The sequence below is a fragment of the Ailuropoda melanoleuca genome, chromosome 1, assembly GCF_002007445.2.
Source record: "Ailuropoda melanoleuca isolate Jingjing chromosome 1, ASM200744v2, whole genome shotgun sequence".
Lineage (NCBI taxonomy): Eukaryota > Metazoa > Chordata > Mammalia > Carnivora > Ursidae > Ailuropoda > Ailuropoda melanoleuca.
Genome location: NC_048218.1, coordinates 183,864,833 through 184,004,031, shown reverse-complemented (window position 1 = coordinate 184,004,031; position 139,199 = coordinate 183,864,833). Strand labels below are relative to the sequence as shown.

General features: G+C 38.8%; 1 long non-coding RNA gene across 1 annotated transcript; it reads right to left on the bottom strand.

The window, feature by feature from the left end:
• Positions 1-32,599: 32,599 nt before the first annotated feature.
• LOC117804350 lies at positions 32,600-98,978 on the bottom strand. The gene is made up of 3 exons (XR_004628693.1): positions 98,782-98,978; positions 61,221-61,343; positions 32,600-32,716 (listed from the first exon to the last, which is right to left on the bottom strand). It is a non-coding gene; the product is annotated as an uncharacterized LOC117804350 (long non-coding RNA).
• Between the last annotated feature and the right edge of the window lie 40,221 nt (positions 98,979-139,199).

Sequence of the window (139,199 nt, the reverse complement as noted above, 5' to 3'; positions counted from 1 at the left end):
AAAAAAACAAAACAAAACAAACCTTCACCATATCCAGGACCAGAAGCATCCTACTTCCTACAACGTCCCTCCAGGGCTTTCAATTTGCAATGCCAATTGTGTGCTTGCTGGCAAAGAAGTATTTGCAAGCTTAAGTTTCAGTATCACAAAGCAGGGCAAAGAAGGGTGGGTTGGGAGCTCAGAGGCAATACACTGGTAACTGGTACAATAGCCAAGCCTGGAATATTGAAATTTAGTTTTATTAAAGGATCTTATAGAAATGACTTTCTTAATTTCTTGACCATTTGTTCATTAATTTATTAACTCAATCAAGAAATATTTATTGATCACTCACCATATGACAGGTATTATCTTATGAACCAAGGATAGAGCCATAAATGAGAAATAGGGCCCCTGGACTTGATCTCTGATGGCTGGTCACCTCCAATTTGTTCAATATTCCTGTTGCCATCTTGATCAACCCCTTCCCCCTGGCTTGGGCCTTCTTTGTTCCCAACATGCTTCTCAGCACTTGATGGCCACCCCCAAACAAAACAAATAGCACAGTATTAAAAAGCATAATTCTTTTGTTATTTAGTCCTATATTTTTATGTAAGAAACTAGAAAGATGGTGATATCTTAAACCAGAACATTGTCATTTGGAGACTGGAAATGAAGGAAAGTAGGGAGGATACTTAAAACGTAGAATAGACAAGTCCTGATAAACACTTGAATGGAAGGGCTAAACAAAAAGGACAATTAGGGATTTTTGTTGTTAGAAAACTCACCAAGAGTCTACCCAATTATCCTCTGGCTTAGCCCCTGCAGGAACCCACTGTATGTTCTTGGGTAAAAGGTTATTTAAAAACAACGAATAAAATCTGAATGTGCTTCCCCTCCATAACTTTAGTCAATATGAAAGTAGAAGGCAGTAGTCTCCAGGGACATTCTTTGTAATAAAAGTACATCAGCAAAATGGTGGTGCTTTTAGGATCCTCTGCACTAGAGAAAGTGCTCTGGACCAGAGTTTCCAGGAAAATTAGTAGTGTGCTTAATGGGCATTGGTGGCCATGGTGATGGTTATCACGCAAAAGGGGCTTTAGAAACACATCCCATTGATGCCAGTTTGTGTAAATAGAAGAGGATCTTACTGGAGGGAAACTTACAGTTCCCATATAGAGCTGTGCTTAAGTAAGGCATAATTGGATGAATACCATGAAGACTCCTTGAGGGACCTACCCCAATCAAACACTACATATAGGAGCAGAACATATCTGGACCAGTATATTACAACAGAAGCTTTCTGACCGAAGGAAAGGGCTTGTTAGGAAAAGAAAGTCTCTGGAGTTCAATAACTGATTTCAGCCTGTTTATCAGTTGAGCTAACTCATACCTGCTGAGCCAGCTTTTTTCTAGTCTATTAGAATGGGAGAGAAAATGAGCATCCAGGGTCCTCCAGATTCATCTTCCCTTAATGATAGTCTATGAAAGATACACTTGCCACTGCAAACCTTAGCTTACAGGGAGGAAAATAATTAGTGCTACCTGCAGACTAGGTGTAACAGGGCAGGAACAATCCCTTAGGAGAAGGCACACTTCAAAAATTTCCATTAAAAAAAGGCTTAGATGCATTGTCAATGCTTTAGAAACTCCTAGAACTACCTGGGAAAAAATGTAAGGTAGACTGGTGATTAAAAAAAGAAAAGGCACATAGGAGAGGAGCCAGAGAAATACTTTATATACTTTATTGTATCTCAGAAACACATAGACTGGGGGAAATAGATTATTCATAAACATACGTAGATGGTGTGCAAAGATACTTAGTTGATCCAACAAAATGGATTATAGGACACACACACACACATGCTCACACACATGGTGGGGGAGAATTAATTATCATATGACCCCTCTACCAATACGTCAGTAAATTTAAATCTGACACCATTTTTGCTTAAAGTAGGGGATATCTTGACCATCAAAAGTGGTCAGTATTTGAGTTTTATTTTAAGGGAGAAAATTCAGATACCATGGAAACATTTTTCCTGACCTAGTTTTGTTTCTATATTGAGCTGGAGATGTGGAGTGAATGTGGAAAACAGGAAGAAGAGGGGAGAGGCTAAGTCATTTTTGTTTCTTTCCATTTCTGTGTTTTGTTTTATTCCACCTCAAGCTCTGTGTCAACATGTTCTCTATGTTCCTTTTTTTTTAGAGAGAGAGAGAGCACAAGTGGAGAGGGGCAGAGGGAGAAGAAGAGAGAGAATCTTACGCAGGCTCCATGCTCAGGACAGAACCCGGCTTGGGATTGGATCTCACAACCCTGAGATAATGACCTCACCCAAAATCAAGAGTCGGACACTTAAGCAATTGAGCCACCCAGGTGCCCCATCTATGTTCCTTTAAAACTTATATTATTTCCAAGGGTTAACAACATGCTTCCTTTTACTTATAATCCGTAGAAATAAGCCCCCTTTGTGTGTGTGTGTGTGTGTGTGCGCGCGCGCACACACGCACATGCCCAGGTGCATGTATTCTTAAATCCTAAGTTCTTTACTACTGTTATAACAAACACCGTCAATTGGACCCCTGAACCATTCTCTGCTCTTCCTTTTGTTATCAAACACATATGGTCCTTGAAGAAGTTTGAACCGGCAACAGGCCACCCAGCTAGACTGCATTCCCTAGCCTCACTTGCATTTAGCTGGCATTATTACCAGATTCCTACTGCGTAAACGTAAGCAGCAGGAATCTGTGGGCTGCGTGGTACCTCCAGCACCTCCACGTCCTCTCCTTTCCTCCTTTTCCTATGTACTGGAGTGTGGGGACCATGGGAGGAGGCACTTTCTGAGATAGAAGCCACAGGCTGAGGAGGGCAAAGATGAATATCCCATTTGTCCCTGGGGGGCCTCATGGAGCAGAGATGGTACATAAAAAAGAATGCAACATCTATTTTATTTCAGCTCCTTCATTTTTAGGCCTCTGTTAAATCAACTTAACCTGTATGTTAACTACAAATACCAGACTATAGAGAATTGCCAACCAATCATATAGCCCTGAATTAGAGGTATGCAGTTTTGAAGTCTTTAGGATAGATTTTCATCTAATTCAGCCTTGCTTTTATGTCTCTTCATGTCTAGTTCATTATGTAAAATTTCAATTGCTTCTAAGATGTCTAGTTTTTTTGTTAACTCTTAAATCTGGCTGACATGCATTTTTAGCTCAGCAGGTATTAATACGTGCCTCTGATTTATTTCTAAAATGATACTTTTCAAGCTTATAGTAATAAACTCTGAAGACACCAAATGTTTAAATCTGTATCTCCTAGTGGACAGAATGACTGCATTAAATTCCGTCTCTGTCTTTCTAGCTGACCCTGTGATTTCCTGAGCCTGAGGCATAGGCTCAGAAAGACTGAGACTACAGAGTGCTTCTCCCCACGCACATGCCTTTCCACCACATTACCAAAGTCCTCCTTACAACACTTCCTTCTGGCAGTAGATCATGTACAACTATCAAGAAAAAATTGCAAGACATACTCAAAAGCAAAAACACAGTTTGAACTAAGCAAAGCACTCTATTAAGTAAGCTAACAAAACAAAAAAGTAATAAAGTAGAAGGAACTAATAAAAGTACACAAATCAATGCTGTAGAAACAGGAAAAACCGGCCAACAGAGTAAAAAGCTAGCACTTTGTCTTTTACCACAAAAGACACAAGGCCAAGATGTTTTTATAGATAAATTTTACCAACTTTCATGGAACGAATCATCCTTTTATTAAATTTAAAATCTCAAAGACTATAAAAAGAGGGCCAGCAACCAGATTTATGTAAGTTTAATCCTTAACATCCAAACCAGTCAAGCAAAGAAAAGAAAAATCTAGACCAATATCACTTGTGAATATAGGTGTAAAAAAAATCCTATAAAAAAGAAAAATGACGACTCAAATCAATACATGACCCTGAACTGGGTCCTTTTGCTCTGAAGGACATTACTGGGACAATTGGCAGAATTTGAATGGGGTCTGGGAAATGTAGCAGTAGTGCATTTCTGCATCCAACTGTTGTACTTGTTTTGATGGCTGTATTGTACATATGGTCGAGAATGAAGGAAGTAGACATTAATTTATTCAGGGATGGTAGGGCATCAGATCCCAACTCGAATGGTTCAGGGGAAAAAAATAAAAGCTCTTTGTATTAGACTTGCAACTATTCTGTAACTTTGTGATGGGTTCAAAGTAAAAACTTGATGGTTGCTGGAGGGAAAGTGGTGGGGCGGGGAGTGGCGTTGAGCAAAATGGGGGAAGGAGAGTGGGAGATACAGTCTTCCAGTTATGGAATAAATAAATCACAGGAATAAAAGGCACAGCATAAGCAATATAGTCAGTGGTATTTTAATAGTGATGTAATGAGACAGATGGTAGCTACACTTGTAGGAAACACAGCATAATGTATAAACTTGTCATATCACTAAATCATACACCTGAAATGAGTGTAACATTGTGTATCAACTATACTCAAATTTTAAAAAAGGAAAAATATTCAAATATCAACATCGAAAGAAACTATTAATATGTCAATATCATCAGTGTTATTTAAACTCATTTGTGCTTCTCATGTAATAACTTACTACTCTCTTTCTGTTGTACAATCTGTGTATGCTGAACTTTGACTCAGTGTTGCCACAGAGATTAAGAGTACAGAATCCATAGCCATATTATTTTTGTTCAAATTCGCTCTGCTACATACTATCTGTGTAATGTAGGCAGATCACCTCACCAATCTGATCCTTCACTGTCCTCATTTATAAAAAGTAAGAATAAAATGAGTTAACATGGGGTGCCTTGGTGGCTCAGTTGTTAAGCGTCTGCCTTCGGCGCAGGACGTGATCCTGGTGTTCTGGGATTGAGCCCCGCATCAGGCTTCCACTGGGAGCTTGCTTCTTCCTCTCCCACTCCCCCTGCTTGTGTTCCCTCTCTCGCTGGCTGTCTCTCTCTCTCTCTTTCAAATAAATAAATAAAATCTTTTTAAAAAATGAGTTAACATATATAAAGTATTGATGGGTAAGTATTTATTGATAAATGAATAGTTATATTTATATAAATCTTGGTAAATAAATAGCTTTAGTTAGTCAACCTTGTTACAAAAAGGATTTTGAGCTGTTCTAAATATACCCACAATATAACGCTACTACAGCAACAGTAATGACAATAATACTTAATCTATTCTAAACCCATGGCTAATAATATATTTTTCACAACATGTCACAATTTTCATTTTACCTGCATTAAATATTTGACTTTTTCTCACAGGACTAGTAACTGTTTTCCCGATTTCAGGGCTTTAGAGGTGATATACAATAGATATAGAAACAGTAACATTTTTTTAGGGAAGAATTTGAAAACTGCTTGAAACTCCAGGTGAAGGGCTGTATGTTTAGATAATAACACATGTGGGACAGGACTTCATAAAGGTTATACGAGCCAGCTTAGACTATAAAAGCAATACTAGTGGTTGCCTGGCATCAGGCTATTTTCTGGGAAGCTGTGTTAATGAAATGCAGTCTCAATTTTGTGGGCTGGTGATTTTGGGTTCATTATCAAAGAAATATAGAAGGTTTCCTGCCCAGAACCCTTATGCCGAGAATTAGATGACCTCCACAAAACAAGCGCAGCACATTCCCATGATGTCAGTCCACTGGGCAGTTTTCCGAGGCGGCAGGTCATGGCTCTGCTTTCTGAGCGATATTCCCACAAAGTGGGGAAAAGGTGGGGGGTGGGAGAGCAACTTTGTCCCTTCTGTCCACAGAATACATAAGTGAATCACACTGAGCCTGTCTAGCACTGCCGTAGACTTTTCTCTAATTAAAGAATCCCTACATAATACCTTTTTTTTCAGTAGAAATAGATTTCTCTGTTTTCTTTTAGAGCAACTTTATTCTGACTCAGTTATTTAGATCCCAAAGCAGGAGTTATTATAATCAGGTGAAGGCCCAGAGGATCATTTACCATGAAGGCGTGCCTTGTTAGAACTGGATTAAGCTCAAAAGGAAGAAGTTGGGGGGGGGGCGCCTGGCTGGCTCAGTCAGAAGAACATGTGACTCTTGATCTTGGGGTTGTGAGTTTGAGCCCCACACTGGGTGTAGAGATTACTTAAGAATTAAAAAAAAATCTTAAAGAAGTGTATGAGAAGCAGAATGCTAGCACCACAAGACTTCATCCTCCTCTAAGACTGGTTTATTATAGACATAGCTAATGGGTTTACCTAGTACTGTCCTCTTTCCTCAATTGTTAAACTTGAAAATCAGCAGAGGATAATTTCAGAAAATTGTGAAGATAAACTCAGAAAACCCAAACTTGGTTTCTTATGGAGAGGATTTTGGATTTAGTGCATATAAAAAGTAAGAATTTTCTTCTTACAATAGACTATTGCTATTTCCTTTTCTTTTTTAAAAAGATTTTATTCATTTGTTTGAGAGAGAGAGAGCACAAACCTGGGTTAGGGGCAGAGGGAGAGGGACAAGCAGACTCTACAAGCAGGGAGCCTGATGCAGGGCTCGACCTCAGCACCCTAAGATCATGAGCTAAGCTGAAGGCAAATGCTTAACCGACTGAGCCACCCAGGGGCCCCTAGACTGTTGCTATTTCAATTTCTCTTTGTACTTACCTCTGTTAAGCTCTTTGTTGAAGTGATCTGTCTCCTTCTTAGACTGTGGGCATTAAGGTTAATGTTTATTTCTAATACTATATAACTAGAGCACCTTGCACACAGTGAATGACATTTTGCAGATTTCGGTTACACACTTATTACAATTTTTTATTTTAGCTCATTAGTTTTGGCAGGTCACAGAATTGGTCATCAGCCAAAAATTTTTTTTCTTTCTTGTCTACTGGGATTATTGGCCATCTTCTGATCTCCCTAGAAATATTACATTCAATTCATCAGAGACCTGCTCTAAACCAAACCTGCCCTTGAGGCTTTATCTTAAAGCAGAATAACCAGTCAGAGGGGCACTGAGTCAAACATTGGCTATCTGTCTAACCATTGTCCAATGGAGGTGTGATAGCCAAAGAACCCCAAGGATTTTGGTGTCATTCCCAAGATCATCTCTACTCTGGGGCTAAGTGCATGAGACCACTTGCCCCTGATTCTGTTGAATATCCATTTTACCTAGCCAGCTTCCTTTACTTTGATCTGTATTTACTAAGTGAACTTTTAATTATTATTTAGCTTTCCATAAAATTCTTCCTGCAAGAAAAGGATGTGTTTGCCATATATATTTAAAATCTTTTTGATCCCTATATTAGTTATTTCTCTCCCAAAATTAAAAAAATTAATATTCAGGTTTTATGTGTTGGTTTTGAAGTTTAATACAGGTCTGCCCCAAGATATGGGAAGGAATGCTAAATCAGAGTTGAGTTTCTAAGGCTTCAAATCTGAGAAACAAATCTAGACTTCAGAGGTAAACAGTAGCCATCAATTGAGGTCTTCTAAGGATGGAACAAGATTTCGATAAGCCTGGAGAAGTGCTTTTGGAGAATGCTACATTCCTGAGGATAACATTTCTGGACAGGACATTGCAATAAAGAATTTGTTTTCCTAGGGCAGCATGAAAAACTTGGGAAGATTTGACATTTTGCTTCATTGTTCTAGAATGCCCTGAAAATTGTTTTCTCTCTCTTCATTTCTTATCACTCTAAAGGCAAGAGTAAAAGTTAAAAATGATCTTCCTTTCTTCCTGTCTTGTATTACCCCACACTCCACCCTCCACCCCAAAATATATCTTTTTGTTTCCTGTGTAAAATACTTTCCAGACATCAAGTATCAGATATTCAGCAGCATAGAAAGTAATTTTTTTCAATCAATCAAATGCATTTTTCTAATATTTAAAGATATTGTTTGTTGAAGCAATTTTCATGTCACTTCCTGTGTGCTTAAATGGGAATGAATGGGCTAATGTGTAACTTGTATTCTATCTTTGCATACTGGCTACAGATATTTATAGCTAGCCTTTTAAACAATAATGCTGTTCCCAAACCTAACAATCCCATTCTGTTTTCCACAGTCTTTTCCACACCAGATGCATATGACCTGAAAATAGAATGTCCTTAATTCTAATCCTTTCCCCTGTTTTCTCCGTTTCCCATTTTGCTATGAAGTCTTTCTTTTCTCTATTCTCCCACAAAGTAATTTTGTTCATGTTCTTTTTCAGCAATTCCAAGTAATTGAAGTATATCTTTTAAAAATAAATTTTATCTTCTCAGATTGAAAATGTAATTGTGTTAATGGCAGCATTACTTTGGTTATTGAAGAAAAAGGAAATAAATACCCCGTATATTTTCGGTCAAGTGTACATTGAACTTATTCTTTAATTCCATATTTTCATTGTGCATCACAATAATCATAGATTCCTATTTAATGTGCATGTAACACATTTTTGTATGGAGGGCTCTGAGTATAATAATTTAAGATAAGAAGCTTTCCTAAAAACCAGGCTCTATTGCTACCAAAAGGACATACATTTAAATAGTTGTAAGTGCAAAATAACCTGATTGTTTTTACCAGAATAGTTCATACTTTTTAAATACAGACAACTAAGCTAGAAAATAATACTAAAACAGAGCTTATCAAATTAACTGCTTCTTAAATTTAATTGAAGAAATTTTAGAGAGAGAGCGCACGCGTGCGACCAGAGGGAGGGGCAGAGGGAGAGGGGAGAGAGATTCTTAAGCAGGCTTCGTGCCCAGTGCAGAGCCCAAAGTGAGGGCTCAATCTCATGACCCTGAGATCATGACCTGAGCCAAAATCAGGAGTCAGATGCTTAACCAACTGAGCCACCCAAGGCACCCCTAAATTAGCTGCTTTTTAAAATTTCATTCCACTTACATAAAATGTGATTGTAAACTCACCTTGGTTAAAAACTTAGAGCAGTTTAACTGGTACTGAGGCAACAACAAACTGTTTCTTTCACCATTCAAGATCATGGGACAATTTTTATTTATTTATTTTTTTAAACATTTTTTTGAAGATTTTATTAATTTATTTGACGAGAGAGGGAGAGTACGGATGGGGAAGTGGGCAGGAGAGGTCAAAGCAGACTCACCGCTGAACAAGGAGCCCGAAACAGACCTCGATCCCAGGACCCAGGGATCATGACCTGAGCCAAAGGCAGACGCTTAACCCACTGAGCCACCCAGGTGCCCTGATCATTGGAGAATTTGAGGAAATTTTGGTAACTAACAGAAGGTAATTTCTTCACTAAAAACAGGTCAAGTTGTACAAATTCAGATGATTAAGTTTTAGAAGTATCCCCAACACAGAAATAATTTGCTAATATTTTCTCAAACTTATCAGAATTCTGTTCTACATTTATGCCCAATATTTAATATATTTAAACATAAAGACTTCCTGCTCACCACGTCCTTTTTTCTTATAACTGTAATATGTGGTTAAAAAAAAAGTAAATTAATTATTATGAATCATTTTTCTTGAGTTTTTTTTTTCAGCCGATTTGAATGTCTTTCACCTTCCTATGTCCTAATTTCCATGTCACTTTCCAAATGAGAAATGTCAGCTCTGTCTTAGCTTTAACAGTGTGTGGCTCTTAGATAGCATTTAGGGTTAATTGGAATTTTCTGTTTGGTTACATTCTGAAAATTAAAGAGTCAGTTTATCAATAAACCAATGCTATCATTTCCACTTTTGCTGTTCCTCAAATTCAGTCTGGGAGCCTGACTTTCATCTTTTATGACAGTAACTGCCAACTATAAAGTTTTTAACTATGGTAATTTTCTGGGACATAATTTCCTTCTTTTAATAAGAAAAGTATAGCATCTTTAAATGTTTTATATCATTTCATGGCACTTTTAAATAAATACTATGTGACTGCACAAATTAAATGGAACAGTTTTCATAATTAAATAATTAAATTATCTACCATACTATGTTTTTCATCTTTAGTTTAATGTGTGTGTCTATGGCTGAGGTAAAGAATGCACTAAGCTCAGTAAACTGGAATTTAACAGGAATGGATGTCATATTTTCTGCTTATATATTTACAAATATTTAACAAGAACCACACAGTACAACCTGTGAAAGAAAAGACCTAGAAGTTGTATTAGGTAACAGGCTTAGCGCAGGTCAACCACAGCCTTGAAAAAGTGAATATGTTATTTTATTACATCATAGAACCGTGTCTCAAATAATACACTCTTCTCTTTATTGGTTAGGTTACACCTGTTGTATTCTGTTTACTCTAGTCATTACAATTTATGTTCTTAAAAGAAGATGCAGGCCAGGATTCCTATGCAGTATTCCATTGGAACACGTGTCACTAATAGCTATGGGGGTGAGAGAGTCTGTGGTCAACCAGTGGATTAGACAGATTTCTTTGCTGCAGAACTTTCCAATGCTTTTAATATGCCAAAGACATCTTGCCTGGATGTGAGGATACAGTATACATATTTGTTTCAAAATAAACAATAGAATTCTTTTCTCATTAAGTATCTGTTAACATCTAGAAAAAGGACTTGTGGAGTAACTGAGTTCTACAGAACACAGTGGAGAAAATGCTGATATAGCCAACTGGAAAATGATTAAATGAGAATAACCAGGAAAACATTCTTCTGCTCCTCGTCTGACCTCCTCATCACACTGGTAACTTTTCTGGTCTTTCTCTGTGCCCTAGATGCTATCTTGGAGCTTAGTTTATATTCAGATTAAAAGAAAGATGGGGTGCCTGGATGGCTCAGTAGGTTAAGCGTCTGCCTTTGGCTCAGGTCATGATCCTTGGGTCCTGGGATCAAGCCCCATGGCAGGTGCCCTGCACAGGAGGGAGCCTACTTCTCCCTCTCCCTCTGCCTGCCCCCCCACCCCACCCCCCGCCGCTTGTGCTCTGTCTCTTTCTCTCATTCTCAAATAAATAAATAAATAAAATCTTTAAAAAAATAAATAAACAAAAGAAAGGCATATTTATTGCCTTATGAAATATCTGAAGGAGACACAAGAACAGATTTGTTTACTATGAACTTGAGAGTTTGTGATTAAAGGTCAAAACGTGGATATTGGAATGTGTGCAAATTGTTGAAGGTGATGTATTTACATTGCAATGTTTTCCATTAATGCAGAAAATTTCTATTGGGATTATTTTATAAGATGTAGTTTGTTATTGGATATCCCATAGCTTCAGACCTCAATGAACATGAATGTTTTAGTGACATTTCTTTGGGAGTATGTAGCATATCAGAATACCATCATTAGTAATGTACGTAGCAAGTCCAGCAGATGTCAGATAATCTTTCAATTAGTAAAGTTCCTATAGGAAATGCAAAAGACGTGAAAGGAGATTACAGGACAGTAGGACACCCCAAAAGCCAGCCAGTCCTGTCATTCATCAGATGACTGAATTCCTTCTATCCATTACATGAATTGGTGGCTAGGAAGATGGCGACTTCCCTCGCAGTGATAGTGTCCAAGCGGAGGCTGAAGGGCCAAGGCAGAAGTGCAGTAAGACACTGTGTAGGACACTGAATTAAGTGACCTTCACAGTCCCCTCTTTTCTAAAATGTTGTAACTCTAATGTGAAGGATTAGAATTAATCCAAAATATGAAGAAAATATGAAATTTAAAATTTTACATATTACATTTAAATAATCTTACAGTGATCTATGGAAGGCAATTACTGCCATTAGTGCACCTTTTTTTTTTTTAAGAAGCTATTTCTGTTCACACTGCCTACATACACCAAGAGGGGAAGTGCTTCAGAGAGGAAATGGAGAAGAGCTCGTGCCTGAGGAAGGCCCTAAAAATCAATAGGGAATATGTTTTACCTTTTATTTTTTCTTAGTGTCTGATCAAGATTTGGTCTGATAAGGGCATTTGTAACATTGAGGGATTCCTGCCTGCAGCTGATGACGCCTTCAGTTTAGCTAGTTGGCAGATCCTAGGTTATTCCTTTCCTCCCAGCTTGTATTTCTCAGATATTGTTAACAACTTCAGAGAGTGCTTAGGATGCCCACTTACACTGGAAAAGTGTGAATATAGGACCTCCACAAGTTTGAGGAATCTAGAGCAGAGAGAATGTGTGCCTTACACAACAGGATATTAAAATGGTTTCAGTGTCAGTTGAGACATGAATTCAATGAAAACGCTATTTCAAAGTGAAGTGCAAGGTTATGATATAAGAATTGCAAAGAAGGGGGTTCTAAAAGTCGTGAGTCTTGGGGCGCCTGGGTGGCACAGCCGTTGGGCGTCTGCCTTCGGCTCAGGGCGTGATCCCGGCATTATGGGATCGAGCCCCACATCAGGCTCCTCTGCTATGAGCCTGCTTCTTCCTCTCCCACTCCCCCTTCTTGTGTTCCCCCTCTCGCTGGCTATCTCTATCTCTGTCAAATAAATAAATAAAATCTTTAAAAAAAAATTTTAAAAGTCGTGAGTCTTAACCCCTCAATCTTATCAAGGTTGTATAGAAAACTAGAAGACTCTGGATATTGAGAAAGATAGTGTGTTAGCAGAATCTCTTTCTGCTCCCCAACTCAGGAAAGGTGCGGGCGCTTTCCCTTCAAACACGTTACACATAATTACAAGAGAAAAAATGGGTTCCCTGAAGAATATCCACATTCCCTTACTTTTTCAGCCACTAACCTAGGTATCTTAGTTTGGATTCCCCCAGAAGCAGGCCCTGGAAATGAGGATTTAAGTGCCTGTTGATTAATTTGGAGGTAACCCAGGAACATTGGAGGGGTGTGAGCAGTGAGACAGGGAAGAGAAGGAATCTGATAAAGGGTGTATTCTATAGCATGTCTTACCATGTGGGCATCTGAGGCTCAGCCCCACTGGGCAACTTTGGAAAACAGTGTGACAACTGCCCGAACTGCAGCCTCAGTTGGGGCAGCTCGAGTATTTAATCTCCAGTTCCCTTCATTGTCACCTGAGGACTACTCCCAGAGATATTAATGTTCCGGCACTGCTGGCCTGCTCACACCTGCACTGAGACAGAGCCCTTGGGTAAAAGTTGTAGGGGTTTGCAGAAGGCAGCCTTCTTGGACATAAACTGTAAAAGTGAGTGCCAAGGGATATGAGTGGGGCAGTGACAGCATCTGCCACACTAGGTAAGCTAGAATATAAATAAAATAGCATGTTCTCCAATCACATTCCATATGTTCCAAATGACCAAAAGATAATTTTCACATGTTGTGATTTGGACTCTAGAACAATGTTGAAGTAAGGATGTTGAGTGCTAAAATAAGGGTATTTAAGGAAAGGTTTGAGAGGAAAAGGTCTATTTTACTGAGAAGACAACTTAATGGAAAGAATGTCCTTGACCAAGGAGTGGAGAAAGTTCAGAATTAATAGAAGTCAGTGTAGAGCCATTGTCAAATTCATGAATGCCTGTCACTATACAGACAGATCTTTGTGGACTCAAAAAAATATAAAACAAGGACTTGATGTAAATGAAACCAGAGTTTAGATATCTGCAGTTGGGGTGTGCCATGTCTCCCACCCGACCCTCCTATCCTTCATTGCCATATGCATCCCATAATGTACTCAGATCCCTTACTGCCCAGATTAGTGTTTTTCTCTTGGTTCTAAAGCTCATCAGAAATAAGTTCTGGAATGAACAGTTCCCAGACCCAGGACAGACATTCCCAGCTCCCAGTTACCTAACCATACACAGAGCTTGGCTCTTTCCATTATGATAATTTTTTCAGGAAGATTATTACCATATTTTACCACTAGGTCTTGATCTGAGCCATTTGAATCCACATTTTAAATTTTTCCCTAATTTTAAATCTTAAGATGAAGCTGTTGGATACCTTTCCTTTCAGAAAACCCCAAAACCAACTCTGTGCCAAACTTTCCTCAGAACATCCACATCAAGGAAAGAGGAGCTTTTCCTAAATCATGGAGGGTGAAAGGGGGGGTGGTGATGGATTTCCTGTTACCCTCTTTCTCCTGGAGCATTTATTTGAACTGGTTATTGCCATCAAGATTACTTCCCTTTCCAAATATACCCCTAACAAAAAAGAATGACTGCTTGTGTTTCTATCACTGCAGAGTTTCAAATGGAGACTAGATAACACTTGTCAGGAATGTTCTAGAAGTGATTTATATATCAGAGGAATTGAGCCAAATGACCATTAATCTTCTCTTCCAAATTGGAGACTGTATCTTTCTATGAGAAAATTCCAACTTAAGAACATATTTTCTTTGAGGGGAATTGTCTCTGTGTTACATTTTATAAGCAATATTTCCATTAGGCCAAAACAGTACTTTCTCATCACAACATTTTTGTAAAACTAAGATATCCGAGAGGAAGTGGTTCCTCATTATCTGAGCTCATTATCTTAGTACTGGCCTCAGCATTAGCCTCGGAAATACTTGTGTGATTTTGCTAGGGGTTGGCAGATGGGCTAATAGACAAATGCCCAGCTGCCTGTCCCAATTCTGATAAAGGAAGCCTGGCCCACACATTCGCATAGCCAATTCCCGACAGCAAGGACCACAGAGCAATGGACATGGCATCTGCCTTTTCTAACTGCCACGTATTGCAAACAAGAAAGTGCAACGGAATGTTACACAAAGTGTTCACCAAATGCCCAGGTTAAATATATCAAATGCATTAAATGAATTATAGTGCACATTCACTAAAATTCAAGAAAGAGATGTGGGGAAGGGGGAATAAGAGACAGAAATATAGACAGAGACTAGGATTCACTTGGTTTGGAAACAATGGGTTATGATGGTTTTAATTAATGGAATCCATTTTGTTTTGAGTTTAAGTATTCATAAACTTAGCCTTCATGTTGTGAATACCAAGCTTATTCCTGGATCTTATGAGATAAATTCACACCATTCAGAGTTTAGGCAGGTTGTCCAGAGTTTATTAGAAAAGCTATGATGTGTGTCTAAATAATACCAAACACTCCTGATACTAAGCTCTGCTCATAGTCTCCAAAACACATGAATTTTAGTAACTGGTGCAAATATTGCCTTGTCTAGCCTGGTTTTAGCAGTTTACAGTGATTTTTCCCTAATGTATATCTCATTTAAAATTATGCAGCCCTTATTCCTCTTACCATTAAAATAATTGGATGTGACAGCCTTGAACATGGGCTGCATGTTCCATTTTACTAATTAACACAACATCATATTTAACAACACTCGCGTAAGTTATTTTTTTAAAGCCCATTATTCCAAAAACTTGGGCCATAAATTAATCTACAAATTAATTCTTTTGTGGAAAGATCTTGCCTAACTTCAGGAACTGCTAAGAAGACTGTCTACATGTAACAATGTGATTGAAGTTTGTTTTGAACCATTTTTTGAAAAGCATAAATTGAGCTCTTGTACATTTAGATGAATTCCCAGGAAATACAATTAAAGTAGTGGCAACCCAGCAGAATGACAAAATTAGAAAACCAAAACCATACAGAAAAATGTAACCCCCACAGATGCGTTGCTTAGAACAGTAGAGAAGGAAAAGCCCTCTCCACAGAAGGAAGGCCTGTGTTGGAAACCCCCCTCTGCAGGGGCTTTCCACTCTGTGCAGATTAATCTTTCATTTATGGACTTGGGTAGACTAAATGATATTAGCTTGAGTCTGAATTCAGAGGGAAGTGCTCAATAAATACCTTGCACAGTCTTCCATAGTGGTTCCTTTGTGGAGCCCCCCTCCTCTCTCCTGCTGAGAGCACCCACTTTGTTCTATCCCCCACCCCTCCACCTGACTCCAAACCTGTGTTTATACCATGGCTGCCACCACTATTAGATGACCTTGTTGCACAAGCCACATGGGCACAAAACTCAAGCTACATCAGTTAGAATCCTTCCCTGATGTTTTAAAAATTAGAACGAGGAAAAGCAAATTTCTTTCCCTGTGGTGGGATCTGAGATAATATGAGTTCTAAATCTGTGGACAGCTGTGCCTTCAAGTGTCAACAAGACTGCAGAGGAAATGAACATAAACCGCAGAGAAGAGAGAGAGAAAGAGAGAGGGAGATTGTCCATGTGATGTTCAGTCCTGGATTCCTGTTTTCTCAGAAGTCCTGCCTTTAATTTGGCTGCCTGATAAAAATTTCTCCTTTTGAGTCAAGCTAGTTTGTGTTAGTTTGCCATTATTTGTGATCCAAAAGTGCTGAGCAGTATTCTTTGTGTGTGATGATGACTGATGGGAGCATGCCACAGTTTGGTCAGAGAAAAGAAATATATATCCAAAAATCTGTGCTGTATTCACCTTCCATGCACCTGGTCATTTGTGACCCACACAGTTGCTCCATCCACTACTGCAATAATGACATATTACATTTGTATCTCAGTGACCATCTTCCCATCTGTAGCCACATTTAATTCAAGGAATAGCTCAAACCAAATTCACACAGTGATTTCTTTGTCCTGGCTTCTGTACATGGTATACAACAATGGAGAGTACAGAACTACCCCTTGCCCCCGCCCCAAAAAAACCCATTTGCCTCTGTTACATGATCTCTTCTAAGTCTGACCATTCTGCTAAGCAGCTCTTACACGTATTTAAAAACAGCATGATCGCTAATGTCTCAAAACAAGTGGTCTGATGCAACACTCAGGACTGTCTGACAATTACTGAGACACTTTTGGGTTTCCTGGGCAATCAGCTATCTCAGGCTTTGGGCTGGTGGTGCGAAGAATGAATCCAACCTCGGCTTTCTATATTATTGGTAGGGCTTCCTCCTCCCAGCAGGGGGAGCTATGCCTTCCTATAAGCAGGCTCTTCTAGCACCAGGCAGCTTGCTCTCCCAGAGAACACTTAGAAACAACCAGCACCTAAACCCTCTTGCCTACCACCCATGGGGACTCTCGGTCCTTACACTGGCAAGATGGTCACATATTTATCCTTTCAGAAGAGCAAGATACAGAGGGGCAGCGTTTCTTCCCTGTAACACATACTCATGGTGGGACCTGCAGAGCTTTGACCTCACCAGGCTCTCCCTGGGGAAAATAAAAGATACGCTGTTGTGTGTCCTCTCTTTTGGATGAGCATGCTTTGTGAGTTTGGAAAATCTGTTCCTTCACAGACGGTGTGTGATATTGGGGAATTCACCTCAAGCCTGGTTGCAATACAAGTGGGAACCAAGAAAAGACCCACCTTACTCTAACGTGTCATATGATGTGATGGCGTACCCTTGACAGACATCAGGATTGGTTCTTCTTAACCATTTATTCTCTCTGAATTGATGCGGAGAATGAATATTAACAGAGCTGATTTTTATGCCTGAACTAGAGCAGAGAAAACTCAAGGACTATGTCATAGCTGAAATATGTAAATAAGGTTTGGACTAAAGAGATATGCTCACATCTGCCATCTCTTGGCAATACTGAGTATCTGCTCTGATGAATCCGATTCCGCAAATCTATATCCCTGCTTGGCCGTGCAGCATACTGGCCTACGCACTTCACAGGATTAGAAAATGAGTCACTTTCTCTATCTGTAAACAGACCTCTGTGTGATCACAGATATTACATTCTTGCAGCAGCTGCCTTGTTTTATGGCTTGAACTCTTTTCACATCAGAAAGACTACCGCCTGGCCTTTTTCAGATAAACAGCTCTGTACCTGGGATAAAAATACAAACCTACCAGCTGAGTAGTTACCTAACACTCCTCAGAGAGGAACAAATGGGCCCTGCTTGGACACTGTGAGAAGTATGGATCTTGGGAGCTGAACCAACAAGGGGTGCTGTATTGTGCTGAGTACTAAACATAGGAGGTGCCTGGCTTTGACTGTGAGCCAAGTCTGCAGACAGCACCCAAAGTCCAGATTCCTTTAAGTCACTCAGTCTTCAAAACCAAAGGTGAGCATGGAACCAGAAAAAGATTTTCTTTTTGAAAAGGGTCAGCAGGACTGATGCTCAGTGGGGGCGGCAGGCGGGAGACAGGGTGTAGAGAAAGGAGGGGCTGAGAGATGGGGCCCAAGGCATCTACTGCAAATAGAGCAGCTTTTATTTCCCTGAGGACTCGGGGGTACATGAGTCAGACTGTTTTAAAAGTTCACGGCCAGGGCAGACAGCAGTAAATGAAAAAAATTATTATTGTTGCATTTATATTGTACCTGAATTATTAAATTTTCTTGAGGCTAATTCCAATACTGTTGAAAACACCAAAAGGCGTTTTTTTTGGTTTCATCACCTTGAAGAGTTCAGAAACCACAGCACAAAGCATTTAAAAATATATATATTTCTGGCAACATAAATGAAAGCTGTAAAGCAAATGTCTTTGCTGAATGGCAAGATGAGATAGTTATTTCTGAAGTGGAACATAGAAGCTAAGGTATAACACTTCAAATTTCAAAATGATAAAGCAATTTTCTGATAAAAGTTTTGCAAAGCATTTTCCAGGAAAGTGACCTTTGGTGTCTCAGGTCAAAGCCCAATTACTCATTTTCTTGCTCATTCTGTGAAATGTTTTGAACTAATGTCAGCTTATTAGCTTCCACTTAGGGCAAAATTTTTCAACCTCTGCTTTTAAAATATTTTACATATTTTATCTGACATTTATTCTTTCTCTGGGTGTTAATCATCTAATCTTCTAGTAACACTAAAAGTAAAGTTAATAAGTTAAAACAATAACTGCAAGGCCTAAAATTAATGCAAGTATGAGATAAAGAAAAAAATTCCCAATTATGAAAGAAAATAGAGCTACAGTGACACTCATATTAACAAGTTGCCACGTGCAGGTGTATCCCAACAAATAGTATTTGCAGTTACATTGTGCCAGGCACCATTCAAAGCCCAGGAGGTCAGCAGGGGACAAAACATGGAGGCAGACAGAGTAGAAGAGGTGGGATTAACAATAGGTATACAATAATAGTAAATAGTATATAATAATATATATGATAATGTGAAGTATATGGTATCTGATAACATAAATCATATAATGTAAATGCAGTGAAGGAAAATAAAGAAAGCTAAGAAGGATGGCAAGTGATAGAAATGACATTTTTTAAAAAAGATTTATTTATGTATTTTAGAGAGATAGAGTGACCGTGAGCAGGAGGGCAGAGAGAGAGGGAGAGAGAGAACCTCAAGCGGACTCCGCGCTGAGCATGGAGCTTAACACCAGGCTCTATCTATCCCACAACCCTGAGATCATGATCTGAGCTGAAACAAAGAGTCAGACACTTAACCAACGATACCACCCAGGCACCCCTGAAAATGGCATTTTGGATACAGGTTCTCTGGAAAGCAAATCTAGAACCAGTATCCTATAAATGTTAAGGGTTAGGGATCTAGAGGCAAGCAATCTTGGATTTTTAATCCCAATTTGACAATTCATTAGCATTGTGTTCCTAGGCAGGTCGTTTTGTCTTCCTAAACTTTAGTGCCCTAATCTCTGAAGTGGGGATAAGGGAACCTTCAAAAGACTAGTCTGAGGGCTTAGCGCAATGCTTGGCATGCAACAGTGCTCCATAATTGTTCATTCTTATCTGACTTTTGAAACTGTGTGTGTGTATGTGTGTGTGTGTGTGTGTTTTAGAGTATTTGTGTTGTGTATCTGTGCTAAAACAAGGAAGCTTCTTCAGGTATCATGGCACCATGATTATCTGTGTGGCTCTAACAGGTTAGAAGCAGAGTGCCTGGATCTCATCTTATATCCCTCTGCATTTCTCTAGTGGCCAGTGGACCCACACTGTTTCTTGTTAACTTATTTTCCTGCAGGTGCTCCTAAGTCATTTTTACTGACGGTCTCTACTCTAGCAAAATGAGGTGTATAATTGCTGAACTGCCAGAGGTTATAGTTGCCATTTTATTTTCCTATATCATTTCCAATAGGTGAACATTTTTCTACCAATTTTCTAATCTCTCTTCCAACCAGGTAATGCTACATCCATCCTACACCCAGTGGAGATAATTATAGTAAGATATGAAAAGAAACAGACTGGCTTGCACATACAAAGACAGCTCCACATATAGAAAAAATTTCCAGATTGGATGCTTAGCAGCATTGCCACAGGTAATAGATGTGACCTTTCTGAATTGAGAAAGGTTGAATTTTTTTTTCTGTTTTTATGGACAAGAGCATCTGATAATGATGGCAGATTATGGTGGACCTCCCCTGCCATACTCTGTCTGATTTCCCAGCACCTCACCACATACCAGGAGTTTTTTATTACTCTTATTTCCTTATTACTCAACTTGATTGCATACTCCTCAAATTCCTTCCCACACAACCTGGTTATTCGGGTTACATGAGGGCATCATCCAGAAAACCACTTTACGGGCGCCTGGGTGGCACAGCGGTTGAGCGTCTGCCTTTCGGCTCAGGGCGTGATCCCGGCATTATGGGATCGAGCCCCACATCAGGCTCCTTCACTAGGAGCCTGCTTCTTCCTCTCCCACTCCCCCTGCTTGTGTTCCCTCTCTCTCTGGCTGTCTCTATCTCTGTCGAATGGATAAATAAAATCTTAAAAAAAAAAAAAAAAAGAATTTAAAAATAATGGTATCTGCTTGGTTAACCCGAATACAGTTTTTTTGCAAGAAAGGCAGGATNTAGAGCAGTTCATGAGACAGATGAAGAGACTTGGGCCAAATCATAATTGGTGGCAGAACCAGAACGAAAAATCCAGTTCTCTGATTCCTAGATCCCCACATCCATTCACTTACACTCAGCCTCCCTGCTCTGAGTGAATATGACAAACTTTCCACAAGATCAACAAGCAGGAATATATTAACAGGGAAGGAGCTGATTTTGCATGGAATACGAATTTTTCTACAAATCAGCCACAAATGCCATCAACACAGGGCATATATAGCCATAATATTATTTAAATTTATTCTACTTCCATAAAAATGTGTAGTAATACAGAACACAAGTCTTAATGTTTTGATCAGTTTAACAAATAATGAGATCATGTGTACTGAGTAACGGCAACAAAGACTACAACAAATCCTATGAAAACCAAAGCTCTAGCAAAGAAATTGAAATGTGTCACTACGCTTTTTGGTAATTGTATCGTTGCAAAATCAGTCAATTATGGGCTGAGGTTTCATATAGAATCCATCTGGTGCTTGAATTCACAGTGGCTTTCTATGTTTACTCATATGTGTGCATAAATTATTACACATCTATTTCTATCAAGAGACCCCATTATGGGGTGCCTGGGTGGCACAGCGGTTAAGCATCTGCCTTCGGCTCAGGGCGTGATCCCGGCGTTATGGGATCGAGCCCCACATCAGGCTCCTCCGCTGAGCCTGCTTCTTCCTCTCCCACTCCCTCTGCTTGTGTTCCCTCTCTCACTGGCTGTCTCTATCTCTGTCGAATAAAAAAAATCTTAAAAAAAAAAAAAAGAGACCCCATTATGAATTCCTGATAATGATGGCAAACATATACAGGAGGCATCAATCATCACAAATAAGAACGCAAACAAAGAATTTAAACTCCGTGTGCCTCCACACACATACAGTTATTGACAAAATTCCTTACATTAAATATTGCTTGAATACTATAAGTTAAAATGTCATTTTTTCTTTCTTCTGAAACATTTAGTGGCCTTTATTCAAAAGAACCTTACATGCCTATTTCCCTGTATCCTGTACTTTTGGTGGTCCTGCATTACACAAACACAAACAAAAAAGTAGATGTACTAAAGAACAGCTGGCTGCCATGTCACAGGGAATGGTTCAGTGTTACTACAGCACAACCTGTGACTCTAAACACCTGTTCTAATGATGAACACCATCCGGGCCTCCTGACACACAATTACCTATATCTCTTGCTTTGTATCCTAGAAACAAAGGACAGCTGTCCCTGAGGACTAATGCAGGTTTGTGGGCTTTGCCACTGCAGACGTTGGCAGTGAAAATGACTTCAGAGAGGAGAGTATGAACAAGTAGTGTTTCAGCAAGAGAAAAGACAAATCAATAGATTCTTCCTCTCAAACATCATAAATGCAATAGGGTCTTACATAACAAAGAGCAGAGCATCCACTTCTAGGACTATATTGTAAAGCAAAAATTTGGAGTCTGAATTTTTAAAAAAGTAAGTGCAAGACTTTTCTCATCAGAATATTTATTATATATATTTTAAAAGAACAACCAAGATTTCCAACAATTAAGATATGGTTGAACATAAGTATATACCAATAGGATGGGATATTGCAACCAAATTTTTTTAAAAATTATGTTTTTAGGGAAGATTTATTGACTTAGGATACTATTCAGAGGGGGAAAAGCAGAATACAAAAACTGTGCTTCATATGATTTCATATTTTACAAATATTTATATACTGTCAAAAGAAAATTCAGAGAGCTTTATTTGATATGAATATTTTATTGAGCAGGAAAAAAAAACTCTTAGCAAACAGAGAGACTTCAAACCCAAAAGTAGCATAAAGTTCAGAGGCATGACATTTCAGTATGGCTAATTGAGTGAAAAAGGAGGAAGTTGTTTAACACTCATTAATTATTGGTTATTACAATGGAGGTTTCCAGATGGCAGGGGTTTTAGTTAAAAGCGATTCTCTTATCCCATTTTAGGAAAATGACTTTAGTTTCATTTTTTACTATCAGAAGCATTTATAAGAAGTAATCTAAGTTTCACTTACATCTATGAAATATGCTAAAATATATTTTGCTTAAGTGTCTTAAATGGTTTTGTCTCTTTGGGGTATCTGTTATCCTGGTCTCCATTTTATTTTACTTTAGCAATATGAAAGGAAATACATAAAAAATGCTATAATAGGAACATGGGTTTGAATGAGTTAGGTTTAACCAAGAGTACTCAGTTAACAGCTACTAAAAACAGAAGAATATTTATTATTAATTTAACAAAAAGTCTGGAGGTAGGCTATAATGTATTTGTTCAACAGCTCAACTTTATTATCAATGATCAAAATTCTTTCTAGGCTTCTATTATGCTATTATGTTGCTCTTGGCATGTTAGTTTTGGCCTTCGAATTGTTGCCTCATGGTTACAAAATGGCTGCTGCAGCCCTAAGCTTACAAAAAAGGAAGTAAAATGGCAATAACAAAAGAGGCTTTCCCCTAAAATGTGGTCTTTTAGGAAGCAAAACCTTGCCACAGCCCTCATGATGCTTCCCCTGCAACTCCTAGGTCAGAAATGAGTCACATGCTTAAACATGGGGAAAATAATGGTATTCCTCATGCTTACTGTAGACTAATGTAGTCATCCCTTGAGGTTGGGCATATTGTTACTTCTAATCTGGTTTATTTTTGATGAGAAAAAAATAGAAATGGCCATTGGATAGGTTATCAACAATATCTTCCAAGAAGAATTATCACTAAACAGCAGAATTATAGCTGATTTTTACTTTTTGTCTGTTTCTCCGTATTTCCAAATTTTATATAATAAGCATGCATTACTTTATAATAAATTTTTTTTTTCTTAACAAACTGCTCCTAAACGTTGTAAAGCTCCTAAAGAATTCCTTCAGCTTGGTGACAAATAATGTGAATTAACTGGTCCACGAACCCTCAATGGTCACAAAAACATAATCCAGTACATTTGCAAAAACCTATTATGGCTGCACTGCCTTTTATGACCTCAAGTCAAATTGACCTGCTCAATGTGATTTAGGTTATAGCTAGGGGAAATGTTTGTCTTGCTAAATTTAAGGAACAATAAAAAGGACAGGATAAATCTGAATCTAAGTCTAGTCAGGCAAGACCACTATTTACACAACATAGGCCCCCAGTTCATGTACATTACTTCTCAACCGGCTGCTTATTTCCTCCTTCTTTGGTGGCTGATATCTCTGGGTTCCAGATTTCCCAGGCAATGTAGCCAATTTTTAAGTCCAATAAATATTTTAAAATATAGCCATAAGGAAAAACGGAATCAGAAAATCCCAGGACAGAATTTCAAGCAGTTTTAAAGCAGGACTCCAATTCTAGCTCCACGATCTTTGCTGCCTTTAGAATAATGGATTGTTATTACCAAGAGCAAGGGGAAGCTACAAAGGCAATTAAGAGCTCATTTTGAAAAGATCCATTTAAGTTTCTCATTATAATGTCAAATAAAATCAGAAATATGGTAGCATTCATATTTTTAAATTTAGATACCACAGCATACATAGAAATTATCATACAAGTTCTGCCAGGGTTAACATTTACTCCTTAAATTCATCTGCCTATTACTTCTGAATGTGAATTTTTGGTCATAACGTAGATTGAAAACCAAAGTGAGTTAATATAGTTTAGATTTTAGAAAAACACTGTATTACAGTAGACCATTCTTTCAGAAAGACTAAGAAAAAAATTCTTTGTATTACCCAGTAAATAGTGTTCAATCTGCTGTTTCCATGAGGAAGTAAATTATGCATACATATACAATTAATTTTAAAACCTCTAGAGTAATACTGAATTGTTTACAGTGGTAACCTCTGGGAAGGGGGGTGGAGTAAAAAGCAGCTAACTGGAGCTTTTGCAGTAAGTATATATTCATGTATTTCTTATGTAACATGAAAGTGAATAACATTTTTGCAAGAAAGCAGGTGTTGCACGTTGTTTCGTTTCATTTTCTACACTTACATGGCCTGTATCTCCTGTCCCGCTTTTCAAATTGTGGTAGGTAGTGGTGTGCCAGAGTGCTCTCTAAGACACAAAATAAACATGGTAGATTTACTCCTTAGTCAAGTATTGAAAGCCATATTTTTTATGTTAAGGCAAAACTTAAAACATAAAGTAATTAGGATGCAGAATTGGCTCAAATTATTCATGTAAAATACCAGGCCTCAATCAACGTCGTATTTGCCATCCACCACTTGAGGGCTCCAGTTAGTGGGAAAATGAGAAGTATTAAGTGAAGCTTGGAGGGGCTTAAGGACTTGCCCAAGTCATAAGCTACTCATATATGTTGTTTGTTTGTATATGTCTAGTTAACCAAAGAAACTTTTCAAAGAAAAAAATGCCTTAACTCATTTATCCTTACCTATTGCTCTGAAAGTTTTTTTTTCTTATTAATTTTCTTTCTTGTAATCATGCACACATATTTTTGCATACATGTAACTGAATATAACTTTTTTGGTTATATTTTTAGACCAGCAGTGAAAATGGTTAATTGCGAAGAGTATGGGAAAGTTATACCAGCAAGTGCTGTTATATTTGGGACGGCAGTAGAATGTGCAGTGATAAGAAAACATCATAGGTAAGTGATTATTTAAACATTAAATATTAGAAAACAGTTATTTCTAGGAGTAGACTGTATTTCAAAGGTTACTTAGTGAATATTTGGATGCGAATTTGTAGTTTTGGGACCTTTAAATTCATGAGGCTTATTCTAGTGTTAATTCCTACTCATATCTCTTATTAAAGAAAAATTATCCTGACACTTGTTTAAAATGGTAAGGAAGGCTTTGTGCAAGACTATTACAATAGGGAGAAAAGTTGAGTTCAACTCTGAATACAGCAAAGGTAGCTAGCAAGAGATAGAGAATTACTCAGAGAGAAGTCAAGGGTAGGGAATTCCTGTTAGACTGGCTTAAAAGGATTATTGCTACAGAGACATCAAGTATACTTAAATGCCAAGGAAAGGGGATGCGGAATTTGATCAAATATCAAGGGGAGGGATTCTCACTAAACTGATTCAGCGAGATTCTTGCTAAAGGCAGGCCAAGGAGGAGGTCTAGTCAAGAAGCAGGCTCAGAGGGGCCTGACTACAGTCTGGTCAAGAAGGCAGCCTTTGTCACATTGGGCTCTGTTTTCTATTTTGTTTTACTTTTTTCTTCCAACCAATAGCATCTGCCCCCAGGAATTTGTTCTGGCTAAGTGCCAAAACCAGTCTTTGGTGGGGAGAGTGAAAACGGTAAGGTATGGAAGAATTTTAAAGGGTTTTGTGGATTTTGGAAGATTTTCGAACAGTTAACACAAACACACACAAATGTTCTCTGACTTCTAAAATATTTGGAGGAAAACAAAAGCACACTTCTCGTGAAGTGGTTAAAAAGACATTTTTGAAATGATTGTCCTTACACATCTGTCAGGAAATTATACAAGTTTTCACTTTAATCCAACCACTTCCAACCCAAACAGAAAGCGTGACATGATACTTCTGCTAACGTTGGTGGAGCGTTACTTTAATCCCTCCTCTCTCAATGTTAAAAACAAATTCCCAGGGGCCAAAGAAAACATCTTATTTTGGAGGTGTACTTCACTTTTTGAAGATGTTGTGATTTCCCTCATCACACAGCACGAGGTTCCATGTGGTAGTCCCTGTAATTTTTAGAGCTAAACATATGGCTCGTGAACAGAACAGTCATGATCCACGGAAAGCCTGGAGACAACATCATGGCGTCTACCGCTTCACTTAAACGGGCTGATACTGATTCTCTTATGTATCTGGGGAAAGAGTCATGAAAGAGTCTCCATGATTTCAGTATCTTCGGGAATTGCTCCTCGTAGGAACCAAATGAAAGAGAGTAAGTTCATGGAAAGCTTATTATCTTTCAAAAGGTTTAGTGTTAGAACTCTGATTGCCAATTTGCACCATATTTATGTTTAGTTTTTGAAGAGTTCAATTCTCTCTTTATGCACCTTGGCTTCTGGCCGTAAGGCGGATACCCATTTTTTTTCCCTTGGAAGAGATGTTGGGATTTGAGGTTGGGCCAAGAAAAGCCAAAGAGGCTAGGAAGCACTTACAGATGGAGATAATTAGCATATTAAAAATAGGCCAGCCAGATTTTTTTTTTTTTTACTCAGGAAGTAGAGGGTAAATGCTCTCTCTGGCAAGACTATAGAAGCTGTGTGGACAGAGGAAATGTGATTCAAACTCTGGTATGAGAATGGTATTTTACTTGAACCAGGTTTCAAAAGACTGGAGCAGGAGTTCCTTTTACTGGAAACCATGGAGTTGGCGGGCTTTGTAGGGGCCTCCCTTGAAATTCTGCTCCAAGGCCACTGTTTTGAATTTTGTGTGAAAGTCTTAGAATGGGAGACGCTTGGTTTCAGAAGACACAGGATAAACATCGCAAATGCTATTGCTTTCTAATGCATGGTAGCGGAAATGGCATTTCTGATACCACCTCCCATTGAGAGGGGATTATAGAAGAAGGCAGTAGGTGGGAACCAGGGCCCTAGAACAAAACTATTTGGGCTTCCAGGGGCTATTTTGCCAATCCAAAAGCAACGGCCTGAAGCTGATCTGGATTCAGGCTCTATCAATGGGATACGTTTAATTGCCAGATAATTCACTGTGGTTTCCTGAAGTTCTGATTCACAGAGTCAGCCCATCAAATCCTATGTTCCACCCATTCTCTGAAGTCCACTGTTATTCAAAACAGACTTAAGGGGTGTCTGTCCTAGAGCAGGGCTTCTCAATGGGTGGTATGGGCACTGATGACTGAATACACAATTATCCATGTGGGCCAGGAAATCTATAACAATTACGAAGAATTAGCGGTTTCTCGATTCTCATGGCCATCTCAAAGCATAGTCAGCCATCTCCTGACAACTCTACCCATCACGGATTTTCCAGATACAGCATGTTAACAATTATTGTTTTGTAAAGCTGCTTTTTCCTTTTACACGTAATAAAATACTGCAAAAAATGTAGAAAGAGATTTTAGAATTTCCATGAAAAACTAAAAAAATAAAATAAAAGGGAATATTTTAGTATGGTAATTTCACCGATGACCTACTTAGAGGAGAGAGACCAGAGGACTCTTGTCTATTTCAGCACCCCTAACTCTGTGTTAAATAAGCAACCATTCCTTCTGTTGTCAAGATTTGGTCTTGGGTTTGCTTCATTGACGAACAAAATTAGAGTAGGGGAAAGAGGTAGCCAGGCACTGCTTATTTTTAATGTGCCTTATTGGACTTTACAAATTATATGCGTGTTTCTAAATGTTGATAACATTAAGAAGTTTAATTTAAAAATAGGAATAACAACAGCCAAAAAAATATGGATACAAATCGCCCTACATGAACAGCTCTGCCAGTTAAGGAATACACATTCTTACTTCATCAGGTGATCCTATGACAAAAGGATAGGAGTAGTGTCTTCAAATGTAAACTAGTATGCAGGTTAATTGTCTTACAGTATCAGGGTTTGGAAGAAGCAATTTACAAAGGAAAGAAAGATTGGCTGGTTCTGTAAAGTATTGAAAACTGTGAATCTTGGAACTTGGTTTTGCTTTATTTAAAGTGCTTTTAACTCTTCATTTTTCATTTGAATATTGACATTTGACCTGGTGTAGCATGGGTAGCAATACATATCATAAACTTAAAATTACATGAACTTAATCTTGGTTAAAATTTTTAAAAAGCATAGATTTTAAAATCTCCATGATAGCTAATGAGAAAACTTGAATAGGGATTAGGAGAATTCCAAGTACTGAGCTGGTCATGACACTGGAGTCAGGATGGAGGAATGGATAATATTTTATTACCAGTTACCATAGTTATAAACAACATAAAAAGCACTAGTAGGAGGACCTAAGGCCCAGTTTCATTAAAATTTATTTAACCTATGTATCCTGTCATACTGAAGGAAGTTTCTAACTAGCTTGTTTACTAAGAAGGTTGCAGGGGAAATGCTCCATGATGATAACCTGGCGACCCCAGGGGTGTCCTTGTAGGAGGAGGCTTGAGCCTCAGCTCACCAGAGTCTGGGTGGAATGTCTTGTGACCCTCCAGTGACAGGAGAGAGGGGAGTCTGTGAGGAGCTGCATTGAGGCCACCTCCTGCTCACCTCCCTAATTCCCCTGAGAGACTCTCATGGCACAAGGAAATTTTCTCTAGACTCTCCTTTTTGGGGCTTGAACAGAAAAAATAAAATGATTTTGCCACAAATCAGCTTTTAAAAACACCATAGAAATTCTTTTTCTTCCTCATGTCTGCTTGACTAAACAGATTTTGAACTGAATATATTGTGGACGGTAGGAGGAAGCAATTGAAGGGACAAGAACATTGCATATTAATGAGTTTTCTTGCTGTGAAGTGTGGCAGATGAGAAACACTAAGAAAAACTGCAAGTTGATTAATCCAAAACTATTTGAATAAAATATTTATATGGGAGCTTTTTTAACTTTTATCATTAATCTGTATTTGTTAAATTTATGATTTTTTCCTCCAAAGTAGAATTTATTTTTTTTAATTTTTAAAAATATTTTATTTATTTATTTATTGAGAGAGAGAGAGAGAACGTGAGTTGGGGGGTAGGGGCAGAAGGGGAGGAAGAAACCGACTCCCCACTGAGCAGGGAGCCCGACGGAACTTGGGGCTCAGTCCCAGGACCCTGAGATCATGACCTGAGCCAAAGACAGATGCTTAACCGAGCAAAAGTAGAATTTAAACTTGAACTATGGGCTAAAAAAGACACAGCGCCTTGGACTAATGCAAAAAAACCCAACAACATTGTAATGATTTCTCCATCTGCCTACAATTTCTCTGACAGCTGCTCATCAAAGTGATAAAATATTTTCATCTATTCATCAAGCAGACAACCTAACCCCCTGCCTTGAGATATATCTTGTTTTAAAAGTAAAATTATTACTATTTCAAAGGGTTTACAAATCCTAATAGGTCTATTTTTGCTTTATAAGAGATTCTACTTTAAGACTGTGAAGTAAAATAACTGACGGTATGATTATAGCACCGGTTAGCATTCAGAAAGGTTGATGATCGTACAGCTCGAATCTCTGGGAAGGTGTCTTTTCTTGAATCCTCTTGAGGTACATGGTCTACCTTCTTTGCATCCACCATGCCCACAGTAAAAGTCCTCCCCAGAAGACCTTAATTCTTCTTCCAAATGCTGGTTTTTCTTCCTCCACCAGCTAGGAGAGAGCAAAAAATATCGATAATATACAAATTGGGATCCTGATTCTACCTAGAATGAAGAGAAATGTAGTCTTCCCCAGAGCCAAAAAAAAATTCTAGTGCTACATGACTTTGAGAAGGGACTAGACTAAGGATTCCAATGTCAGTGAAGACTTAGAAATGAAAGTCCAAAGCAGCTGTCGTGTCAAGCAGTATTTTTTAAACCTCTCCATGTGCTTGGAAGTGAACCAGTGAGAAAGGACACAAAATGGGAAACATCAACCAAGAGAAGTAGAGTTTTAAGGAACCCTATTGATTCGATAGTCTATAACTCAACCATGTTCTTTCCTATCTTATAGCTTAGCCTTAAGGTAGGTTGGAAGGGAACTCAATCATATATGCACCAGGGACACAGTTTTCTGGATTGTTATTTGCAAGCCATTTAAACTTCCTGTTCAGATCATTAAGAAGAAGTCCTTGTCCTAGAAAGAAAAATGTGTGTAAATCAAAGTGCCATTGACCAAAAAGGAAAGAAAGAAAGAGGAAGGGAAAGGAAGAGAAAGGAGGGGAAGGGAAGGGGAGGGGAGGGGAAGGGAGGAAGGAAAAGGAAGGAAAGGAGAGGAAGAGAAGAAAGAAAGAGAAGAAGAAGTAACTAATAGCCTGGGAATCCAAGAGATGGATAATTGGGGACTAAAGTGAGCCAGGATTACAAACATAATAATAGTTAATACTTAGCAAGTGCTTCCTTATCACTAGCATTTTGCTAAGCACGCCATGCTTATCATCTCATTTAACAGAGGTTGGTACCACTATCCTTCTTATTCAGAGAGGCAGTCCTCTCAGGCCTGCATAAATATCTATTGCAATGGAGACGGAAGTGGAAGCTCAATTCCCTGCCTCCAGGGCCAATGGCCTGGTGTCTATAACTGTGCAGGTGTTTATAAGTTGGACCCTTAAATCTGCCAAACTGATGGCCTGATTTAAATTCTTGGAAGGACCTCCAGTGATTGCTGTTAGACACAACTAAAGGTATTTCATTTTCAACAAGTAGCCAATTCACTCAAATAAACAGTGAGGCACTGACCTGTCTCTGGCAGTCATTATGCTGTGACCCTAGTTCTTGAGTGCTCACAGGGGCTGGAGGACAATATCCTTGGGATGTTCCCTCTAAAGAAAGGGGATGAAAATGCCAAAGTGATGACAGTTGTCACTGCAAGGGGTGAACAACTCATCCTGAGAAGAGGAGAACTAATGGCTCTCAGGGTAGTGCCCAAGATAATAAAAGAAAACCTGAGAGAATAAAAGAAAGAAATAAATGATAGCAAAGCCGTGACAAGAAAGTGTTAGTGCCCTTGCAAGAAAGAAGTCTATTAAAAGGAAGTGAAAAATTGAAGTACCTCTGGGAGAGAGGTTATAGGAAGAGAAAATAGGAAGAGAGGAAGGGAAAAATGCAGGAGAAGTCAGGGATTTCTTCTGTGTTTTCCCCCACATATACAGGTGAATTTTACCTGCCACAAACACACCCCCACCCCTTGCTTGTCTGAGGGTGGAGTGGATATTGCTGGAGAGAAGGGAAGAGCGAAGAGTTCTCTAACTAGGCATGTAATAATAGCACTACCTAGGCTTGGTTGCTGCTTAAAGCTGATTCTGTTGGGGAACATGTTTGTGGGTTATTTTGAAACTGACCCAATTGCTTGGAAACAGCCACATGAAGTTCTCTGGACCTGGGTTTTTCTGTGCTGCTTAGTTTCTTAAGCTTTCCTTATCCCCTAGCAATCTGGCAATACCCCCCTCCAACTTCTCTCTGCAGCCCTTCTGAAAAGAATCCAGGATGCCCCCAGGCTCAAGCTTTCTCACTGATGGCCCACAGCACACCCACAAAATATATGCACCTGTTGTAAGCCCCAGTGAACTCCAGGAGTGCTGATGGCTCCTGATACACCACTTCTTCCTCTTGTCTGTTGCAGCATCCCAGCCAACCCATCATCCAGGAGACCTCTCAGGAGAGTTAGATACCAGTCCACTGTGTCCTTCAGCCTTGGGAAAAGCTTTATGTCCAGGCAATGGTTTTTAGAAAAAAAGTTCTTTATGTCCAGGCCTGGCTTAAGGTGAGGGGCAGGCATCCTTTAGAACCTGCCCTTGTAGATGGCATGGACTCTCAGTAGAGCTCTCCTAAGACATCCTCCTAAGAAGTTGTATTTCAATGGCCAACAGATGCATGAAAAGATGCTCAACATCTTTCATCATCAGGGAGGTACAAATCAAAACTACAGTGAGATATCACCTCACACATGTCAGAATGGTGAAAATCAACAACACAAGAAACAAGTATTGGTGAGGATGTGGAGGAAAAGGAATGCTCTTGCACCGTGGGTGGGAATGCAAACTGGTGCAGCCACTGTGAAAAATAGTATGGAGTTTCTGCAAAAAGTTAAAAATAGAACTACCCTATAACCCAGAAATTGCACCACTGGGTGTTCACCCAAAGAATGCAAAAACACTGATCCAAAGGGATACAAGCATCTCTATGTTTATAGTAGCATTATGTACAATAGCCAAGATATGGAGGCAGTCCAGGTGTCCATTGACTGATGAATGGATATTGAAGATGATATCTATCTATCTATCTACAGATAGATAGATAGATATATAATGGAATATTATTTAGCCATTAAAAAGAATGAACTGGCCACCTGTGACAACATGGACAGAGTTAGAGAGTATAATGCTAAATGAAATAAGTCAGTCAGAGAATGACAAATACCATATGATTTCACTCATATGTGGAATTTAAGAAACAAAACAAATGAACAAAGGAGAGAGAGACAAACCAAAAAATAGATTCTTACCTATAGAAAACAAACTGATGGTTACCAGATGGGAGGTGGCTGGGGAGATGGATGAAATTGGTGATAGGGACTAAGGAGGGCACTTGTGATGAGCACCGGGTGTTGTAGGGACGTGTTGAATCATTTCTTGTGGGTGTACTGTACACCTGAAACTAATATAACACTCTATGTTAACTGTACTGGAATTAAAATACAAACTTAATTAAAAAAGAAGAAGTTGTATTTCAACCTCTTTCCCCACCTTTCTATATTCCTGATAAGAGTGAGGAGTGTAAAATTTATCTCCTAGTTCTCGGTCTCTTCCTTCTCAATTCTGGTTCAGCACTTCAACTTGGAATAGGTGTCTGTTGTTTTGCGATCGAGATTTCCATCCCACCATCCTGTGACAAGGTATTGCATCTATTGTATGTTTGGTATTTTCCAGTTTTACATTTAATCCAAGTCTTCTAAGCCTCATCAGATTGGGAGTGTAAAATCAAGTTGCAGTCTATTTTTACGCCCAGAATATGATGGTAAGAGTTCCAACTGGTTTGATGACTAGTAATTAGCACATCTCCAAGTGTCCCCAAGTTATTTTTGGGAGTTCCCCAAAAGGATGCCACACACATGCCCACAAACCAGTCTGTAAGTACATGGTGTCTGCTTTTTCCTTCCTTTGCTACTCTGGCTTATAATTTTCCACATTCCCTGCCTGCAGATTTGAGGAGTGTCAGATTATTGCTAGTTTCTAAAGGGAAGTGGGGGGAAATGGCCTCCTCTCCAATTGTGTGCCACATTTGATCCCCAGGACTCAAAATGGCTCTTCTGCCCAGAAATTAACTTTTGACCGTCTCCTACTTCCCATAAATCCTCCACTTTTCTGACCTTGGGCATATAAACCAGTCTAAGGGTACAAAATAACTGTCATCCTTAGCTCTCCACCAACCACAGACACTCCCCCTCTCCAAAAAAAAAATTCCTTCATTCTCTTTCCTCATGCCTCAGTCCAGAACAGAAGCTTCCATGCATATTAGTGCCTGGAAGGGAAGGGGAGGTGGAAATCTCACTAGTAACCTATGGGCCAATGCTCTGCTGCTGAGGATGTCTGATATGATTTTTCTTACACTTTCTTAGTTCAAGGACCATTCAGAAAAAAAAGCAAAGTAGATGACCATGTATATAACCTGCTACTACTGGAGGGGAACATGTAAACATGTGCAAGTAGAAAGGCAAAGAAGATCTCCAGAAGAATGCAAGCGACTAGTAACAGTGGTTGCCTCTAGGGTGGGAACTTGATGAGTGGCAATCAGGAGATTCCCAGTTACTTTTTACTCAATTTCATTTGTACCTTTTGAATATTTTACATGTGTATGTTCTTCCCTAATCAAAATGAAGTTTTAAAGAATACTCAGTAAAAATATTTTCTTTCAATTTCAAGTATTTTTTTAAAAATTATGGCCATAATATTTCTAATAGCACTATTGAAAAAGGATTTGCAATGAAAGCAAAGGATAAAAACCTTTCCCTTTTCCATGTGTGATAACATTTTTTAAAGCAAGAACTTTTTTTCTAAAAACCATTGCCCCCAATTTTTCCCTCTTTTCCAGTGTTCTAAGAAAATACACAATTTTTTTTCAGTAAGTCTCATCCAGGAATTTAGACAGTGACAAATTGCAAACAGTGGCTGACTCATTTACTTGTTCTTAGTATTCTTTGTAATATAATTTCAACATCCCTTGCTGAATCCTACCAATGTCCTTTTAAATGAACAAATATCTAAAGTTTCAAAATGAGAAGCAGGGACTTCAACATTATTATCTCCCACATTTTTTTTTAAGAGAGGGAGGTGGGGGTGAGGAGGGGCAGAGGGAGAAGAAGAAAGAGAAGACCTTAAGTAGGCTGTGTGCCCAGCGAGGAGCCTGGCAAGGGGTTCAATCTCATGACCCTGAGATCATGACCTGAGATGAAATCAAGAGTCAGATGCTTAACTGACTGAGCCCCCCAGGCGCTCCACCCCCTACATTTTTAATTGAGCAATTCTAAATTTATATATAGTATATCCAGAGTGTGCTAATACTTTCAGTGAATAAATGCATCACTTATTATTTTATTCTCAGGTTCTGGCTACATGACAGCGCAAAAAGTGTTTTATAAGTAAAAACAGAGACCATGACTTGTTGTCTTTAGAACACTCAAATATATTCACTGACAGGGAAAGGTAACTGGGATTTCCCAGATCCATATCAACTGGAAAGGGGTGACAGGAGGAGGACATAAGGACAGAAATTAGGGGAATAATAGACACAAAGTGTTTGGGTAATAATAAAGCATGGTAAAAAGAAACCATCTTAACTCCAGTCTTCACAGGTAAAAATCACAGAAACCTCAGCCCTCTGAGCTTCTCCTCCAATCCTGTCCTGGGGATTAACAGTTTTTCTGGTAACTTCTCCTTTCCCACTGACTCTTTCTCCTCAACTTGGAAACACGTTCAAGTCTCTGCCACCTTACACTCCCTAACCTCTTACAAACACACACATACACAACACTCCCAGAGAGACACACAGACATACATTTACACACAGCTACATACAGACATAGATAGACAGGCACACACACCTTGCGTCTCACACACACTCGGTCACACACATATACATCCCCCGGCACAGCACCCGGAGTTACGGTCTCACACACACATGCTCCGTCTCTAGGTGCTCTATTCTCCCTGGCTTCTCTTTTGCTTCACAGCCAAGCTTTTTGAAAAAGGAGTCTACAGTTGCTGCTCCAGTTTCTCATCTCCCTTTCATCCCTCCTCCCGCTGCAATCTGCTCCCTGCTCCTCCATATCATTAAATTACACTCTCTCACGTCACCACCAATTTCCTAATGGCCAAACTCCACGTATACCTTTCAATCCTTTGCTTCCCTGACCTCTCTACCAGCATTTAACACTGTTTCATTGTCCCTTGTTGAAACATCTGTCTGTTGAATTTCATGGAATTATTCTGTCCTGGTTTTTCTCTTATCTTTATGACTACTCCTATTTTTTTTAAACAATTTTACTATTGTTATTATTATTTATTTAATGCATATTATATACCAGGAACTATGCATCTTCTCTCACAGGGCCTACTGACAAATAGGGAGGAAAGACAATAAAATCAGAAGTTACAGCAATACTGTAAGGGGTAATAAATACAGCATGGGGGATATCCTTATCCATGGGGGATATATTCCAAGACCGCCAGCAGATGCCTGAAGCCACAGATAGTGCTGAACCCTATATATACTATGTTTTTTCCTATACATGCACACCTGTGATAAAGTTTAATTTATAAATTAAATTATCATTTAATAATAATATTAAGGTAGGTCATGGTAAGAGATTAACAATAATTAGTAATAATAAAATAGAACAAATATAACAATATAGTATAATAGAAGTTATGTGAATGTGGTCTCTCTCTCAAAATATCTCAATATATTACTGTACTGTACTCCTGCTGCTTCTTGTGCTGATGTGAGATGATGAGATGAGGTGAGGTGAATGATGTAGTGTCAGCCTGGTATTGGTCTTCTGGCGATAAATCAGAAGGAGGATCATTTGCTTCTAGACTGCAGTTAACCGCGGGTAACTGAGACCATGGAAAGCGAAACCATGGAGAAGGTGAGGATGGATGGCACATAATTGTATCATGAATGGAGACGTAGAGAGTGCTAGAATGGGATGGGGAGACATAGCAAGGGCATCTAGCCCTTCTATGCTGTTGACAGAGATGGTTTCCCAGAGAACCAATGTGTAAGGAAAAAACCTCAAGAATGAGTAGGAATTACCCACAGGGGAACAGTGTTCCAGACAAAGGGAACAGAGTTTGCAGAGATCTGGAGGTAAGAGAGCATCACTCATTTGAGAAATTGAAACAATTTCACTGTAGCTAGGACACAGATATTAATAATTATCATTGAGGGCTACTTAGTGTAATGCTAAAGATTAGGTACTTTTATGTATTTTTAAAAGATTTTATTTATTTATTTGTCAGAGAGCAAGAGTGCGCACAATCAGGGGGAGGGGCAGGCAGAGGGAGAAACAGGCTCCCTGATGTGTAAGGAGCCTGATGGGGGACTCGATTCCAGGACCCTGGGATCATGACCTGAACCGAAGGCAGATACTTAACCGACTGAGCCACCCAGGCGTCGCAAGATTTAGTGCTTTTAGGTATAATATCTCATTTGATACAGATTTGATTCACAGTTATTATTTTAATTTTATACAAAATAAAAATCATAGCTAATATGTAAGTGCTTACTATATATCAGTTATTTTTATAAGTGCTTGATAATGTCTTAATTTAGTGAATCTATATAGCAACCCTAAATTACATAGTATAGGGTATTATGCAAGTAGTATATGTGTATACGTATACATATATATATATGTGTATATATATAATAGGTACTATTATTATCATCCTCATTTTACCAGATCACACAGCTTGCCATGGGCAGAGCCAAAGGCGAACCCAGGCAATCTGTACCTTTGAGGAGTTAGGGGATCTTATCGTAGGTGAGGAGGATGAGACAAAGGAGAGTATGTTAGCAATGGAACTTCATGGTCAGGAGGCAGGCAACGGTGGGAGCTGAGTGAGGAAGAGGAAGAACAAAGGAAAATGGGCAGAAAGCTCTGGAGAGGTTGGATGCACTGAGGGGAAAGATCTTCAAGGAACATTGTCTTCACTAAATCCACATTTTGCCCTCTAAACTAAGCTCTCATACTTGTTACTTTATATTTGATTGGTGGCTAAAACTGATGGAAAAAATCTCAACCCTCCAGTTCTGTGAAAAACACTATATAACGAAAATGATAAATACACAAAAAGTTGTTCTCACTTCTAAGAAATAGTATCCTCGAGAAACCCATTAACATGACTGAGTTTCTTTCTTGGAAAACAGATGATCTTTCCCTCTACAACCTAACTTTGAGAATAAGAGTGGAACAATTTAGTGAGCACCTAATACATGCCAGCACAAAGACACAAGCTTTACATGTATCATCTCATTTAATCTTCCGTATAAGCTGTATATGATTGTCTTCATTCTACAGATGAGGAAACCAAGGTGTGACATAACTTGTCTTGGTGGCATTCTTGGTTAAGTTTGGGAGGCAGAATCAAATCCCAAATGGCTGAGTCCAAAGTCCATGCTTGTTCTTCTCCACTGTACTTCCTTTAGGATGGATAAACGAATCTTGAGTATCTCAAGTTATCCTGCTCAACTATCTCATTCACTCTGTTTTAGAGAGGTGGGCGTCTGGGTGGCTCAGTCGTTAAGCATCTGCCTTTGGCTCAGGTCGTGCTCCCAGGGTCCTGGTATCAAGCCCCACATTGGGCTCCCTGCTCAATTGGAAGACTGCTTCTCCCTCTCCCACTGCCCCTGCTTGTGTTCTGTCTCTTGCTATGTCTCTCTCTGTCAAATAAATAAAATCTTAAAAAAAAAAAAAAAGGAGAGAGAGAGCGTGGTAGGATCAGTGACTTCCTCCTCATGCTACACAGTAACTTCCCACATCCATGCTGGAGAATGGCCTACAAGACCTCGCTGCTTTATAAACGAGCCCAAGGAGACTTCCCAATTCTTCTCTCACCATTTCCATTTTTTCTATTTGTCCCCTCCACCCTTACCTCATCCCTACAATCATATTCCCAAAGAACATTTAATGTCATGGAAAATTTTCATGATACCATCTTAATTATTTTTTCAGTGTCAAATAATAGGCATATATTTCCAATTTGGGAGACCATTTACATGCACATAAAAAAGGCTGAAAGGATGTACATAAAATATTATCAATAGGCTATTCCACTAAGATTCTATTATAGGTGGCTTTTATTTTCTTGCTTATGCTTTCTATGTTTCCCCAGTGATCATCAATAGAAAGTGTATTTCCACAATAAAAATTGAGCAGAATCTTTACAACAGCTTTTATGCCAACGTACCTTTTTTTTTTTTAAAAAGAGCATAGGTCTCAAATTCTCTGCAATTTGCTATAAAATAGAAAATAAAGGAGATGGTTGCATTCATAGCCAGATTGCTGAGGTTCGGTGCATCATAGGTATGACATCTGTTACTATTGAAGATGAAATTTGAAAATGGGATCCCTTTTCACCGAGGTAGCAACAGCCTCTCTGGCCAGCAACACATGGGGTAGCGGGCTGGTCTAAAGCCCGTCATCTCTCCATACTTTCTTGGTTCCACAGGGGTGAAATCACAGCATGTATCTTAATGCTCTGTCTCTCAACAGGGGCTCTGGTAAGTCTGTCTCAGCTGGAAGTAGCTCTTTGCACATGTCTCAGAATCATAATGAAAATAATCTCTCTCCCAGAAAATTGATGCCTCTAATGTAGAGGTCATAAGTACAAAAGGAAAAAAAATAGTGTCATTAACTGCCTTGACCCCAACCAACTGAATCCCTCTTACCCTCATAACATCTTTTCTTCCTTCTTTCAAACTAATGCTCTCTGGTTCAAAGATTTGGGGCTCTTAGTGCTATTAGAAGCAATCTTAGAAACATGTAATTTACATGCATCGAGGGTTTTAATGTCAATGAGCTCTATAAAATATCCTGTGAGAACCCAAATTTCCAAAATACATTAAAAGAGCAATGACTGTGTTTCTCTTGTTGAGCTTAGTTTTAATCATGGGATTTTCTCTCCCTCTCTTTCTCTCTTTCTCGCTCTCAGATTGTCCTGAAACTATACACCTCAGGTTCCTGCTCCCCTGCGTTACTCTCATCTGCTTTCACTGACTCCCCTAGTCTGGGGATTCTTCAAAAAAGAATCTCAGGATCACAGAATTTTAAAAGGGACCTTTGGATCCTCTGTCCAACTGCCTTCATTTTATTATAGACGAGGGAACTGTAGCCCACAAAATTTAAGGGACCTCCCAGGGTTACAGAGATTAATTATGGGTGCTCCTTTCATTACACCACACATTGTCTCAAATGAATCAGAAAATTCTTTGTAAGGCCAAGGCTTCAAACAATGCAAGGGCATGGGGCAAACTGCCCTCTCAAGAAAGTCAGAGCCCTTTTTTTAAAAAAAAAATTTTTTATTATATTGTGTTAGTCACCATACAGTACATCCCTGGTTTCTGATGTAAAGTTTGATGATTCATTAGTTGCGTATAACACCCAGTGCACCCATGCAATACGTGCCCTCCTTTACCCATCACCAGTCTATCCCATTCCCCCACCCCCCTCCCCTCTGAAGCCCTCAGTTTGTTTCTCAGAGTCCATAATCTTTCATGAAGAAAGCCAGAGCCCTTTTACCAGAGTTCTCTTTGAAGTTCAAGGTCGCAGCGACATTAATAGCAGTATTTGTGAAATGGCTACAGACGGCCACGTTTTACATATATCATCTTTAATCTTCAAAACAGCCTCCAAAGTTCAAAATTCTCATTTTGCTGATGAGGACACTAGCTTTTTTACTTCAGCAATTTGCTTAAGATCATATAGCTGAAATGAGCAGAACCAGGATTCAAACCCCAGTCTTAAGTGCTTTCTAAAATATACTAGATTGCTTCTCCTTCCATGACACCAGGGCTTAACTTCAGTGACAAAGTAATGCATCTGTGTTTCTTTTTAGAAGGCAGAAAGAATTGTCTATGTACTGTATGTCAATCCTACCTTAGTAGAGTGGTTTAAAAAAGTAAGTTACTCTTTTGGATAATCTCAGTTGTTGGAATGTCAGGGCAAAAACAGAACCAGTGAAGGAAAGGCAAGGCAACAAACTGAGATCCCGCTGTGACATGGGGCAGGGACATATCTCCATCAACAGTGCCATTATACTTGGGACTTTCTGAGACATACAGAAAAGGCGTAGAGGAGGGGGCACTGAGTCTTGAGGAACATTCTTAAATCCTTGTACCCTGTTTTACTGTCTTTTCTGACATGAGAGTTTGCACAGACAGGACTTGGTCTCCAGGATATTGAGGCTGTAGAAAAGCACCTATTGGAAGGGGACTAATGGCCCAGGCACAGAGGCAACTATTGCTGATCCTCCTCCACACACTAAAGAGAACTCATTGATTGAACTAGTCATAGCAAAGCTATCTTTCAGGTTTCAGATTCTATACATCTTCCAGCTTTCAATCTACCACTCATTTATTTCATTGGTCTTACTTCTGATGAATTTGTTTCTCTTGAATAATTATATTCTGAAGAATGTTTGACTTTTCAAAATAAATTCTTAAGTTAACTGTCCCCAGAGCACCTGGAAAATTGCCTATCTGATGAAAAAAAATTATCGTTTTTATGCTCCAATAACTCAAAATTGGCCACATAGAAATTTTATCAACTATTTCAAGAGGGAAAAAAATCAGTTCTGCACTGAAAGTAAGAATAAGAAATTTAGAGCCCGTGGGGGACAAGAAACTTAGAATGAAAAGGGGTTTCTCAACCAGAGCATTCCTGTTGAGACATGATAATAAAATGTTCACAGTAATGGAGACAATATTCCTACTTGGCACAGTCCGCACAAAAGAAAAACAAAACCTTGATGTTTCTAGAGGCATATCTGTTTGTCCAGGCATTTAAGTCTTTCTTTAGACAAACACATGTCACTTTTTATCACTCATCAAATATTGAATTGGTTGGATTAAATCTTTTAGTTTGATCTTGTTTGACAAAACATAAGACCACTTTCCTACAGTTGAGTAAGCCCATGGGTAGATGACATGTATAATTTGATATTATACTTGTTTTACAGTGTAGCTGAGTTAACTGGCATGCAATATCTAATCCATTTCCCCATTGTGTTTAAATTTAAATAAGAAAAAAATTGAAAAGATTTAAAGCCATCTGCAAACCTAATTAGCATGAACTCTAAGGGATTGTCTCAATTCTATTGTCATACTAGAATGCTATTATATTGAGTATTGTTTGAAATAAGTGGGCCATAGCTAGAGTTGAAGAACAGTTTTTGGTATTTGGAAATTTTCATTGCTCAAGTGCAGTTTAACTTGCAATAAAAATATGATTTCATGTAAAGTTTCCTGTTTTTTTGTTAGCCAGGAAACCATTCATTAAACAGCCACTATATTAAATTTACAGTGGCAGGTCAATAGAAGATCACAGAAATAATATACCATAATCAGAGTATATGTAATTTTTTAAAGAACAATGGCATTCGTTGGGCGGTTTTCACTTATTTTAAAAAATCTTCCCAAAATGAGGAGGGGAAGCTTAGGCTGTAGTTGAAAAGCTAAAACGTATATATAATATACAGTGTAGTTGGGAAAAATATATACATATATATGCTGTCTCACAGCTGTATGTGATAAATGCCAACTAGATGGCCAGATAATAAGATGGAAGTTCAGACAAAGAGGTCCCTTCACATTCAGGTAGGAACAGTGTTCCCTTCCCTCTAGGAAAAGTTTACCTTAAAAGATGGAATTGATTGGGACTTTAGAATGAGTGATCAGAATGGTAGAGAGAATCCTCAGTCTCCAGATAGACTTAGGCAATCCCAAAACAGACAGAAAGTGTGTTTTGTTTCCTGGGTTTAACTCAGGGAGAGTAGAAGCCTGGTTTCAGAAAAGCAGTCTTTAGAGATGATGAGTATGGTACCCAACAAAGGACTCAGTCAGCATAACATAGAGGTGGGCAGGGAGATCGGTCAAAGATTTCTTGGCTCCTAAAAAGGCACAAAAGATGCAGAAAGCAGAGGAGTCTAATTAGAGGATGAAGAAAATGCAGAGTAATTCACCAGACATATATGAGGCTATATTGGGACCGCAATTATCTCAGCATATCAGGTATAAAGGCCAATGCCCAAAGACCACAGGATGCATTATAACTCACTGGTAAGCATCAGATGCCATGAGATGGTTGAAGATTCTTTACCCAGATGACACTTAAGCCTCCCATTACTCAGATCATTAGAAAGGTTAAGGAAAGAAAGAGAAGCAGAAATTGAGCTATTTCTTTGCATAGTGAGTTTTGTGGCTATAAAATCCATGTTGGCTAGACACAACTACACCATGATTCATTCATTCAACAGCCTTTATTGAACTGGAATTTTGGGACACTGATATCGTCTGATGCCAGCCACTATGGTTAAGTTCTAGGAAGCATAAACATTAATAAGAAAATGACCAGCCTATCCTCAAGCTGGTTTCAGCTAATAAAAGAGAAAAGTATATAAATAAATAATTGCATTGTGGAGTAATATGGGCTTTAAGTGATGTGTAAACAGTGCAGTGAGATTATAAAGGAAGGCATAAAGATAGCTTTTTGGTGGGGTATATAGGAAAACCTCATTGTAGAGAAGATGTGGAGTTGTTTTTTTTACTAGTTGAACAGGAGGTGAGAGAGACATTTAACTAGACAGAAGACACAACAAAAAAGTAAAATCATAGATATTTATCACCACATAGACAGTAAAAAAAAAACAATGTAAGTGGTTTAGAATGGATGGAGATAGACTCTTGCAGTGGAAAATAATATTAGAGAGGTAGGCAAAAAATAAGATTATGGAATTTCTTACATATTTAAGGAGTTCACCTGTTGTTTTTTATGTTTGGTTTTTTTCTGTTTATTTTTTAATTTTTTAAAGAGTTTATTTATTTATTTGACACAGAGAGAGAGAGAGAGCACAAGCAGGGGCGGGGGTTAGAGGGAGAAGCAGACTCCCCACTGAGCAGGGAGCCTGACACCAGTCTCCATCCAGGGACCCTGGGATCATGACCTGAGCCAAAGGCAGACACTTAATAAACTGAGCCACCCAGGCACCCCTATTTTTGTTTTATAATTAAAAAATTCTAGGGGCGCCTGGGTGGCACAGCGGTTAAGCGTCTGCCTTTGGCTCAGGGCGTGATCCCAGAGTTCTGGGATCGAGCCCCACATGGGGCTCCTCTGCTAGAGGCCTGCTTCTTCCTCTCCCACTTCCCCTGCTTGTGTTCCCTCTCTCGCTGGCTGTCTCTGTCTCTGTCGAATAAATAAATAAAATCTTTAAAAAAAAAATTCTACAGATTTTTAAGCAATTGCTAAATGGTTGAGTTTATGTTAGATTATCTATTATTTTTAGTTACTCATGACCTGTTTTTAATTACCCCTTAATCACCCTATTGATGAGGAAGGGACTCCCACCCTATGATTATGAGATGGCCAGATATATGACACCCAACACTGGAGAGATGAGGTCAACAGCAGTTTATTTATCATGCATACTCACAGCCTGGGGGAGCAGAGAATCATATACCACACAGGGCCAGGGTTGCATTCAGGAAGAGGGTAAACAAGCAGAGGCTGTGGATAGAAGCCTTTGAAGTATCAAGACTGATACCAAGGGGTTCTGGTGGGAGGATGTAATCGGCTTATTTGAATGCTTCCATGGGTTGCCAGAGAACTGAAATCCCTACTCAGAAAAACGCAAAAAGGGCACCTGGTCCTCTTGATAGGATGGTTGTTTGAGTAGGGGACCTTATTCACAGCAGTAGAGTGGGGAGGAGAACTTGCAGTTAGACCATTCAGAGTCCTCCTTGTTCCACTAGGTGTTAAGACAGAGCAGAATATTGAGCCTTAATTTTAGGTCTCATGCCAGATGGTCCTATTTAAGTTAAATAATTAGTTAAAATTAAACTTATATCAGACAGTGCTGGTTTTAGATGGAATGTTCCAAAATTCTAGTATATTATTTACAAAGAAGCATAGCACATAGTATGTAGTCAGGAAATGTTCCCTTTTCTCTTCTTTAAAATTTCATAACACTCTTTTCCCCTTTTTTTACACTTATTCTACTCTGTTTTGTCACATGATTGTGCCCATTTACATGTTTACATCTCTAGGGTATGCAGAGATAAGCTCCTTAAGAGCTTTGAGTTTAAGAGTGTACTAGTGGAGTATAAGCTTTTTGAGAAGTGGTTGGATTGCATGTATCTCAGGATTCCCTACACTGCTCGCAAAGTGCTGGGGACACAGTAGTTACCCAGTAAGCTTATCAAATTGCACTCCAAAGCAATCAAGTAATTTGACCAAAACAAGCAGTAGCAGAGCCAAATCTCTTGACACCAACCACATCTTTTTTCAACTCTACCAGAGTTGAAACTCTACCAACTCTTTCAACTCTACTAGATTGCTTATATTAGAGATTTGAATACTTGCTATAGAATTAAAGAAGTTATTTTGTTTTTGGAGTTCACATTGTCTCTAGCAAAAAATTCTAAAAGTATGTTTTAATCTCTTGAATATGCCTCTTTAGTAGAATATAAAATGACACGAACAAGTACAAAGTTAAATACTAAATCACAGTAGAACATTTTTAACCCAAAGAATGTAAGAATTTGATTAGCCCATGTGTAGCCTTAAATCATTAGTTTTCTCCTCCCCATTGCCGTATACTGCCTCTTCTCTTTTAGATAGTCCTTGATATATCTCTCTCAAGTTGTCCAATATAAAGCTGATTCAATGGGAGACATGTGGACCCATTTCCAGAAATTGATTTGGTTGGTCTAGGGTAGGGTATAGGCACATATCTTTATTTCTAGGACACACTTTACTGAGATTCAGAGAGCTATCTATCCAAATGCCTCCTGAGCATTTCTACCTTCTGTCTCACAAACACCTACAATATATACAAGACATTTTGATCTCATTTTTTTCTTCCATATCTGCCCCTTCTCTCTATTTCCAATCCAGAAAATCACTATCACATCATCCAACCACCCAACCCCCACACTACCCAAACAGGAAACTCTGGAGACACACCTGGTTTCTCCCTTTTCTTCACCTCACTGCCACCGGGGTCAATCAGGACAAAGTCCTTATGCATATTCACTGCTTAACATTTCTCAAAGTTCCCCAAGTTCTCTACGTTTACTACTAATGGCTTAGTTTATGTTCATCATCACTTTTATCACCAAAAATTCTTCTATTCTGCTCTTATTCTTGACACTATTCTCCATAGGGGTCCTAGAGAATTTAGAAAGTTTTTCTGGAAATTCAAATCTGAGTATGTTACTTGTTTTTGAAGACTCTTCAATGACTGCTTTTTGCCTAAAGAATCAAATAGGAAGCTCTCAGTTTCCACTTTTCCCCACTAATCCTTTCTTTTGGGTTCCCTATCCCATACTTCTATATATATCCTAAGCGCCAGTCATGAAGAAATATCTGGAATTCCTGGAAATCCCTCTGTAGTTCCATATTTTTTCATGTTGTTTCCTCTGCTAAGTATGTCCTCCACCAGGCACCATGTGAATGGAAAAGATCTTATGCTCAGAAATCACACAAATAGATCTGCTCTTTACTAGTTTATATCATTTAACTTTGCTAATCCCTATTTTACTCTTACATAATATGGGGTAATAAAAGGACCTAGAACAAACATTAACTTTAAAATGCTTAGATAAGTTTTTCCAAGATTAAACAGAACATGGTTTCTCTCTTTCTCAAGGTTGAGCTAGACATGACTTCAATGTAAACAACTCTTCCAATAAATACACAAGCATCAGATTAAAAAAAAAAAACTGCACCTTGGGAAAACATGGTTAAGTATTTTTTATATCTGAAGAAAGCAGAAGCTGAGCAAAAGCAGAGGTGGCTGTAGACAACAAACATAATGATGATATGTGGGCAAGACTTGAGCCTCAGACACAAGCTGACTGTGGGCTGACTCCTCTGGTCAGCCTTACTCTCTTAACACACTGCTGGTACAGATATCCTGATGACATCTGCTGCCACCTATTTACCGTCCCTGTGCAAGCATCTTGGTAGTTTCTGCTCTGCTTGATGGAATAAGGCTGGGGAGGGGTGGGTATGGGCGAACAGTGCTGAGGTTACTTGAAGCCTTCAGACAGTCGTCTACTATCTTAAGTAGGTTTCTCCAAGGTTCTTTTGAGCTGTTTTACCCAATTACCTGCACATCACTGACTCCCAGGCAAGGCATGCATTGTACTGATTAATAGTGTTGCTTTGTGATCATGAGTCTGAGGAAAGTGTATGCCAACTTATCAATATCATTTTTTTGGTAAATAGTGAAATTGGTAATTTATGCCTATTCTTGTTGAGACCTGCTCAAAAGGCTCTGTCATTGGTTACACAGGAAAAAGCTGTCTGTGTGACCAGCTTAGACTCCATTTGGTCTCCTAGTTCTGAGGTACAAAATGCACATATTGGTCACTCCTGATCAGAAAGAAAAACTGCATTTTTTTCTTTCAAGATTTTATTTAAATTCTAATTAGTTAACATATAATGTACTATTAGTTTCAGGGGTAGAATTTCATGATTCATCAGTTGCATATAACACCCAGTGCTTATTACATTAAGTGCCCTCCTTAATGCTCCTCACCCATTTATACCATCCCTCCACCCACTTCCCCTTCAGCAACCCTCCGTTTGTTCTCTACAGTTAAGAGCTTCTTGTGGTTTGCCTCCCTCTCTATTTTCATCTTATTTTATTTTTTCTTCCCTTCCGCTATCCCTTCATCTGTTTTGTTTCTTAAATTCCACATATGAGCGAAATCATATGGTATTTGTCTTTCTCTGACTTACTTCATTTACTGTAATACCCTCTAGTTCCATCCATGTTGTTGCAAATGACAAGAATTCATTCTTTTTGATTGCTGAGTAATATTCCATCACATCTTCTTTATCCATTCATCAGTTGATGGACATCTGGGCTCTTCCCATATTTGGGCTATTGTGGACAGTGCTGCTACAAACATTGGGATGCATGTGCCCCTTTGAATCACTATTTTTTTATCCTTTGGTTCAGATGCATGGCCTTCTTTAATGCTATTGGCTTATTGCATCTTTTCCCTGCAATAAACCATAAAGCCATAAGCCTTGACGTTTTTGGACCTATGAATCTTCGTTAGTAACCAAACACTATGTCACTTGTCACCATGTGTGCAGTTGGGTTTCAAAAGATCACCCCAGCTAATAAGATGTGCAAATATCTAGCAAACACATAAAATACCTGGAAATTTATAGGTGTTATCAATGTATAGAGCCAATCACTTCTTATTTTAAAAAATACTATTAAGTTGAAAACATCACCTCATACATATGACACATATTTTGAACTTAGTACTGTGCAAAAAGTGTTTATAAAAATTGAATGGAAAAAGTAGCTCACCATATGTAATAAAATGAGGCATGATATTTAAAAGTGAATACCACAAGAGTCAAAGACCTAACTAGGAAAGTTAAAACTTAAAGAAAATTAAAGAAAATGTAGGAGATATCTTTATGAACCAGGAGTACAGGAAAGCTTCTGAAAACACAGAAATAATAGTGAAAATTTTGATTGCATTGATATTAAGGTTATACAAGGTTAATATAAAACATAAAACGGAAAGAATATAGCAAGTCTAAACCAATAAAAAGATTTTATATCTAATACATAGGTTTGCATCTAAATACATAAGAAACTTGTGTAAATCGGGAAAAAAAGGGAAACAGAGGCTTAAACCGACTAGTGGTCATATTAATGAAAATTGAAGTAACAATAACATACTATTTTATACCTACCAGGTTGGCAAAACACAGAGTACAAGAAATTCCAAATGTTGGGAATTATGTGGAGAAATGGGAAGCCCTTGTATCTCTAGTGGGAATATACTTGGGTATAAATTTCAGGATTAATATCTTGGCAGTACTCAGAGACCTTATGATCCAGGTAGCCCATTCCTGTGTTTATATCACAGAGAAATTCTTCATGTCCATGAAGGTAGTGAGCAAGAATAATCATCAATTTACTTGCATAGTTGAGAGTCTGAGGCAATGATGTCCATCTCTAGAGCATTGTATAATAAAATGTAATGGATATACACTATGGTATACCAGGTAGCAACTCAAAATAAGGGATCAGATATATAAATACAGTGCCATGGATAGATCTTAAAACAAATGCATGGAAATGTAAAAAAAGAGAATTAATTATCCATCATGACCAAGTGGGATTCATACCTGGGATGCAAGCGTGGTTCAACATTCGCAAATCAATCAGTGTGATACCATCATGTCAACAAGAAAAGACTCAGGAACCATATGATCCTCTCAATTGATGCAGAAAAAGCATTTGACAAAATACAGCATCCTTTCCTGATTAAAACCCTTCAGAGTGTAGGAATAGAGGGTACATTTCTCAATCTCATAAAAGCCATCTATGAAAAGCCTACTGCAAGCATTATTCTCAATGGGGAAAAGCTGGAAGCCTTTCCCTTAAGATCAGGAACACGACAAGGATGCCCACTCTCGCCACTATTATTCAACATAGTACTAGAAGTCCTTGCAACAGCAATCAGAAGACAAAAAGGGATCAAAGGTATCCAAATCGGCAAAGAAGAAGTCAAACTGTCTCTCTTTGCAGATGACATGATACTCTATATGGAAAACCCAAAGGAATCCACTCCCAAACTATTAGAAGTTATAGAACAATTCAGTAAGGTGGCAGGATACAAAATCAATGCCCAGAAATCAGTTGCATTTCTATACACGAATAACGAGACTGAAGAAAGAGAAATTAGGGAATCCATCCCATTTACAATAACACCAAAAACCATACGTTACCTTGGAATTAACTTAACCAGAGACGTAAAGGACCTATATGCTAGAAACTATAGATCACTTTTGAAAGATATTGAGGAAGACATAAAAAGATGGAAAAATATTCCATGCTCATGGATTGGAAGAATTAACATAGTTAAAATGTCCATACTACCCAGAGCAATCTACACTTTCAATGCTATCCCGATCAAAATACCGAGGACATTTTTCAAAGAACTGGAACAAATAGTCCTTAAATTTGTATGGAACCAGAAAAGGCCCCGAATCTCCAAGGAACTGTTGAAAAGGAAAAACAAAGCTGGGGGCATCACAATGCCGGATTTCGAGCTGTACTACAAAGCTGTGATCACAAAGACAGCATGGTACTGGCACAAAAACAGACACATCGACCAATGGAACAGAATAGAGAACCCAGAAATGGACCCTCGGCTCTTTGGGCAACTAATCTTTGATAAAGCAGGAAAAAACATCCGGTGGAAAAAAGACAGTCTCTTCAATAAATGGTGCTGGGAAAATTGGACAGCTACATGCAAAAGAATGAAACTTGACCACTCTCTCACACCATACACAAAAATAAACTCCAAATGGATGAAAGACCTCAATGTGAGACAGGAATCCATCAAAATTCTAGAGGAGAACATAGGCAACAACTTCTATGACATCGGCCAGAGCAACCTTTTTCACGACACATCTCCAAAGGCAAGAGAAATAAAAGATAAAATGAACTTATGGGACTTTATCAGGATAAAGAGCTTCTGCACAGCCAAGGAAACAGTCAAAAAAACTAAGAGACAGCCCACGGAATGGGAGAATATATTTGCAAAGGACACCACAGATAAAGGACTGGTATCCAAGATCTACAAAGAACTTCTCAAACTCAATACACGAGAAACAAATAAACAAATCATAAAATGGGCAGAAGATATGAACAGACACTTTTCCAATGAAGACATACAAATGGCTAACAGACACATGAAAAAATGTTCAAAATCATTAGCCATCAGGGAAATTCAAATCAAAACCACACTGAGATACCACCTTACGCCAGTTAGAATGGCAAAGATAGACAAGGCAAGAAACAACAATTGTTGGAGAGGATGTGGAGAAAGGGGATCCCTCCTACATTGTTGGTGGGAATGCAAGTTGGTACAGCCACTCTGGAAAACAGTGTGGAGGTCCCTTAAAAAGTTAAAAATTGAACTACCCTATGACCCAGCCATTGCACTACTGGGTGTTTACCCCAAAGATACAGACGTAGTAAAGAGAAGGGCCATATGCACCCCAATGTTCATAGCTGCATTGTCCACAATAGCCAAATCATGGAAGGAGCCGAGATGCCCTTCAACAGATGACTGGATTAAGAAGCTGTGGTCCATATATACAATGGAATATTACTCAGCTATCAGAAAGAACGAATTCTCAACATTTGCTGCAACATGGACGGCACTGGAGGAGATAATGCTAAGTGAAATAAGTCAAGCAGAGAAAGACAATTATCATATGATTTCTCTCATCTATGGAACATAAGAACTAGGATGATCGGTAGGGGAAGAAAGGGATAAAGAAAAGGGGGGTAATCAGAAGGGGGAATGAAACATGAGAGACTATGGACTATGAGAAACAAACTGAAGACTTCAGAGGGGAGGGGGTGGGGGAATGGGATAGACTGGTGATGGGTAGTAAGGAGGGCACGTATTGCATGGTACACTGGGTGTTATACGCAACTAATGGAGCATTGAACTTTACATCGGAATCCGGGGATGTACTGTAAGGTGACTAACATAATATAATAAAAAATCATTTAAAAAAAAAAGAGAATTAATGTTATGATACAATGCCCATTAATGTAAATTAAAAACAAATATATACTTAAAATACTACGTATTTCTCAAAATTCAAACATACTCAAGGATCTATATCAAATATATGTAAAGTGTGGGAATGAGAGGAACAGGATGAAAAGAAAAACAGTAAAACAAGAGGAATATACCAAGGACATATATTGGTGAAATAAACTGATTAGTATATATTTAACTGAATTTTTTGCACATTAGGTTAAAAAAATAACATGAAATCCTGCGTTCTGCCCTAGTGCAGAATTTGACAGAATCCTTTTACACATTTTTGAAAGCTTTGTTGAGTCAGTAACAATTATATAATGCTGTTTCAAAGTTCAGTCAATGGGTTCATTAATAAATGCACACGAAAGAAATTAAGGTGTCGACATACTTTCTAATTTTACTTAAATTAAAATATATAATCCAAAATTTTATACATGATTTTAGTACTGAATATTAACAAATATTGTTAAAATATTAGAATTAGTTACCAGAAAATTTATCATCCGAACCAGGATACTTTTGTGAATATAAGGAAACATAAAAATAAAAAAGTATATACTATCTGCAATGTTTATTTACCTAATAATTACTCAGTGTTATTATATTGGTGGACGTAAGTATTGATTCTTTTTTTTTCCCCAAAAGTAATGATTCTATTTACAAACCATTTTCAGGGACTTCTGTTTCTAGCCTTGATAAACTAGTAGTGACTGGATTTACCTCTCATCCTAAGCAATTTTAAAATGAACAAAATATATGAAACAAAAGATTTCAGACATTGGACCTGAAGGCAGGCAGGAGAGGGATCCCTGAGAGGAGGGAACAAATGAAGTAGTCTACAGCTGTCCCAGCTTTTACCCCCAGGGTTTCCAGGGAAGGGGAACCCGGACCAGAAGCCAGCAGACTTGCTTAGCTGAAAAGACAGCTGAGAGCTTGGGGAGGCTGAGGAAATGGAATTTGCAGTCCGCCATCCATTAAATAATTGGATTAAACACTTCCAGTAGATTTTGAACAGAATGCAAAAAAATTTAGAGGATTCGTTTTATAAAAGTGTGATACCATTATAAAATACTAAAGGAGGTTTAAAAGGTCGGTCATCAAAGGTCAGCATTTCAAAAATCTAGTTGATGATGGAGAGCTAAGAAGAAAACATGTCCTGCTATCCTAACATATTTTTCTTATTCAATATTAACCTTGTCACAAGAAGTTTACACTTGTTACTCAATTGTGCATATATAAAAAGGAGTAAATTTCAACAACTACAGGTTTTGGTTAATACAATATGGATGCTTATTTAGACACAACTATGAGTTGAGTGTGCCTGGAAATTAGTCCAAGTATTTGTATTCCATACATTTCCTAATTTAACGACAGCATTATTTTTACTATGACTTTATTCCCCACAAATATTCTAGTATTTACATGTCGAAACATATAATTTGTTTTTCAATGCTGAAATTTTGATTTACTTTATAGTGCCAGTCGTGATAGCATCAGATATTCACTTTCAACTAAATGAAATTTTTGAAGCATTTCATTGGTTCCGTGAGCTGAATTTAAAAATTAAACCACTACGGGGTACCTCGTTGGCTCAGTCAGAAAAGCAGGTGACTCTTGATCTTGGGGTTGTGAGTTTGATCCCCATGTGGGGTATAGAGGTTTCTTAAATAAATAAAACTTAAAAAAAAATTGAACCATTAGAATTAATTTACCTGACTCTATTTTAAGCATCTGATGTCACTGATAAAGAGGCTTTATTTAAGTGTTTGAAAAGTTCCAACAGAGCCAACACATTAGTTGCTATTGTTTTACTTTTTGTACATGTTTTAAAATAATATAAATCAGAAATGAGTGAATTGAAAGACTTCTGTGATCTTTAATGAAAAGTTACTCACAGTCTTCCTAAAATAACTACCCACTCCTGCTTTTGAAGTAGACGCTAAAACATCTGAAGCATATTTTTATTTTTCAGTGATATCACTACAGTTTCCGTGCTTAGACACTAAGCATCATCAAATTTTTTTGAGTGCATTGCTGTCAAAAGGGCTTATTGCAAAGTACAAGAGACTAACCCCAAAATATAAGATTACATTTATTATATGTATTATAAAATATTATAAATAAATACTATTATACCCTCCATAATGAAAGACTAAGCTACTATATAGCAAAAGCATTCAGAACACTTTTATACACTCTATAAAATGACTGCCCAGGCTCCATTTCTCCCAATTACTTCAGTCACATCCAATTTATAGTTTCCAGTGGTTCCCAGTAACGCTGCAGATGAGCAGCTTCACGGGTTTGTAGACCTCAAAGACTAAAGCCTAGGCTCTGGCCCCTTGGGCTCATTCCCTGAGTGGCCAGCAGAGGCGGAAGCTTTGAATATTTTTTCCATACCCTGGAAAGAGTTACCTGCTCCTTGTTGCCTATGCGCTAATACACTTTATTTTATTAGTGAGTGTCTTTCCTGCTGTCCTAGAAAGGAAGGCGATCATTGTGTTTTTTCTGGAAAGAGATGGGAGAAGAAATCTTTTGATTTGGGGGCGCCTGGGTAGCGCAGTGGTTAAGCGTCTGCCTTTGGCTCAGGGTGTGATCCCAGCATTCTGGGATCAAGCCCCACATCAGGCTCCTCCACTAAGAGCCTGCTTCTTCCTCTCCCACTCTCCCTGCTTGTGTTCCCTCTCTCGCTGGCTGTCTCTCTCTGTCAAATAAATAAAATCTTTAAAAAAAAAAAGAAATCTTTTGATTTAAGCCCAAGTTGAAGTGAGAGTTCTGATAACTGCACAGCAGAACCTGGAAGTACAAAGCGAAGGTCTATCAAATCCACCCCAGCTTATTTTAATGCAACTATTAATGTCAATACTTCATTTTAAAAATAAATAAATAAACCCCCAAAATGCAACATCTATGCTAAAATAGAAAGGATACCAGGACAACGGGAATAAGTGAGGATTGTTCTGGGCAAACCATGTCATGAAGTTAACCCTAGCTAGAATGGTAGATACTATACCAGTGCAACTGACTGTTTTTGCTTTTTATTATTTCTACTCATATTTTTTAAGTTAAGCATTGATTGCTTACTTTGTGCCAACAGTGTAAGAAATGCTGTCAGTCATTATCTCATAATACTTACAACAAACCCATTAGAGGTTACCTAAATGGCACAGCTAGTTCATTGTAGAATTGAGGTTTTCACCCCGCTTTTTTTTTTAATTTTATTTTATTATATTATGTTAATCACCATACAGTACATCCCCAGATTCCGATGTAAAGTTTGATGCTTCATTAGTTGCGTATAACACCCAGTGCACCATGCAATACGTGCCCTCCTTACTACCCATCACCAGTCTATCCCATTCCCCCACCCCCTCCCCTCTGAAGTCTTCAGTTTGTTTCTCATAGTCCATAGTCTCTCATGTTTCATTCCCCCTTCTGATTACCCCCCTTTTCTTTATCCCTTTCTTCCCCTACCGATCATCCTAGTTCTTATGTTCCATAGATGAGAGAAATCATATGATAATTGTCTTTCTCTGCTTGACTTATTTCACTTAGCATTATCTCCTCCAGTGCCGTCCATGTTGCAGCAAATGTTGAGAATTCGTTCTTTCTGATAGCTGAGTAATATTCCATTGTATATATGGACCACAGCTTCTTAATCCAGTCATCTGTTGAAGGGCATCTCGGCTCCTTCCATGATTTGGCTATTGTGGACAATGCAGCTATGAACATTGGGGTGCATATGGCCCTTCTCTTTACTACGTCTGTATCTTTGGGGTAAACACCCAGTAGTGCAATGGCTGGGTCATAGGGTAGTTCAATTTTCACCCCGCTTTAATACCAAAGTGTGTGCTCTTAGGGGTGATTATATTTCGTTCAAGTGTTATATATTCTATAAAGCCTTCCCTGAAATTCTCCTGTTAAGATTATATATTGCTGCCTAATAAACCACCGAAAACTAAGTGGCATAAAACAACCATAGTCTTAATATGCTTCTGGATTCTGTAAATCAGAGATTTCTTTTTTATTTAATATACTTTATTTTACTTATTTATTTATTTAGGTGGTGGGGAGGGGAGGGATAGAGGAGACAGCGAGAGAGGGAATCTTAAGCGGGTTCCATGCCCAGTACAGAGCCCTACACAGGGCTCAATCTCACGACCCTGAGATCATGACCTGAGCCGAAATCAAGAGCCAGATGCTTAACCAACTGAGCCATGCAGGCACTCCATACTTTATTTTTAAAATAAACTTTCTTTTATTGCAGTAAGAGCATTTAAAATGAGATCTACCCTCTTAACAAAATTGTTAAGTGTACAATACATGATTGTTAACTATACATTACGATGTTATACAGCAGATCTCTAGGGCTTGTTCACTCTACTTAACTGAACCTTTATGCCCATCGATTAGTAACTCTCTAGATCCTCCTCCTTGCAGCCCTTGGTAACCACCATTCCAGTCTTTGATTCTGTGAATCTGACTAGATTAGATGCCTCATGTAGGTGGAATCATGCAGTATTTGTCCTTTGGTGACTGGCTTATTTCACTTAACATAATGTCCTCCAGGTTCATCCTTGTTGTCACATATTGTAGAATATTTTGTCAGGGCCCACGTGGCACAGATGGTTTGTTTCTTTTGAAGGCTGAGGCTCAACTAAGAGAGATCCAAGTGGCTCAGGCTGGACCATCTGAAAGCCTGTTCATGTCCATGTCCAGCGATGGGACTGGATGAGCTCGAGGCTGGGTTCACTAGGAAACAAAGTCTGCATATGGCCTCTTCAAGTGGTTTTGGCTTCTCACTAAATGGCAGTTGGGTTCTGAGGGGAAGTGTAACAAAAGGGAGTGTCCCAAGACATTACAAAAGAATCAGGAGGAAGGTTCCTGGCTTTTTAAGACTAGACTCCAACGTTACATAACCTCATTTCACCCAAACTCTGTGAGTCAAAGCAGGCACAAACCTGCCCAGATTCAAGGGGAGGGATATTGACCCCACCTCTCAAAGGGAAGAATATCAAAGAATTGAAAGCTCTATTTTAAATGACTACATTCCCTTTGTTCCCCCACCCACACACAGATTTGACCACTCCTTTGTATTGCCCTAGTACCTTATACAGACAACTGCTTAATCACCTCGCCTATTTTAGCATTTATTTGTTTATACATAGACTTTCTCTACTGGGCTAGAAGTTTCTTAAGGTACAGCACTCTTTTATGCCCAGAACTTAGCACAAACGCATGGCACATTAGTAGTTGCTCAATAAATGTGTGTTAAAAAAATCGGTTGATGGGGTGCCTGGGTGGCTCAGTCCATTAAGCATCTGCCTTCGGCTCAGGTCATGATCCCAGGGTCCCAGGAAGGAGTCCACATGGGGCTCCCCGCTCACCAGGTAGTCTGCTTCTCCCTCTGACTTTCCCCCATCTCATGCTTTCTCTCCCTCACGCTCTCAAATAAATAATCTTTTAAAAAATTGGTTGATGGATAGATTGGCTAAAACAAACAAACAAACAAAAACATGCATTTCCTCCAGTTTCCAACTATAGTTAGATTTTGTGCATTAACATATCAATTGCGTCCATCCTTCCTCTATTCCAGAAAGATGCCCTAAAACCTCCCTTAGTGAGGAGCCTAGGAACAAAGAGATTTCTTTTCTGAAGGTGAAAATCATGTGGTAGGCTAGGTATAGGCTTCCAAAGGAGGTCTTGACATCTCCTTTCTCCTTCCCTTCCTTCCAGGTAAGAACAACTGAGGTCTCCACTTTCTCTCCAAATACCTTTTGGTCTTATGACTCAGAGGCATGACAGGGCCCTAACAAGACCCCCTTGTGATCTAGGCATCTGGCCCTGGAAAATGTGGCTTTTTGCTGGGCTATCCTTGATCCTGAGGCTTCCCCTAGGAAATTATTTAGTAAACCTCGCTGCTTTCCTGTCTTCCACTTTTTAGCTTTCCATACCACCCCAAGATCAAAACTCTATTCAAAAGTCCCTGGTTTCCATTGAATTTTAAGAGTTGATGATTCTGCAAGCCATATATAGAGGAAAATACAGTACTTATGTTAGTGAAATGATAGACTTTATTCCATATTTTGTACTTGATATTTTTTTCTGATTTATGAAATGCATTTGTTTTACAATACTTTGGTATTTCATATTTTCTTTCCCTCGTTAAAAAAAAAAACAGTGTCAAAAATATAATCGAATGTCTTCCTGGATTAAAACTATATACTTATTTGGTGCCATTCCACCACTCAACAAGTTGAATTTTCTAGATCAACAGAATATGCCTAAATTTAATTAGATTGTTGTTCAGTTGAATATCTTAAAATACTTTTAGAATATAAAATAGATTGTTGAGCAAGATTCCTGCTGCCAGAGAGAACATTACTTAGTGGTTCCTCTAGGTCAGTTTGACTGGAGTATGACACCTAAGAGCTGCCTTCCTCAGCTATGGGGTCCCCTTGTCTGATTCACTTCCCTCCATGAAGGCTTCCCATGAAGGCTATAATGGGCCTGAAAGGAGATGGGTCTAGGAAGGTGGTCCTATGGTTGTACGTAAAATTTGCAAAAGTAAACTATTTACCTCCAATTTAATAGATGGTTTAATAGAACCGTCTCTTTTTACTGGGACCTCCTCTCCACCATTACTCACCTTCCTGCTCAAGATGCTGGAGAGGCTGTGGCATTTTTTAGTTTCAACTAAGCAGAGGTTGAGTTGGGAGTATGCCATTGCAAGCGCAATTTGAAAATGCGTTCTAGAATGCTTTAGTACATCTCATTATAAATGACAGATTCTCAATTTTCTTACATAGGAGTCACTGCCTTACACATCTTTAAACTTGTTATTTATTTAAATTAATAAATAAGAAAAAATTCAGATTAATAAAATATAAAGCAAAGGCCAGAAAGATAATTAGTGGTGAAATCAAGAGTGATGAATTTGTCACTGAAAAGTGAATTATAGCCAAAAATTCAGAAATTGTACCAAAAACAATAATTCATTATGAAAAAGAGATACATTTACAAGAAAAGTAATGATTAGACTCTTGGATATTTTGATAACCCAGATAATGAAGAGGAGCAAATTATATGAACACATTGAGAAAATATTTAAAACTCTTCCTCACCTGACATGAACTATTGATATCAGTGAATGTATATATATGTAAAATCACCTGTAGGGCTTTTTAATTTTTTTTTAATGATTTTTTATTATGTTAGTCACCATACAGTACATCCCCGGTTTCCAATGTAAAGTTCGATGCTTCATTAGTTGAGTATTACACCCAGTGCACCATACAATACATGCCCTCCTTACTACCCATCACCAGATAGACTGGTGTAGGGCTTTTTAAAATACAGATTTCTGGGTCCCACCCCAGAGATTCTGAATCTGCAGCTCCAGGGCGGTAGAGGAGGAAGGGGTAATTTGCATTTCTAATTAGTTCCTGGTAACGCTGATGCTGTTGATTCAGGGGCCACAGAGAACCATTGATATTTTTCAGATAATTATCTTAATTTCTTCCTTTTTTCGTTTTGTCTTTATTGTAACAAACTTAGTAGCCTGTTCCATACTTTAAAAAACAAGTGGCTACCACTGAATATTGTCTTATGTTAGTAGTGATAATATTCTGATCATTTGTTTATTTACTCTGCTTTCTTTTTTGTTTGTTTCTTAAATATTTTTTTATTCATTTGAGAGGGAGGGAACAAGAGCATAAGTGGAGGGGTGCTGTGGGGGGTGGTCAGAGGAAGCAGTAGACTCCCTGTTGAGCAGGGAGTCCCACGTAGGATGGATCCCAGGACCCTGGGATCATGACCTGAGCCAAAGGCAGATGCTTAGCTGACTGAGCCACCCGGACACACTACTCTTTGCTTTCCTGTATAGAAATCCTTGTGATTAGAATATGCTTACCACTACATGTTGTGTCATATCAAGTAATTTCTGACCTCAAGGTGTACATATTTGAATTCTGAACAGTGCAAATGAAAAATTATGCCCATGGTCAACATTCTCAAAAATTTGTTTAAGACCTTTAAATTTTTTTGGGTTCAATACATAAAACAAACCTGAAAGTCATTGCATAATGAAAAAGTGTGTTGTTTTCAATAGGGTCCAAATGATCATCTGACTGAGTATGACTATTATGATTATGGAAGGGGTACTTATATTTTATGAAATTGAGGTTTTGGTTAACTGTTCCAGAGAACCCACAGGAATGAGTGAATTTGGGGCATTCGAGTCATCTTTACTTATTTGACAAGATGATAATTGATTCTAGATTAGTTGGCCCTTGTAACTGTCCTTGGCAAGTTTCAAGTTCTACCAGATGTTGGGTACTGCTTTCAGAATGCTCATGAACAGCTTCTCGTGAGTTGTGTGTTTCTCCCCTGCAAGAAAACAAAACTTCCTGTTTCGTTTCATGGAAATGTGGCTCCTTGGGCATTACTGTCTCGTGTAATCCTTTTCTACTCTCTGATCGGGACCGAAACCAATCTGATCTGTGCAATGATTGATGTTGTTGATTTAAACCCAGAACCATACTGATGTCCCAAAGTTAGACCTTCAAAAAAACCGAAACAAAACAAAACAAACCTCCAAACTATCATCTAAGCAGATCTAAATGAAAGCTGCTCTTCCATGGCAGAACACTGCCTCTTGTTTGTCTTTCAAATTTACATATGAAATATAACGTAGAGGTTTTCATATGTTTTACAAAGGAAGATAAGAAATATTTAGTGACGGGGCGCCTGGGTGGCACAGCGGTTAAGCGTCTGCCTTCGGCTCAGGGCGTGATCCCGGCGTTACGGGATCGAGCCCCACATCAGGCTCCTCTGCTATGAGCCTGCTTCTTCCTCTCCCACTCCCCCTGCTTGTGTTCCCTCTCTCGCTAGCTGTCTCTATCTCTGTCAAATAAATAAATAAAATCTTTAAAAAAAAAAAAAGAAAAAAAAAAGAAATATTTAGTGACTCATGGAAAAATCAGACAGTGGTACTTAAAACAAAGTAACTTCCTGAAATGATACTGAATTTGATTATTGCTTCCGAAAAGGACTTTTAGGAAGTGAGTGTGGGACTTCCACTCCTTAGAAAATGAAGTGTACGTATTCCTCCTGCTAAAAACAACTAAAACACCTGTTCATTAGTTGTAAAACAAATGTGAGAAAACTCTGAACGCTTGAGAGAAGGCAGACCAGATAGGCACCTCAGGACACAAAGAAGAATATGGTGATGAGTTCCTTTGGGTTTTTCTGTTTTCTGGTTGTTTTGGGGGGGTGGGGGGGGTGGGGGGAGTGCCTCTTATATCACTGGACTTACAGGTGAAGAAGCTAGTTACCTGGAAATGCCAATAGGTTCAGACTAAATAAATAAATAACAACGAGAAGCATGTTCTTTCCAGCCAAAAGACCAGGAAAGGAATATTCTAGAAAGAAAATTTTTAGACAACAGCCACTTGGCTTCAGTCAGACACCACAGAAAAACTTTGACTCCATCACCATCCATGCTGACAAAGGCCAAGAGGGGAGCCTAGATTTGCACTCCCATCCCACAGTGATGAAGTGCCTCCCTCTCCCCACTGGGCTGGGTCAGAGGAATGGAAAGTCAGGACTTGCACCATTACTCGCCTCGTCCTGGGCTAGTGGAGGCCGCTTGTGGAGCAGTAGGAAGGATCTCTTCCCATGGAGGATCTTGTAGTTCCAGAAAGTACAAAAATATACAAAAACAAAAAGGAAAAAAAAAAAAAACACACTGATGGAGGGAGCCAAAAGGGGCAAAGGAGCCAACTGAAAGAGATCCCAGTGACCAAAACTGGAAAAATTTGAGGAACAAAATGAATTTTTTTAAAACACATGGAATTCTAACCCAGAATACAAGATAAGTTATCAGTGAGTCCAAACTGATGTGCATAAATGATTGAATAAATTAATAGATGGGGATGAAGAGGCAAATTTATGTAGATGCCTGAACCTCAAGGAAGGTACATAAGTCTTCATTAAGTGTGGGCTGCACCTAGTGACTTGCTTATAAAGAGTACAATATGAAAGGGGAAAAAAACATAAAACTTACAGTGCAGAAAGCTCACAAACACTAACTGAGCCAGGTGATCAAGGTCAGCATCAGTAGAAATAAATTATGTTGTACCCTTGACACGTACTTTGATATGATATAGTGGAAATGGCACTTTACCTCTGTGGTTTTCCTCCCCAAAACACTAATTCCCATCTAATCATGAGAAAATCACCAGGCAAATTCCAATAACAACATATCCTACAAAAATACCTGGCCAGGACTTCTCAAGAACTGTCAAGGTCATCAAAACGGGAAATCTGAGCAGCTGTTGCAGCCAAGAGGAGCCCAAGGAGAAATGATGCCTTAACGTAATATGGTGTCCTCACTGAGATCCTTGGGGAGAAAAAGAACATTAGGTAAAAACTAAGGAAATCTGAATAAAGTATGCACTTTAAGCAATTGGTTAATTTATTGTAACAAACATACCATAGTAATGTAAAATGCTAACAATAGGGGAAACTGGGTGCCCAGTGTGTGGTAATTCTGTATTATCTTCTTAAATATAAAACATTCTCTAAAATAAAGACTATTTTTTGAAAGTGAGAAGAGAGCTGATGTTACTAACTAGAACCTAATTAAAAGTCAAATCTAGAGTTCCTGATGGTAACGTCCAGCAAAGCCTATTTAAGAAGGTCTGTATGGTAAATCACCATCCTATTGCACCTAGGTGAATAAACAGTCCAAATATAATAAAGCTGAGATCACTATTATTTTGAACAAGAATAATCTTTTATTTATTTATTTATTTATTTATTTATTTATTTATTTGAGATTACCTTTGACCAAGGGTTGGTGACTGTAGACAAAAATTTTATCACAGTAGAAAACTATACGTGTCTTTCTGGGTCATCAGCTTCTGGTCCTGCTCATTGTCTTTGACCTATTTGTACCTCTTTATAAATTTCAGGTAACTGATGGATACGTAAACTCTGTCTTGTGTTTGTTTGAGACTTAATTGACTTCCTTCTCCATTGTGGAAAAACTAGTCCTGTTACTTATCTGTAAAACTGGACTGAATGCGGTTAGTTTGCACAAAAGGTCAACCCTTACCAAACTTGCAATGCTTTCAGTCTTCTTCACTATCTTACCACAACCCTCCAATTAATGTTTCCAGCTTTTCTCCCTCCCTCCTGACTTGGCATCACTGAGAACAAAACCTGACTCCACAGATCCTTAGAGAGACTCTAGGTTGCCTTGTTGCTGGCTCTTTCCCTCAGGGTCTGAAGAAGCACTGTGAGCTAAAGCCTAATGACAGGATATCAACCTTGAAGGACTCATCAGCACAACAGATTGTGCACGGGCCAGATTTCTCCCCGACAAGTCAGCATCAGGGTGTGTCACAAGGGACCCTGCACTCAGGAAGGCCCCGCACTTGGTTTACTGCTCTATTAATGTTTCTATCTTAAAATTCTTAACCATTTTTGAACAAAGGAACTTAGGTTTTCATTGTGCATTGGGCCTTGTGTAGCTGGTTCTGACTGTGAATAGTACAGTGGTATTTGTGGTGTCAGATAGTAAGAATTCCTGTCCCTTGCAAAGTCCTTCGAACTGGACTAAGAATCAAATTGACGTGAGACAGATTAACTGGAGAAAATCAAATTTAGTAGGGTAGGTACATATAGGGAATCCACACAGACATGGAAATTTCAAAGACAGGCAAAATGAGGTATATATGTCATCCTGAACTAAGGAGAAAAGGGTAGAGGTCTGGGACTTCAGAGAGAAAGGATGCCTTTCACAGGGTGATAAGAAGAGCAGATGTTCAGCCATTAGATGTTTGCCCTACCAAACAGATGGGTTATTCAGATAAAATTTATCTCTGCTGGTAACCCTGGTTCTAGGAAAGACACCTGGTTTAGATTCGTCAATGTAGTTAAGTGAGGGGCAAAAGTTTCTCTTGAGCCGGTAGGGTCTTGCTTGCCTTCAGCTCAGAGTAATCTTCTTGCCAAAGTGGCCCATCTTATGGAGGCCTGCCCTCGGCACCTACAGTGGGTATTTTAGCTTTTCTGTCTACATCTACAAATTAGTCTGTCAGAAAAGTGAGAGTAAATGTTCATTAAATAAAGTTGTGTCATATTTTTTGATCATCAACTTGTTCAGCTTGCAATGCAAATAGTATGTAGTTTGTCACTGCTGTAATGTTACAAATGTAAATATGAATAGGACTCTGGCCAACCATGCATTATGAAAGGACCCAATCAAAGGGTATGAGCCCGAGTCACTCACTTTAATAATGATGTGAATAAAATCTCTGCTCATGGAGAAGATTGTGAGTCAGGTGAAGCACATCTTGGAATCCACCATGTTCCCTTTCTGCCTCTTATCCCCAGGTACTTTCCAGCAGGAACTCAGTCCCTCCCATTTCAAATCTGTCCTCATAATACCATCTTCCGTGTCGTTGTCACTTTGCAATACATTTTCATCAATTAGTAGCTCATTCTGAAATATTTTTATTTTGTTAACTCACTTCTAATTTTGGAATGCAACATCCTCCCCAATAAATTATAAACATCAGATCTGAAAATGACAAAAAGACTGTCTTGAAAGCCTCTAACATTTTGCATGTTGCTAAGTTGTAGCCTTCTATTAAAATGACATATTTACTGGATGGCAGGCCTTTTCCAAAGGGAGATTTGTCCTGATTATTTTAAATTCAAGATTTTGTAAGCTACAAACAGTAGCTGAATTCATGTTAGTAGTACAGTTTGACATTATTTAATAGAAAAATTATTCTCTGATTTCCAAAGTTCTAGATTTTTTTTCTCCAAAAATTTCATTTGTTTGTTTTTATAAACCATGAGTATTGCAAGGGTTGGATTACAAATATCTGTCTCTAATGGATTGCTTTACCCAATTCACATTGGTTTACTTCCCTCCACCCATGGGTACCTCTAACACAAGGGGAGAAGTGTCTAAATTTACAGGATAGCTGTTGGCATAACGTCCCTATCTGATCAAATTTTTACTAGAAAAAAAATACTATATGTGTGTTAAAATAGTAAACCAGCAATAAATGCATAAATGTGTCAGATAGCATTTTGCAGACTATTCTGGGAGATGGAACAAATGGAAGGTCTTTGATGCTCAGGCAATTCACTACTGCTCCAACAGCTCAGGGCCGCCCATACATTGATCCTGCTTTGTGACAGACAGACCTGATCTAAGAAAGAACTGAAGGCATTTTATACTTCTCTTTATTTTTGTCTTAGATAAATTTGCATATTGTGTATCATCCATATGTCCTTGAGAAAAGGTGTTTGTGATATTAGAAATCAAAACACAGAATGTTTTTACATCCAGCACCTCTACTCGGACCCTCATGTTTTTTGAACCCAAGTTCATCTTTCAAAACCAACTTCTTTTTCCTTTTTAATTGCTTGTCCTCTAACAGAAGTTATCATTTACACATACCAACAGGCTGCTTTCTGAAAGAAAACATCCTGTCTTTTTCTCCCACCAGAAAGTATTGCAGCATGATAGTCCTAAAGAGTTAAATAAAATAATTTCTTCCTATTTTCCATGTTACAACATGTACTCTGGCTCAATTTTAAATCTCAAATATGTATCCTAGCCTTCCGTAGCTTCAGTGGGAAATGTATACAAAATGTATTTCAAGAGAACATTGTACCAGAGGCTGATAAACATTTCAAGGATAAAGGTACAATTGAAATGTTCGGTGAGATCTATAGCTTCACTATTCAAAGGACACTAAATGTTCATCAAGTTTACACAGTGATTTTTCTTAGTGTCTCAGATACTTGATCATGTAAGTAGAGGTTACAAAATCCTCTTCAGTGTAAGGTCTCCTGGATGGACCACGCATGTGGGCTAGATGTTGGTGATATTACTTATAGCTGTCACTAGATGGCGCCAGGGGCATCTAAAATAGCTGAGTACCACACATTAGCGTCCTAAAATATTCCTTTATTTCAGCATTTCCTAAAATTGTAGAATATTCCATTTCTGAAAGAAAAACTATTTTTAAAAATTACTTTCCACATTTTGTATACCTAAACAAATGCTTTTCTTTCAATGTTAAAAAAAATCACAGAACTTCATTAGAAATTGTGTTTTTTAACCTATTTAAGCATTGACTACTTTTTTTTCCAGAACTTTTTTTCCTTCTTTCTTTTCTTTCTTTCTTTCTTTCTTTCTTTCTTTCTTTCTTTCTTTCTTTCTTTCTTTCTCTCTCTCTCTTTCTTTCTTTCTTTCTTTCTTTTTTATTATGTTCAGTTAGCAGTGGCTAGCTGAAATAAATAATACATAGAAATAAATAAATAGAAGCAAGGTAACTCCTAGAAGGAAAAAAAAAGAACTGGTTTTCCTTCTTTGCTTATGGACCATTTATGATGATTACTCTACTCGGTAGCATTCTGCCAAGCTGCTAAGGTTGCACTTGTAGTACCTTAAAAGCTTTTTTTTCAGAATATATAAATGTCTACAAGAAAATTAGAAATAGGGGTTGACGGAAGGTAAAGGACCTTATCTAAAGTCAGATAAACAAGTTAATGGTCACACTGAACTCAGCTTTTCAGCCTACATAATCAGGAATCGTTAAATTATAGTTTTTCTAACTCTAAGACTTATTGCATGAAGCAAGCAGTGGAAGTGGGTTGGAAAATTATGGTCTCAAACAAATAGAGTGGAATCCTTCTTTTTGCTGATGTTGGAAAAGTTTCTAATTTCCAAACTGCTGACCTGCCATGAAACAGTTGAAGTTTGTAAGTATATAACTTCCACTAGAATATAGGACTGATTTTTTTCCTGCTCATTTATTATTTAATTAAAGTGTCAAAGTTATGGATAAAGGGAATGTGAAGGACTAGTGTTCACAGGGCTGGCATGGGCTCTCCGTTGGTACAGGCAACAGGATGGGACCGAGAGGTGGGGGCAGGAGAGAGGAGCACAGAGACACACCCACACAAGTAAGCCCAGAAGGATGTTCAAGAAGACAGTAAAAAGTGTCTCTTGAAGACTGTTATACCAGATAATCTCTCATAGTTGACCTCAGGGTTTTTCACAATGCTTTAAAGCCAAATTCTTTGGACACAAATATGTTTTTATTTGTTTTGCACAGAGCTGTTCTGGAAGAAGATATTTTCTGATTAAATAAGTCAAATAATTAAAACCTTAGTTTTGTTATCAAAGATTTTTGTTTAGATTCAACTGCTCATCTATATTTACTTAATCTGAATGCTGGTTTGTGCAAAGAATATTCAAAATAGTGAAAAGTATTTTTTTAATAGGTTGTATGCAAGAAGTTTGACTTCTGAAAAAAAAATCTGCCATTTTGGAACAAAAAGGCAAATGAATGGACATCTTTTGGGATACTTAATAGGTCTTAAAATATACCATATAGGTAGAAAGCACAGATACGCATTTGTCTTAAGGAGTGAGTTCTAGATTCAGAGATTGTTTACTGATTTCTGAAGAATTAGCTCTGAACGCGTAACTAGATACCGAGAAAGTCTGAAACTCTGTTGCTAGATGTGTGATCCTGAGTGGGATATTCACACATTGGAGCCTTGATTCTGTGTCTCTAAAGTAAGGATAATACTTAACTTACACAGGTTACTAAAAGGATTAAGTGAATTTAGATGTCTAGCCCAGATTGGCTTTTACTGGATGCTCAGCCAGTATGATTTTCTCCCTTCTCCCAACTAGCCTACTCAGAGTGATAAGATGTTTTTTTAAAATGAGCAGGCGTGCACTGGGTCAGCTGTACTTAAAAATAACACAACAGTCTTTACTTTGTCAATGGGTAGATTTATTATAACTTTGTAAATGTTCCATTTACAAATTTAACAATGTAAATTTCTTTAAAAACATATAACTACCTGCTATCCATAACCCAAAAGTAAAAATTATGCAAACAGAATATATCAGTATCTCTCACAGTCTTATCGGAAGGCACTGTAAGCGGAAAGCTTTTTGCCTTTATTTCTTTTACTTGTCTGGAAAGTGAAAAGGACAGAGAAGGCAAATGGCACCAGCACCCGTTCCCCCCGTGACACACAGGGAAGCCCTTCCGTACCGTGTAAGACAAAAAGAACAAGACAGTTACTGAAGTTATTTCATTCGGGCTATTGCAATAGCGAAAGCCCTCGGATGAGAAGGGAAGTTTTGCCTTAGACTTTTATAGGGAGGAGCAGACATGTTACAGGTGAGATTTACAGTTGGGACTGGTTTGCAATAAGGGGAACAGTCAATCATTAGCTGAACAGGAAATGTTTGTCTCTGTGTCTGGCTAGTTTTGGGAAGACAAACAGTTCTAATCTTAGCTAATCACTTATGGGACAAAGAACAGGAAGTTGGGTACAGTCTATAAAGGGGAAGCATGTGTCTCGCTTTATCAGCAGTCTCACACAAGAAGGGAAGATCTGTTTGGCCTTGTCACAGGCGAACAAGGGAGTCATCTTTTGAGTCTTATTGGAATCATGAGAGAGTGGATAGCAAACCCTATCTAAGTCACATACGGAGGGTGATTCTTTCCGACAAATTGCTTTCCTAGAACAAAAATGATGAGAGATTTTAGAAAACAAAAAATTCTGGAGATTTCTCAACCATCACTATTTTCTAGAAGCAGAAGGCTCAATCATGTAAAGTTAAACATTGTCAGTTCCCTCTCCCCTCTTCATTCAAGACAAATGAATATCATTAATTGCTGAACAACTCAGAGGTGACTGTAAGTCTCCTGAGTAAGGTGAACCAGAGACTAAGAAATACTCTTGTGAGGACTCTTGCTGGAGTTTTACTTGCAAAATTAATTGGATCATTTATTGAGAGGTAGTGGCACATAAACCAGACATGTCAGTTCTTTTAGAATTGTGGAGGTTAGTCATCTTAAAAGAGGGATGCCTTAAATGAAAAACAGAAATATTAGCATAAAAGATTCAAGTGAAGAACCAGGATTTGGTCCAGTGGATTCCAAGTGTTGGTGGACAGAAATCTTTTGATTATGCATAACTGCTTATTGAGGTTAAGACGTCAATGCTCTTGGTGATATTGTCCGGTCTTGGCTACTTCTCGCATAAGGACAAGCATGATCCAAGCATTTCAATGGACTTCCTCCGTGGCTCAGACAGAGACTTGTTCAGGGAGAAATCATGATCTGCTGTGGTGAGGAGTCCTTCAAGGTTGATATCATGTCATTAGGCTTTAAGCTCATAGTGCTTCTTCAGACCTTGAGGGAAAGAGCCAACAACAAGGCAACCTAGAGTCTCTATAAGGATCTGTGCAGTCAGGTTTTTGTTCTCAGTGATGCCAAGTCAGGAGGGAGGGAGAAAAATTGGAAACATTAATTGGAGGGTTATAGCCAGATAGTGAAGGAAACTGGAAGGATTGCATATTTGGTAAGGGTTGACCATTTGTGCAAGCTAACAGCACCCAGTCCTGTTTAAAGTAGGTAACAGTTTTTCCACAATGGAGAAGGAAGTCAACTAAATCTCAAACAAATATAAGATAGAGTTTATATATTCATCAGTTACTTGCAATTTACAAAAAGGTACAAAACAGTTCACAGACAATGAACATATTGTATCATGATCCTTATCCGTCCTGATCAGGCTTCCACATTGAAAGACTCACTTTAAACCAAACTTCAATTCTCAATTAATGATAGATCTTGATTTTGCCTTTTGAAACACAGCCAAAACGCTATCAAAGTGGTGTTTTTTCTCTCACCACAATAAGTAATAAGTTGAGCTTTGTTTTGTCAAAGGTCCTATTAGTGATAGAATTGGAAAGATGGCATTTGGCGATTAAATACCAGACTCTTAGGAAAAACTGAAAGGAATCTTAAACATGGGACTGGGTCAGGTGTTAACTGAAACTTCTTCCAGATATTGGTCCTAGTAAGTCTTAGAATTAACAAATTGGAGGTTAGTCCCAGTTTGAGAAACAGATAAGGTATTTGGTATTGTATATCAAATAAAATGTACTTACATCTTCAAAGAAGTTGATTCAGTTTAGTTAAATCTGTTTTATGTTATCCTCTATAAAACATGTTTGTGAACCTTTTATATGATGGTTATGAGAAGGAAATCTTCAGGGACTAATCACAATGTCTAAACAAAGAAAATGCTGATTTTTAATATAGTAGCCATTGTGTTACATTTAATTATGCTTAAAATCAGTATAATTTCTCACTAAAGTTAATTTATCAGCATAAAATTTCAGAGGAGTAGCCTCTAAATAATAATTTTAAAAAAATATTTTCTGGGGGCGCCTGGGTGGCACAGCGGTGATCCTGGCGTTATGCGATCGAGCCCCACATCAGGCTCCTCCACTATGAGCCTGCTTCTTCCTCTCCCACTCCCCCTGCTTGTGTTCCCGCTCTCGCTGGCTGTCTCTCTCTGTCAAATAAATAAAATCTTTAAAAAAATATATATTTTCTGGCACTTTGAGGTTATAAGGGATTCTTTAAAAATTAGAGTATGTAAATATAAATACTTCCTAATTTCTACACCGGGAAATTTCTTTAATTAAGATTTTTATTCTGAATTATATTTGAAAAGGGTTTAGGTAATTCCTATTAAATGGTAATATTTATTTGTTATGTAAATAGATGTATAAGAATATATGTTGAATAGACAAGAGCATAAATGAAACTCTAGCATATGGTCATTGGATTTCTAGGTATAACATTTCTTCATAGTGGATTTCTTTGGTTTCATATGTCCATAACGATTCTATCTTTGCACTATAATTAGGCATTTCTACCTAGTTCCAAGCTGATCTCTTCATTCTTGCATGCTCTTTTATTAGCTTTAGTCAAAACTCAGTGCACAGAAAATATTTATGACACAGAGGGAGGAAAAAGTGATTTTAAAAAGATGAAGAAAAGGATAATAAATTAGAGATACCAGCATGTAACTCTGAAATAAAGATATTTTCCAGAAGTATTATAAATGATAATTAAAATGAGTTCTTTGGTATAAGCACAAGCTAAGAAAATCTTTAGCCATGAAATTGTTTCTTTTGTTCCCAATGTTCTGTCAATATAGAAAAGAGCAATAAAATAAAAACAAATTTAAAAAGAGAAAGTACAGCCAGGGGAAAACAATTCAATGAACATACCTAGAAACGAAAACTTGGTTTTCTGTGATGGTTGGGCATTTAAAAACAAGAGTATGTTACAAGAAGATAATTCCTCTCCACCTCAGGCTTTAATTTTTCTAGTTGTGACTGTATCTGGAGGGATAGATTTAACAATTCACTTCTGCTTTAAAGTCGTGGGTGAGGTACACCTCTGACTGAGCTAAAGGGAATTACTGAGTAACATCTGAGACTTATCTAATCACTGTGCTTGTCTTTAAATGTCGGAATGAGTTATTCATTAGTATTTCATGGGTACAATCAACACCACTAAAGGAAGTTAAACAAATTTGATTGATAGTTGTTTAAAAACGTATTTCAAAAGTACTTGCGATTAAAACTGGCAAATTTTCCACAAAATAATCATCAGAACATACTTCAAAGAGATTATTCTACTCCGACATCTTTATTTTCACTGGAAGGTATACTTTCTTTCATTCAAATTCTTCTAATGACATGCAGAAATATATACCTATATGTGCATAAATAGCCATTCATTCTGAGAATATTCTTTGAGTGTCTCCTATGCTGCTGACCAGTGTTTTGGGTGCTGGAGACTTACAGTTAATGATGGAAATCTGCTCCTACCCTCACGGAGCTTCTAGTCTAGAGAAGGACACAACTACAATACACTGTGGTGAAGTGTGATAAAATGGGGGATGTTCAGTGTGATCTGGGGGCCTCCAGGAGGTGCACCAAACAACTCTGGGAATGGAGAAAGGAGCAGTCAGAAAGGATTCCTGGACAATGGAGCAAATAAGGTGAAAAAATAAATAGGAATTAGCTATGCAAGGGTAGGAAGAGAGGACAGTCGCCAGCAGAAATATTCATGAGTCGTATGTATTTGTAGTCTGTAGCTGAAAGCAATCACTACCTGATTATGAGCATTTTCAGAGCAGGAACTTGGCTTTATTTATATATGTAATCTTGCTGCCTGGTTAGGGGTTGGCATTGAACAGGTGTACCATAAACGTTTGATCAAAGGAATATAGGAAAAGATGCAGAGAGTTCTAATGTGTCCAGAAAGCAGACATAAATCTGCTAGGGGATGAGATTTCTCAACACTTTTGTACACTTTATCCTAGTAAGTCAAGCAAGTGAAGTTAATCAGGTCAAGAATGCCAGCAAAACAGGCAAGGAGACCTCTCCTTCAGCATCATGCTTTCTGCTTAGCCTGGTGTAAATCATGACTCAGGTGAGAGGTATTTCTTGTGCTAAGATGGTACCCAGGGCCAGAACAGACCGAAATGAGACAGGTGTGTGTATCAAAGAAAAATCATGGACAAGTAGAAGGAAGTCATGAAAGCAGGAAAGAGTACAAACAATAGGTTATAAAAGAGGGAGGAAAGGAAAATAAAAGTCTTTGAGTAAGAAGTTTAAGAAAAGCAGTGAATAAAAGGATAAACAAGTGAGAGAAGGAACAAAATACTAAGCAACAGGAAGCAAGGTTTGAACATTCATTCCAAGTTAAACTGATGAGAATGACTACAAAGAGAAATACCAATTGAACTTTTGGGCTATCTTATTAAGGACCTAAAATCCTTTGACTAGAAAACATACACCTTTTATTATGACAGGAACCAAGAGTTTCTACAATATTATTGAATCAAATATTTGTCAGACAAATAGATGTTGATAATTGTTGGAAACTATTGCCCTACTTTTTCTCCTTCAAAAAGGATTTTTTTTCCTAACATATATTTATGCCATTTGTTTAACCACAAATAAACAGTCAAATTATTTTGTTTATAACCTCAAACCCAAAAGCTTGTTCAGAACAGAAATATGAACCAGAAATAAATTACATGGTAAATCAAACCCTCATTTTGGGGCTGGGACACTATGCAAAGTGGTTTACAATTTGTTCTTTGCAGTGTAAATGAAAACCCCAAGATTTTGGCAAGAGAGGAAACTTTTCTTTCTTTTTAAATTATGTTTTTGTCTACATGAGAAGCAGACTTCACAAATAGAAATTTTACCATTTTCTAAAAATGTGAAAGAAAGATGACCCTTGAGAAATGGTTATTTTTAAATATCAAAATGTATTACTTAAGAGAAATGCAAATTAAAACTACATTGAGATACTACTCACCATCAGATGGCAAAAATCCAAAGGATTGAAAATCTACTCTGTTGGGGAAGCTACAGGGAAACAGGTCCCCTAACTTAGAGCTGGTGGAACTGCAAAATGTAACAACCCCTAACGAGGGAAATTGGATGGTATCTAATAAAAGTACGTGTGCATTTGCCTCATGACCCAACAACTCCCTTCCAGGAAACTACTCCAAAATATGAAAATAAATATGCATAAATGACTCCTTGCCATTTTACTATAATAGCTAAAGAATGGAAATAACCTACGTGTTTGGTTATGGGACTGGTTGAATAAACTATGGTGCAGCCACATGATAGAGTATTGTCTGTCAGTAAAAACAGTAATAATAATATGTTAAAAACAGTAATAATAATATAACTAATAATAATAGGATTGTCTATATAGTGTGGAGCTATCTCTAGACTATATTGAATAAAAATAGTAAAATAAAGGAAAAGGATGCATAGTGTGCTATTTAGCTTAAAGGGGAAATGTGAGAATACTTCAACATTTTTTATATTTTAGACCATGGAAAGATTATATATATACATCTTATATTTTAAATTATCTATAAAGAAAGAAAGGCAATAAGGTGAAAGAGATATGGAAACTAGATTTCTTAGTATATACAATATTTTGTAGATTTGACTTTGAAACCATGTAAATATTTTACTTAATTTTAAAACATACTTCTTTTTTTAGTCCCTAAATATTTAAAGTAAAGTGAAACAAAGTTGTGACTCTCTTGGTGGCATCACTACACCGATGACTTTATTTTTTTTTTTTAAAGATTTTATTTATTTATTCATTTGACATAGAGAGACAGCTAGTGAGAGAGGGAACACAAGCAGGGGGAGTGGGAGAGGAAGAAGCAGGCTCATAGCGAGAAAGCCTGATGTGGGGCTCGATCCCATAACACCGGGATCACGCCCTGAGCCAAAGGCAGACGCTTAACCACTGTGCCACCCAGGCGCCCCACTACACCGATGACTTTAAAGCACAGTGATTTAACTGTACATTGTTAGTGGTATGTACCCTAAGAACAAAAAAAAGGTCTACAAAATAATATTAAACCGTATTTAAGGAACATCTTATTGTCATGGTAGCATTTGTATTGTAATTTGGAGACTGGTATGTGTATCGTGGGACAAAGCAAATACTTCTATTGACAGGGGTTTTCAGCATAAGAAAAAGGAGGTCCATATATAAGATCCACAAAAATTAAGTAAAAGTCTCTACTCCTGAATTCTGTTGGAAGTACCATGAGTCAGTGTAAACCATAATGTACTTTACATATAAAGGTTAATGAGCTTAAAGTTGAGTCTGGAGAAACCACGCAAATTGAAACAGAGAGAGAGAAAAAAAAAAAGACTAAAAATATAAACAGAGCCTAAATGTCAAATGGAAAAGTATAAAGCAGTCTAACATCAAACACACGTCTAAATGGATTCTGAGGTGGAAAGGAGGGCATAGAGCAGGGAAAAATATTTAATTAAATAAAGACAAACATCTTTCCAAATTCAATTAAAAAAAATCCAATCAGAAATCCAAAAACTTGTCTATCCTCAAGCCAAGGAAACCACATGTAGGCATATCACCGTCAAATTGCAGATCCAAAGATAAACAGAAAAGTTTAGAAGCAGGCAGAGGAAAAAACACACATTGTATTTATGAGACAATAATAAGAATAATCACAGGCTTCTTCTCAGACACTATGCAGGCTGGAAGATAACAGAATGACATCTTTGAAGGGTTCTAAGACCAAAATGGAGGTATAGTCAAAGTAAATATTCTTCCAAAACGAAAGCAAAATGAAGATATATACAGATAAACAAAAGCTGAGAGAATTTGTCAGTAACAGACCAACATTCTAAAGTAAGTTAAATGAAATCCTTTAGGCTGAAGGAACATAATCCTGATATTAAACTATAAGAGAACATTACCATAAAAAAAGGAAATTAGAAACCAATATTGCTCATAAGCATAGACATAAAAATATTTTTAAAAATATATTCACAAGTCAAATTCATTAATTTATAATACTACATTGTGGTAACTAGGGTTTATTCTAGTAATACAAGATTGATTTGATATTAAATATCAAATATGTTCACGAATATAAAAGGAAAAAATCGTATGATCATTTCAGTAGAAGGGAAAAAAGCATTCAACAAAATTCAATACCAATTAATGACTTTTTAAAAACTCCCGGCAAACTATAGAAAGCAATTTTCTCAGTCCACTCAAAGGAATCTTCAAACAAAGAAACAACCCAAAACTATGACAATTTTTCACACTTAACCATGGAAGGATAAAGACTTCCTTTCTAATGTCAGAAACAAGGACAGGATGGCCACTCCTACCACATCACACTTGAGATACTCTTCATGCTGTGGGTGCAGAGCTCTTTCCTGAAGTACTTGTACAGTGCATCTAGCCTGCTGCCCGGGTAGCTCCCTGTCTGCTGAAACTAGCCAATGTCCATTCAAAACCTCAATACCCAGTTCATGCTATGGAAAAAGGAGACTTCGGGGGATGGCATAAACTGTACTGCTTCTCTGTTTCTAAGTTACCACCAATAAGGCCTATACGATATCTACACTGTATAATGCTACTGGTGGATGTCTGTGATCCCTTTGCGTGGGTACTGGATACCTCTTGGAATTTACCTTGCATGTTTCTTCCAGATATGCTCTAAATAATGTTTATGAAGTTATTACGTAATTATTTTTAGTAATAGCAAAATACTGAAAACAATCTACCCAATAGTAGAGTGGTGGTGAAAACAATCACGTACCTCCAGAAAACAGACGGACGGCTATTAAAAAGAATTAAGAAACTCATTATATAGTAACATGTAATGATCTCAAAGACATGTAAAGTGAAAAGGCAATGCAAAGAAAATGTGTGTAATAAAAGAAAGTAAGATAGTTAGATGATAGATAAATAGATAGGCATTTACTTATATATGTATAACATATCTCTGTAAAGATACACAAAAAATGTTTAACATTTGTTCATTCTGGAGAAGGGAACTTGTTGGCAGGGTAACAAGAATGAAAGGGAAATGTTTACTATAAAAGCCCTCTCTTCCTTTTGAAAGGGAAACCATCTTATTGTATTGATCCAATACTAAATCAAGCTGATCCAAAACTAAATCAAATTGAAATTTAAAAAATAAAGAAAAACACCCTTCTCTGAATCAAAGTTATTATGTGTTGCTATTCCTAGCACATGGGGTGTTTCCTGCTGTTATGCATAGGACAGGCTGAGATGTGATAACAGGAATCGAATCTAGACAAGGAGATAAAATAGTGAGAGAAATATCAAGAGAATGAATATTATCTGCCAAGGTCCATGACACTGTTGAGGTAATCTTCAGTGTACATGAGCCAAACTCAAGCACTCTTACAGGAAAGACGGTGCCAGATAGGCATGTAGGATTCCCTTACACTCACTATCCTTTGCTGCCTTGCCACTACAATCCCATCTTCCAGCGCAATACTCCTGCCATGTAAACACAGCTGTCTCTCACTCCTCCCCACTTGACCACATTTTATTTGATGCTTCAGAATCTTACTAATGCAGTCAAAGCTAGCAAGGAAGATAAAGTTGGATTTGGAAGGAGATGGGTGATAGAAGGGAGAGGAAGAAAAGAGTTTTTAGGATCAAATCTGGGAATCCAACCACCAAATTGTAACATAATGTATATAGGAAAATTCATTTCCATTTTCTACACAACCAGCATATATATAAAACACCTTGCTTGGTGATAAATTTTTGGATTTGGTATTATAAGCAAGGGCAACAAAAGCAAAATAAATAAGTGGGATGACATCAAACTAAAAAGCTCCTGCACAGCAAAGAAATCAATCAACAAAATGAAAAGGCAACCTATGGAATGGGAGAAAATATTTGTAAACCATATATCTAATGAAGGTTTAATATGCAAAATATATGAGGAACTCATATAACTCAATACCACTACGGGAAACAGTATGGAAGTTCCTCAAGAAATTAAAAATAGAAGCACTATATGATCCAGCAATCCCACTTCTGGTTATATATCCAAAGGAAAGGAAATCACTCTCTCAAAGAGATATCAGTACTCCCATGTTCATTGCAGCATTGTATATATATATAAAGAAGAAAATCCTGCTATTTGTGACAACATGGATGACCCTAGAGAGCATTATGTTTAATGAAATAAGCTAGACAGAAAAAGACAAATACTACATGGAATCTCTTATCTATGGAATCTAAAGAGGAAGGAAGGAAGGAAGGAAGGAAGGAAGGAAGGTTAGGTAGAGTGGTAGTTGCCTGGGGCTGGGGGGTTGGAGGTCAGGGGGAATGGGGAGAAGTTGGTAAAAGGGTACAACTTCCAGTTGTAAGATGCATAGTTTTGAGGATCTAATATATAGCACCCTGACTATAGTTGGTAAGACTGTATTGTATAATTAAAATTTGCTAAGAGAGTAGATCTTAAGCATTCTCACCCCCAAAATAAAAAATAACAAGTAACTAACTATATGATATAATGCATATATTAATTGATTGAGAATTCTTTCACAATGTATATGTATATCAAATTATTATTTTATACACTTTGAATATATTGCAGTTTTACTTGTCAATTATACCTCAATAAAACTGTGAGGGTTGGGCAACATTTTGAAAGATGCCCTGTTTGTAAAGGAGATTTTTATTTCTATATTTATACTCCCATATGAAGACATAAAGACTGAAGGTTGTAACAGCAAATAAAATCAATGCTGATATTTAGACCCAATTAGTAAAGATGTGTTCATTTTCTTCTTAAAAATAATGCTTATGCTGAATGTCATTTATGCATAGATAATGCTGGTTGGTTTATGGAGATTGTGGCAGAAGCAAAAGATATACTAGCACAGGTTTCAAGGGCCAGCACACAGTTCTAAAGAGCTTCACGTTGGCAACTTAACTTTTTCCTTCATGTATCACCAACACCAAAATATGTGAAACAGATGGTATTGCGTGGCTATTTATAGTTTGTGTTGAAACTTGTTAAAGACAGTTTGGATCATGATTAAGAAATCTTATCACCTCTTAACTGAAACATAGCACCGAGTTTTTCTTAGAAGGTGTTACAAAGGCAGCTGATGATTATAGTCAATGTTTCTTCTTTCTACAGATAAAAAAATCTAAAATCACCAGTGGCTGCCTGGATGCAAGCAAATATACACAGAAACTCAAATACATAAGTACTTGTGTCTACTTAATAAGCAGGTGTACCTTGGGTCCCTGACACATGATAGATTAGACAGACAGGTACATAGCAAGATAGGTTGGTGTGTAGATGGAGAGAGAGACCTATTCTATTTCAATGTATCTTTTTCTGTGATTTAAAGTAGTAGCCATTCAAACTGTTGAACAACTGCTTCCTGTTCTTCCCCTTGATTTATGCTTCTTTGCTCCTTTGTGTTTGGATGAGGCTGTGTGATTAAATCTGGCCTATGGGTTGTGGACAGATTTGTGATGGGATAGCTCTGAGCTCTGTCACAATGCCAGACCTCAAAAAAATTTTTTTTTCCTTTTGGTCCTTGAGTGATCACAGTAAGCAATGCCATTACCAACCTGTGATGAACATGTGGAAAAATAAAGCTGTGTTACTTTGAGGTTCTGATATTTTGCAGGTTGTTCATAACTAAAGTATCATCTAACCTATCCTGACTGATACAGGTCATGCTGAAGTCAATATTGCAATATAAAGCAGCGGCTGATGATTTACCCGTGGCTATGGAGAGAAAGAAAATGCTTATTCCTAGAGAAAGCATTTCCTTCTTTACATGAAGTAAGACAAAAAACAAACAACAAAAAAGTCACTCGGAGGCAAATATCTGCAATGCTGCCCCTGCCCATTGAAGCTAAGAATAACTCTTCTTAGCTAAGTTTGCATGGCTGTCAAAACATGGAAACTACTAGAACTAATTTGAGTAAAGGAGACCAAGGAATCATTAGTTTCTAAGCAAAAGAAAAATTAGAAAAAAAAGACAGGAGAAGAAATATAAGAAAATTAGAGAATCAGTTCAGGACATTGATTAGGATAAAGAAAGAAAAAAGGGTATTAAACTAGAAATGAAATTATTCAAGTTAATTTTCAAGAAATGAAAAATAAATTTTCAGAATGAAAAAAATCCAGAGTCTTCTGCATGAAGATTGAAAACTTACCAAGCATACCATACAGAAATTTCAGAATAGTGGGAACACTGAGAAGATCCTAAAAGGTTTGAGAGAAAACGCAATAGAGAGAAAGAGGGAGGGAGAGTCAAAGGAGGAAGGGAGGAGGGAAAGGAAAGATGAGGGAGAGTAAGAAAAGAAGGTGGGAGAAGGGGAAAAAAAAAGGAAGAGAAGGAGGAAGAAGAAAAGAAAGGAGGGAAGTATTGCAGGGTGGCAGGGTTCTTGTCTCATGGAGTCCAAGAATGAATCTCAAGGACACGAAAGTGTGAAGAGAAAGTTTATTAAATGAAGGCGAGAACAGAAAAGGAAAGCTCTCTAGAGCGAGAGGAGTCCCAAATGGGTTGCCAGTGAGGGTTTTTATGGTCAGTCTTTTATAGAAAAACGACCAAGAAACTTGGTAACTTTCATGTAAATATCATGGTTGATTTGTAAATACCATGAGCATATCCTGTCTATATTTAGAACAAATAAGGTGTTCTTGTAAATATCATGAGCGCAAACAAGATGTTCTTGTAAATATCATGAGAACAAACAAGGTGTTCCCTTCTCTCTGGTTAATATCTCATGTGTAGCTTTTCTCCACATCTGGGATTTCTGTGAGCCTGGTTACATAGCCCCCTATGTGTCTTTTCCTACCTAGCCTCACCTGCCCCTTACTAGAAAGGAAGGAAGGGAGGAAGGGAGGNTGTGTTAAGACGACATGAAGTACTGTGTAAAATAGACCCAAAATATAAAATGGCTCAAATACATGAATTTATTTCTCAGCAGTTCCTCCATATTTAGTAATTCAGGGACTAAGACTTTTCTTCATATTGGGAGTTTCTATTCTCTAGAACCCCATTCTCCTCCTTGTCCAGCTGGTGAAACAGGAAAGAGAATGTGTAGGAAGCATATCCTATTCTTAAAAGACTTAACCAGAAAAGAAAAGACATCATGTGTACTTATATTGCGTTACTACCAGTACAATCATAAATAACTATAAGAAAGACTGGTGTGTAGTGTACCTGTAACACAAGGCATAAGAAGGACAGAATTTTTGGTGACCAGCTAGCAGCATAGAGGGAGCAGTAGGGCCCATGAAGCCACTAGCAGTAAAAAGCCTGATTCCCTTCAGGATCTAAGGAAATGACCCATCTGTGCATCATTTGTATAGTAACATACTATGATCCTTAACCTTGGTAAAGCCATGCTACAAATATTAATTTGTTCCAGCCTATAAAGAGCTACATATTAAATAGAATACTTATGATCCAGGTATTAGGAAAAAGCAGAAAACATGCATAATAAAAAAAAAATGATTGGTGAATCCAAGAGATTCAAAGGAAAAATTGGGATGGGAGGGAAGGGTGGGGGAGAAAGGCACTACACAGAATGTCTAGAATAACCAGAGTTCTCCTTGGCCTGAAGTCTGAAGGCTGTGCTTCTCAAAGCAAACAGAGGGAGCCTTGTGCCCACATAGAACAAGAGAGAATAGCATGATAGCTTGACTGAGGTTAGAAGCAGGGTTAAATTGAAGGGGGGAAGAAAAGACTCAAGAAAATCCGACAAGAAAACCCCATGTTCAGGAGGACTGAAATTAGAAACCCAGTTTGAACCACTGGAACCTAAGAATGGCCAATCTGAGTCAGACCAGGGGATTCAGCAGCCCACTTTTCTTTTGCCATCATTGACCTCAAACATGTGCATTCTTTGCCTTTTCTGGTTTTATTACACTTTTTAAAATGTGCAGCAACAACATGTGCAAAAAAAATAGAAACCAAATTTCATAAGAACATAAACAGTGGTTTTATAGAGAAATGGAATAATGGTTCCAGTTTGTTCCAAAGCATTTGCTTTATCTCAAGTGGACTGAGAAATAGAGAATGAGGATGCTGACCAGTGCAGACAGTGAGTGTGAACAGGATGGCAGGAACTATCAGGGAGAAAGTTAAAGGCAGAGGATCTTCCAAGGAATCAAAGGACCACGGTCTAGAACCAGTCATTCGAGATGCAATAATAAATAGATAATTTTTCTGAGTCTGCTCTATGCTAGACGCTGTGTTATGGACTTTTCATGTACTATTTCATATCCTCCCCCAATAGCTTTATCCCCATTTTATAGATTTGGAAACTGAACTACAGAATAGCTAGAGCAGTAAGTGGCTTGCCGGTTCCTACTCAGTCTGTCTTATTCCAGTACGTACTTGGATTTGCTGTATTTGACTGTTAAGCAGAATAGGTGCTGAGGAGTGAAACTCAAACATCTTTATGAGAATCACAAAGAGGATGACATGATCTATTATGTGCATTTCAAAGATTTATTTATTTGAGAGAGAGAGGGATAGAGAGAGAGCATGAGCACACAGAGGGAGAGGGCGAAGCAGACTCCCCACTGAGCAGGGAGCCTGATGTGGAGCTCGGTCCCAAGACCCACACTGAGGGCAGACACTTAACCGACTGAGCCGCCCAGGTGCCCCTATTATGTGTATTTCAAAAATCACTCTGGCTGTCATGTTTGAGATGAAAGTGGGAGAAAAGTGTACAGGCGGAGAGAACCTTAGGAAAGAATTGAGTTGTCTTGGAGAAAGAGTGGGAGATGATAACCAGAGGTCAGATGTGGACCTCATTGAAGTGACTTGCTCATGCGCTGAATGTAGGCATGGGGCCAAGAAAGGAATCAAGAATGAGTCCTCCATTTCTTTGTTGAGAAACTGAGTGGAAGATAGTGCCATTTAATAAGTTGAGGAAGGCTGAGGGGAAGACAAATTGTTTTGATGGAAAAGAAGGCCAAGAGTTGTGTATCTGACCTATTGAGTTTTGAACATATTAGACATGTTTAATCCTCTCAGAAATTTTACAAAACGATATTATTATCATCCCATTTTATAAGCAACAAGGCTGGATATTTGGGGATATATATTAAGTTTCATTATCCTAAATAGTGAAGCTAGAATTCATCCTCAGATCTTTTCTAAGGTCATGGAACCTAACGGGTTTCAAAAGTGCCCGATTGCTCTAATAGATGTCAGGATCCTTGAGGGCAGAGACCACTCAATTTGGGTCCTCCACATCATTTAGCATCAGCTCTAGGAAAGCAATAATTTCGGAATTTTCATGGTTTTAAGCATATATAAGCATTATTTGAAAGTGAAATCACTTTCCTCTGCCTTGGGAAATCTTTTCTTCCCAAGAAGCATCCGTAAGTATCCTTGACTAAGGAGATGAACTTGGGGAATGGGAGGAGCGTCTTTCACCTGTGTATATAACTACTTGAGAACTGCTTTATTGTTGCACCTGCTGCTTCCACGGAAGACCTAAACTGCTATGTCAGTGAGCAGAATAAAAATCAAAACAGAAAGGCAGACTTTGCAAACCCATAAGTTACAGAATAAAAGCCTGCTTAATAATCTCCACATCATCTTTTGAATTTCCTTTTAACCATGACCATCTGAAAAGCTGTGGTCTTCTTAATAATTTAAGAGACTATGACAAAAAGTGTGGCTTAAGTAAATGTCACATTTTTTAAACATATATTTGTGTATTACTAAAAGCCTTCATGAATTTGATAATAACCTTTCTGATTCTAATAGCTAGAATCTCCCTATTCATTAGTCCCGTGAAACATTCATAATGATTTATACCTAGGGCCCGAGTTTCTGCTGTACTCAGAGAGTTTCCATTTATATTAATTGGTGTGTGTATGTGTGTACATCACAAGAATAATTAGTTCTCTTAAACTTTCTCGTAGTTGGTATTTTGTTCCACAGCCATAACCATGTTTCTATGAGTACATTTATTATTTCAGTTGATCTAATCTGTCCTCTCTCTAAGACTCTTAAGCTGAATATAGAACTTGATCTTTATCAGTATTCTACTTGAATGAACTTGGAGCAAAGTGATTTTTTTTTAAGATTTTATTTATATATTTGACAGAGAGAGAGCCAGAGAGAGAGGGAACACAAGCAGGGGGAGTGGGAGAGGAAGAAGCAGGCTCCCAGCAGAGGAGTCCGATGCGGGGCTGAATCCCAGAACGCCGGGTTCACGCCCTGAGCCAAAGGCAGACACTTAACAACTGAGCCACCCAGGCGCCCCTGGAGCAAAGTGATTCTTGGGCAACAGCCACTGTAGGGAAGGTAAAGTGCTATCATGAAATTCCGCACCCCCCCCCATGGTTCTTCAGCTCTGTGAGATGTGTTTTCTCACGCACCGGGGCCCTTTGATTCAGTTAGTCCAGTATTATTGATTAAAACAGTGATTAAGAATAAAGGCCCCGAAGTCCCACTGCCTAGATTCCAGTGCCAGATCTACCAGTTGCCAGCTCACTGAGTCTGGTCTTCATCTACAAGAATAATGGTACCCTCAGTGAGTGTGTAGTATCCTCAACAATTCATAGATTGTTTGAATATTTAACTAGTAAATGCACCTAGAGCAATTCCTAGCATGTATATAAGACTAAGTTAGTATTGTTTTTTCTCCCTACTTATTTCCTCAATTTGATCACAAATATGTGGCATCTATTTAATTCCTGTTTTACTCAGTATAAGCTTTTTCTCCTTAAAGCAATTGTCATCTATCCATGAAAAAAAAAATCAGAGTTGATGGCCTAGTTGTAGAAATGAATAAATATAAGTTAGGGCTAATTAAGACATGAGTCAATAGTATACCTCAAAAAACTAGAAACATCTATGAACTTCAACTGAAGATTTTTTAAAGATAATAAATGTGAGCCTTGTTACGTATAACATGCTTGGCATATAAGAGATAATGCTTGGGTAGTAGAAACAACACATTCTTCACTGAATGACCTCTGCTTAATTATGTACTGGGAAACCAAGCACAATTTGAATCATTATGCTTTCTCAGGGAACTGTAAGGCAGAAAATGAGTCAATGCACTATTACACTGGTCTGGAGGCACAGCTAGTTAGGGCTCACCACGTGGTGACCATTCTATGTGCTCCTCGAAGTAGCAACAACCTTGCAACTGTGGTCTGAGACTTCCTCAAGACCTGGCTCCTGAGTGAACCCGAAAACATTTTGTAGAATCACCAATATAGGAGAGAATGATGGTGTGCTTACTCTTCCCTTTGCTTGAGTTCTCTTCCTTCAGATATCCGCATGTCTATGTTCAATGTCCCCTTACAGGGACGACACTGTACAGAAACAGAATATCTTCGTCCACCCCGAACTCTGTATCTTTCAGCTTCACTTTTCTTCACAGTTTTTATAATCTCTAGACGTATTTTAAATGTATTTATGAGCACTGAGACTTTTTTTCACTGTCTGGTACTTGACAAACAGTTGATGCTAAATAAATAAATATCTGTTAAGTAAACGAATCAATCTTTCTACACATTTAAATACGTACACATGTGGCATATGATACACACGGCAGTCTTCACTTTGCACAGCGTGAAAAGCCATCGTAATGACCATGCAAGCCGAAAGCATAAGGAACAATCTGAATAATGGATGAGAAGTTTTTTCTGGAATCTTTCCAATTTTTTGCTAACACATTAAAAATTCTCTTACTGTCAGTTCTAGATGTATAGGTATATCAAAAAAAAACAGTAGAACTAATATTTATTGAGCACACTGTAATTTAGAGCATTTGAAACATTGAAAACCAAAGTGCTTTCTCTCTTTGTAAAAGTATGAATCAAGAGTCGTTTGAACAGTGCTTGCCGTCTTCTCATCCTGTGACGTGGAGTGAGCATCTGTATTGTACCGTGGTGAACTGTCATAACTCCTAAGTTTGGACCAACTGAACCAACACTTAAGCCATTGTGTTTTTGAATCACGAGATACCTCTGAGAATTCTTTTAATGTGATATGGTTTTGGCCAGTGTCACTTCTGGGACCTCTTCTTTTTTTTTTTTTTCTCTTTGCCAACCTCCCTCATTTATGTTCATTTATGAGGTCACCTTCACTAAGGTCTTCTGGCCACATATGCAGAGCCTCTGGAACCGTAGCAATTTCACCATTTCCTCATGCAGCTCTTTTAACTCCATTTCCATTTGATTTGAATTCTGGTGAGTTGTTTGCACAATGTGGTCGATGTTTCTGTCCTACTGCACAGACATTGCCTGCTCTTACTTCCTGCCACAATACTTAAATGTTTTCAGCTGCATGCATTATGACACATTTCTCCCAAACTCAGTTAAAGTTACACGGTCTCCAGTTGTCGTATCAACAGCCTGTCCTAAAGTCCACAGACAAAAATAGGCTTTCAAAGTTAAAACATCCTCATGGCCCTTTGGCTGGATTAATGAAGTTGTATTTGGTGGTAAAAAGTAAATTTGCACATTTTCAAGTCCCCAAGAGAAACAGAATGACAGTCATCGTGCATTAAAAGTTAAACTACTTGGCCTACATTATCTCTTTACTGCTGGGAAACCAGGGGGCAATGCAACTATGTATTTTCCTTTCTGTGCAGGAGCCTAGTAACGTGTGTGTGGTCACCAAGTACATACAGCCTTTGGAAAAGGTGATATGAAGGTCATTGATCATGATTAGCATCTTCTATTTACGTAATGATTTGTGGGCCAAGGAGCGAGCAGCACAGTTTGTACTTTACGCAATTACTCAGTAAATACACTGTGAACACTGAAATTTAAACTGTGCTGTTGAGGGAACTCAACTGTGTTATTTAATCAAGGTAACTGAAATTTATGCATGTTGGAACCATGTGCAAAGTGAGGACTTCATATACTTCCTGTATATGTATATGAAAGTATTTATCTCCAGAACCCAAATGTGTATTGTTCTGAAACTAACAAAGAGAAAAGCAACTTAATAAAGTGTAGGGCAGAGATTATAAATCTAATCAAATGATAAATGGGGAGAAAGAGCTAGAAAGAAGAGACGAGAGTAAAGGAGAAATTCACATCTTGTCTCAGTAAAGAGCTGGAATTTTCTTAGGCTGCATTCTTCAGCTAATTCAAGGAATTTATGGACACAGGAATCAGGAAGGATAGACTGAGTCATCTTGTCCCAGCATCAGGAGACTGCCTGGAAGAACAGTTTTAGCCTCAATCTGAAGATTTGGCTTGATTTCAGTTTGAACGGACTTTGTCTCTAGAGACTGCTTTCAGACAAGCATCCAGCAGGTCTGGGGGAGTGAAGCCAGGGGGTCTCCAGCCACAGAGTGCCTCCTGCCCAGGAAAGTAATCAGTATACCTGTCATCCCTTGACGTTATGAAATAGGAAATCCACACTTGAGCTGAGAGCAAAAGCAAGGGCCTGAGCAGACTAATGACGTTTTATCAGGGAAAGAGAAACATACCTTATCTGGCCTCCAAAGGTGGAAACGTGGCTACTGAGCTCCGCTCTGCCCAGCCAGACAACCCCACTCTCTCTCTACTGGCATCTCTCCTTATCAGCATGGCTTGTCAGCACAGCTTTCCAGCACAGCTTTCCGTCCTCCTAGCAGGCATCAAGACTCTCAGACTCCTACGTTCTCCCCATTCTCATCCACCCACAGGAAGCTTGGGCCCCCCCCCCTGCTTGGCAATGTTATCAGCTTTGCTTTCCCAGTGGGTAAAGGGAAATGTTATCTTCTAGTCACTTCCTAGATCCAGCTCTAGAAAGATCTGATCAATTATTTCTTTCCCTTTCCCTCAAGAGAACAGTACTCATCACCTACCTCTCTAGCACAAGATCCCCTTTCGTGGTTACTTTCAATTGCCAAGCTCTCAATTAGATGGCCCCGCATACTCCACTGATTTCTTACTTGGAGTCTTTCATCACAAACTGTAAAATATATTTAGTTTTTGTTCCAGAGCATGGAGTCAGTTATTTTCGTTTACCTTTATTCACCTTCATGCCTTTCAGAATCCTGTAGGTAATATCCATAGGCCCCTGGGTGGGGTGCAGCCCATTGACTCCTACTGTGAAAAATACATGACCATGCATTTACTTGACCGTGTGACCTTACTTGACCAGGTGACCTTGAGCAAGTTATTTATCCTCGAAACACTTCGGTTTTATCATCTGCCGCATGGGAATACTAACAAAGCCTACCTCACAGAGATGTAATAAATGAATTATTATGTGCAAAGCACTGAAATACTGTCCAGCCCATCGTATGTGCTCCATATGGTAGGTTTATGATTTTTGACGAAATATGGCACTTAATCCCGACAACACTACAATGTGGGTGCTATCACTGTCTGTTTTAAAGATGAAAAAACTGGGGTGCCTGTGTGGTTCAGTCGTTAAGCGTCTGCCTTCGGCTCAGGGCGTGATCCCAGAGTGCTGGGATCCAGCCCCGCATCGGGCTTCCTGCTCCACTGGGAGCCTGCTTCTTCCTCTCCCACTCCCCCTGCCTGTGTTCCTTCTCTCGCTGGCTGTCTTTCTCTGTCTAATAAATAAATAAAACCTTTAAAAAAAAATAAAGATGAAAAAACCAAAGCACAGAGGGGTTAAGTAAGTTTTCCAAAGCCACAAAGTAGGCATTCACTTCTATGAACTCATGCAGTCTGACTTCAGGACTCATTTCCTTAATCTCAGTGTTATGCTGCCTCTTGAGAGAACTGATGGTGAGAAGGCAGGGCCCATTACAGAATATATATTATAGCAAATATACGTGGCACATATGACTCCGCTGCAGGTCAGGTACTGTAAAAACATTTCTGGCAGATCCCCATTCTCTTCAGACTAATGAGGAGATTAGGTCATTATTATAATTATTCTTTTCAGAATTGAGGTCTCTGTAAAGGCAGCAGTGCAGTTTTATAGAAAGAGTATTTACTTTGAAGTCTGACAGACCTACCCAGCTCTATGTCTACAGTCAAGTTATACAGATTCTCTGACTCCGTCTGATCACCTGTAAAATGTTTGTGGCAGTACCAACCTCATGGCATTGTTCTGTGCATGAAATGAAATAGTCTATGGAAAGTAGCTAGCACAATCCCGTGTACATGGTGGATACCAAAAATATTCATTCTTTCCTCCTCTAGAAATTATATACTAGACTATTTCCAGTTATAAAAATAAAGTAATACCCTGTACAATGATATTTTTCTCATGGGGGAGAAAGCCCACGTCACCCTTTCAGACACACAGTGAGTCACCAAGTGTGAGGCTTGACCTAGGAACTCATCGTCCTGTCTACTGCTTTGCTGGGGCTCCTGCCTGTATCCTTAGGTGGCAGCTGTGGGGAGGAGAGTAGAGGCAACAAAGTATGTTCCTTCTCCTTTTATGCAAGGAGCGGAAGTGAGAGTCTTGTCAAACTTGTACCTTTCCCTCTCTCCTTAAACACTTGACATTTTCAGCATCTTCCTCCTTTTAATGTCATTTTAATTATCATCATTCCAACGATCAGGTTTCACTTTCAAGAGTACTTAGATTTCGCTCTGAGAGAAGACAGTACAAAAGCTATTTCCTTTGTTAGCATCCCCAGGGAAAAGGCTAGAAAACGGGAGCTGGGAGGACCAGAAGTGAGAAAAAAAATGAGCAGTTATATGACCTATCATTTAAACCTATCAGCAAATATAAGTTCTACCTTCCTGATGATGAATCTGAGTGATCTCACGTAGCCAGAACCAGGTGTGTGTATGTGTGTATATATGTGTATACATACACACATGTATACATACATGTGTGTGTACACACAGAATTTGTTATAAAGGTTTGATCTTACTCAACTGGTTAAGCTGGCTAAAGAGTATCTGGAAGGCTGTTTTCTTCATGTCTGAAGTTGGGGCTTGAAGAGCACAGGCAGGCAGTTAGGAAGGACAGATGGATGTAAAGTGGGCGAAGCAAGGACAACCTGGAACCCAAATGCACGAGCTGGAACCCATGAGGGCAGACTGAAACATAGATCAGGTCATGCTGCCTTTGAGCTGGGTAATGTGGATATCCTTCAGAAGCCAACTTCTTCACAGAACTAAACAGACACACCTAGCTCAGGCAACAGAGAAGCTGAAGAAAGATCCAGGAGAACATGGAGCAGTTACAGGCCCCGCCACTGCCTCACTCCAACTCCTTTCTGAGCCTCAGATAGGAGACAAGGTCTGTGTGCTCCAGAATGGCTGCCGCTTCACTGCCATCCTCCAAATCTCCCACAAGAATTTCTCTTGGGCCCAGTGTTACCAGGAACATGCAGAAAAGGGAATTCTGGTAAATGTAGTTTAGTTCAGCCAGGTTGATACATTAATAAGCTTCAAATATATGTATATGTATATCCCCAAATTTAGCAGCTTCAACCAGAAGCATCTCTTATCTTACACAGTGTCTGAGTTCAGGAATCCAGGAACAGCTTAACTAGGTGGTTCAGTATCAGGGTCTCTCAGGAGGGCTACAGTTAGCTGTGGCAGAAGTCATCCGAAAGCTTGACGGGGTTAAGGATCTACTGTTAAGCTGTCATGCAGCTATTAGCCAGAGGTCTTAATTCATTACCATGTGGACTTTTCCATAGGGCAGCTCACAACATAGCAGTAGCTTCCTGTGGAGAGAAATTCGGAAACAGAGACGGAGAGGCCATAGTGTCTTCTCAACTTAAGCTCAGAACTGACCTACAACTACCTCTGCCATATTTTATTGGTCACACAGTCCATCTCCAGTACAGTGTAGGAGGGGACTACACAGAATGTGAATAGTGGACAGTAGAAATCATTAGGGAACATCTTAAAGGCTGCCTACCACAATGTCACATCTGAGCAATTCTATCACACCACTAAAAAGAAATGCCTTCAGTTTCAGGGTGGGAAATTGGTTCTCCTCTGATTAAGGACAGTATCCTCTATTCATTTTATCTATGAATTCCATCCACTTCTCTGGAAACAACGCCTTTAATACCAATGCTCTCCTTTTGTGTTCGCTTGCCTTTTATGGCACATTTTTGCAAACATTGTCACATTTGAGCTTCAGACAGCTAGTAAGAGAACAAAGCTGGGGTTCAAATGCAAGTCATTCTTTTTCCAAGGTGAACGTTAATTTTACAATTCTACAGCTAACTTTACGGTGTTTGCCTTGTCAAAATAGCCATTCTGTATTATTAATATTACTGAAAGTTTCAGAACCAACTGACATAGTTTAGAAAAGCTTTTTTCTTCTTCTCTCCCATTACAAGTAATTTTTCTTTAGCCTGACTAGGTATATTCAGTACTATTTTTCTATTTGCCATTTTAAAATCTAAAAACATGCTTTATGCTGGTTTGTATTTTCGTATCTGTGAAGTATATGGGGCATAGTTTTCTCAACTACAAAACATCTTGCCAAATATAGTTACATACATTTTAATGTTTTCATAGATTTTTTTTTAAAGCTAGTGACTCTCATTACATAAATTATTTCTTGGATGTAAATTAGGCAACTTAAAATGACAAACTACTTTTCCAATTATAGCTGGTACTATTTAGTTACTCAGTTTTTTTTGTTTTTTGTTTTTTTTTTTAATCACTGAATCAACCTATATAGCTACAAAGTGGTTTCTCCAATCCCCAGAACCATGGTTGGATTTCCAAATTCCAGCCTCTTTCCCTATTTGGTGAAGTGACCCAGTAATTCAAGAGGAAGTAAAAAAGGAATCCTAAGACCCTGTCTTCTCATCTCTGAGCAGTGAGCCCCCCCTCCTCATTTGTCTCCCATCTCTTCCCTACAATTTACTATAGCCAAATTTACCCCTAAATACAGATATTTCCTTGCCAAAGTCACAGAGGAGACCCCAAAGTGCTTTTTCCCTTACCAAAAAGGCACCCTCCTTTCCCAGTCCTGAGCAAAAACATACTAATACTCTAGCATTCTGAGGTGCTAATGTCTGTTTGTTCTGTCTCCAGACCTACCCCCACCCTGCTACTGATGAGGTTTGCACCTGAGCCATCCCGGTGGAACATTGTTTCACTTCTCTCCAGCATTTTTCCTGTTTACTTTTCTACCATTATTTAGCTGAAGGCTGTTCCTTAAGCAACTCATTAACTCCTTGTGGGGCTCACAAAACTGTGAGTTCTTGAAGCTGTCCACCAATCCTTCTTGAAGCTTCTGGGTAAATAGGGTAGAGTGATCTCCCTTTATAGTTTTAGTATTACAATAAAAAATATTTTTAAAATGTGACCACTTAATATGGGTTTATCATAAGGTGTATTCTTACCTAGCACTTTATTTAGGTTACTTTAAATCCTCCTGTTGTGTTATGCTGTGATTTATCTATTTATATGACTCTTCTCTCTCCGCATCCCTTTCCCTGCACTTTTATTTCCAAAGTGCAATAAAGGAACTGGCAAGTAGTAATCATTCAGTAAGTGATGTGTTGAATAAATGTGCTCTTAAATGACTAACATCTTCTGCCAGGTTTTATCTAATATCCATCCCCTTTCTAATCCTGGAGCGGTAGTCTGAATCAAGGGGGTTGTTGACCCCATCCCGTCATTTACATGTAGCTGTCCCCTTCCTACGCCCCACTGACGAATGAACCCTGAAACAACCTTCAGGCAAAAGAATTTGCTTAGAAATGCCATCTGGAGGTCCTTGTGATATCCCCACCCTAATATGAAATGTTTGTCAGGGTTCCTAGTTGCAATCAACAGATAATGACTATGACTGATTAAGCAAAAAGAGAGTTTATTCAAAGCATATTCGACAATCTCAAAATTGCTGGGAAGGCTGGCGAACCAGACTTCAGGCTCATTCTCAGGAAGAAAGCCCAAAACCTCATAACAGAATTGGCCTGATGAAAAAACCTGCTGTTGCTGCTGCTTTCCTTCCCACTGAGTCCTGGAGGAAACTTGGCAGCTGCCACCCCTTCCATGCTACCTCTGTGCCAGGAGCTCTGTCTTAAGCCCTCTGGGAAACTGCCCCTGCCACCGCCCGGGCTGAAAGTTTAATGCATCTGTTACCACATGCCCAAGCCAAAATTGAAGCTCTTCTCAAGGCCAATACCCTCCTGTTGCTTCTGACTGACATAGCCCAGCCCCACTGCCGGCATTTGATCAGCTAGCTAGTCTGGGAATTTGAATTATGACACAATGAAGAAGCAGGACCCATTGTGTAGGAATTTACCCAAATCCTTAAAAATCTTTCAAAGGAGATGGTTTAGTTTCAAAATTACAACTACATTAGTAGAGACCAGTTCTGACTTGCTGCTATGACTTATTCACCTCCATTTTCCTTTCAATATGCAGCTTTGAAATCTTAAGTTTCCCTAAGTCTAGGTGAGATTTTTTTACTCCAACACCCAGAAGGATGCTCACTGGCCAAAACAGCCCATCTAGCCTTTCTCTTTGTAGAATCACGAGACAAGATTAAGACAGGAACTATGACTTCATGTCCCTACTGATAACCAACTTCAGATGACCTGTTTATGGCATCTGTTGATGAATCATTTGTTCGAAGTCAATTAAATGTTACATAATGGAGCTGCTAAAGGAAGGATATACTATTAACGTTAGGGAAAATATTATTTGTATTATTGTATTTCTTAAATTGGAAAGGATTCAGCACACAGGTTACAATTTTCCTTTGTTATATTTTTAATAGAATAATAAGATGTGTTTTGACAATATCAATTTAGATGTGCCACATTAAAAAAAAATCTTTTCAGAAGTGAAAAGTAGGCGGGGTCATACAGATGGAAAATAGCCAACTCACAGTCATCTTTCAGGACCTTTTCCTTACAGCCATCTTCTATAACTTTAAAAATTATTGATGAAAATTTTAAAAGCCTAGTGTCATAATTTTTGCTTTAAATTTCAATGAGTTTTCTTTTACCTCCATTTCACCCACATGTTTACGTGGCCAAACTCAACTCATCATCTTCCCATGAAAGTACTCCACTTCCAGGTTCTCCAACTCAAGATCCCTTCTCTGACCGTGCCATTGCCCCCCACCCCGCCCACCTTCTTCTGTGACATCTCCTGAACCTGTTTCCCCATTTCACTGTGACTCCCAGGACACCCATGGCTTCCTGTTATCCCATTACATCACCTTTTCCTAACTTCCCTTGCTGTCCAGCTGGGCGGGAACCCCATAATCACCTCACACATCTGTACCATGAGGTAGGCCTCACCTTTCTCTCTCGGCTTCCACACTGAAGCTGCCAGACTTTGCAGAAGAAAGTAATAAAAGCATGCTGATGAGATTGTGAAATTGGTGCTCTCCAACTTTGGGTGTCTACCCTGATCCCCCTAATGTATGTTCATCATTTCTTGTTGAAGTCCTAATTTTCAAAAATGGTTCAAAGAAACATTTTCTCTCCTTAAACTCTCCTCTACCTCCTACGTTTGGCAGATGGTTTTTTTGTTTGTTTGTTTTGTTTTTCCCCTTTTACTCAGTTGAGCAATCTCCTCCACTAAACCCATGCTGCCTGCCCAGGGAAAGAATGCTACAAATATTGATGATGTCTACGGCATGACTGTGTGAGGTTTTAATACTGTTCCCAAGGCCACAACTCTGGTTCAGGCTCATATTCAGAGGCAGATTTACCATGAAGCAAATACATTAAGCTTTGAGGCCCTTCATTTAAACCAATCCCACGACCCTGGAAGGGACCTGTGTTCATTTTCTATTGGTTTGTAATAAATTACTTCCCAAGTCAGCAGCTTAAAACAACACATATTTGATCTCCCAGTTTCTTTGGTTCGGGAATAAAGGTGTGGCTTAGCTGGATCCTTGCTTCAAGATTTCTCATAGGGCTTCAGTCAAGTAGTTGAGCAGAGCTAGGATCTCATCTAAAGGCTCAACTGGGGAAAGATTGATATCCAAATTTATGTTGTAGTTGACAGATTTTCAGTTCCTTCAGGCTGTTGGACTGACAGATTCCTACTTCAGTTTCTAACTTGCTATTGGCAGAAGCCACACTCAGTTTCTTGCCACATGGATATCCCCATGTGGCCAGCAAGGGAAAGAGTCTGCTGGCAAGATGATAATGACTATCTTATGTAACTTAATCCCATTACCTTTGTCACAGTCAATTGATTAAAAGCAAATCACTAGGCCAGCCTACACTCAAGGGGAAGAGATTATACTGGATTATTAATTCTAGGAGACAGGGATCATTGGGGCCATATTAGAGTATGCCTAGAGTCACAGGGCTCTAGCAATTTGTTCAGTGGGTCATATATTTTCATAAAATTTGCAAAAATTAGATATGTTAGCTGCAGGTGGCTAAGACTACTATCTCATGCCATTTCAACATCCCTTCCATCACATGTCCCCCAGCAACACCTACTCCTCTTTGTCAAGTGGCATTGAAAGGATCATAGGAATTTTGTAATAGAGAAAAGAAGAAATTGAGTTGGAGATTATTTACGGTGGGTTTAGTGTGGTCTGTTCAGTGGGTCATAGTCACTTCCTTGTGCAGCTAATTTATTGCTAGACTCTCAGGTATAGGAACAGTTTCCAGAAAGTCCCCAATTACCTACTATGCTGACTCAGCCAGCCTTGCAACACAAAGCAGAGGTCATATTTTGATATGAAGGTGTTCTCAGGTGCGTAGCACCGTCAGACTTAGGGGATGAAGCACAAGATTTGAAAGGCCTAGAGCCTGAAGCTTGTGTGGGGGAAACTCAATCATTACATCTATTCAGTTAGAAGTGGAGGACTCGGTTCTCATCAATGTCTAGTCAAAACAAGTCAAGAACATCTTCAATAGTGTAACATATAGAATCATAAATGAGCCATTTATTTATTTTTTCTTTTTGGACAGCTAATGTCTGAAGTAGAATTATTAGATTTCCTGTGTGCAAAACAACAGCACATAATTTTCTGGCCAAAGTTTCATATATCCCATAGCACTGGAATCCATCTTAATGTGGCATTACCAGTGGCAAATTGTAAAATTAGAAGAGAATTTTCTAAATTATCAATAATTTTTTTGAACTATGGTTAATTATACCGCAGGGGGAAAAATTATCTTTCTGTTCTCCCTATAGAAAATCACATTACAATATTGTTGTCATAGGAAGAGACTGTAAATGAGTATGTAGACAAAATGTATAAGAAAATAAAATGTTGGGGCACCTGGGTGGCTCAGTCAGTTAAGCGTCCAACTCTTGATCTCTGCTCAGGTCTTGATCTCAGGGTTATGGGTTCAAGCCCTGCTTTGGGCTCCATGCTGGCCATGGAACCTACTTTAAAAAAAAGTAATACATGTGTGTCATGTTGTTTACTTTTTAAAAATCTGATATTTTCCACAATTTTTCATATTTTAAACTGTCCAATTGTGTAGACTTCAGACCCATCAAAAACTGGCTCTCCCCCTTTCTGGTCCCACTGGCCTGGACTAGTATACCTGTCTTCCTAAATGATCTTCCCCACCGCACTCCCTTCTGGTCCAGCCTTATCACCCACTGCCGCCCCAAGGTCTTCCCAAGTCACATCACTGCCCTGCTGAAAAATCTTTACTGTCTCCTCATCACAGATTCTGTTGTTTAAGACACTTAGTTGGTGGTAGATGGTTAAACTCTTCAGTTCAGCCAATGAGAGTCCCAGTCTAATTTGTATTTTTACTGTCTGCAGCTCCTTGTTTCTGTTTTGTTTTGTCTGACTGCCAATGTAGCTAATTCCCCCCCCCATTTTTATATTTCAATATCCTTCTCATTCATTAAGACCTACCTCAAATGCTTCCTTCATGAACTTCCTCTGCTCTCAGAATGTGATAGTCTCCCTCCTCTTCTATATGCCTATTAGTGTTTTAGTCTACTCTCTGTGGGCTTATGTTTTATCATTGCATATTGGATCTGTATCTCCCGATTTTTCTATATTTTGGTTCTATTTGTAAATTCTAAATTCCTTGAGAGAAGATGTTACTTCTTTTTCATCATTGAAACCTTTCTAGCACCTCATAAGCTATCCTTGTAGAACAAGAAATATCATTGGCCATGAATGATTGGATGAATGAATAATGAATCATTTGACCAAATTGCAAATGAATCTGTTACAATGTGTTCCCATTCTTTCATTCATAATAAATATTTCTTGAGGCCATACTATGACCCAACACTTGTGGTCATTTCTGAGAATCGAAAAACATAACAAAATAACAATAAAAATGCAGTGGTTGCCCATAAGGAGGTAACATTCTAGTGAGGCAGGAAAAATCCCACAAATTATTATCAAATTTCATCTTTGATGGGGCTTATGCAATAAAGGTAACTGGAACTGTAGGATTGTACATGTGGAATTTCAACCAGTCAGGACAATTTCATGTGCATTTCCCATAATGAACGACAAGATACAGTTCTTTTTTGTTTTTGTTTTTTAATTCTCTTCTCTAAGGAAATAGCTAAATTACATGGGATTTCATTTAACCACTTTCATAACATTTAATTCCTTACCTAAATAATTAATTTGATCTTGAAAATTTTACAAGATTACATCAATAGTTTGTCCCTTGTTTCAGAAAATTGGCACATTGTTGGTGCTGCTATGTAAGGACGTGAATGAAACTGAGAAGCCCCAAGGGTAGGCTCATTCCTTTCTCTGGGCACAATACTCCTTTAATCAGAGACAGTGGGTATTGGTGGCTGAGTTTATCCTGTCTGTGATGCTATTGCTTAGTCTATCAGCCACTGGGGAGTGCCTTTGCTTGCACAAATCGGCCTCGTCCTGCAGCCTACACTGCAAACAGTCTGTCTGCTGCTGGGTTTTCCAGATTCGAGGGTTATGGGTTGAATTCTTTCCCCCCAAGAAAAAAGTGTTGAGTTCTAACTCCCCAATATGTCAGAATGTAGCTTTATTGAGAGATAAAGATATTCTTTTATAGAGGTAATCAGGTTAAAATGAAGTCATTAGGGTTAGTCTTAATATGACTGGTGTTCTTATAAAGGACATTTGGACACAGAAAAGAGAAATATAGAGAAAAAAGGTGAGGTAGACACAGAGAGAATGTCATCTATAAGTAAGGAGTGCCTGAGGCTACCAGAAGGTCCAAGGGAGGCCTAGCCCTCAGAAGGAACCAACCCGCAGATACCTTGATCTTGGACTTCTAGCCTCCAGAACTGAGACAATAGATTTCTGTTGCTTAAGCCACTTAGTTGGTGATACATTGTTAAAGGAGCCTTAGCAAACTAATAGGGTATACTTCCACAGAAAAATTTATACCAAAGTAATGTTTCCTGGATGTTTGTCCTTTAGGGTTTTTTATCTCTCTGATTATTTACATCTAAGCCTAAATGCAAATCAGAAACAATCCCTAGAGTCGAAAGAGTATATGGCCACTAAAAAATAACAACTAAAAACTCTCTTGATATGAACATTTCTTTTCTGGAACTGTCTTCAGCTTTGCCAGGCCAACTTGGCGGGGTTTTCCTCCTCTGTGCGATGCTACCTCTGGCAGTATTAAGACGGAGCGTAGCCATTGCACCCACGGGGCACGATGAAAGAGGCCAAAAATGCTCTTGAGAGGGGAATGCACCAGGAGCACAATGTAGTTTTGTATTAAAGTCTCTGAATGCTCAGGTTACTACCATATCAACTTTAGAAATTGAAGAAACCATTGTATCCCCTGGCTCAGTGTGAAAAGCATTTCAAAATTCATCCAGATGGCTGTTCCTTGTGAAGGAGTGGCTGCAAACTTCTGTTCCTTTCATAATAGTACAGCAGTAGGGTGCTTTCCCCCATCTGGGTTTAAAAGGGGGACAGAGGGCCATTAAATATATTCACCAAATAAGAGTAATTGTTATTTTATTTAACCTGTTTGGGTAGAAATAAATTTTTATAAGTTAAAAACTCTTTAAGAAATATGTTTTGAGTACCTACAATGTATCAAATGTTGGCAATACACGGGTGAGCAAAAATAGGCACAGTCCCTTCCTATGGGAGCTGGGAGACTATTAAAGGAAATAGATAATCTTCTGTGTATATAGTATCTCTCTACCTCTTTTATATGGATGCTTGTGATGGCATTTAGGGCCCACCTGGGTGGTGAAGGATAATCTCCCAATCTCATAGTCCTTAATTTAATCACATCTACAAAGTCTTTGCCATGTGCAGTGGGTTAAACAATATCCTAGAAAACTTCTTGTCCACCTGAAAACTCAGAATGTGACTTTATTTGGAAATAGGATCTTTGCAGATGCAATTAAGGTAAGGTTTGAGATGAAATCATACTGGATTAGGGTGGGCCCTAAATCTAATGAAAGTGTCCTTGTAAGAGGCAGAAAAAGACACACAGAGACACAGGGAAGGAGGCCATGTGAAGACGGAGACAGAGACTGGAGAGATGTTGTCACAAGCCAAGGAATAGAAGGATCCACCAAAAGCTGGAAGAGGCAAGGAAGGATTCTCTCCTAGAGCCTTCTGAGAGAATACAGTCCTGCCAACACCTTGATTGCCAACTTCCGTTTTCCAGAATTGTGACAGAATAAATTTCTGTTGTTTAAGCCACCAAGTTTATGATAATTTCTTGAGCAGCCCTAGGAAACTAATATACCATGTAAGATAATAAGCACAGGATCCAAGAATTAGGATCTGGACGTTTTGCGGGCCATTATTCAGCCTGCCACACCTACTCTGCTTTCAAAAGTGTAGGTATATTCACACATCACATGGGGCAGGTGACCTCAGATAGGTCCTCCTTGGTGTAAGCAGTTGTCTGAGACTTTTATCAGATTTGATGAGACAAAGTAGCTATCAAAAATGTAGTCAAGTGCTATGAAAATAAACACCATGGAAGTACAATAAGACAATGGACTGCCATCCCCAAAATACCCAGCAGGTGATAAATAAAGAGAAGTAAATGATTTGAGTAATATGTGAATAAAGATTTTTAAATGATAAATGATGGGGTGCCTGGGTGGTTCAGTAGGTTAAGCACCTGACTCTTGATTTCGGCTCAGGTCATGATCTCAGAGTTGTGAGATTGAGCCCCACTCAGGCTCCATGCCCAGCATGGAGTGAGCCTTGCTGCCCAGCATGGAGCCTGCTTAAGAGTCTCTCTGTCCTTCTCCCTCTGCCCTTCCCACCACCCCCACTTAAAAAAAAAAAAAGATAAATACACCACAGGACATTTATAGGAGAGGACATACTATCAGATGTTGTTTTGGTAATACAAACAATAAGACTCAAATTTATAAAGAAAATAAAATTTGACTTGAGGCAAGCCATGACAGTTTAATGAAAGAAACAGGATTTGAAAGGGGTCTTCCCTCCTGGGTGATAGGAGACAGGAAACTATTCTGGCATCTCCCAGGAAACTTGAGCTAGAGTACCCCATTCTCTGAGCCCTACTATTTGCTAACCTTAGAGTTTCCGACCTTTGCCCATGGTTCCTCAATCTACCAAATGCTCTCGTCTTCCCTTTCTTGCCCATCACTTGACTCGTTCTATTACTATGGTTCTAATCCCACCCATTTCATCATTTCTTTCCACTCTCTTGCCTATTTGATCTTCCACCATGCCGCTCTTGAAACCTCCCACTCAGGAATTAGTCTATGCATCGCCTTCTCACCTTTACGGCAGGGTCAGCTGGGTCCACCATGCTGCTCAATGTCTTTAAGAATCTCCTGTTCCGATGTTTACAGTAGCCAATGTCACCACACTCCCAAACAAGTATCCTAGTACTGTTACCTTCTGCCCTTCTCAAATGATTTTACCTCCTACCTCAGAGAGAGTACTGAGGGTAATTCCTTCCTCTTCCTTCTTCCTCCATTTTCCTCCATTTTTTTCTTCTGAACATCCTCTTTCACAACAGTTTCAGTAGGAGATGTTCTGACACAAGGTTAGTACCTCCACCTGTTCTCTGACAGCTGTTAATCTCTGCTGACGGTTCAGAGAGAAGGGAGGAACACTGAGAAGCTGGTCAGAAACTCTGTGCCCGTGAGTGGGGCTTGTTGATAGTGGACTTCACTAACAGGAATCATCTCATGTTAGATTCTTTTTTCTTGGGCTGGTCAAATTAAAGAAGGATCTCTTATCTACCGCCTAGAATGGGTGAGCCTTGCTGCCATTATCTGAGACTCAGTGTGGGGAGAGCAGGAAATCTCAACATCCAGGATGTACACTTTCATTCAGTCTTCCCTGTGTTCAACATGGTATCCTCATTCTGAACGCTACCCGGTTTACTCTCTCCAGAGTAATCATCCAGTAGGAACGATTCATTCCACTAGCTGTGTATGACTGAGGAGCAGATTTGGGGATCTCACTGTTTCTGAGACTTTCAGCCAATACTCTTCACCCCTCACCCCACTTCTCGAGCATTTGAGGGACTTCTGTGGCTAATTAGTCCCTCAGTTGTCCCCTCTGCTGAGTTGGCATTCAGCTTTCTCCGATCTGCTAAGTCATTGACCACCGACCACTGACAGCTTTCCAACTTCCCAAATTTTGTTCCTGTCATCTCCTCTCACATAAGTTTGTTCTTGGGGTTTTATGTGTTCTTGAAAAAAATATTTTTACACTCATCATTAACAAGGTTTCGAGGGCGAATGGAGGTAAATACACTTCTGTATGTTCTCTAAATAAATTTCCCTCCTGTAATCAGAACATATGGATTAATATTTCATTCCTGACTCCTGCTGTAAACTGTTTCACTGTTTCACCCATTTTGTCTTCAGCTTTACTGCCAACCTTTCCCTAGCCCTGCATATACAGTTAGATTAAGTACAGCATTGTGTCCAGAAAGCTCAAAGTATAAACTGTGAATCAATGAACCATATTACAGGAAGAATTTTTCTCCTTGTGAAAAGATTAAAGCTTTCAAGTGTTCTTTTCAGGCATTCCCAGAAGCTCCCTTCTCTGGGTTCTTATCCTACCTTCCATGCTTGAGTTGGCTAAACTCTACATTTGATCAAGCTGCAGCCCCGACTGCAGATTACAACTGACCAGCCTATTTCACTAACGGATACCCTTAGGATATTTCTGGGCAGCCATCTTCCTAAGGGTCCTAAAGTCTTAATGCATTTTTTATTTGGACTATTTCTAATGGAAATTATATATTTTCCTGCTTTGGGAGATGGGAGAATTTCAAACAGTTTTTTCTGGGAAGCTCAAGGTCATCACTACCAGTATCAGAATAGAGTTGATCCTTGGACAAGACTGTTTGGCAGCAGATTTTTGACTGCACAGGGGGGCTGGGTGCCCTCAACCACCTCACTGTTCAAAGGGCGACTATAGTCTGCTCTAGTGATAGCTGCTGGTGGCCCTGCCAGACAGAGGTGGTCTCTCCTCTGTGCCCAGGATAGCACCTTACCCTTATTACCCTTTGTCATTACTACCCTTTTGAGATCATAATTCCTTTTTTTTCTTTTTTTACATTTGTCTGTCCCTCTTTTTTGACTTTGAACTCCCTGGAGGCAGGAGGAAGGAAGAGAAGGACCACCCCTTTTTCATGTGTGCATTCCCTACTCCTAGCTTAGTACATTTGTATAGTTAATGCTCAATAACTGATTATTAAATCAATGAATGAGACTGTAAGTTATATTAAACAATAGAGCCAAATAAATAGTGACACTACTCACATAACGATGACCATGTAAGTGTAGTTCAAGTAATGTCCTTGAATAAATTTTCCTGTATGAGAAACATTTCTCTGGCTCTGTTCAGGACTGTGGGTCTTGGAGCCCCACGGCAAAGCTGTCACCCCAACACCACTCCTGGTCTTGTCTGTGCTGAGTAGTTTGTTGCCTGCATCCCACATCTTTTTCTTTCCTTTCTTTCTTTTTCTTTTTTTCTGTTTTAAAAAGTTTGCTCTCTGTTGAAAGAGCACATATTTCTGTAGCATTTTAGGAAAGGGGCAGAATGAATTTAATGTGACCTTTAATTGTATGAAAATATCTTTAAACTACCTTCATACTTGATTGATAGTCTGGCAAAAAAAAAATTCAAGTTGAACGTTAGTTCTCTTAGCATGTTCAAGGAATTGCTCCGCTATCTTCAAGCCTGCAGATCTGCTGTTGTTGCACTTCCTCATCTTTTGTATACAGCCTATTTTTTTTCCCTCCCTGGAAACTTTCAACATACATGCTTTGCCCAAGCGTGCTGAAATTTTACAATTATTTCCTTTATTACAGTTCTTTTCAAATTTATCATGTGGGGCTTTCAGTGGACCCTTTCCCTATGAAAACACATGTATTTTATTAAGTGCTGGGGAACTTCCTTGTACATTTTTGTCGATAGTGTCCTCTTCTCTCTTTTCCCTCCTTTCTTTGAATTCTGTTGATGAGATATTGCATCTTTTGCATTGTTTCCTTCATTTTCATATATTTTCTTCCATCCTATATTTTTCTTCTAATTCCTAGGTAATTTTCTAAAAAGAACCCTTCACCCTTAAACTTTATTCCTTAAACGTTTATTCTATTACCTTAACTTTAATATTGAATGACTCTTTCGGTTTTCTGCTGTTCTTCTCTTATGACTTCTTATTCTCCTTCTGTGATGTAATATCATGTGTTACGTCTCTAAGGCTGTAAGTTAAGGGTTTCTTTGTTTTTGTTTTTTTGAAGTTGTCTTGATACATTCTATGGTATCTGTCTACCTTTCTTTCTTTCTTTCTTTCTTTCTTTCTTTTTTTTTTTTTTTTTTGCCTGTTTTCTGGGTTTGGTCTCCTTTATACTGGAGGCTTCCCTGAAATGTCTAACTCTTGGCCATCCATTCTAATTAAATTTAAGGCAGTTAAGATAACTGAAAATTCTGCATATGAGGGCAAAGCTGTCATGTGGGTGGACCTCCCTGAGGCATGATCAGCTGTGAGTTGGGGTTTTCCTTGGGTAACTCCGCAGTATCAGTGAGGGAAGGCATTTTCCCTCAGGGTGTCCGTCCTGCCTGCCTGAGAGCCTTATGCCTGAACCCTGGAGTTCTGGGAGAGAGCCAGGGGAGCTTGGCAGTTTCAGTTGCATTCACTGACTCTCGCTGTATGTCCTGTTTTTAGGGTGCTCTGCTTGCCTGAATGAGTAGCCTTTCAATTTCAATTTGTGCGGAGAATAACCACCCTTCTCCTTCAGTGGGGGAGGTACAGGCAAGGGTAGTTGCCTGGCCCCATGAAGGGCAGCTCCCCCCCGCCCCCCACCAACTCTAACCCAGTCCTTGTGCTTCAGCGTCTCCCCTCCCCATCCTCCCCCAGTGCCGGCTGTTCCAAATCCTTGGGTTTTCAGGGTCTTGCGTCCCGTTGACACTTTCCTATGTGGCCAGTAAGTGGCAGCCTACTTTTATCATCTCTATCAGCAGCCAGTCCTCTCCTCCTATCTTCCAAAAGGGGGCTAACGTCTCTTGTCCCATGTTTTCTCTTCTACTCTTTTCTTCTTGACTCCTCTTTTCTTCATGCCCTGGTCCTTCCTACTTCATTTCCTGTCACTTGAGAAGAGATTTCGCAAAAAGGAATATTAGCAGACAGGAAGTTAACTAAAAACTATTTGACACTGACCTTTCTATACTGGTTTGAATTCTACATTATTTAGAAATAGTGCATGTCAGGGCGAGGTTGTGGCTGTGAAATCATTCTCCACTGCATAATAAACCGCCACAAACATTTCCATGGCCCTTGAAGCACGACAGTTCGGTTCTAGAGGCAATGAAGCGTGTCATACTGAAAAGCTGGAGTGTGTCTTAATTTCCTAATCAAAAGTTTCTAGATCTTTAAAGGAAAAATTAAGGAATAAGTACTTACCAAGTGTTGATTGTGTGCTTGTCACTAGCAGAGTTCTCTAAGTTAGCCCTCATGGAAACTTTCGAGATAGGTTCTGCTCTATCCTCATGACTATTTTTATAGACAAGAAACTCAAAATCAGAGGTTAAAGGAACTTTCTTAGTGTCCTACACAGCTAGAAAGTAGTGGGGTGAGGGGCCATTTCAGGACTGACTTCTAAATCCACGTTCTCTCACAAATTAATTCCTGTGATGCATCAGCATGAGGTTGAAACATGCTGCCAAAACTGATGGGTTTCATCCTTATTTAAGGGATAGACTATGATCAGTTATGCTCTCTTCGGAAGTCGTCCTATAAATCATGGTTTACAAATTGTTTTTTATGTATCTCACAAATTATGCATTTACATTGAAAAGTCAAAAGCACATTTCAAAAAACGTACAAGTCAGTTAAACTCATTTTTCCTACTGAAATATTTTACTTTTTAAAGTAGTTTTGGACCAAAGTTAAGGACACTCCCTTTTTTATTCTTTCCTCTTTCCTTTCTTTCTTTCTTTTTTTTTTTTTAAAGATTTTATTTATTTATTTATTTGACAGAGATAGAGACAGCCAGCGAGAGAGGGAACACAAGCAGGGGGAGTGGGAGAGGAAGAAGCAGGCTCATAGCAGAGGAGCCTGATGTGGGGCTCGATCCCATAACGCCGGAATCACGCCCTGAGCCGAAGGCAGACGCTTAACCGCTGTGCCCCCCAGGCGCCCCTTTCTTTCTTTTTTTTTTTTAACTTAGATCCCCATCTATTAAAACTACCCAAATGAAAAAATAAAAAAATTAAAAAAACAAAGCTACCTAAATGCACTACCATGGCATATGTGGAACACAACAGTATTTACCAACTTTGAGCAAAGAGCTTTTTAAAATTTATTTTGTTTTGTTTGTTTTGTATCTCAGGTTTAAAAAGAAAAATTAAAAAAAAAAGGTCTTTGGCCAGACAGTCCTGGGATTGATTTTCAGCTGATACTCAGTAGCTATGTGAATTTAAACAAATTTCTGAAGGTTGTTTTATCTTCTTATTCTAAGTTGGTGGTAATTATAACTAACTTGCACGTTTGTTAAGCGGGTTAAAAAAGACAATGCCTTGAAAGGCCTCATGGAGTGTGTCCTTAGCTCTTGTCTCAACCTTATTTTTTCGTTGCAAAAAAAAAAAGTGTCTGATTCGAACTAGTTCAAGTAAAAGGAATTATTGTGAAGGTGTGTTTGGTGAAATGGAAAGTTCCCTGACGATCCATTAAAATGAAGGCAACTTGAAAAACAAGCTTCACCTGATTCTCATATACAGTGCATGGGGTGTGCCTGCAATGTCCTGTCTGCTTCTTTCCCGACTCCTGTTCATTCTCCTCTCTCTACTAATCCTACTTTCTCTACTTATTTATCATTCTGCTCCTATAACTGCTGCTTGTGTGTGGTTTGGACTTAACCACGCTACCAACTATTTCTTATGATTCCCAGTGTACCTTTTTGCTTCTACTTATAATCAATTGGCAGATTACTTCTGTTTTATTTTTTAAATTTTTTTAAAAAGATTTTATTTATTTATTTGACAGAGATAGAGACAGCCAGCGAGAGAGGGAACACAAGCAGGGGGAGTGGGAGAGAAAGAAGCAGGCTCATAGCGGAGGAGCCTGATGTGGGGCTCGATCCCACAACGCCGGGATCAAGCCCTGAGCCGAAGGCAGACGCTTAACCGCTGTGCCACCCAGGCGCCCCTATTTTTTAAATTTTTTTATTTTAAGATTTTATTCATTTATTTGTCAGAGAGAGAGTAAAAGCAGGGGGAGCAGCAGGCAGAGGGAGAAGCAGGCTCCCCGCTGATCAGGGAGCCTGATGTGAGACTCAATCCCAGGACCTTGAGATCATGATCTGAGCCTAAGGCAGACCCTTGACTGAGCCACCCAGGCACCCTTACTTCACTTCCTTTTTAGTTCAGATTCTCAAAAGCATTTATCTGATTGGCCCTGTTTATCTTCGAGTTATTGGCCTAGATTATAGTGAGTAACTAGATTATGTAGGTAACTGGACAAAGGCCAGAAGGTCAGATGGTTCTCTCATGAAATGCCACTCAGCCTGTTACAAGAACTAAATGCGGTGGTTTCCTCAAATGCCATATGAGTTGAGCAGGGAACTCTGAAAATTCTAGAACAGTAATTTGCTCTCTGTAAGTTTTAGTTTTTCTTTCCTTTTGATTTCATATATCCTGAATGACAAAAATATTATGTAGATTCATCACTTTTCTCATCATAATGTCATTCTATTTTCCTTTCTTTTTAGAGGATTGAGTGACATTGTCAGAAACAGGAAGCAATAATTTACTAATATCGCCTGCAGTCAGTTTACCATTTCTTGTGGATCTATCAGAGTTAGTGCAGATAGCTGACAGGATTGAAAAACAATTTACTGAACTTTTGCTGAGATGATTTATGAGCTAGGCATTAGGGTTCATTTAAACAACTATAAGGATTAGGCCTTATCTTTAAAGAGTTCAGTCTTGTTCACTTTTGAGAGAATAATTCACAAGAAATTGTCTGGAAAAATTAATAGGAAGGTAGTGAGTGTGGCAGAAAGATAACAGGATTTGAGACTAGACTTTGCTCTAGCTCGGACTCTACCATTAGCTAGTCAACTTGCTTCCTGGGCCTTAGCTAATTTAAGATGAGGGAATTATGCCAGGTTATCTCTACAATCCATTTAAAAGCAATAATCTGTGTTTCCATATTTTTCATTTAAAACAATGAAAAGAAAAGAAAACAAAGAAAAGTTTTTTTCTTATTATCTCCCCCTTGCCTTCCACTAGTTGAATTTAGATTTCATGCAGTAGGATTTCTGTCATGTAACCAGCTTTTCTCACTGATGGAAATACATTTGATGCCCCCCCCAACTCCCGCTGACCCCTGAGATGTATATAAAGATCACTTTCACTGGGGGCCTTGCCAGGTCCTGCCTTGTGCTCTCCAGGTATTAACTAGGTTCAGCCTAGTTTTAGACAAGATTTATCCATCCCTTATTCTACAACTTGTGGAAAGTCCAATGTTCTCCACAAATGTTCAGTGATATCTTGGTGGGCTTTTTGTGGTGTCACAGAAGAAATTATTCTGACACTTGTTAAAATTGTACAGAAGCCTTCGGTCAAGGTACTGCAATTAGAGAGAAATATTAAGCTAAACTCCAAATAGAGCAAAGACAGCTGGGGATTTACAGCCAACTGTCAGAGTAGGGGAGTCAGTGGATGGAAAATTACCAAGAGGAGACATCAAGGGTAGGGATTCCTGACAAATTAATAGGATTCTTGCTAAAGGCAGGTCAAGAACTTACACATCAAATGTGGGGGATGAGGAACTTGATCAGATATCAAGGGTGGAGGGGATTCTCACTAAACTGACTTGGCAGGACTCTGCTGAAGGGGGCTCTGAAGAGCCTGGTTGAAGTCTGATCAAGAAGAGAGTCTTTGTCAGTCATCCCTCTGCTTCCAAGCTCCTGCTTCTGCTAAATTAATTTAGAATTATTTTACTGTCATGCACATGCTGGCCTTGCTCCACACCGAGTTGCCTCAGGTCACAGAAAACACTTAGAGACGGCATTACTTGGCTCTCTGGAGAAGAGATTAGAAGGCAGCAATGTGAAAACCGAAAATCAAAAACCAAGAACATAAATCAAATAGTGGATTACTGACACCCGAAATATCACCATCCTAGCCAGCTAGTAAAAGTAAGCTGAGTTTATTGTTTACAGTGGTAAAGGAGAATGTGACCTGGACAGAGCTTTGGCCGACCTCAGGGCAGGAAGGCAAAGTTGGGAGTTACTGAGGCTTGGAAGTTTGACTTAAGGTGGTTCTTTCAGTTCTGGCGTTGGGCTGATTTTTATTGAGCAAGGATCATAATTTATCAATTTAGGAGTGGTGGGAAGAGCAAGGCAAGGATTTTTGAGGCAATGATTTCGAAGAATCTCAAGGTGCAACCCATTAATGTTTTGTATTGGAGATGATTCTCTTACCAGGGACATTCCTGTAACAATCTATTTGCTTAGGCAAGAGACTCCAGGAACAATTAAGTATGCCAACCAAAGCAATGAATCATAAAGTAATGTTAATCTGGAGTCTACGTTATAGACAGTAACCTGTGTGGGAAGCAGGTAGTTTTAGTGTTCACTGTCCAAGCTGTGTGTGTATATAATGGTTCTGGTCCTCAAAAACTAAAATTACGTTTCAAATATCTGGTTCTTAGAAGGTTCCAAAGTTATTTCTGAGACTCACACTTTGTTGCTCAATCCCGTTTTCACTCTCTTTTCTCCCTTCTTTAATTCTTCTTTATCTTCTGTCCTTTGGTCAGAAGTTATAAAACAAGCTCCTCCTACTTTGTTTTTGTAATTATTATTCAATATTATCAAAGCAATACATGTATGAACTTTTTATTTATTTTTTTATTTTTTTATTTTTTTTTAAAGATTTTATTTATTTATTTGACAGAGATAGAGACAGCCAGCGAGAGAGGGAACACCAAGCAGGGGGAGTGGGAGAGGAAGAAGCAGGCTCACAGCAGAGGAGCCTGACGTGGGGCTCGATCCCATAACGCCGGGATCACGCCCTGAGCCGAAGGCAGACGCTCAACCGCTGTGCCACCCAGGCGCCCCACGTATGAACTTTTTAAATCATCAGAGGCAATTAGATGTAGTTCATTTAAAGTACGTAAATAATGCTTATGTTTCTATGTTGTGATTTTCCACGTTTAGACATAATTTAATGACTTCCAACTGTAGAAGATGAGAATTTCGCTATCCTGTATCACTTCATCCTCCACCCCCAAATATTTTCCCTCTTTCTTCACCTCTCAATTTAGTTATTTAAAAATTTATTTTGATTGACATTCAAGGTTTACACTAATTCAAAGGGATACATGCACCCCTATGTTTATAGCAGAATTACTTATAATAGCCAAATTACAAAAACAGCCCAAGTATCCATTGACTGATTAATGGACAAAGATGTCACACACACACACACACACACTGGAATATTACTCACCCATAAAAAGGATGAAATCTTGCCATTTGCAATGACATGGAGTAGAGAGTATCATGCTAAGTGAAATAAGTCAATCAGGGAAAGACAAATACCATATGATTTCACTCATATGTGGAATTTAAGAAACAAAACAAACATGCAAAGGAAAGGAGAGAGAGAGAGAAATCAAGAAACAGACTCTTGGGGCGCCTGGGTGGCACAGCGGTTAAGCATCTGCCTTCGGCTCAGGGCGTGATCCCAGCGTTATGGGATCGAGCCCCACATCAGGCTCCTCCAATATGAGCCTGCTTCTTCCTCTCCCACTCCCCCTGCTTGTGTTCCCTCTCTCTCTGGCTGTCTCTATCTCTGTCGAATAAATAAATAAAAATCTTTATTAAAAAAAAAAAAAGAAAAGAAACAGACTCTTAACTATATATAGAGAACAAACTGATGGTTACCAGAGGGGAAGTGAGTGGGGGAATGGGTGAAATAGGTGTTGGGGATTAAGGAGGGCGATTGTCATCATAAGCACTGGGTGTTGTACGGAATTGTTGAATCGCTTTATTGTCCACCTGAAACTAATATAACACTGTATATTAACTAATTGAAATTAAAATAAAAACTTAAAAATTTTTTTCATTTGATTTATATTCAGAGTTTATATTACTATAACTAGGTAAATGCCATCCATGTAATAAAGTTTACATTTTCTTTCTTATACCATTTTATTTTTTTCCTGAAGGTAATTGATACAATTTTTGTTTACTTACAATTTTATGCACCTATCACTAATTTAGCTCCACACTTTCCAACAGAGAGACAAAAATTTCTCAGTTTAATTACACAAATCAAACAGACCACACAACCTCTTTCTTCCATTTCTGCTGGAAACTTATGGCCCCTTAATGCTGGTTTTGCTAGGGCTGGAGGCAGGGTGGTTGCCTAGCTGGTCCTCTAGGAAGAAGGGTTTGAGAGTTTAATTATTCCTTATACAGATTTTCAATCTTTCTTTGTTCGGCTCCATTATGTACCCTGAACTACGGGGATACGTGTGTGAGGTTCTCATGCGGACTTTCCCTTTTCCCCTCAGCCTCCCCTCATTCTCACCAGCTACTCCCCCACCCCATGCTGTTATGTATTCTACTCTGACAGTTCCCAGGTAACCAACTTCTTTCCATCTCCCCAAAACATCTGGTTATCCTTTGTCTTCTGTTACTTTCAGCTCGTATTCTTCTGGCCCCTGTGGGTTTACACCAATTTTTAAAATATTTTTTTCTTATGTTAGCAGGGTTTCTAGAGGGAGCAAGAAAAAATGTGTACCTTTAATCTACCACGTTTAACTTAAAAAGTCCCACTTTATAATGTGGAATGACTCAGGTCTTCACAGCCCTGTCCCAAGTGCACGTAATCGCCTTTCTTTGTGTCCTTAAGGACCCAACAGAAACTTTAGAATGGGGAAGTAATAGTTCTCCCCTCCTCCCCCCAGTCTTTGGAACTTCGCCTGGAATAGAAACAGAGGAGTCTTCCTCTAACAACTTGTTATAGAGATAGCTAGTAAGGAGGAGACAGAGCCCCTCCCTGAAGGCTAAAGTACGATAAAATATGCTGATCTGAGGCAATATGGTAATATAGTTACATGAAGGTTTTCCATTCTGCTTAAATCCAGAAAGTTGAACACTTTGGAAGATACATCTCAGATCACTAAGAGATCATTTAATATATTATTCATGTGGAGTTACTGAAAACTACTTCCTTGAGTGTCTAAATTTACCATCTCTAAGCCTTTAAACTCTAGTTCAAATATACATACATACCACCATGGGCTGAGCCAAAAACAATGAAAGAGAATGATTGAACATCTGGTTGGTATGTAAGTGCTTTCCAATAGTATGTTAAGGACATTTTGTTTTACTTTTCCTGCAAGTGAGACACACACAGACCCACATACACACAGAGGGAGGGAGGGAAAGGGGGCGGGTATGAAACTTTGCTAAGTAATAAACAACTAGAGTTACTGTGATAGTGGTTACACTGTAACTTGGGTCTAACTGATACATATTTCTAAGTCCTCTCCTTGCTGGAGCTTAGATTTGATCTCCTTGACCTCTCCCTCTCATTTTCCCATCTGTTTTCTTCCAATGAACTTGTTTTCTTGTCCAAATAAAAATGCAAGCCCTTCTTTATCCTTTTTCTCTTTTATGGTGATTAAGGGCATTAACCTAGATTGCTAGAAATCATTCATCCCCTCCCTCCTCTTTCTCTCCATTTCCAAACTGCTACCAAATCCTTTTATTTCTACCATCTGATTATATATTGAAGCCATATGCTTCAACAACTGTTTGAATTCAGACCTTCATCCCACCTGGTCACCCACTGACACCTCCTAATGGTCTCCCGGATCCTAGACTCTGCTTCATCCTCCACACAGCCATGGTTTTCTTCCTGAAACACAGATATGATCGTGACTTTCCCTGGTTTCAGATATTTTAAAAGGTTTCCATGACTATGAGATCAATTCCAGGTTCCATAGACAAGAATTCTAAGAGCTTTCCGATTTGACTATACTTTTCCAACTTTATATCAGGTTGCTTCCTCCATTTATCTTCTGATTGCAGTCACATTACTCAACCTTTAATGTGTCCATGCCCAGCATTTGCAGTTCTCTCTGCCTTGAACGTGGTTTCCTGTCTTGTCTGCTGCATAAGATCATGTAGTCCCATCTCAAATACTACCTTTCAAGACACCCTTCGCTTACTAAAAAGTTTAGTTAGTTCCTATGGTCTCGTGGTTCTTCGCATACCCTTTTATTTTAGCACACCCCACATCGTATCGTAGTCTTCTGCTTATAAGCCTTTTTCTCCAACTAGAGCAAGGGAAAATATTTTACTCATCTTTACATCCCTAACATCTAGTACAGTGCCTAAGATAAAGTATGCACTCACTTAATGTTGGATGAATGAATAAATCATTTTTTGCTACAGGAGTTTTGGGGAGAAACCTAATTGCTTTCCATGAAATACGAAGTATCTCTAAAGAGAAGGTTTCACTGCTTCAAACCAAAGCCAATGATTTCAGAACACATGTCTGCAGTCCCAAGGTCTAGGAACATAGCCCTCATTCTTTGATTCCTTCTAATACATTTCCTCTGAAGGAAATGATTAGGGATATCATACTCAAGCATTCTTGTAAAGTCTATGAATCCACTTTACCCCGCTGAGAGGATTATGAAAGCTTAGTATCCACAGGGATGTCAGTAGCAATATAACTCTTATAAGTTGAACTGTGTTCCCCCAAAAGACATGGAGAGGTCCTAACCCCCAGTACCTACGGAACGTGACCTTATTTGGAACTAGGATCTTTGCAGGTGCAATCAAGTTAAGATGAGGTCATAACAAATTAGGGTGGACCCTCGTCCAATATGTCTGCTATCCCTAGAGAGATGAGGTGGAAACACAGACACGCAGGGAGAATGCAGTGAGATGACAGAGGCAGAGACTGGAGTTGTGCAGCCACAAGCCAAGGAATGCCAAGGATTAGCAACCACTACCAGAGCCCAGGAAGAAGCAAGGAAAGATTCTACCCAGAGTCTCAGCAGGAGTGTGGTCCTGCCGACACCTTCAACTGCGTACTTCAGCCTTCAGAACTGAGAGAATACATTTCTGTTGTTGTGAAACACCAACGTGGTGGTTGTGCCCCAGGAAACTAATACAGTGCAGGCCTTACTGGATGTCTTTAGCATGCCTGACTATGGTTGAATACCTCCTGAAATGGGAGACTTACTACCTTCAAAAGGGTGTCTTCCATAATAGTAAAGCCCAATGTGCTGGAATGTTTCAGGAGGATCTTTCATTTACTCCCTGGGCCTTTTGCTTAGTCTCAAACTGAACATCATGACATATTTAAGTCCCATACTTTCAACAGCTTTCAAGGACTGTTGACATAGGGGTATTTCTACATGAAATGACTGAATTAAAAAACAAGGTCTTCACTTTCCAAGCATGTGGGGCTTGGCAGATATTTTCCCTGGATTGACCACAGACACTGATATTTTTTTTAGTACAACCTTACTCTGATTGATGGTTTCCATCCTTTCAGGAAAGGGAAAGTTATGTGACATCCTTCCCCCTACATAGGCCTGATTAACTACACAGGAGGGAGGATTTGCCAGTTTTCTGTTTCCCTGGTTGCTCAGGGCCCAACTGAGTGGAAGACAGGTATAGGTATCAAGAAGCACTAACACAAGATTAAAGGAATTAAAAGTCAAAGCAGCTGAAATTCCAGTAAATATTGTAGGATTAGGGGAAAGAGCAGGCTGCCTATAAAGTGAGTAAGCATCCCCTGGCTGTAAAATTAGAGAGAAAAGCATCGCTCAAGTTTAAGATTACCATCCCTCAAGAAAGTGCCCTAAAGGATTTGTGCGCGTGTTTACTCTCAAGTGGCCCATGACGTCGATGTAAGTTGTAATCTGAAGATCATTTCCACCTTTTCAATTATCAGAGTTTAAGGGAAAACTGAAAACCAGGACCAGGAAGGTAAATAAAGACTTCAGATGACTGCCCACAGAGGAAAATAAATGTTATCTGGACAAGAGGTGAGTGTTAACAAAGGTAGGAATAGATCTAGGATGCTCAGATAACCACTTCAATGGTCATCGAAGGAAACTCTGGGCACGGCTGCGAACAGAGGGGCTGCATGCTATTCTTCTCTTTCTTCTTTTGCTTCTCTCCCTGTACCATCCTCCCCACCCCCACCACAACACAAGAGATGTCTTTGTAAGACAACCCAGGGAACTAAAGGAAGCAAAAACTATTTGCTTCCAATTACCCTTTAAAGAGAAAAACTAATGGGGCGCCTGGGTGGCACAGCGGTTAGGCGTCTGCCTTCGGCTCAGGGCGTGATCCCGACGTTGCGGGATCGAGCCCCACATCAGGCTCCTCTGCTAAGAGCCTGCTTCTTCCTCTCCCACTCCCCCTGCTTGTGTTCCCTCTCTCACTGGCCGTCTCTATCTCTGTCGAATAAATGAATAAAATCTTTAAAAAAAAATAAAAAAAAATAAAGAGAAAAACTAATAGGAAAATAGCTCAAAAGTTTTGACCTAGAACTGTTTTGTATTATTCAGAATTTGGCCCTTGGCTTCGCTAGCCCGGATCCATGGTGCGGTCAGCACCTGCACAACGGTGGCCCCTGGGGGTCTTTGTGTGGAAAAGCAGGCCTCTTCTCCTTGAAGTAGTTTCCCGATGCCACACTGAAGTCTCTCACTTCATCTCGTCTGCCGGGTCTTCTGTATTAAACTCACTTCGGGTTCTCTGCGTCACATTCTTTTGTATAATCTTCAAGAAGCTTATCGGGCTAAAGTGGAAAACAAAATTCAGCGTTTCTGAATTTAAAGAAAGGCTCTCTGTCTACTGGGGTGCCCCCAGACCCACACAGAACCTGAGGCAGGGAAGGGCTGGGGCAGGCCACCTATCACAGGGTCCCCAATTCTTGGCCTCCAAGGGAGGATGCTGTAGCCTCTGCCTCTGGATTCCAAAATCAAGACTCGAAAGCCACACATCAAATCTAAATCTGGGGAACTGTGAGAGGTTTACCAGTACTCTGTTATTTTCTTCTGTACCTTCCTTGAATTGGCCTTATTTCTCTTTCACTGTGCCTACTAAGTTATCTTTCTGGTTCTTCTCGCTTCATCTTCCTGATCAGCTATTGCCTGGTAATATCCTCAGCCCTGCTAGAATCCAGGCCTTCTAGTTTACCTGGATTGAGTGGGAACGTGAGCTATCAGATTGCTCCTCCACATAGATCTCTGGTTCCAAAGAGATATTTGCTTTTCAATGGACCTTCTAGACATGAGGCCAAACCTCCCCAGACCTCAAGATACCTTATCCTCCTGTTCCATGGTCATGCTAAATACTCTGCAGGCATGTAAGCAAACAAGGTGATGACCACTCTTCATCCAGGGAGACCACATGTATAGAGGATTTAAAAGCAATACTAAAAGAAGCTAAAAATTGGGTCTGCTTTATCTTATCATCGTATAGCAGAAATTCTGTACAATAGTGCAGGGGATAGGGGAATGCCACCTACAAGCCCCACCCTTGGTGAGCCATTCCTCCTGGGTCCTGACATCGTCTATAGATCCCTGGAATAAAAAGGTACTTAATTTGATGATTTTCAAAAACTCCTTTTAGGTGTCCATCCCCAGCACACTGACCCTTCAGGCCTTCCGCTGACCTATTTGTAGGTCTCCATGCCTAGCTCTGGGGGTCTTTGCCTCTGTCCAGGCACATTTTTCTCTGTCGTATTCATCTTACTGAAAGATTCGGTCTCTCCTTCCTCCATAGGAATCACCTTTTCTTACTTAAAAATACCTAAACCAGAGTTTCTCAAACCTCAATCATTCACATCCCACCTTCACAAACTTCTCTGTATCTATTCATCACTTAAATAATTAGCCACATAGAACTAAGTGAATAAATACTTAAATAATTATTCACTTAGCACCAAAACCCCGGTGCTTTCTATTGGTTGCACAATATACCATACTTTGGGAAACCTGGTTTTCAATAATAGGCATTTTTCCACCAAGGAAGAGGAAATCTGTTCCTTCACAATACAATATCATTGTGTAGATAAATTTTTTTTCTAGAAAAAATCATAAATGTGTTAATTTGTTGTGCTATTGGTGTTCATCCATGTGTTTGTGACCATTGATAGTGAGGTCAGGGAGTTAAAGAATATATTGTAAAGAACAGGAAGCTAAATTAGTGAATTGTCATTGTCATGGAGACCTTCTGATTTCTCTCCCTTACTCAATACAAAATTTCTAAGAAACTCAGACCTCTTGGGGCGCCTGGGTGGCTCAGTCGTCAAGCGTCTACCTTTGGCTCAGGGCGTGATCCCAGCGTTCTGGGATCGAGCCCCACATCAGGCTCCTCCACTGGGAGCCTGCTTCTTCCTCTCCCACTCCCCCTGCTTGTGTTCCCTCTCTCACTGGCTGTCTCTCTCTCTCTGTCAAATAAATAAATAAAATCTTAAAAAAAGAAAGAAAGAAAGAAAAAGAAAGAAAGAAAGAAAGAGAGAAAGAGAGAAAGAAAGAAAGAAACTAACTCAGACCTCTGAAGCACCTAATCATCTGATTAAATTATTAGCCCAGCTCTTAAGTAGGACTTAAGTGCTTTCTTGTGCTTCTCTGGTATGGTTTTGAGTAAACTCTCAATGATAAAGTTGAATTTCTGTGAGAAGATCATTGAGTATTTTATAGCAAATAATGATATAAGAATCTTCCATTTCACTGAGTATAATTTACTAAAATGCTTAGTTGTGTTTCAGGGTTTCAAAGTGGCTCTCTTCATGAGCTCTAAAAGTTAGAAATAAACTTCTGTCATCTGTTTTGTCATATATACATATATATATATATATACACATATATATAGCCTTTGAATCACAGAATGATTATAGGAAGTTATCAGAAAACAGTAGCTTTCAAAAACTATCACAAACAGTAGGTAATTGAGTTTTTAGGGTGTTCTGTAACCTGAACAATGATCAAACACTGAAGTATCCCATTCTAGTTAGTTTTCTCTTCAGAATCAAGTAATGTCTTTCAAAGACCTTGGTGAGTTGAGCAGTTTTTGAGGGAAAATGACTCAATTCCCCAAATTGTATTAGGTTTCCCATTACTCTCATGAGAAAGAATAATGCAGATTCTTGGCACCAAAGCCAAAGAGAACAATGTTCTAAATGTCTTTTCATCTGAGTGGGGAGATAATATACAGGAAGTTCTGGGTTAACACAAGTTTCTCAGGCTACAGCCTCTCAACTTCGAGAAAGCAATTTTACTATACTATTCATGTTATTTAATTGCATCCTTATTACCTGAACACTGTCATGGTTAAATCCAAAATCTGTTACACTTTATGGGAGGCAGTATAATCCTATTACTTGGAATGTAATTTTAATCTGGATATAAAAAAGCGAGATATTTTTGCGTGTAATGAGTAAAACAGCCATTCTCTATTACTAAGTAGTAATGGTTGAAAACTAAGGGATTTTGTAAGAAGACAGAACTGAATATTAAAGAATTAAATTAAATTTGAGTAACTTTGACATCGGCAAGTATTTGTCATATATGAGCACGAAACATTTGAAGAAATACGGTAGTTTTGTGAATTGAATTGGAAAAGGCTTAATCAACTGATGTAATGAATTCCAGTTTTTTTTTAAAGATTTTATTTATTTATGTGACAGAGAGACAGCCAGCGAGAGAGGGAACAGCAGGACAGTGGGAGAGGAAGAAGCAGGCTCCCAGCGGAGGAGCCCCATGTGGGACTCGATCCGAGAACACCGGGATCACGCCCTGAGCTGAAGGCAGACGCTTAACGACTGCGCTACCCAGGCGCCCCGAATTCCAGTTTTTAACTGATGAAAATTTTAGATTTGTAAGGTGAACTTAACAATGACTCTAGTAGAAAAACCTGGCCTAGAAAGCACCATATTACTCAGAAGATCCAGATTTCTGAGGAAATCAAAGCTGTGTATGAAAGGGGTAGGTATACTAACTAGCAGGTGGGCTCCAGGTAAAGAGGAGGCATTCTCTGATACAATGTTGCATCCATATATCATGGTTGGAGGAAAAACTTACTCTTTATTTACTATATATTTTTGTAAAGTATTTATTTTTTATGTTGGTTATACATGTAGCATAAGAAATTCTGAAAACAAAAACAGGCATAAATGAAATGAGAACTGAATAACTATAAAAATAAGTTAAAATCCTGGAAATAAACCAACAGACACATGAAAAGATGTTCACTATCATTGATCATCGGGGAAATACAAATCAAAACTACAATAAGATATCACCTCACACCTATCAGAATGGCTAAAATCAACACCACAAGAAACAGCAGGTGATGTGGAGAAAGGATAACCTTCTTGCACTTTTGGTGGGAATGCAAACTGGTATAGCCATTCTGAAAAACAGTATGGACATTCCTTAAGAAGTTAAAAATAGAACTACCCTATGATCCAGCATTTGCACTACTAAGTATTCATCCAAAGAGGACAAAAATACTAATTCAAAGGGATAAATGCACCCTGATGTTATAGCAGCATTATCTACAATAGCCAAATTATGGAAGCAGCCCAAGTGTCCATCAACTTGGATAAGGAAGATGTGATACATACACACGCATACACACACACACAGAGGAATATTACTCAACCATAAAAAAGAGTGAAGTCTTGCCATTTGCAATGACATGAATTGAGCTAAAGAGTATTATGCTAAGTGAAATAAGTCAGTCAGACAAAGACAAATAACATATGATTTCACTCATATGGAATTCAAGAAACAAGGCAAATGATCAAAGGGGAAAAAAGAGAGAGGGAGGCAAACCAAGAAGCGAACTCTTGACTACAGAGAGCCAACTGATGATTACCAGAGGGGACTTAGGTGGGGGGATGGGTGAAATAGGTGATGGGGGTGAAGGAGGGCACTTGTCATGATGAACACCGGGTATTGTATGGAAGTGTTGAATCGCCATGTTGCACACCTGAAACTAACATTACACTCTATGCTAACTAACTGGAAATAAATAAAACCTTTAAAAAAGAAAGCAATAGAATTATGGAAATAGAACCTTGAGAGCTGGGTAAAACTCTAGAATGGAGATATTAATGAATTAGAAGATTGCATTGAGGACAGAGGCATTGCATAGAACACAGAGACAAAGAAATTAAAAAACATAAGAGAGATAGATTAAAAATTAAGAAGCTACAAAATTTGTCTGATAAGTATTATGGGAGAAGAAAAGGAAGTAACAGAGAAGTGATATGTGAGGAAATGGCTAAGAATTTTCCTACATTGAGGAAAAGCACGTCAGATTAAAAGTACTTTCTGAGTATCAAAGAAATACAAATAAAACTGAATCTATGCCTAGACATTTTCTAATGTAACAGCACATCCATCAAGGATAAAAAGAAAATCTTAAAAGCTATTAGAGAGAAAGATCATTTACAAAGGAACAAGAATTAGGCTGACAGAAGACTTTTGAACACTGTAATAGATGCCAGCAGAGAATTACATAAAAATAAAAAGGAAAACCCACCTGAAAATTTATGACAGTATTATACATTCTATTCCTAAAGCATAACTTCCAAATATATAAAACAAAAACTGAAATTACACACAGTGAGAAATTCACTATCATAGTGGGATATTCATTGTAAGCACTCTTTGTGGTTTTACAAACTTGGAAACAAAGAGAATATATGTCATCAGGGTAATGATTTAAAACACTGTTATACCTATACCATAGAATATTATTCAATCATTAAAAATATTGAATTAGAAAAATGTCAGTTTCTGTTATATTTCCACCCAAGTGAGAATATCATAATAGAGAGAGGTAGATACGAAATGATGCCAGTGTTTAAAACTAAAACAATCCCAATGTAAAAACAAACCCCATTCTACCCATGTATGTACATATTTGTATACGATTAGATGAGTGCCAAGGAAGTCATGGAAAAATACATATAAGATTACTTTAATTACTAATGGTTGAGGGGGAAGGATGGACACAGAAACAGACAGCGGAAGGAATGGAAAACTCATCAAATTTCAATTACGGAAAAAAATAACTTTGATCCAGAATACTCATCTAAAATTCCTCAGTAAAGGCTTTGAAGCAAGAAGGAACACAAAGTAGTAGGAGGAGCCCACCATGGGACGCAAAGACAATCTTTTGTTGCATCAGAATTAAGGGCACAGAGGGTCTATCTGGTGCCTACACAGACAGAGAGACAGATGTAATTTCCCAAATGTGTTAGATGGCCAAACTTTGTCACACCTTCCTATATAAGATGCTCATGTCTTCACTTCTTCCTGTTATGATACCTTTGTCTTTAATACACATTTCTGATTAGAAAACATTACTTTCTGTTGTAAGTTGATCAAGGAGAGAGTCATTAAATGATTCCTGTTCATTTTGGACTGTTTGTTTTTGGGGAAAAAGTGCAAAAAATAAAAAACTGCACGTTTTTCCGAGTCAAAATTTCATTCTCATGTCTATGAGAATAGAGGTGAAAAGCAGAGTCACTGAGTATGGAGAACTCTTTTGCGGAATTTGCTACAGAATGAAGCAGAGGCATGTGTCAGTGTCTGGAAATGTTGGAATTAAGGCGGCTTCGGTACGAGCTGCTGCCGTTTGAGTACGAGTGATATCAAAGCAAGCATAAACTGGGGATGGGAAGAATCTAATGGAGAAGGAAAGGGTCATGGGAAAAAGATAATAATTTAGAAACAACACCCCTTGGCAGCCAAGCAGAGATGGGCTCAGATGTGTCCGGTGAGGGCCTGGCCCGGGATCACAGCAGGGGCAGTTTATCCATCATAAAGGCACATTAAAGGAGGGAAAGCAGAGTGTACTGGGTAGAAATGCAAGTAGTTTAGGGTCGATGTGATGTTGGAAGAGAATTGCTTTTCTAATAGCTGATATATTCTCAGTGAAATCGGAAGCAAGGTCATCAGCTAAAATTGAAGAGAGGAAGGAATATTGGAAATTTAAGGTCACTTCAAGGAAAAATGGAAACTGTAAGAAAGAAAAGATCAGAAGAAGAAGGCAATAATGCAGTCAACAAATATATATTTATAAATGAAGCTGCTTGACTTTTAAAGAGAAATAAAGCTGTATTTATTTATGATTATCGAAGGCCTGTAAGAGGGAGAGGAACATAAGGCCAAAGCTCTCCACAAATTTACAATCTGGGGAGTTTATATCTGCAAGAATAGAAGAATGAGTCCTCACTCACTTCCTTGCTGATCTCTTAACTGCTTCTGGCTTTTAAGATGCTTTAAACATTAAACTCAGCAAAAACTGTAGCCCAAAGATGGAGCAGAAGCTGAATTGAACTGGTCAAGTTTCATATTGCATGTATCCTTTAATATAACATTTTCATGCCAATAAATGTGTCATGCATAAATGAAATGCTACACTGTCATGGTTCAGCAGAATTGGTCTGGGTCTCAGATGGATAGTTAGAACTCAGCCTCTTTGAAGACTTATCTTTGCAAAAACGTGCTTATTCACCATCTAGGTACCCCATGGTTTTGTTGCTGTGCCCATGTAAAAGTATCTATTAACCTATTTCTGAAGAAAACCATAAATTTGTCACACAGTGCCAGCATTCCTGAGGAAAAACGTATTTAAGCGAATAACACTGAGATGCGTAAAAATACGTGTGATGGGAAAACACTGGGATTCCACTAAGATGCTTCTCACCCATCGAATTCTTTCTAAAATACGAAGATATACCAAAGTGCCTTGCACCCCTGTCTCAGAAACCAGTTCAACTTGGACCAACTCTAAAGATTGCCCAGAGCTTGTGCTACTAGCTACATGTAACTATTTAATTTGAATTTAAATAAAGGTAGAGAAAGGAAAAATTCTGTTCCTCCCTTGCACTAGTCACATTTCCACATGTGACTAGTAACTACCATATTGCACAGCAGAGATAGAGACCATCTCATCACCATCATCATGCTTGTCCAGATCATGGAAATCCCTCATGTTTTTTCCCATCCTCAAGATTGCTTCTGGTCCGAGGGAAGCACGAAGAAATATGAATTTCTCAGGCAGCCTCAGAACCACCTTGGAACTGACCCCAAACTGGAGCTCTGAGCTTTCCCAGTCTGGACCTGACTCAACAGAGACCCACATCAACCATCAAAGTTTAGAAGGAGGATAAGGCAACCCTTATACCTCAAATGACATAATAATGTCTGGGAAGGTCTTTTTAAAACTATGAAGTGCTATGCAAAAATAAAATATTCTGTCTATTTCCCTATGCAATTGCCCTTACTTTGTTGTGGGACTCTCCCAGATTATTATATTCAGTATTGGACTCCACAGCTTGACACAAATGCAGAAAATCTGGAGGCAGTTCAGAGGAGACCCACAATGATGATGAAAGGTTTGGAAAACAAAATATCGTGGTTAAAGACAAAAGTAATTTATTTTGGGAGAAAATTTTAGAATTATCTTCAAGCATAAGCATGTGTAGCACAGAGAATTATGTCCAGCTACCTTAAGAGATAGTGTGCACAGAATAGAAGAATTAGATCAAATTAAGGGTGCAAAGGGAATTTTCTGACAATGGGGGCTGTGCTGGAGCAGACCATTAAGGAAATTAAAGAAGTCTTCTCTGAAAATATCTGACAGCAGAAAAAGTTCCATGTTTTTGGAAAAGGCCTTAGAAAAATGTTTTCTGGCCACTGAGTCCTTCTGAGGAAAGCAGTCGGATATAATTCATTATACATATGTTCCCATGGTTTGTATCCTGTGCAAATCTGGTCCCAGCTGGTTGGCCCAGAGATGGGTTCTGACTCACATCAAGCTACTTATAGCCTGCCTGTGCGCTTTATACTGGGAGCAATACAGAGGATAAGGTTGTTGCCTCCCCAGAATCCACTTCTTTTCTTATAACATAGCCCATTATTTTTCCTATGGAATCATCTGTGACCTACTCCATGTAGCCCGGGTCCAGTTAATCAGCGCATCAACCAACCCCCCCCCCCCCCGACAGATTGATTGGTTCAGAAATAACAAATAACCCGAGTCAATCCAATGAGACTCAATTCCAGGATTATTATTATTATTAACTATTGGGAGCAGAGAATCTCTCTTGTGATGTTTGGAGGTGTGAGATATTTAGCCTCATTGTAGTGACCTGGGGTGGGTTGCTACTGCGTGGAGAGGAGAGCTGTAGTTCTCCTGGTATATACTTCCATCTCTCCAGAGCAGACACATTTGAGCTCCTGCGAGGGAGCAAGCAGCTAGAGATGTTTAGTAACTCACTAGCCACAGAGCTAGGGAAGGAGCAGAAGGAAGAGATGGGCCACTTTTCAGTACCCAGACCCTCAATCCATCCCCCACTTTACAGCAACACACTCCCACCTCCAGGGGTCCTTCTCCTCTTTGCAGTTCTTTGGCTTCTCCTGAGGTTCTCCTAAACTTCCCTCTGTCCCTTAACTCAGTTACCACCACACTATGCTTTCCCGTTGTTAAACATTTACCGAAAGTTCCCAGCCACAGATGTCCTGTCTCCTGTCTTTTTGTCGTTTGAATATTTTTTTTCCTTTGGCATCATTTTAATGTGCTCTGAGGAGGGAGATAAATGCACTTGGTCAATCCATCATCTCTAAACGACTTTTATGGTAAGCACAAGCCACAATGCCTAAGAAGAAGGAACAAGCATGAGGCGAACGAAAGAGAATTAAAGCAAGACATGATGTGTTCTGGCTGTTATGAACGAAATGGCAAAGGCTAGGATGCTCTTACTCAAGTGGCTCTGGAAACCCATTGTGTATTTGCATATCAGAGGAACAGCTAACACTTCGGAGAGGTTGGAGATCAAATCTTGCTGGGATCTGGAAGAGATCCAGGCTGTGGATGTTTGCAGCTACAATTTTCCCTTAGCTCAGGGGGAGTAATACATAAGTTAATTTGGCTATTTGTTTCCTTGTTTGGCTAGTTTTCATTTTGTTTTTTACTTTTGGATTGATTTCAGATCTTTTCTGTTAGACATTTTTTGGTTGTTTATTTAACAAATATTTAATAACCAACTAAGAGGTTTGAAGTATTGTGTTATGTCTTCAATACAATGATAAAGACCCAAATGTTGCTCTAAAAGGTGTTTCAGTCTTTTCAAGAAAAGCATTCCGTATACTAAAAAATACAAAGGGGAGAAACATTTTGGAAAGAAGAGGGCAGGCGGGAAAGAAGATGAAGGGGAACTAGGTGGGGCAGCACTTAACTTGAATCAAGAGGAAATATTTGGAAGTAATCAGCCTTTTGGTGCCAACCTGGAACATTGGCGTTTCCAGATGTCTCTTTAAAATCCCAGGATTTTAGCAGGATTAATACTGGAGAGACTTACCCAGATCTAAGGGCGGGGGAATTGGTCTGGTGAAACACACAATTTCACTCTACTCTTGAGCTATAATCTACGATTTTTTAATGGCCCTTCGTTTTCTCATTTAAAATCTCTAAGGTTGTTTCAAGTTCGAAAATTTTAGTATTCGAACCCAAATTCTGGCTTCTGGACAATCTTCTCATAGTCTTCCTATTTATGCCACATCCTGTCCCCAAACCAATGAATTATTTTACTTTAACCCTGACTTGGAATGCTACATTACTTATTTCAGTCTCCACCCTAAACATATTTCTTCTTCCCAATTTATTTTCAGGGTTGAAGGGAAGTTCAAGTGAAACCTAGCAACACATAAACCTAGACAAGAGAAAGAAGGATATAATTTCTTTTCTGGTGTGGAAGACATTATCTGCAGCTGAAAGCATACCAAGTGCTCCCGGATCCATGAGGAGAGTTATATTAGTTATATTTTCAAGGATGTCCTGAAATGGGATTTTTCTGACCTAAATGAATCATCCATAATAATAGCCCTTCCAGGCTGAGAAAGCCCAGGTTTTTTGATACTATAATGTACTGCAGAGTCATCTCTCTATCATATAATTTGGACAACAAACTCTAATTTTGTTTTCCTCCATAATTAAAAAGGATGTTTTAAAATTGGATGACTTTTGGAAATGGTTGGGAATTCTTCATTCTTTGTTCTCTATTAGAATAATCCAAGTGTATACCCAAAGAAACTCTAATGATAATAATACAAAACTCTAAAAAAAATAGCTATCTAAGCTATCTAAGCAGTGCTTCACACCTTTTTCTCATTTTGACACACAGGAAAAATGACAATATTTGCATAGCATGCGGAGGAGACAAGCAGCGGAGCCTGCTGTCAGCCAGAGGCAAGAAATCTGATGCTGGTAGGAGCCCCGTAGGCTGATGGAACCAGTATTACAGCACTGAGGTTCAGTACCAAGGCACCCCAGTAGGGAAGCTTTGGGGTGCAGCATAGGCTTTGGAAGAAGACTTGCCTAAAATTCCTTCCACTTTCCTTCCAAATCAGTGCACCTATCCCTCTACCCCCACCTCACACTTCAAAAAACTGTTTTGCTCAAGGTGGGCTAAGCATATGTGATTTCATGTGTACAATGGTTTAATAATTTTTTAAAATCAAAAGAAAATATCAGATGAAAACAGAATTTTACCATTTCGCATTAAGGTAAGATTACTGCATTATGCATTATGATTTTAGCAGTAGACCTACAATGAGGGATAGCCAATAAATTTGTTGATCTTCATAATGTGTACTTAATAGTGATCACATCAGCCATCAGAAGTACCAAGAGTTCTCATTGTGTTCTCCTACACATGACTTGAGTTGCATCTCTAATCAAAAAGCCCAGCAAGGCATTAGGAATTAAAAAAAGAAAAAAGTGTTTCTGTTGTTACCTAGGAGATTAATAAAATTCCTTAAATTTTCTGTTCATTCCCTTTACTGACTTAGGTTTGTACAAGATGCTATAAAGATAATTAAATTAGATGCCAATTTGTGATTGCTGTTATATAGCAGTATCACAAAATCACTCCCATTTTCTAGAACAGAAGAAGAGAATGAGCAATAAAGGGAGAGTGAAGGAGAGGAGAGTCTCAGCGGTGATCTTTTTTCCTTTTTCAGGAATTAATTTTGTAATAAAACAAGAAATATGTATTCATTATGAAATCTTTAGATAATAAGTAAAGGAATGCCTGTGGTAACTTCCTCAGGTGACTTATTCAAAGACTACTTTCTTGTAAATAAAAAACATAGATTCAAAATTCTAACAGAATATAATGACTAGAATATATCACATTCTGGATACCAGACTCTGTGTTTACCAAACTCATCTCCTCCTCAGAACAAACCTATGAGATAGGCATGTTACCTTCATTATATAAATGAGAAGACAAGCTAAGCCAAATTAATTGGCCAGTTGAGGCCATGCATAGAGCCAGAAATGAGAGAGCACAATCCGGAAGCTGGGCTGTGCAAAAGCTTTGCTCTTGACCACATTACCACAGGCCCAAGCAGTGCAAGAAGTAGACTGTACAGAAGCTAAACCATCTCCTTTTATTAATTTACATCGTGGTTCCTGCACTTTGTTCCTCACTGGAATCACCTGGGGAGCTTTTAGGATTCCTAACACCAGGGCCTTATCTCATACTAATTCAATCACAATGTGTGGTGAGGGTGGGAGGAACTAAGTATCCCTATTTTTAGAGATCTCTGGGTAATTTCCAAATGCAGTAACATTGGGGAACTACTGACTGAAGCTCAGTTTGGAAGTCTCAGGCTAAAGCTCGTCCTATGGTCCCAAATGTTGCTTGGGAGAAACCATTGTGCAGCCCGTTTGGGAGCTAGACATTTAGCTACAGGCTATGACCACTCCCTGCTTGTGGAAATCTCCCCTCCACACCAACCCCCTTCCCCCCCCCCCCCCCCCCCCCCCCCCCCCCCCCCAACCCCNGCCCTGAGCCGAACGCAGACACTTAACAGCTGCGCCACCCAGGCGCCCCTGCATATGCGTTATTTTAAACAGTGGGATACACACAGATCGTCTGAGCAATGGTAGCATGTGCTTTTAGGCACTGGAGATTTTTGGCTAAGTGTACAGGAAAGAAAGAGAAAAATTTGGCAATTAGCAGTTATTTTGACACTGCCAGACAGCCAAACAGGAAAATTAGGCCAAAAAATCCACTTTGGGATCGACATCCCATTTGGCTGTCTACCATGAACAAACTAGTCACCAAATTGCCTCTTCACTTGCTCCAGGTACTCCAGCATACAATACATGAAAACACTCATTTTAGAAACTTTTTTTTGCTACCTTTTATAGAAGGTAAGAAATTAAGAGGATCTTACAAATCATCCAGGCCAACCCCTGCATTTTGTAGTTGAGGAAAATAAGACCCCCGATTGTTGCCTTTTCCTCCCAGTGAAACAGCTGGGGTCCTCAGGACATCCTGCTCCAGTTCGTTGTCCCAGGGAAATAACCTGGGGTTGACCCTGTCAATCAATGTGTCCCTTCCAAAATGTATCTGGTATAATTGGTTTGTGTATATTTTATATTGGCTCCACCTAAGCATGTCATTTAGGATCTGGAATCAGGTAGTTTCTCTTTTCTGGGCCTGTATTTAAGCATCTTTAACACCATATATATGTAAACTGTCCTCTTCTTTTTATTCCCATATATCCCCCCTCCAACTGCAAAAGAGATTTTATCCACTTCCAGCTGAAAAATTCCCATAATCTCTTATTCTTCATTCCCACTGTGCTAGGCAAAAGCCCATCACCCCCATATCTTCTGAAATTTTATATTCATCCATCCCAAACCCATCTTTCCCCATGCCAAAACCGTCCCTCTGTTACTCCCTTTGGCTGCAGTGCATTTGTAACAGGGAAGAAAAATTGCTATTAAGAAAGATGACTCAAACTTGCTTCTATAACATGGGTCAGCTACATAAATGATGGCTCTTTTGTTCAGGCTTATTTATTTATATGAAGGTAGGCCTTAGAGGTCAGTCAGAATTGGAATAGTTGGGATGATGAAGACATAAAATTCTCTGAATAATAAGCATTCTTTTTCAATTTTCCCTTAGAAGTCAGGGGAGAAGAAGGATTGGGAGTCCTGGAATTGGAAGAGAAGCTTTAAAAAAAGATTTAAATGGAAAGTGAGAAAAGGCTAGGGGAAAAAAACACAAGTGAGACTATCCTTCTCTTGAGGATGTCTATGGATCTTGAATTAAAGTGACCTGTGATTGAGAGGAGCTTGGGAGCTGTCTTCATTTGGTCAGAGACCAGATAGCACCCCCCCACCACCAACTTTTAACCTCCCTTTTCTGCGCCATTTTATAACAAAATATACCAAATTCAAAACTATCTGTATCAGTTACAACACAGAGAGAAAAGTTCATCTCTGTAAATTACAAAGATAATGAAAAGCAAGTACATTCACTAAAAATATTAATCATGAGTTGGGAACTGAGAGCATTCCAGAAAAAAGAGCTAAGTACTAAGTAAAAATCATCTACCAGTGCAAACATGTAGGGGAGGCTCTTCATATAGATAAGGAGGAAAGGAACTCCATTCTGGAGGAAGGGTTCCAGTTGGTACTGATAGAGGGTAACTTCATACGTCAGACTACGCCTCTTTGAGGAGATAAAAACCTGGAACAAACTGCCCCAAGATAGAGCACATCCACAGACTCTTTGCTCTTCAGACTCCTGTGAGGGGAGCTTTTCTTCACATGGGTGAAGGAGCGCAGGGGAACATCCTGTATCATTAGGAATCTCCTCCATCTGCCTTTTCTCTCCTCTTGTTCTTTAGGGAAACAGAGCTGTGGGAAAGAATAAGCAACTTTTTAAAGAAACCAAGCCTAGTTACCCCCTAGATTCTTAAGTAGTAGTGGAGCTACTTGTTTAACAAAGAAAGTGAATGGCAACCCTAATGTCGTTTTAAAAATTACTTACTGTCTTGGTCTCAAACAAGATATAAGCAACATGAAGACAGAAATTTTTATCTTTATTGTTCAGTGCTTTATGCCCAGCACCTAGAAAAATGTGTAGATGATAGATGGTGCTAAAATCCATTTACTAAATGGAATAAATGAATTTACTATTTACTAAATGGAATAAATGGCCCTATTATCCTAAAACCCTATGTGGATATCTGTTACATAAAACAGCCTTGTGTTGGTGGTGCTTTGGTGAATGCAGGAGGAAGAGCAGTGGCCATATGTGGCATGATAGGGGGCAAAGGTGACAGCTGCAGGACTCAAGAGCATAAGTAGGGATTAAGAATTAAGAAAGAACAGAAACTATGAGTAATAGGAGATCAGAAAGACGTGGAAATATGGGGGAGGAGGAAGGGCACCTTTTCCCCCAAAGCACGTAAGATGGCAGTGACCCACACCAATTATTTGGATGGAGGGAAAGGTGACCCGGAAGAGCAGGAGAATTTAGAAACAATCGAATGGATAAAGTGTAAAACCATTTTTTATTGTGGACAAATTTTCCTTCAGTTTAGACCTCTATTTCAACCTGAGATTAGGAACAAGAGACCAAACATCAATCGCTACTTATCAGATGAAGGCCCAGGAGTAAATTTCACTCTGTCCCATTGTTAGTCCTTAAAACTAGACCAACCCCTACACATCTTGAATTGATGAAAATAAGCTGAGCTCTTACCAAGGCTCTGTCTCCATGAAACCTCACTTTTTTTCCTGAATTTCTCTCTATCTCTGGTCCAGACTCTATCCAGCACTTGATTGAGCAGAGGTAATTTCAATCTTGTCTTCAAACTTTTGGATTTGAAACCAAAAGCAAAGGCAACCAAAGTAAAAATAACAAGTAAAATAAAAATACACATAAAACTAAAAAGCTTCTATACCTCAAAGGAAATCATTAACAAAATGAAAAGGCAACCTATGGAACAAGAGTAAATACCTGCACACCGAATTTATAATAAGTAGTTAATATCAAAAATATGCAAGGAATTCATACAACTCAATAGTAAAAAACAAAAAACAAAACAAAACAAAACAAAAACCCCCCCAAAACCAAATAACCCAGTTAAAAATGGGCAAAGGACTTGGATAGACATTTTCCCAATGAACACATACAAACGGCAAACAGGTGCATGAAAAGGTGCTCAGCATCACTAATTATTTGGGAAATGCAAATCCAATCCACAATAAGGTATCACCTCACAACTGTTAGGATGGTTATTACCAAAAAGACAAGAGATAACTGATGTGGCAACAATGTAGAAAAACAGGAATCCTGTTGATAGAGATGTTAACTGGTATGGCCACTATGGAAAACACCTTGGAGTTTCCTTAAGAAATTAAAAATAGAACTAATAACTTATGATGTATATCCAAAGTACACAAAACCATTATCTCAAAGAGAGCTCTGTATTCTCATGTTTATAGCAGCATTCACCATAGCCAAGGTATGGAAACAACCCAGGAGTCCACCAACAAATGAATGGATAAACTTATTTATATGTGTATCAACAATGGAATATCATTCAACCTGTAAAAATAATGAAAAAAATATAATTTGCGACAACATGGATGAACCTGGAGGGCATTATGCTAAGTGAGACAGAGAGAGAAAAATAAATGCTTACTCTTTTACTTACACGTGGAATCTTTAAAAAGAAGAAAAAGGTCAAACTCATAGGAAAAAAACAGTAGAAAAATGGTTGCCTGGGGCTGGAATGGGGGACATAGGGAGAGGTTGGTAAAAGGGTACACACTTTCAGTTATAAGATGAATAATGTTGAGAATCTAATGTATAACATGGTGACATAGTTGATAACACTGTATTGTATAATTAAAATTCACTGAGAAAGTAGGACTTAAATGTTCTCACTGTAAAAAGAAAATTATGTGAGGTGATGGATGCATTATTAACTTCAGTGGGAAAAATCCTTTCGTAATACATGTATGTATCAAATCATCACATTGTACACTTTTAAAAAAAATTTATTTATTTATTTATTTATTTATTTGAGAGAGAGAGAGAGCATGAGTGGGAGGGGCAGGGAGAGGGAGAGAGAATCTCAAGTAGACACCATTCTGAGCATAGAGTCTGATGCAGGGCTCTATCTCACAAGCCTGAGATTGGCAGCTGAGCCCAAACCAAGAGCCCGACACTTAACCGGCTAACCGTACTAATGAGGTGCCCCACATTGTACACTTTTTGTCAATTATACCTCAATAAAGCTGGGTGGGGGGAAGAGCTGAGCAAGATTCTAAAACATATATTTAGGGGCACCTGGGTGGCTCAGTGGTTAAGCATCTGCCTTCGGCTCAGGGCGTGATCCCGGCGTTCTGGGATCGAGCCCCACATCGGGCTCCTCCGCTGGAAGCCTGCTTCTTCCTCTCCCACTCCCCCTGCTTGTGTTCCCTCTCTCGCTGGCTGTCTCTATCTCTGTCAAATGAATAAATAAAATCTTAAAAAACAAAACAAAACAAAAACATATATTTAGTGAATAAATATATATTCCTATGGGAAACAAGGCCATTGTCCAAATTGCCATTAACACGACTCAGTACCCTGGGGAGGGGATTGTCATTGTCAGGTAGTAGTTGTAAGAGCTAGTTCCAACTTTCTGTTCCCCAGTCACATGCTAGAACTGCACTTCTCAGTCTCCCTTTTTTGCATTTTTTTTATTGTGACACAATACACATAACATAAATTACCATCGCAACCATTTTTAAGTGTATGGTGGAGCGGTATTACGTATATTCATGTTCTTGTGCAACTGTCGCCTCCGTTTATCTCCAGAACTCTTTTCATCTTGCAAGACTAAATTACACCTGTTAAACAGCACCTCCCCACTGCCTCTTCCCACTCCCCTTCGGCAACCACCATTCTGCTTTCTGTCTCTATGATTTTGACTATGTTAAGTACCTCATGTATGTGGAATCATACAGTATTTTTCTTTTGGTGATCAGCTTATTTCATGTAGCATAGTGTCTCCAAGTTTCATTTGTGTGGTAGCACGTTAGAATTCCCTTCCTAAGACTAAATAATATTTCCTCGTGTGCACATACTACTTTCTGCTTATCTGTCTGTCCATGAAACTTAGGTTGCTGCCACATTTTAGTTTTGTGAATGCTGCTAGAAACATGGATGTACGAATATCTCTTTGAGATCCTGCTTTCAGTTCTTCTGGGTATATATGAAGAAGTAGATTTCTAGATCATATGATAAATCTATTTTTAATTTTTTGAGAACTGCCACACTCTTTTCCACAGTGGCTATGCCATTTTACATTCCCACCAACAGTGCGTAAGGGTTTTAATTTCTTCACATCCTCGTCAATACTTGTTATTTTCTGATTTCCCCATTATAAATACGTTATCTTGTTTAATCCTGACAATGCTATGTGGCAGGTAGTATTATTCCCATTTTAGTAAGGAGGAGATTGAGGGTCTAGGAAGTTAATAACTTGCCCAAGTTCACACAGAGAGAAAGTGGTACTTGCATGTCTAATATTTCTCTTGGCTCCGCCCTGAGGCTCTGCCTCTTTTCTGAGTATTATCGCTCCTACCTCTGTGTTTCCCTCTCTGGGTAGAATGTTCTCTACCCTGTTGCTGAGTTAGGGTAAGTTGTAATAGGCTCCTTTCGGTAGAAAAAGTCACTTCCTGATTGGGTTCGGGGATCAAAATGGAATGCACAACTCTCATGATCTGTTTCTAAAACAACTAAGCCTTCCCTTGCAGCAGGATTATTATTTAGCTCCTTCCCATCTGCTGCACTGTGGGCACAGTGATATGCAATGTATCTGCTGTGCAAAGTTCATTTCGGTTACCGGTTGTGTTCTTATCTATGGCTTCCACAAAAGGTGGTAAAATTTGACAGAGATAAAATTCTGTACTTTTATAAATGCAGAGTGATTGTTAACAGCTCCCATGGGACAAAAATAAACAGTGTAGGTTGGGGGAAAATATAGATCTAGCCACAGTTTTGCAAGAATTGTTTTTACTTCTTCTTCGCAAGTGGTGATAATAACCAGTTCATAATTGATCAGACTTAATAGATAAAAAAACATCTGGCAAAAACAAAAAAACAATACCCCTTTCCTATAAGAAGTTTCTTGCCTCATATTTTAATGGCATAGCTTTTTAATTGCTTACTTTGACTCGTATAAAAACTGAGAAGTAGACAAGCTCCTTAAATGGATGCTAAGGTGTTTTTTTTTTAACCTCTAATTATTTGGCATAATTAATGGAGACTATTTCACAGCATAAATGAAAATCAAAGTTTTCATAAATCACTTTTTAAAAAGATTTTATTTATTTATTAGAGAGAGAGCGTGCTCGCAAGTAAGCTCATGAATGGGGTGGAGGGTGATGGGGGAGGGGGTGGCGAGAGGCGGGAAGGCAAAAAGGAACAGGGACCCTGGAGTCATGACCTGAACTGAAGGCAGATGCTTAACTGACTGAGCCACCCAGGTGTCCCTCATAAATCACTTTTATCCAGTATCAAGAATGCAACTAGCAGTAATATCAGGATAAAATTACTCAGGTCATAACTCTTCTAATATTATTATTATTATTATTATCTGTGATAGTTAATATTAATGTCAGCTTGGGTAGGTCACAGTATCAGATAGTTGGTCAAATGTTATTCTAGATATTTCTGTGGAAATATTTTTAGATTAGATTAATGTTTAAATCAGTTAATTTTGAGTAAAGCAGATCACTCTCCATAATGTGGTAGACCTCATCCAATCAATTGAAGGCATAAGTAGGGAAAAGATTGACCTCCTCCAAAGAAGAGGAAGTTCTGCCAGTCAACTCTGTTCAGACTTAGACTGCAATATTAATTCTTCCCTGGGTCTCCAGCCTGCCCACACACCCTGTAGATATTAATCTTGCCATCCTCTATAATTTTGTAAGCCAATTCCCAATTCCTTTAAAGTTTCTCTCTCTCTTTGTCTCTCTCCCTCTTCCTCTCTCTCATATTCTTATACACACATACATACTATTGATTCTGTGTCACTGGATAACCATGACTAATGTGCTATCACTGGTATTGATAGTCTATTCACATATTTTTTGATTACTTAAATACTTATTTAGACTTAGTTTATTTATTAAATATTTTCAAGATTACTGAAGTCCTGATTTATCATGAGATTGGTTTAGTTACTTGTTTCATGCATAAGCTGGTGTTTTATAATCTTGGTAAACTCAGCTGCAAATACAAAGCATGGTATATAGAAGTTGCTCACATATTTTTTTATTGAACTGAATTACTAACTGGACAATATTTCTATCATTAAAAAATTTTTCTATGTATACAATACATGTTGATGAAATTAGTGTTCTGCACATACTGTCCATGTTGATGAAGTTGGCTTCTCATGGGAGAAGAGCACTTTAAAGGGTGTTTAACTTGGAAATTTAGAATAAAGTGTTTGAAAAGCAATTTTGTTGTCATCTCTGATTGTACTTTCTTTGTTGAAATACTTATTGTCCAGGGAAGATGTTATGTCAGTCATGTTCCCTTTGAACGAATGTTTATTGAGTGCCACTGGGTGGTAGGCACTATTCCATGTCCTAAGGGAAGAGTGCTTGAACAAGACAAAGTGGAGCTTCAATTCTCATGGCAGAGATAAACAATAAACAAGTAAACAAGTAAATAATATAAGTCTACTATTAATAATATGGAGAAAATGGGGGAAAGTAAGGGGCTATTGAGTGCTGAGAGGGGGAGGTCAGGCAAAGCCTCCCTACTGAGAACTGACCGGAGGACAGAATGGTGAGATAAAGCCGTTGTGCAATGATCTGGGGGAAAAGTGCAGGTAGGGATAGCAGCAAGTGCAAAGGCCATGTGGCAGGAGCCAGCCTGGCAGGTGGAGGAACAGCAAGAAGGCCAATATGCACAGAGCAGAGTGAACAGGGGAGAGGAAGGAATGAGGTCACGGAGATAAGAAAGTGTCTGATTACATTGGGTTGTGTAAACTTTGGATGGGAGTTTGGGTAAAGTGAAGTGAGTTACACAAAGATTATGGAAAATAAATATTTTTGTGGTTACTATCAGAGTCTACAAGTCAACCTAGAGCAAATGTTCTAAACCTGGGAGACCCAACTGTACTTAAGACTTCAAAGCTTTATAGGCCCACTCTTAAATAGAACCTAACAGCCAAGGTTCTCCAGCACCTGAGGAAAGCCCCTACTAGAAGGGCAGAGATCACAGCAAATGTAGACTAGAAAGAAGATGGCAGAAGCAGGAGAAATGCTATTTTTAAAAACCTCGTTCGAGTCTTTAGGGTGGTGGTGAAGTAAAGTCCCACAACAGAGGGCAGCAGCTTGGGGCAGAAGGATAGGGGGGTGGAAGGAAGGAAGATGCCCATAAAAAAATGAAACTGATCCATTATCCTTTCTGTTGTATAGTATTGATCAGAGATTCACACTTCCCTAGGAAACTTTGAAAGCAAATTAAAAAAAAAAAAAGAGAGAATTATTATCTAGAAAAAAATGAAAAAGAAAAAAATACAAAACTTGGCTGAGCATCAAACAAAATTTACATAGTCATAAACACTAAACATTGATTCATTTCTTTCATTGTTGAAGAGAGAGGTATTCTGTATTTCAGTAAGTTTTGCTTTAAACAATTAGGCAAATTGATACTATATGAAAAATACCAAATTGATATAACTATAAAAGAATGATACAGGGAAGCAAACTCATGTGTGCGTGTTCAGGATAGGAGTGGGTTCATAATAGCAGAAGAACTAGCTAGAAGTGTTGAAATTTTAATAATTAGTGGTGACATTATTTTTAAGAAGAATTAGTTATTGTTTATTGTATTTGAATGCTAAGGTTGTGGCAAGCTTGTTAAAATGTTTTTTGACAAAATGAAAACCCAGAATCATGGGGCAAACAACCTGAGAACTAGCTGAGGCGATCACTGTGTGCTCTTAACTGGAAGTACTAAGAGCAACAATACACAGAGAGACTAAAGACTGTGTTTAAAAAAATAATAATAAAAGGATTGGACATTAAAAGAAAGATTTAAAAAATACAGCATCCGCAAAAATGAGCAGTCATTGATAGCTGCCAATATCCAAGGTGTGAGAAGGTCTAACTACTGACAGACTCCATGAAAAGTAGATCTTGGCTGTAGATTGAGTTTTTTTAACCTTAGAAGTTTGACTCTGAGATAGTTGATAAATACCAAGATTTACCTATGAAAGAAAAACTTGACTGCATATCAAGGTGTAATGGGTTGAATGTTATGCCTATGTTCTAATCCCCAGAATCTGTGAATGTTACCTTATTTGGAAAAGGAATTTTTGCAGATGTAATTAAATTAAGGACCTTGAGATGAAGAGATCAACCCAGATTATGCAAGGCCCTAAATCCAATGACAAGTGTCCTTAAATAAGACACACAGAGAAGAAGGAAATGTGAAGATGGAAGCAGAGACTGGAGTGATGTGGCCACAAGCCAATAAAACCAAGGAATGCCATCAGCCAGCAGGATCTGGAAGGGTCAAGTAAGGATTCTGTCCTAGAACCTCCAGATGAAGTGCGGTCCAGCCAATACCTTGATTTTGGACTTCAGGATTTTAGCTCCCAGAACTGTGAGAGAATAAATTTGTCATATTTAACTGTTACTTTAAATCATCAAGTTTGTAGTGCTTTGTTAAGGTAGCCACTGGAAACTAATAAGTATTATTAAACTAATTAGTAAACTAATAAGTATTAGTTTCCAGTGGCCATCCTAACAGGTGATATATATGAAATATATGAGATTATATATCAAATACTGTTCAAAAAAATGAGTGTTGAGGAGTAGGAAGGCAGCACACACAGAGACACGTATAACTGGGATAGGCAGTGAGGAAGCAGGCTCTAAGTGTGCCAACATAATCAGTCAAACTCTTCGGTATATATGAAAATAACTCCCAGTCTTCTTTTCAATTGACCAGCTTCTGTGACTTTGGGGGGAGGGGAAATGTATACTTAGATATTGATATACAGATAATCGATCTTAGCAGATTTACCTCAGTGTACAATATATTTACAAAGGTTGGTTCTCAATATTTTCAGAGATCTCTAATTCAAACACACCACCACAACAAGCATGGTTCTTCTCTCCACCTATCTCAATACGGATTTGCTCTTTTTATGAAGATAGGGCTATAAAACAAATCTGATAAATCAAACTCACTAACAATTTAGTGGTGGTATTTCTCATGAGGGATTTGAATTTTATTAAAAGATGGTTGAAAAAGAAAAAAAGAAAACTTTCATACTGTTTTGTGTAGTTTTTGTTTGTTTGTTTTTTATTTCAACCTTGAAAGAGTGGGAATTCAGGTCATCAGGGGCAGACCAACGCAGATTATGGTAAAATGGAAGCTGTTGTTACAATTTCCCCACTGCTGGTGTTTTTTAAAAAAGAACTGAGGTTCGTACATGTAAACACAATCTATAATTTTTCTCTTAGTATCTAGTCAAAACAACTGGAAAATACATGGTTATTCTTTACCCAGGATTCAAAACCCTTATACCCATTCAATCTGTAATCCCTTCCTTATTTTGCTCTCTCTTGCAGATTAAAGGTAGATTTTGGTGCTTTTTCTTTCTTTACCATATTTCGCCTATCGACACGTTGACATGAGGAAGCACACTTCTCTGAGAATGGTGTTGGTTCCACACTCTCTGGAGAGGATTTATGCACCAGAGTAGTCAAATAACTCTCCTAAGGGTCTACCTGGCCATCTCGCACACTCTTGGTTCCTTTGGGTTGGCGCAAGCTGTGGTGAGTAAATATAAAATCAGGACAAGGAAACAAAGGTAAGATTAGCTTTATTTCCCTAAGTAAATGCCAAGTATTTCCCTAAGTAAATGTTTTCAGGAATAGACCCAACATTATATAAATATAATGATGAATCTGGTGCTTTGGAAAAAAAATACACAATCCTATGATAATCAATTTTTAGGACTGAGGATAAAATTTTACCCACATTCCTTTCTGTTGAACTTCTAAATAATTAAACTTCACATGAATAATTTTTTTTAAAGATTTTGTTTATTTATTTGACAGAGGGAGAGGGAACACAAGCAGGGAGAGTGGGGGAGGAAGAAGAAGGCTTTCAGCGGAGGAGCCTGATGTGGGGCTCGATCCTATAGCGCCGGGATCACGCCCTGAGCTGAAGGCAGACGCTTAACGACTGTGCCACCCAGGTGCCCCCTTCACATGAATAATTGACAGCAAAAATTGTCGAAACATAAGAAACATTATCAATAACAAATATATCACTGCTTTGTTCAATATCTTAGCAATATAGGTATGTTTGGTTAATTTCATTACGGAGAAAGGAGAATGAGGCCAAATGTATCTGTTTTCTACATATTATTGACAAAGGCTGTGAACTGACACAACGTGACCACTTTTGGGAGGGGAGCAATCAGTAAGCATCTGGGAGGATAGATTGGATCCTTACTGGGTGTGGGTGCATTGACTGATGCAACTATCCCACAAACCGACTAACATGAAGTTACACATTTCAGTTCACTTATTTCCCTTGAATTATAGGATCAGGAGTTAAACATACCTACTGAAGTATCTTAATAATGAATTGAAAGACATTTATAATTAAAAGGAAAATGCAGATGTTATTGACCTTTCCTTCTCTTCCTCCTTTTTAAAATTTCCTCCATATGAAATAGAAAAAAAGCTATAGAAATCATAAGCTCAAACAGTTATAGTAAGTTAGCATAGCTCATGATTAGGATAGGCCTTCCGATCAATTATATGCTTTGAACTTAATTTCATCCTTTCTTATAAGTACACACATGCTGTGCGATAACAATCTTCATTTCTGTTTCTGAAATCTGTTATTTTCTGATATTGTGTAATCCCTCTTGATTTTGATTCATGATGGTTAGAAAGATACACAGAATCCATTTAATCCGTCACCTTTTTTTAAAACATTCTAACTGTGGCCAAGAAAGAGCGGACTTGGAATCCAAAGGCTGATACAAATTCATATTTACTCTTACTTTAGGACATACTTCAGTCAAGGCCAAGTTCACATTATTCGAGTGTCCAGAAGTCTTCTCTTTCCCTGAGCCACCCTTTCTTCTTCATTTTCTACTAGATTTTCTCCGGGTATTGGCCTTGGCCTCTGGTCTTGAGCTTGCAAAGTTGATCAAAGTCTCCTGCCCTGGAACCTTGCTGTCTCTTACCCCAAATCCTCCCTTATCTTATTGTAAACTCTTTGAGAGCATGGACTTTACATATTCCTCTCCAAATCCCCAATTCCTACAGCTGTGCTTAGCACACAGTAAGTACTCAATAAACATGTGATCAGTGAACAGATTTTCCCAGGCATCGTTGGAGTAATGAAAAGAAACTTCTCCTTCTGTATTGGTCAGTTTCTGCTTTAAGACCATGGGGATCTGAACGGAAAAGACAAAGAGGGTGAAGGAAACAGAAAATCTTATCCTACTGGAATAATAAACCATTTTCAGGAGGGGAGCCATCAGTCAGCATCTGAGAAGATAGATTGGATCCTTACTGGGTGTGGGTGCATTGACTGATTACATCTATCCCACAAACCGACTAAGATAAAATTACACAACTGCAATCTGAAACCAGAACTCAGTGGTGAGTGCATTAGCATATGGGCATTTGGAAAAGAAAAAAAATACTTTTATGATAGGCGGAGAGCAAGACAGACGTGAGATGAATAGCCTTTTAAAAGAAGGCCCCACTGTTGAAGACCATGTGGTTGCCACAGAGATTAGGCCAAGATAATGATTCTAGGCCAGTAGTGAAAAAGCCAGATTACAGAAAGGTGAGATCACACTAATGTTCAACCATAGCTGTTCTCCTAAATAGGGGCTCCTCCTCTCTCTAGGCTCTGAATAAGTTGGCATGTAGGAAAAGCATTTTGGTAGTGGGAAGGAGAAATCAGTAAAAAGAGGTTAAAAAAATTAAAATGTAGTTCTAAATAAGGAGAAAAGGCAAAAACAGGGCAGCCTACAGTCATGTGGTATGAGCTTTCTTAACCAGATGGGGCACAGAGCTCTTAAGAGAGCAAAAGTCAGGGGCGCCTGGGTGGCACAGCGGTTAAGCGTCTGCCTTCGGCTCAGGGCGTGAAACCAGGGTCCTGGGAACGAGCCCTCCATCAGGCTCTGCTGGGAGCCTGCTTCTTCCTCTCCCTCTCCCCCTGCTTGTGTTCCCTCTCTCGCTGGCTGTCTCTCTCTCTCTGTCGAATAAATAAAATCTTAAAAAAAAAAGAGAGCAAAAGTCATACACAGTTGGAGATCAGCCCATGACCAGTGACAGATAAAAGCATAAACTCAAAAAGAAAACTAAAAAGCAAGGTCTGAGAGAGACAGAGATCCTCATTATCTCACCCACCTTACCCTGTCTCAGTGCCTTGTTTGCTTGTAGGTCTGGATGTTTGTCCTGAAAACTTTTTCCTGTCAAGTCCATGTGTAACTTGATTTCATTTACTTTAAAATATGCCATTTTGCACTATGATGTCCTTTCTTCATATGTTCTTTTGTTACTTCTCTTTATTTCCCTTTTTTTTTCTTAGCCTCTTCATGAATTCAGTTTGTCAATTCACTTTGCTAGAAGTAACCAAGGTGAAAGGGTTGTTTTCTTCTCTTACCTAGACTGGTAAAAGTAAGGGGTCAAAATTGCCTAAGATTGGTTTATGGTAGTGCCAATAATGCATGGAGTCCAGAGAGGAAAGTGATGAGTGGGACTTGTGGAGAAAATAGCAGTTAATTGTGGT